The sequence below is a fragment of the Girardinichthys multiradiatus genome, chromosome 14, assembly GCF_021462225.1.
Source record: "Girardinichthys multiradiatus isolate DD_20200921_A chromosome 14, DD_fGirMul_XY1, whole genome shotgun sequence".
NCBI classification, from domain to species: domain Eukaryota; kingdom Metazoa; phylum Chordata; class Actinopteri; order Cyprinodontiformes; family Goodeidae; genus Girardinichthys; species Girardinichthys multiradiatus.
In genome coordinates this window covers 20,652,249-20,765,842 of record NC_061807.1, presented here as the reverse complement: position 1 = coordinate 20,765,842, position 113,594 = coordinate 20,652,249, and the positions used below count along the sequence as shown (strand labels likewise).

The window sequence follows — 113,594 nt, the reverse complement described above, 5'->3', positions numbered from 1 at the left end:
AATGGCAAATAACAAAGGTGACCTCCTGGCAGACAACAGGTTACCAGGAAAATAAAGAGCGTGAGTATCAGTCCAGACCTGAGTTTAATTAAGCCTTTGTCCAAAAGAACCCGAGGCGTGTTACAACTAATGATCTGGTGAAAATGTCTCCAGTGCGAGCACCGATAAAAAGGATTGGATTGACCCAGACACACAAGCATTCCCTTATTGAGGGAAATGTACAACAGGGCTTCATTAATGGCTGCAGCCCCTGACAAACAACTGACTCATACCTCACTGGTGTCTTGCTAATACCAGTTCGGCACCATTTATTTATAGAGTGACGAGAGGGAAAGCACAAATGTGAAAGGTGAGATCTCCTTTATGCAAACCTCTGGTGCTATGCATTAAACCGTTCCCATGCATGCACAGTCACACACTTTCACTCTGTCCTATTGTCACAGTGAAATCTTCAAGATCTGCTTTAGGTTTCAGTTAAACAGACCACTTCCTGCATGACACACAGTCACAGTATCACAGCAGTCTACTGTAGTGGCACAAAAACTAATATAAATGTAGTTTTTGGTCATGTTGTTGCCAGTGTAAGCAAGAGTGAAACTGTAAATGCTGTCCTGAGGGTGGTGCCAGCAGAGAAGATATGGAGGTATTTTCAAATTAGAATCATGTTCATTGAACCTTGAAGACTGACAAAACGGTTTAATGATTTATTTTATTTATTAAGATAGATACATAAATTCACACTATAACGTTTGAAGGTGTCAGTTATACAGACTCATTTTTGTTTGGTCCTTACCAGCCTTCAACAGTGTCAAAGAGCATTATTATTGATTTTACAAAAAAAAAGATAAACACAAACTGTGTGTAAACCTCATAGACCAACTTTTTTCAATGACTAATTCTCATCTTCTCAGACACAAACAAAGTAGAGCATAATGTTTCGCTAACCTATCAAAATCACAAAAATCTGGTGTTTCTGAAGAACAGTTTTCACAGCCTATTACAGACTCCTAATTGCATTTACATCTGAACTTTGATTGCCATTCTAACACATAAATATGCGTTGAACTATACCATTCCTTTGTAGCTCTGACTGTATGTTGATGGTTGAAGTAAAGTTTGTCTTTACTTTAAAAACATACAAACAAAGAACACAACCTGAGCACGTGTGCTGCAGATAGCCTGCTAGCACCAAGATAGCTGAGTTCAACACAAACAAACCAAACTTCATAAAATGAAAAACGTTTAGATCATTTCAATCTAAATCTTTCTATTATTGTTCTGCCCAAAACTCTTAACCTCATGAACTGTGGTGAGGAATGTTGTCCAAGCGACGATGAAGTTTGAAGAAGGTATCCACAGTGAACAATGGTTAGCTACAGCTAACCTCCTTAGCTTTGGGGGTTGAAAGTGCTCTGTGAACAAAGGGTTAGCTTCCCGCTATCCTCCAGCTGTGGATGAAAAATGGCTCGTTGTGTCCGCCAACCACACTGCACGTTAACACGGTGATGGGGTCTCTGCTGTCTTCCTTCCAGACTGGGAGACCGCTCCGCTTGGCTTCATAGAGACTGCTTGTCTGTAGGGAACTTCTCTGGGACAATTTGCTTCTGCAGGCCTCAGAGAAAAAGTAAGCAACTCTTACACCTTAATTTCCCCGTTCATGAATGAAAATACCGGATACACAGACAGTATTTCATTCGTACTTATCTTTGCATATGATCGATGATCATATGACATCCTTGGATCCAGTTGAAGAGTTTATGTCTGTTTGCCATCAGCGCGCTTATCTCCCCTATCTGGTCCCTTTCAAAGGCCGTGTGGAAGAGGGCGGATGTAGCAACAGCTGTGCTTTTATATGGGTGGTGGCGTCACAGGAAGTCCGCAGTTATCCCGTTTCCTGGCTGTGCCGGGTGAAGGTTAATCCACTTTATTTTGAAAGTTCCAGAAAAGTCCGTACTGGAGTTTGATGTTGTATTCATGGCTGTGGGTCCCAACATCCCCCCTTTTAGTTCCGAAGAATGGGATGAAGTCCACAGTCTTTGGGGCTAACAATCAGTCCTCAGCCATGTGAAAAGAGTCACTGGGGTCCTGTAGCAAGGCAGAGTTCAACACTTCATTTTGGTTCAGAGGTTAGTGTTTGGACAGGCGTGAGGCAGGTTAGGGCAGAGACTAACACTAATAAAATGTTTAAAGAAAAAAAAAACACAAAACAAAAATCATGCAATAATTTTCACACCATAATAATACTGCTTTTAAAACCTTAATAATATGTCAAGTTCAAAACCATAAGAAAGAACAAGATTAAAACAGAATATAGGGTGTTGGAAATTATTTACCATCTTCATACCTTGTTAGATAGATTTTACAGGGTTGATTCTGGACTACACGGCTTGCCAGGTCTTTTAGGAACGCCGTTACCTCAGTTATTACACACCTGCAGATCATCTCAAACTCCTCCTCTGTGATGATACCTTTGGAGTGGCTCCACTTTTCACCACTAATCTTACAGTTCGATGTTGCACTGTGAAAAGGTGTTTGACTTTTAACTGGTGGCTTGGGTTTTGGCTGACGCCGGTTCCCACCCCCCTGGTTCTGTTGCATCATTTGGGGACTTACTTTGCGCCTCTTCTTAGGCCTGTTCTCAGTTTGAATGTTTAACACTCTAACTTTGCCTTTTCCTGCTCTGTCTGAACGGACACGTGTTTCCCACACAAGCTGAGCGTATCTACAAGTCTCGTGCATGGAGAGATTCTCCATTATGCAATGCACGCATTCTGCACACTAACGTGGAGGTTGTGAAGAAACAAAGACTTAAAAGTGTGGTCTTCTTCAAGACCTGGAGCATAACATCTCTGAAAATAAGCTGTCTTTAAACGGTGGAAATATTCTCTGGGAGGTTCATCCTGTTTTTGCAAAACTGTCAAAGCATTAATAGTGGCAGCGGCTTCATCTCTGTAAACATAGTACTCTTCTCTAAGAGCCCGGCAGATAGCTGGATAACTGTCACTAATTTCTGGAGGAAGAGTTTTTATGAACACATGAACACTCTTAGTTGTTGTTTTCCAAATAAGCCTCAGCTTCTCACGATCAGAAGGAAAACGCAAGTCAACAAGACAATGTTCAACCTCAAACAGGTAAGCATCAATATTTGATTCCTGGCTACCTGGATCAAAAACTTCTATGTCCTTACCAAGTGATTCAAGCTGTTTGAAACGGACACGATGCTCCCAAGGTGGGCCACGTCCATCTGAGAGGTCATGCTGGTTAGGTTCATGAAATGGTGGAAGAAAACAAGTTTTCTCATGATTTAAATGAGAACTTTCTAATGAATGGACTCCTGCAAGTGGTGGTCGGTCAGGTTGGATTGAGTCACCTGAGAGCCATGTGCGTCTCTCTTGGCCCCTAGGGATCGACACAGAGTCAGAAGGGAGAGGGGTGTCGATCAGGCCAGAAGGGTGCTCCTCCCACCCAATTGGACCACTTGTGCACGCTGAGTCCAGCATTTGGTCATCTTGGTGGTTGTTCACTGCAATGGGATTTGGCAGGACACCACTGGAGACCATCTGACTTCCAACACTTTTGTTAAGGTATGTGGAAGTAAGTTGAACACTTTGACTAAATTTTGGAAGGGAAAACTCTGACCTAGGTGCTGAATGCCTGCTGTCTGAGTCTGCCCCCTGCTGTGGCTGCTGCAGCTGCTGCGAGTGAAAATGCAAATCAGGTACCTGAGAGGTGGGGGTCTGTTCCTGCTTTTGGGATGAAGCTTTCTTGAGCTCATCTGCCTTCAGGTCCACTAACTTTGCTTCAGCTTTCTTGGTCCTTTCTGCTGCTAAATAATATTTACCCAGAAAGGTTTAGTTTTCAATCCAGTAAATAATGTGTCCCTAACATCATTTTACTAAATTTGATAACTAAGTAAACACCATTAAGCACCATTTCTCCAGAAAGATTTCTCCCAGAAAGATTTGGCTCTTTCCAAGAAAATACTGGATACACAGACAGTATTTCTACCTATTTGGGTAGTGGTGTCACAGGAAGTCCGCAGTTATCCCGTTTCCTGGCTGTGCCAGGAGAAGGTTAATCCACTTTATTTTGAAAGTTCCAGAAAAGTCTGTACCGGAGTTTAATGTTGTATCCATGGCTGTGGGTCCCAACACACCCTCTAACAGTTTTTCTTCCTGTGTTGCCCTGTGATGGACTGGCGGACTATCCAGGGTGTACCTCGCCTCTCACCCATGGACTGCTGGAGATAGGCACCAACTTGCCCATGACCCTGTATGGAAGAAGCAGGAATGGAAAATAAATAGACGGAATATTAATACAGAAACGTCAGCCAATTAAAAACAATGTCGATAAACAGTATGACCTTGAGGGCAAATACCAAGCAGCTGCGGAAGAATGCGGAGCAGAGGCTTTATTTCCCAAGGGTCCTCCAGAAAACACAGTTTCACACTTAGGTTGCTCTTAGCCTACTACTGCTGCTCTGCTGAGAGCATATTGACCTACTGTTATGTGTGCGTAGTTCAGCAGCTGTACAGCCTCAGAGTGGAAGATCCTCTAGAGGCTTATCAGTTCTGCAGAGAAACTAATCGGTTGCCCCCTCCCCACCCCGGAAGAACTTCATAGTACCCATTGCATCACAACAGCCCTGACCATTTTTTAAAATTGTACACACATGGGACACACTCTGCTTAACAGTAAAAATTGATTAAAATATATCACTCTGTGCTTAATGAATCTATGTAAAATGTGAGTTTCACAATTTGAACCTAATTATTTCAGTAAATTAGCTTTTCAGCTTTATTCCAAACGTTTGTGTTGCACCTAAACATCCTCACTATGATGATGGAATCCAAGTTGTTATCATAATGTGCTCTCTGTAACACTCTCTGTAATGTACTCTCTTAATATTAGTGTTGTAGTGAGGAATTATTTATGACCAATTACAGTTCCTCCCCTTAGCTCTTACATTTGGCAATTCTGCTAAAGTCTTTCTTGTTTGTTCTTGTGGTAAAGGGAAGGAATGTTTTTCTTTTAAAAATGCCATTCCATGCCCTCCTAAACCGAAGGTTGGGAGGATTGACTAGCTAAGTTTTTGTTGAATGAATTTTGGCTCAGTGTAACTTGTAACTCATCTGGGGCACTACTTGAACCAACTAGTAGACCAGTTATAAGTTATTAGCAAGAGTTATAATTATAAGAGCCATATGACTTTTCTTTTTTGTATCATGTCCTGGCTTGCAGCCTCAGTTCAGAAGAGGGTGTCTGTTTTTTGCAAAAGATACTGTGGCCAGTACTGATTTGTCCTCAGGGTGGTGCTAGAGAGAACAAATAAAAAATCCAAAATGATAAAACTTGTTTCTTGTGTTATTTCTTCTAAATACCATTTTGCTTCACCAGCCGCCTAGTGCTATTGGAAACTCTATCTATCTATCTATCTATCTATCTATCTATCTATCTATCTATCTATCTATCTATCTATCTATCTATCTATCTATCTATCTATCTATCTATCTATCTATTTATCTATCTATCTATCTATCTATCTATCTATCTATCTATCTATCTATCTATCTATCTATCTATCTATCTATCTATCTATCTATCTATCTATCTATCTATCTATCTATCTATCTATCTATCTATCTATCTATCTATCTATCTATCTATCTATCTATCTATCTATCTATCTATCTATCTATCTATCTATCTATCTATCTATCTATCTATCTAACCCTTATTGATTCTCTGTTATTATTATTATTATTATTATTATTATTAATAATAGTGTAATAATATACTATTATAAGTAGCAGGGTCATGCAAAGACCACTACAGCGGCAGGTGCTCAAAGTAAAATAAGGGCACAGATAACCGGATTCTAGGGTGGAATATTAGGAAGAATCTCAGCCAGCTTTTAAAGTTCAATGTACTATGGTGTACTACAAAATCGTAAACATGGAGATATACATTTGAATCAAATCTAGGGAAAACTATAATATAGAACACAACACCATTCGTATCTGTATTCAATATTTTATTAGAGAGCTAGGTCACCAGACATATTTTGTTTTTACACAATTACACAGTTAAAAATATAAACAGGGGCCTTTTGGTGTAAAGTCATACAGGCCCTAATAATAAATAAAGCAACCTGGATGTTCTGTATTTACAGTGAGGGTGAAGATGATCCATTTGGAACAACCCAGCTGCATCAAACTTTAACATGGAACTGCAGACAATAAAACAAAAGAGTTGTTGACACATGTTACCTTAGTGTTACATGTCACCATGAGAAAACATAAAGCCTACTGACACTGCTAACTGACCACCAAACCTTCGGTTAAACCTCTTCTATTTGTGTGTGTTTGTGTTTTTGTGATTACTGATATATATTTTCTTCTTTTAATTTCTTATTTTCGTCTCTTTCTTTTCCTCATTGTTTCGTCCTCCCTGTGTTGACTGTAGCTCAGTGTGTCTTCTTATTTCTGTCTTCATAACAACTCTTAACCTGGTTGCTTGTGAAATTCAACATAAGTGCACAACCATACAGCTATATGTTGACTGCATAAAATCTTAATATTTTAAGTAGTTGAAGGTAACGGGGTGACTGGAGGGCGTTGTCATGTCATCTCTCATACAAATTAACAAATTAAATAGCATTATTAATACGTGTTTTCATTAGGTATCAGATAAGGGCCTGTGGGAATAAATAAATTTAAAAAAATCTTTTGACCAAAAAGGCACTTTTGGGCAAGGAGCAAAAGGCGCAGGTGCTCCAGCCCCCTCCATTACCCCTCTCTGCACGTGCCTGATAAGTAGTAGTAGTGGTAAATGAATCAATTATTTTATAATATATCCTATATATTCTGATTTACTTTAGCTATATACAAAAATTAAAAAAAACAGTGAAGGCAAAAATATCATATGTGCAGTGAAAAATAGGGTTAAATACTTGGTTTAAACACTGAGAGACAGGGCCGAGTGTATCATCGGTAGAAGGTGAGCATTAAGATGTTGGCAGCAGAAGCTTGGAAGATGCCCCCCTCCAGGAAGGTGTCACAGGTAGATAAAAGGTCAGGCCAGTTGTAGCTTTTAGGAAGAGAAAAAACAGACAACATAAAGTTAAAAGCTGAAATAACAGCAAATAATGCAAAATTGGAGAGTAGTATGAGAATGTAGCAGAGAGAGTGAAAGTAGTCTTTATTGATTATTAGGTTTGCAAACCAACTGTTTGCAACCAACTAATGGGTCATTGAAGGAATTTATTTTTCTTCTCCTTCGAGATTAAAGTCAAACGCTTCTTCACAAATGGAATCGAAATAACAAGAATTATCTCTAGAACGCAATACCTGGAGATAACAACACTGCTTGCTTTGTTTGAAGTTTATTGTAGCTTACTAACAGCAGTTAGAATAAAAATAATAAAAAAAGGAAACCTGTGATGAAAGCGAGCATGAGGACAACATTGTCGAGCCGTGCCTCTCCACCAATAGGAAACGTCGGGGGGCGGGTCTTCAGCCGTCAGCACTTTAGAGTGCACACTGCGTTGAGCCAGCCAACTTGGTTCAGAGTAACAGTAAATCAGACAGGGCAGCTCCTAACAGCTCCTCCAGCTCCTGCAGTGAAACTGTAACCCCTGTTGCAAGTATTTTTGGCCGCTCAGAGGAACCCGGGTGAGATCACTGCGGTCTCTTTTCCTCGGACACACTCGAAGAGCAACGCAGGGACCCGTTTTCAGTCTCCTTTCATATATATTTACACATCTCTAATTTCATATCACACTGGAAATGTCCGAAAACAAGCCGAATGATGAGCCCACGTTATCTACGACGGACAGGGTGGTGAAATGTAAGTGGAAATTATGTATTTTCTAACGCGTTACGGTGAAACGGGCTCTCTCTCTCTCTCTCTGTGTGTGTGTGTGTGTGTGTGTGTCTGTGTGTGTGTGGAAGAATTCACGTTTCGTCGCAGCGGCAAAAATGTAGTCGAAAATTGTTCGCTGGCTTATGGAGGAAGAAGGGTGTTAGCCGAGCTGTGACAGCAGCTGTAAACTAGGAAGTGAGGGGAACTTACTGCACGAATCTCACACATACATGTATATCTAGTATAACAAAAGAATCTCTTTAAATGTGTGTTTTTCTGTGAATACACAGCCAGCGCGTTGATAGTTATGATTTGTATGTATATATGGATTTGGCGCATAGTATGCATGCAGGTCAGGCATTGCAATCAGCACCAAATGCGATTTCTACCCCCCTTCATTGTGCATGCACCATCAAACAGAGCTTTATCTCTCCTGTTTTAACAACTGCAACATTTTACTCGATGTATATTTGGTTGTGGGGGTTGCTTTCACTGTTCATGCCACATGGGGTGGCTCTTCCTGCCTCTCTCCGTGTTTACAGGTCTGACATTCCACCTTTGCAGTGTACCATAAGAATGCAATAAAGATAATAATCAGTTCGACCCTACCTACTCAGCCTGCCCAAACTCATTTCAGTGAAAAGCTACAGAGTTTTAACTTTGAGACACAGGATACAAGCGATTTAATCCGTCACTGAATGACTAAAAAGCAAAGTAAGATGATATAATGTGTGTGTGTTTGATCCAGCTCTAGCTACAAATCAATACTCCAGCTTCTGCACTGACTTTACATCACAACAGGCATGTGTAGGGATCACAGTGTACAACAGCACATCAGGGAATTGAGGCAGGGATTTTTATTCGGGCTAAGCTCGTCGATTGAAACAGTTTGATTATCTGTGAAAAGAAATGAGATCAGGGGGAAAATTATTAGCGGTATCGAAGCTTTAGTGGAGTAAGCCAGTGGGTTCTGGCTACGTTTCTGGTGAAAAGTGGATGGGTGTAGTGAGTTTTGAGAGAATCGCAGATTGTCTTGGGTGCTTTTGTTATGAATTTTTTAAGAGATCATACCCCTACAGTCTCCAGCAACTTGAAGGCTAATGAAAAATTTAAATGACAAGGTTCAGCTGTAAAGCGATTAACAATTTCTCTGGGCAACGGGCTGAGATCTGGAGCTACAGTGCTCTGCTAAAGTATTAATACCTCTTAAAAAATGTTTTTAACATTTTGGTGTGATAGCATTGAAACCACATACGTTAATGTCTTTAATTGATTATTAGCATGCATTATTCTAACAGATAGTACTGCATAGTTATGAAGGGGAAAGAAATAGATACGTGAGTGAAACATAGTGGTGGCAGCATCATGCTCTGGAGATACTTTTTTTAGCCGATACAGGAAGAAGGATTACAGTTGATGTGGAAGGTGGATAGAGCTAAATAGCATAGGCCTTAAAGCTGCAGCAGGTAACTTTTGTATAAATGTATTTTATACATATTTGTTAAAACTGTCAGTGTCCTGACAGCAGAATATGAGGAATATAATCTGTGATAACATCAAGCTCCTCTGGCTCCTCCCAGTGGTCCTACTGCCATTTGCAGAAATGCAACGCTCCCGGTCAGAAACAATCAATCAGAGCTGGGAGAAATGTCTTAGCATTGTCAATAACACTGATCTACGCGCTGCTCACCCCCCGCCCAGCGCGTACTGTCGTTCAAGTTAAATATTGCTGTGAGCTGCTGCTGTGCTAATGATTTGAGGATAAGGTTTGTAGTCAAAGTAATAGTAGGTTATAGTCAATGTAAAGCTTATTGTTGATGTTTCGCCCCTACCAATAAATGTGCCATAGCTGTTTATCCTCCGTCAGCGGTGGTCCTGCTTACTAGCCTGCACAGGAGGGAGGGCTGTAGCACAACAGAGAGCAAGGGAAGGGACCTGTAAGGTGTGCTGTTTCAAACTTTCAGGCTGAGTCCCCAGTTTTCTCAGAACTCTCTACTGCAGCTTGTATCAGAAGTCCTGTTTGCAGTTTACCAGAAGCCATACAGTGGCCACAGCAAGTCAGCTGCTCTCCAGCCAATATAACTTTTATAAGGTTTCTCTCACATAAAATCCCAATAAAATACATTTTTATTTCTGGTTGTAATATGACAAAATGCTAAGAAAGTTGCAAGGCACAGCACCACTTTGTTGACTATTAGATTACAATATTGCACATCCCAGTGCTGTGTTTTCCAGCAGCTTCCTGCAATGCTTAGTAAAGGTCCACAATTATCTTAATCAGGTATTGATTAGGCATTAGCTGAAGGTTGTCAAGTGATATGAGATTCCAAATTTAAAAGGCGTCGGCTTGAGCTCGTGGAAGTAAATTAATTCATCGTGTTTCGAGAAGTCCAATGTTTTTGGTAATGCATCAGTGTTGTGACAACATGGGACCCTGGCTGTATACATACAAAGCACCAACATGGCTGCAGGCTATTGGTGTGAGGTAATTTGTTTTCAGCTGCCTGTTTTGCCACACCGCGAGGCGTCGGTCCAACTTATCACGAGCGCGCCACAGCCACCTGTTTTCAGAAGGCATTACCATAATGCTCCTGAAAGCCACTGCTGCAGAGTAATTACTCCGTCCACTTTAATCAGCCTCGGCAGGGCAACTTGAGGGGGGGGGGGGGGGGGGGGGGGGGGGGGGGGTTCTTTATGTTTTTATACTCGAAAGAAATAAAAATATGAGGAAATGTCAGTTCGAAGCATTTCATTTTAATGAACCATGTGTAGAAATCTGGCTCAGTGGTAGACCATTACTGCAGTTTTTAAGGCTTACCTGATTAAGTAGCTGCGGGATGGGGATTATCCATGACCTGGGATAATCCCTATTATTTTCTCAAAAGTTCTGCACATCATCATTGTTAATGTGTTGCTGAAAGTATTAGCTCTAGAGCTATATCTGGCATTGATTGATCAGTTAATCAATGACTAGATGTTTAAAACAACCCGGACTGAATGAAGGGCCTCAGATTTCTGTTAATTCAGAATATGAAACTCTATTTTATAATATCATGCAGTGCTAATCCTGTCAGAGCACAGAGATTTTCTGTAATAGAACAAAGAACATACCAGCCAGATCAGGGGTGAAGCCGTGGAGAAGTTAAAAGGAGGGTGAAGGTATAAAACAATACCCCAAGCTTTGAACATGCTAACTGTGAAACATGGTGGTAGAAGCATCATGATGTCGGGATGGTTTTCTTCAGCAGGTTCAGGGAAGCTGGTTAAAGTTAAGGAAAAAATAGAACAAGCTAAATACAAAATCCTTCCAGTCCTTGAAGAAAACCTGTTGGAGGCAGCAGAAGACCTGATACATGTTGTGAAGGTTCATCTTCCAGCAGAACAACGATGGTTTAGATCAAAGCGTATATATGTGTTAGAATGGCCCAGTCCCAATCCAGATGTAGGACCTTAACATTGATGTTCACAGACTCTCTTCATCCAACTTAGCTATTTTGCAAAGAGGAATGGGCAAGATATTTTTGTTTCTAGATGTGAAAGCTGGAAGAGACATCCTGCAGAAGACTGTAATTGCATCAACAAGTGGTGCTACAAGGCGCTGACTCCAGGGGCTGAATACATATTCAGGCCACATTTCAGATTTTTCCTTGGTAGAAAAATGAAAACCATGTTTAATTTTCCTTCCACCTCAAAATGATGCACTAACTAAATGTTTTTGGTTGTTACGTGTCAACATGTGAAAAAGTCCAGAGGGTATGAATACTTTTGCAACTGACTGCAGTTAGTAATTTGGTCGTCATGACAGCAGCAGCGCTCCGAAGCAGAATATGCATGGTAATGATGTTTTTCCGTCACTGGCCTGAGACGCAGGGCCTCCTGCCTCCCTGGCTGGTGAGACCCAAGTGCACCTCCTGATGAAGCGCCAGGTGCTTTTCTGCGAGTGGGGATGGATAACATCTGACATTTGACTTTTTGAGGAGAGGGCCCCCATGCTCAGACCAGCGTGGGCTGGAGAGGTTGTGTTTGGTGCCCGCGGCGCAGTGCCAGCCGCTGACCCCAGCCGCTGATCCCAGGTAGACTGCCTGACTCATTTATAGAACTGGACTTTAACTAATGCCACATATCATCGGGACCTCTCCTCATGAAAACCTCACCTGCACACCTGCCTCTTGTTTGTATGCCAACAGTAGTATTTTTGGTTCTTATCAGATGTCAACATAGAGGTGTGCAGAAATGAAAGAGTTCCTGTTATGAAGAGTTTTCCTGAAGTTCCTCTAACTCTGAGAAGTATTTCCTCATTACCCTCCACAAACTCTCTGCAGCCAGGTAGCTTAAAAGGATTTCATAACAATTACACGTCTAGTCTTTTGTTTATTTGTAACATTGATTATTGTTAATGAGGAATTTAGATTATGCTAAAAAACTTTCCTAATAAAGGTATGCAAATTAAAATGTTGAATGATCTTTTGGTTTTTAAGGCAACAATTTTTTTTTCTGTACATCCAAATATGATTAGTTGTATTTTTTTCTGTCGGTTTAAAAAACCAGAAGGATTCCCTGTAAACACAGTGCACCACATTTAGACAAAACTTTACATAATGTTGCTGAGTTGTGCAGAGCTAGGTGCTCAGGCAGCAAATTTCTCATAAAAGTAAATTTTATAAATTAGTTTTAACAAATCACTAAAACTAACAAAGAAATCCCAAACAACTTAAGCGATGCACGACAACCACAAGAAGTGTTCTATTCAATTTTAACAACTTCTGGTTAAACAATTTCCAAACCTTTCAAAGCGCTAAATAATGTTCTAGCCACATTACCTGGAGATATTTCATGAATTTTCATGCCAACATGTTTACTTCAAGCTGGTATGAGGGTTTGTTAAGTAAACTGCGTGAGATGTTACAAGAGGGATTGTTAATGTAAGAGTTACCATGAACAACTTTTAATTAATTTGAAAAAGATAGATAACAGATGAACAAAATGTATTACATACATACAGGTCCTTCTCAAAAAATTAGCATATTGTGATAAAGTTCATTATTTTCTATAATGTAATGATGAAAATTTAATATTCATATATTTTAGATTCATTGCCCACTAACTGAAATATTTCAGGTCTTTTATTGTCTTAATACGGATGATTTTGGCATACAGCTCATGAAAACCCTAAATTCCTATCTCACAAAATTAGCATATTTCATCCGACCAATAAAAGAAAAGTGTTTATAATACAAAAAACGTCAACCTTCAAATAATCATGTACAGTTATGCACTCAATACTTGGTCGGGAATCCTTTTGCAGAAATGACTGCTTCAATGCGGCGTGGCATGGAGGCAATCAGCCTGTGGCACTGCTGAGGTCTTATGGAGGCCCAGGATGCTTCGATAGCGGCCTTTAGCTCATCCAGAGTGTTGGGTCTTGAGTCTCTCAACGTTCTCTTCACAATATCCCACAGATTCTCTATGGGGTTCAGGTCAGGAGAGTTGGCAGGCCAATTGAGCACAGTGATACCATGGTCAGTAAACCATTTACCAGTGGTTTTGGCACTGTGAGCAGGTGCCAGGTCGTGCTGAAAAATGAAATCTTCATCTCCATAAAGCTTTTCAGCAGATGGAAGCATGAAGTGCTCCAAAATCTCCTGATAGCTAGCTGCATTGACCCTGCCCTTGATAAAACACAGTGGACCAACACCAGCAGCTGACACGGCACCCCAGACCATCACTGACTGTGGGTACTTGACACTGGACTTCTGGCATTTTGGCATTTCCTTCTCCCCAGTCTTCCTCCAGACTCTGGCACCTTGATTTCCGAATGACATGCAGAATTTGCTTTCATCCGAAAAAAGTACTTTGGACCACTGAGCAACAGTCCAGTGCTGCTTCTCTGTAGCCCAGGTCTGGGGAATGCGGCACCTGTAGCCCATTTCCTGCACACACCTGTGCACGGTGGCTCTGGATGTTTCTACTCCAGACTCAGTCCACTGCTTCTGCAGGTCCCCCAAGGTCTGGAATCGGCCCTTCTCCACAATCTTCCTCAGGGTCCGGTCACCTCTTCTCGTTGTGCAGCGTTTTCTGCCACACTTTTTCCTTCCCACAGACTTCCCACTGAGGTGCCTTGATACAGCACTCTGGGAACAGCCTATTCGTTCAGAAATGTCTTTCTGTGGCTTACCCTCTTGCTTGAGGGTGTCAATAGTGTCCTTCTGGACAGCGGTCAGGTCGGCAGTCTTACCCATGATTGAGGTTTTGAGTGATGAACCAGGCTGGGAGTTTTAAAGGCCTCAGGAATCTTTTGCAGGTGTTTAGAGTTAACTCGTTGATTCAGATGATTAGGTTCATAGCTCGTTTAGAGACCCTTTTAATGATATGCTAATTTTGTGAGATAGGAATTTTGGGTTTTCATGAGCTGTATGCCAAAATCATCCGTATTAAGACAATAAAAGACCTGAAATATTTCAGTTAGTGTGCAATGAATCTAAAATATATGAATGTTAAATTTTCATCATGACATTATGGAAAATAATGAACTTTATCACAATATGCTAATTCTTTGAGAAGGACCTGTACATGTATGAGTCATCCAATCAGATTTGTCTGCAGGTTGAATAATTAAGAGCAAAGCTTATAGGTGTACAATAGATTATTGTAGTTTTAAGCATGACAGTCAGAACATTTGAAATAGTTCTTGGCCTCCATGAGCCCAAATTCAGTGCCTGACTAATTGGTTCTTTCCTCTGGACCAGCTAAAGGTCGGTGCTTAAGCATGGTTAAGCATATGATTTATTGTTATTTATTACATATTATATTTCAGTGGACTAAGATCTGTTTGGTTACTAAGTAGAATCACTTTGCAAATGGCAGATGTTTATTCTTTTTTGCCTATTGCGTGACTGAAGAAGCTGTTGCTCCTCCTGTGTTTTCAAAGGAAGCATATTTAATCGGACACTGATTGGTCACACAATTGATTTGCTTTAACAAAGTAGACGTTTTAATGGCTGGTTGTCAATACCATTCCCAGTCAAGGTTAATTGTTTGCAGGAGGGTAAAAAAACTGCAAGATAAGTGTTATTAATTGTGCTGTCATACTCTGTTATCTAAACTTCTCCAGTTTACATTGCAGCTTTCCTACATGTTGAATTTATGTGGAATAGTCAAGTGAACAATTCTCAGTTTTGGTTTTATTTCTGAAGCTGACAGGTGTTGCTACTGATGATAGCCATCTTACCGGTCTGAATAGCAAAAAAGTACTTGTGAAAGAAGTGAAATAAAACTAGAAATAATATATTTACTACATAACCATGAGCTGAATGGGTGAGTCGTTCTGCTAATATGCTCACATAAGCAATTAGGCCCTGGTTAGCCGAAGTACCTGCTTTAGCTAACCTGCTAAATTACCACGTATTAACAAACAATCGTAATAATAAGCAAATATGCTAACATTATCATGTTAGCACATGTTACATAACTCTGGCTCCTGTTCTAAAGACAGAATATGTAAGAGCATTACCCAAAATACCAACCATTGCTATAGTATGTTAGTTACAAATAGCAAATATTAGCCAATATGCTAAAATTATCATCCTAGCTCGAATTATTTTACATTAGCTGTTATTTAAATTACTATACAACAGCTGTAGCTAAATTACCAACCTTAGCTGACCTGATACATTAGCATGTAAGCATGTTGGCTAACAATAACTAAAATTAACAAATATGCTAACACAAACATGGTAGCTCAGATTAGTTTACACTAGCTGATCTGCTTAAATAAATGTATGTCACATCAATAGCCAAAATGTCAAATTTAGGTAACTTGCTAACATTTGCATGTAAGCATGTTAGCTCATAATAGTAAGCAGGAGCTAATTTGCTAACATCATATATGTTAAACTGTTAACATTAGTACATCAGAATCTATGCCAAATAAACTGTAATTTTATAAAAACGAAATTTAAAAGGCATAAACAAGCTTAAGCAATTAGCCTTCATATAAAATGTTTGGATGATTTAAAATTTTCCCTCATTCACTTTACAGAAATAATTGTAGAAAATACTAGTATAAAAGTTATAAACAGCAGAAGTCGCAAAGGGCAGAAAGTTCTGATATTTGAGTGGTTGAAATAGCAGTAGTAGTTAAAGAACAAAAAACACAAAAGTATTAACAGCGGTAGGATTTCAACGGTATGAATTCTTTGTAGCGTTTAGCACCAGGCCTGCAAGTTTCTGCTTGTTGCACTGCTGTCACTTACTTTCTCCTGTTCTTTATTGCACAGTAGTGCGGGAGTTAAGACCTGAGCTGCTACCTCCGTTATGATGTTCTTCTGAGATAGGGCGCTCTGTGGTATTTTGTTCCCCGGTAAGTGCACCTTTACCACTCATTAGATTAAAGAGGAATTAGACTCTGTTGTGGATTTAGGGCACAGAGAAAGCAGTGGATTTGGACAGATTAAGATCCATATAGGGGGATAAAGGCAGCTCTGCTCTGAGGTTGTTATCTGACTCCATGCATTAGCTTCTGCTTTTGATAATTCATGTGAACAAATAGATGTTGGGTGTTGATGAAAGAAAAGGGTTGGAGTAAAACTGTTTACCTACACTGGTTCTTTTTTAATCAGTGCTAAGTACAATTGGAAGCATTTTCAAGTCTTAAGGATCATATTGTTGATTTACTTATATAGTTACAAGCTGTGGTTTTGTAGCTTATACTATGTGCTGATGGAAACATCTTTTTAATTTTGCTTTGTACTATTGTCTGTTCATTAAAATTCCTTATGAGCACCACATGTAGCTTATTTTCTTTGTTTGCTTTGGACAAAACAGAAAAATTACTCTCGTGATTGCTTGTACCGACAGTGGCCATCTATGACTGTGTAGATCATAGTGCTCTGCTCTCATATTTCATGAAAAGCATCCTGTGTACAAACAAACCCTCAGTATTTCCCAGTTCATGTGGCAGACGGGAGCACACAGTTGGGAACAAAAGCCATTTGGAGCAGACACAGTTGTGTGTCATTAGATAGCTCTTTAGAGTGTGTCACCCAAATTAATCAATATAGTGTCTGCTGCACATTTAGCAGCTTGCAACGAATGGGATAGGAGAGTATGACACCGGGAACTGATTCATTTACTTTTTTTGGCCGGTTTCTGAAGTCCATTTTATGTAAAGCTGTGACCTGCCAAGAGAGATTTTAGCCAATGCTTGGAAAATGTCTTTAAAAAGAAAAATGTAATAATGTAGATGCAGTCATTTCTAGTTTTCTATGATAAGCTTGATTATGAACAAAAGGGCATTCATTCGCATATTACTTGTAGGCTGACATTATTTAACTCCCCACGTTCGTTGGAAACATGCATCTTGCAACACTGTAAGAAGTAAAAGGGACATTCCCCCTTTCTAAATCCCAGAGCTGATTGGGACAGGCCCCTGCACGCTGCTGTGAACCAGGCGCAAACTGAGACACACTTCTGCATCGTGCCAGGCGGGTGTTTGTATTTAAATATGGGCAAAATGAGTAAGGCTGTTTGCGGGCTGCCTATAAATGGTGAATTAGTAGGCTGAGAAAAGCCACTGCACAGGAAAAGATGGCAGTGCATCAGAGTAATGTACAGTATCTGCTGGTAAATGTCTATTGACATGACCTCTGAATATGGATGTGTTGCTGCTCATATGACAATGCAGTTTCGATTTTCCTTTTCAAAATATAACTTGTGAACAGTTGTGAAACCTTCACATGTTTTATGAAGGCCTAACTTTAAAAATGGACAGAAACGGGAGCAAATTATCTTCTAAACGATTTTACTGGAGCAAATCCTGCACATTAACGCCAATAAGGCCTGATTTTCTCATCTCATGCAATGTGGCACACTCGTCACTTACTTTTTTTTCTCTCTTCTGAGCCTGTTTGATAAAGCCAGTCAGTGCCTGTAACAGGATCTTACAAAGAAGTCCCAGTTGTCTTCAGGGCATAGCTTTGCTTTCCACTGTAGGTTTGTTTTGGCGGGACTTTGGCTTTGGCACATCGCTCTGGAGCATGATCAGCCAACATGGCAGCATACAAACAGATATGCAGCCCTCCCCAAAGTTGTTTCTGGCAACAGATGAGCTGTAGTCTTTAAAATCCATTTGGACATCATCCAGGGACAGATCCACGGTGTTTGACTCAGTGAATCATATCGAATGTCTTGTGTAGCGGCTTTCCTGTTGTTTGCTGCAATAACTCTTTACAGCAATGCAAAGTTGAATTGGTTTGCAATTCTGCAAACACTTAGCCTGAGACCGCACTACTATAATGTGCATTCAGTCTACCCTCAGCAATTTGAGCCTCTTAGCGTTTCTTTGCTTCCCTCCCACTCCCTTTTAGCTCATATGTTGTTTTTTAACACATTTCAATTCTAAAGAAAGCCGTATTAAAGCTGTTTTGACCAGCATTGTGTAATCTTTTAATGGTATTTTTTTTATGGTACTGGTCTTTTAGTGGTATTTAAGGAATGGTTTTCCAGGCTTTCTAAAAACACTTTTTTTTTTTCAGTTTTACCTTGGACTTTGGCTGCTCCTTTTCATTCATTTCGTGTTGGTTTATCTCGGCATCTAGATAGAAATGTATGAAGAAATTAATGGCACATTATTGTCTAAACTGCTCTAACAAGCAAAAAAATAAAAATACATAAAGACCTGATGGAGCGGGTCAGAAACAACTTTCCCGAGCTGGGCCTAACTTGGAATAATCTGGTTCATCAGCTGTTTCCTTTCTCAGCCTTCAGATGACTGGCATCTTCCCAGATATGATTTAATATCCCTGATCTCCCCAGATATGAAAGTAATTCTGGAAGTGTAGCTCTCTCTCTTCATTTTCTCCCCACTGCAGATGTCCAGCACAGAAGTTCCTTCTTGTTTTGCTTCCAACCTGCTTTAAAGTACTGATTTTCAAACTTTTAAAATCTGATGTTTGATTACAATGGAAATAGGTATATAAACTTCAATACAACGATTCAGTCAGATTAATTGGGATTCCTTTTATTTAATAGAGCAATTCACAGTTTTTTGATCGCATCTTGAAGTGTTTTTTACATTTATAATTAACCTTGAGGAAAACCGGAGTGCTTTACCACTTCCTGTTGTGTGTTAGATGCTCCTCTTTAGTCACACAGCATTTTAACTCATTGTCCCACTCTGCTGTGAAAGGCAAAAGCTATTCTCAGGCTCCTCGTGGAGCCTTTTTTCACTGCAGATTATATTTATTGCTTAAAATAAACAAGCTTAATTGGAGTAAGTCCTTTCAACAGATGGGTAAATAAGCAGATTATGTGGCATGAGTGTTTATCCCGGTGAGTGAAATTATATTTCTGGTAGAGTTTTCTTTCAGGTGTTGTCAGTAGAGCGGCTAAAATAGCCAGCATGCGGCCGCCAGAGAGAGAAACTTCAACTATACAAATACAGCTGGGGGTAAGCCGAGGTCCCAAGGTTTATTTACACACGTTCACATGTGTTAATTATAGCCCACCTGGCTGAAAATTAACTCCCGTATTGTATTTGGTGGTAAATTTAGTGACTGGTTTTCTTAGTTTACCACCGGAGGGAAAAAGCTATCATTGGGCGGTCTATAATTGACCTGAGAGGATGTTGCTTTGTGAGATTGGAGTTTGTGTGATCAGAACTGACAGTCCTGGATGTTTGCTGTCCACGTGGATGTATTAATGACAATCTATGGCTATATTAGGTCACATTTTTGTGGCTTTGACTAAAATAGAGAGGTGCAAACAGGCGTTAATGTTTGCCTTGCAGCCGATGATGGGACTTCCCTCCCTCCTGTGTGGAGAGGAGAGAGAGTGGGACTCACCCGGAGCACTCCACGGAGGCCGGCCACAGTCAGGGTCATGACTATGGGGTTCTGTGTGCGTGTGTCTGGGGTAGACTTCCATTAAATTTATCCCCTGAGTTTTTCCTGAGAGGATAATTGGGATATTTATATTTAAATTCTGAAAGTAGTCTGCTTTCTGAAATGGTGGCCCCCACAATCGATGAGCCAAGGTTCAGAGTCATCAATCTGAGCCTACAGTGTGTCTCTGTTAGCCAGATCAGAGATGGGTTTGTGTCCTTTGGCTCGGATTGATTCATCGACGTGAAGCCATACATTACAGTGACCAATCGGCTGACCTTTAATGTCACCCCACATCCTGATGGACTGCTAAGAGTACATCCTACTGCAACAATTTGTTGGAAAATGGACCAGGCGGTTAACGCCAGTTGCATCATTGATTACAAACAGAAAGGCCCTCTGCTGATTGTGGTTTACGTGCAGTGCCTTCCAGAAGTATTCAGCCCCCTTAAACTTTTAACACATTTGCAGCAGTACACACTTCAGCATATTTGATGTGATAGTTCTACAATCAGTAGTGCATACATGTAAAGCTGAAGGAAATAATGCATGGTTTTCAACACTTGTTTACAAATGGAGGTATATAACATTTAGTTCAACTAATTGCTACTTTCTTTAGAAGGAAATTTGGATGGGCTAAATACAGGGCGATCTTGGAAGAAAACTTGTTAGATGCCTCAAAGGACTGGAGACTTGGGTGGAGGTTCACTTTCTAGCAGGACAACAACCCTAGAACTACAATTAGATGGTTTAGATCCTGATGTATTCATGTGTTAGACTGGCCCAGTCAAAGCCCAGACCTAAATCCAACTGAGAATCTGTGGTGAGACCTGAAAACTGCTGTTCACAGATGCTCTCTATCCAATCTGTCTGAAGCTGAGTTATTTTACAAAGAAGAATGAGCAAAAACACAGTAACACATTCCAGTGTTACTGTCTGTTACAGGACAAAATGGGAAAATTTGAAAGGTGATAATTTTGGAAGAAATCGTTCATGCATATTCATCTTTAAGTCATTTTTATGTGTTAAGGAAAGTTAGAAGTACCTCTTTCACTAGTTATCCCTCAGCCATTTTCTGCCAGCGTCATGTCACAACAAGTATCCCGCTAGGCTTGAAGTAGGCATGTATTAAACATTATATATAAATATAAGTAAAAAATGGATAGCTGTAGTATTCTTAGTGAGAGAGAGGTTATTTTAAAGGGGAGGTCCTGTCTCAACAGACAGCTGTGTTTCACCTAAAAAGGCCTGGGAAAGCAACTTCAGAGGGTGTTTACAACACTACTACATGCAATCATATTCAATAAATTTGAATATTATTAAAAAGTTCATTTATTTCACTAACTCAATTCACTAAGTAAAACACATTACATAGACTATTTTCAAACAGATTGATGTTTAAAGCTGGTATTTCTGTTAAGATTTCTCGCTTATAGCTAATGAAAACAAGGCATTTAAGATTAGAATATGGCATCAGACCAATAAAAAAACTAATTTACAACTAATCTCTGAAGTCTTTAGCAGTATGTCTCTACCAGCTTTGCCCATCTGGAGACTAAAAAGGTTTGCCCATTCTTCACAAAATATCTAAAACTCGGTCAGCTGGGATGCAGAGCGCCTGGCAATAACTTTTTTTTTATTTTCATGGCTTGCATAAGTATACTCATCTGCATTTATGCCTGGACTTTGACTGAGCCATTCTAACACATAATGTTAACCAGAGGAGTTAAACTCCTGTCCTCGAGGTTTGGTGTCCTGCAACTTTTAGATGTCTCTGGTTATTAGCTTAGGTCATTAGCAGGACTTTGTGGAACTTGACTGCATGCTTAGAAGGTACTTCATTCATTTGTTTGAGATGTATTGGACCAGGGAATCATCTCGTTGCAGGACAGCAGCCCTCAAGAATTGGAGTTTGACATCCCTGATTTAAACCATCCCATTGTAGCTCTGGTAGTATGTTTAGTGTTGTTTTCCTGCTGGAAGGTGAATCTCCGCCCCAGCCTTAAGTCTACTTCATCCGCTAACGTTTTTTTTCCAGTATTGTCCTGTATTTAGCTCCACCCATCTTCTCATCATCTCTGGCCAGCTTCCCGGTCTCTGAGATGAAAAGCTTCCACACAGCAAGATGCTACCACTGCCGTGTTTTAATGTGGGGAAGGTGTGTCCCTGGGTTTTTATTATAATATTTATTCAAAAATGTCCACCATCAAACCCCTGAGAGCATCATAGAAATTGTTTGCATTGGCTTTATTTAAGGGTGTATGAGTGCAGAGAGCTGAATACAATTGCATACCCCACTTTGTAGATATATTTTTGAAAGATGTTTTTCTGAAAACCGTGTATTATTTTCCATTCACTTCACAATTTTGCACTACTTTGTGTTGATCTGCCACATAAAATCCCAATAAAATAAATAAAAATTTATGGTTGTAGCCCTGAAAAAATATTAGAAGGTTCAATGGGTATAAACTCTTTTGCAACACACTAGTTAAATGTATGAAATGAAGAAAAGGTTCACAAACTGCTCCAAGCAGCTTCACTTCCTTTCAGTGCACTTGTAGAGTGCTACAAGCAAAATTTCTGTTAAAAAGAGCACTTATGTATGCCGGGTAAATAGTATCACTGACTGTCTGGAAAAGGCAACAGCTTATGTAGAGACCTGTAACATCTTGTCATGCAAGTTTACTTATTGAGTTAGTACTTTGTCACATAACCCTGCGCTTTTCATGTCCATAAAAGTGAGGAAGGAGACTCTTTTCTTCTTCTAGCGAAAGAGAAATGTGTTTTTACTGATTTTAACCCAAATCAAACAATGCATTTCTACTCCTGACTCTGTCCAGTATATTGCAGGTTTTATAAAGTACATTCACCTCCCTGCTCTATACCTAAATACATGATCTTGTTGGCTGACATGTTCCTGGCAGCCTGATTGTCTTTTTCTTTATCATTCAAACTCGAACTGGTGGTCTGCTTGCAGAGAAAGTGCTCCTCAGTTACTGCAGTTTTTGTTTTTCTCCATCCATGTCAGGCTGTCTGAAGGGTACTTAGGGGAGCAATGTCTTTGACAGGCTCTACCGAGGCTCGACACTTACCTCTGTCAGCCTAAAGTGGAGACATACTGTACCAGACCAGTTTTTTTTTTTTCTCACTGACTCAAAAGTTTTCGGTGCCCGTATTTCAGCTGCTCCTGCTTCTGTCTTTACATATTTTCTAAAACCTTTTTCCTCCCTTTTTGTCTGACCACAGCTGCAGTCCTTCGTCTGTGCCCCTCGGTCTCATTCATTTAGTGTTTCTTTTCTCTCTCCTTTGAGCACTTTCTCGCCTGAGCCATGTTGTAAGACCACATCTCCCTGTATAGAACGTAATCTGAACCCCCTCCTGTCTCTGGAGGAATGTGAAGAACCTTGAGGACGTCCAAATCGAGGTACAAATCAGCTGGTCGGCTCAGCAGATGGCCTAAGTCATTTCAGGCCGGAGCTTTGAGAGCTGTTTGAAGACTAAAATCGGTTCCTTATTTCTGTACCCTGGACCCAGTTCACAGCTATATTTAATCTGAAAAACCCCACGGAAGTCGAGGGAATAGCTGCATTAAACATTTGTTGAGTTTTGTGTGCTTTTTAGCCAGCAGTTGAAAGGGCAGCCTAACAGATGGTGTATGCAGCACAGAGCTGGGCAGTTCTTCAGCACTATATGTCTTTAAAAAGCCTGTTTACATTTGGTAAAAGTAAATATAGTGTGGGTGTTATGAGAGCTAGTTAACTCAAATGCCCAAATGCTTTATATGCAAGTGTGTTTTGTCATTACTAGATGCGAACAGTGCAGTTATTTAGCATATTCGTAGCCGGGTGGCTTCTTTATGCAACACACGCTGTAGGAATGCAGCTAAAGAATTTGGGAATACTGACTAATCGCATCTCTGGTCTCCAAGATTTGCTTGATCAGCCAATGAAGTCCAGTTGAAAAGAGTCGAGATTTCCCTCAGGCAGCCAAGCTGTCAAGTGGACTGAGCTTACTCACTGACCTGTCCTCAACAACGCAAGACCTCTTGCCGTTAAGGGATCAGGGCATGCCCCTTGGCTGCTCAACACACACAGTCAAATGCTTCACAGAGTCTTTTAGGCTGTAGTGCACTCGTATCTGTCGCAATGCCGGCCGTGGAGAAGGCTTTCGAGTGTGATGCCTTAACTGCCTTTAATCTCACGGCTGCTAGTAAAGCCTGGACAGATGGTGACTTCAGCATTATACTCCGCTTGTAAATTTTGAGAGTGCTTTCTCTGCAATATGGAGGTCTGGCTTGCAGCAGAGACTGATGATTTACTTAGCAGTCGCTTCTAGCCCTGAAAGGTTGCATGATAAAGGCTACTTCAGGGGGTTTGTGGGTTGCTCCTGTGGTACTGATCTCATCTGTGAAACGAGGGCAGGGGGGGGGGTGAGATGAGAAATGTGTTTGAGCTTCATGCTGACTCAGAATTCCTTTGGTCTGTTGAGAAGCAATTCCTTTGTTGCCAACCCTTTCTCTTGTGTTGTTTTTGCTTTTCTGTCTTGGCAGCCGGGTACTCCTGCTGGCACGAGAACCAACCACACCCCCGCAGTCATGGCCCAGAAACAGAGCTCTGCTTTAGAGATGGGTGTGGGGAAGGGGAAGAGAGCTCTTTGGGGCCTTGTTGTCCTGGCAAGAGGTGGGAGGAGGCGGCTGACTGCGCCATCCCACTGCCTCGCCACCTGTCCTCTGCAGAGCTACAGTCACTGGGCCAAAGATGCAAACTCTGAGTACTTATTACAGGAGATGCACAGTAAAATCAGCTGATGACTGGAAACGGATGTTTTTCAGCTAGTTCCGTGCCGAGTTACTGGACAGTCAGAAACTAAACAATCTGATCTTTGTGGCCGACAAGTTGTGTAGACGTAGAGCAAGAACCACATTCGGTCCTTATTGCCGCTGTCCGGGCTTTTATTCCTGATTGTGGGACCTTTATTTCAAGTCTTCCCCCACTTCTCTCTTTTCCCATTTTCTGTCTTTTATATTTTGCATAAAGGTCACAGGCGCCTCAAAATCCTATCCAATCTTTTTCTATTCAGTAAAAGCACCATACCTAAGGCCAATTGTGTTTCTCTGCCAACAACACTCTTCTGGGTAGATGTTGTAACTGTGGGAAGAGGACTCTTAAGCTTATTATTTTCAGTATAAGTGAAGCATTTGGAAGCATGGATATGTAAGAAGCTTAATAAAAGAAAACTGCATTTTCTATGACATGCTGAGTTCATTCAGGCTGCTAGAGAGAGCAAGACTCGGCTGATAACAGGAAGCCTGAAGACAGTACAGCAAAGATACTCTGTTTTATCCTTTTGAGTTTTCAATGTCTTTTTGGAAACATCAGAGTTAGGACAAGTGTCTACATTCTCTTGAAGCCTATGGTTTTACTAATGAGATGCTAATCACCAAATTAGCATGCTAAAGGCCGTTCAAAATATCATTGTAATCTTTTTACCTTTGTTTTAAAAGAGTAAGATTGCTTTCTCACTCTGTGACGTTTGGGAAAAAAAAAACCCATTGTTCTCACGTCGTTTTATAATATATCGTCCTTAAAGGGGAATTGTTATCAGAAGGTCAGTACTTTATAAGTAGGGCTGCACGATTGGAAAAGCAGAACTTGCGATATTATTGCCCATAAATGATGATGTCGATTACAGTTACCTCACCTTTCTTTCTTTTTTTATTACCACAATGTCCCACACCACTCTCCCTGAGCGTTTGCATCTTGGTCATTAAGACTCAGATCAGCAATGGGTATAAAGGTCGTTAAACGTTCATACAAGTGGCTAAATATTAAATTTTTGGTATATAAATATGGTTAGAATGCATGGCTCGTAAATGTATTATAGCTTACCATAATTGCCTCTAAGCTCTACTGTGTGACTGTGATATTGCACACTGATAGTGTGCAGCTCTAATTAAAAACACTAGAGATTGAGAACTGGCCACAGCTTTCTAATCTGTGCATTATTCTGTAGAAAACATGCCTTATTTTATTTGCAGCCTCTCACCCGGCCCTGTTCTTTTGTCACTTCATGCAGGAATGCCATTTCATCCATGTGATGTGGCTATTCTTGTACGGTCGGGAGGGTTTGCCCCAGTCCACAGATTGTTGTGATAGTCTGCAGCATTCTGTACATTTTTAAGTGGAGCAGGTAAATCTTCCAAGCCAGGACGAGTCAGTGTGGGTGGGTTGATTAATATAATGTGTGTTATACACAGTTTATACTGTGTTTCATTTGGGTCGACCTCAGGTCCGTTGTGCTCCATTTACCGAGTGCTGGTGCAAATATAGACTGGCCTCAACCCTTCTGTATGTGTCTAGTAATTGCATTCTAGAAATGCCAACATCACGACTGCCAAGTAGCCCTCCTTGGGAGGTGCGATCACGCCTGTTCAGGCATATTATCTCAGAAGCAAGCTGTGAAAGGCTACAGAAAACACTGAAATCACTTGGAGCTTCTGGAACGGGACAGCGTTTTTCTCCTTAGCTATATCCGTATCGTGAAAGGGGATTTCTAATCAGTGCCACTTAGTTCATGACTTATTGTGAACTGTAAACAAAGCAGCCATTTCCACAATGTCGACCTCAGGGTCACAATGTCAAAAATGGTGTACGTTATGATGGATATTATTACAGTGTCTTGCTAGAATTTTCATGCTCCTTGAGCTTCCTAAACTTTTGTCATGTTGAAACCACAAATTTTAATGTATTTTATTGGAATTTTATCTTGTAGAACAACACAGATTTGTTCATAATTAGGAAATCGGAGAAAAGTTATACATTTTTCTCAAATTTTGTTTTATAAACAATAATTACTTGCAGGTACAGCTGCAGATACAGCTGAAATTGTTTTGAGTTATGCCTTTACTGGCTTCGCAAACCTAGAAATTTACATTTTGACAGTTTTTCACAAAATGGTTCAATCTCATCCAGATTGGATGGAGAGCATGTGTGAACATTAGTTTCCATCAGCTGGACTGATGAAAATCAGCTAGAATGATGGAAGCTGAACAAGTACCCCAGTCTCATATCCTTATTAGGTTTTCTTCCAGCATTGCCCTGTATTTAGCTCCATCCCTTTTTCTGTCAACTCCGACAAGATATGTTGTCCGTGATATACCAAAGCATTCCCACAGGATGATGCCGCCCCCACCTTGGCACACACAAAGGCTTTGTTTTTACCGCTCTTCCTTAAAGGGAAGATTTGAGTAGTGCATGATTATCAATGGATTCTCCCACCTGAGCTGTGGATCTCTGCAGCTACTCAGGGTGTGAATATCTTTGCACGACACTGTAAATCTAACTGGGGCTTCACGGTGGTGCAGTTGGTAGCACTGTTGCAGCTAGAGGGTGCTGGGATTGACTCCCAGCCTGGGGTCTTTCTGCATGGAGTTTCCACGTTCTCCCCATGCATGCTTAGATTATCTCCGGGTGCGTCAGTTTCCTCCTACAGACCTGTCCATCCAGGGTGTATCCCACCTCTCGACCTCTGGAGATAGGCACCAGCCCATACGATGGATGGATGTAAATCTAACACGTCATTTTGTTAAACTGATGTAATATTTCCATGTTTTGTCAAAACACCTGGAGCAAATATTTTCTACAAGCTGAATTTTATTTTCATTACTCTCCCCTGAGGCCTACTTGCTGTATGAGATATGAGGTTTTAAATATTTAAAAGAGGGCTGGAAATGCTGCTTCAGTATGACTCCAGATGGTTTTACTACAGCAACCAGCGGGGCAGATGAAAATATATTTTGCTGCAGCTTCAAAAAACAAAACCGGGTGCAAAATCTAATGTTTTTTTTTTTGTGAGCTAACAGCCGACAAACATTTCAAAGCTTTTCTGCAGATGTTCCTGTCAAGCTGCCTGCTTTAATTCTGTTTGGATGCAGAATTATATTTTGACCTGCCTGACATATTATCATTATGGTATTTAGTTTCAAATGCTTTTGAAGTCAGATTTCTGTCTGTCGCTGCAGCCCTTACCCCAGCTGAACTGCACGCTGTAGATCTGTGTCATGTCCAGCCACCTGACTGCATGTCAGCGCACACACACAGAACAAGCCACCAACAAGACGAAGGCTTTGTGCAATAGCTGCTGGTGCTCTTGCAGAGCTCTCCAGGGTTATTGGGGACATATGTTCTCGATAGACTTGTGTCGTCAGTCCTTCCTAACACAAGCACCAGTTGACAGCATGATTGAGAGTGGTTGAAGCCCCATACAAAGGTGGTTCTGTACAGTACAAGGCTGGATTTTGGGCCGTAGTTGAATCCAGACTTGGCCGCCAGCCATTCTTCAGTAGTGTGATCTTTCTGTTTAACCAGCTGGGGAACTACTGGAGTCGTGGCTTTGAAGCTCAGTGTAAATATGGCACATATCAAAGACTGGATGTCAAAGGTCTTACAGTGGGCCAGTTTTTAGGTTTTTGGCACTATTGGCCTTTATTGAATAGTAATTTGACAGGAAAGAGGGTGTAGAAGGAAAACGTCCAGGATTATTCCCCACACACTAATTGTTGCAAATGGCCTAGATTAGGAATTGAACCCAGGACAACCTCTTTCAGGACTATAGTCTCTCCACGTGGTGCCAGCTGAGCCACCCTGCATCCCCTGAATTATTGTTAGATTGTTTACTAAGATTTATGTATATAATTGTATTTAGATAATCTGATGGATTTTGATATGCAGAGCTCCTGCATTTTATTCAGAACCAGTTTGTGGTAATATTTAAAGTTGCACTGATTGCTTTTTTTTAGCCATTTAAAAATTTCAAATCTATGACCAGGAAACTGCTGACTTCACTTAATTGACCGTAAAAAAAATTTAGATTTTTGTTATATCTGGAAAACAGCTGGTGACTGGGATTGGACGGTTTTCAGCCGGAAGCAGCCCGGTGGGTCAGAAACTTAAAAGATCTGATCTACTTCTGATCAATGAACACGCCAGATGTAAGCGCCACCGGGTCATGGTAGTTACACTCGTCAGTGTGAAAGATGCTATTGAGGGAGGGAGACTTAAGTAGAACCTTTTTTGTGAATCAGGTGAAACATAACAGGTGGAAGGTGTGAAAAAGGGAACTGTATTTTCTACTGAGGTATGTCAGTAGTTTGGTCGGGCTGGCACTTATAAACAGAGACCGAGACTTACAGGAGGTAACAGGAAGGCTAAAGGTACTATAGTCATGTTGCTCTGCTTTGTTCTTTTAAACCTGCAACCTCTGTCTGAAAATATTGGCAATCCTAGATTTAAAGTAAGGATTTACAATCGTTAGATAATACACACTGAAACTGATGATTATTGCCATGAATGCTAACAGTGCTAATTGGCTATATACTATGCTAGAGATAGTTTAAATTGTTAACTTCATGTTTATTGTGTCTTTGTTTTGAAACAAAAGAAAACCCTGTTTAACAGCAACTGCTCTGTAAGTGGGGCAGGAGAATTTCTGAGTGCCAGATCTCCCCGACCCAAGCGGGTCATTCCAGTCATTTGCTACACATGTGGTGAACCCCCATATTTATACAGCTTTAGCATGTCATGTTGTGTTTAAAACTATTACAAATAGCTTCTTTTGAAATGAATAGTTTCAGAAAATCTAAATAATTACACTCTTTGTGTTGAAACTGTATCAGACATTTCCTGGCGTTTTTCTTCATGCAACAAACTCATTTGTATAAACTTTGTTTTAGACTTCGTTGCTGTTAGTTAAATGTAACAGCAGTCGACAATACCTAATTGGAGCAATGTAAGAATAGGCATCAACTAGCACTGAGTCCCAGTCTGATACTTTATTAGAATCCCTGCTTATTCCAAACCTACATTACTGTAAAGGGTGAAAAACCCCTAGACTGTAAGGAACGAGCTGAATTTGATCGATTAAATAAACCCTGCACCCAAAAACGTGCAGCATAAACTGCAGCTGAAAAATCACAGACAGTAAACCAACAACAGGGATCGGTAGCCAAGTTTAGTCACAGACTACGAAACCAGTCATTGTAATGCCGTGATTGGGACCCTGACCCGGTGCTTTGGGTCAAATCCGGACATCCCTGCAAAGCATATGACCCTAAGCTTTATTACATTTTTACTCAAGTCAAAACAAAGTGGTTTAAAGAACATAATAATGTGAGTTCAGTTTTGATGTATTTAGCGGACCAGGAAAAATATCTTATTTTTGACGCTGATCACTAATCATAAACAATAAAGAGATAATTGGCTGAATATTATGCATCACTACTGTAAAGTGTTTTTTTCTGTGATTAAATCCTGATGTTTCCGTTTTGTTAACAAAACTTACAGGTTGATGCTAAAAATATCAAAAACAATGGATTGCTGATTACCTCCATCCATCCATTTTCTTTACCCGCTTCTTCCATACTGGGTCGCAGGACCGCTGGTGCCGTTCTCCAGGGGCATACGGGCGAGAGGCAGGGAACACCCTGGACAGGTCGCCAGTCCATCACAGGGCAACACAGGACAGTCAACCATGCACACACCCACTCATACCAGTTTAGAGACCAATTAACCAAACAGTCATGTTTTTGGCATGTGGGAGGAAGCCGGAATACCCGGAGAGAACTCACGCATGCGCGGGGGAACCATGTTGATTACCTATTACTATTATGGTGCTGCTACTCTGTAATTTGTTACCCCGACACTGTTAAGGAACCTCTTCGACGGACCATGTATTGTCACTTGAACTATAAACCACGTATGTTGAATATTTAGACTGTTAATGACTCCATGTATTGACATTTGTTCTTGAGAACTGACAGATTTAATTATGATCTGTCCATATGTAGAGTTGCTATGAATCTACAGCCTTCGATAGTTAGAAGATGCTGTTTAGAGACAACTGCAAAATTTGGGAAGTCCAGTGTTGCAATGCAGTGCATGGAGCAGTTGCAACATAAGTGCAATTATCCTAATGAAGTTGATTTTGTTTTTTAAATCGGCACATTTGTAGGATTCTGGCTCTGGTGTGGCATAAATAATGATCTCAGACAAAAAATTTAAAGAACTGAATCTGTTTAATGTATTAATATTACAAAATAAAAGAAAGCTACAGTTTTTTTTTTGCAGAAGACAGAGAAGACATATTCACTGTAGAAAACTGCATAACTAATACACTTATTTAAAACCTTTTTATATTAGTGAAAGGAAGACAAATATGAGAACTGTGTGGATCTGATCATAATTACCTCAAATGATCACTCTCATACAATGCCGCATATATATGCTGCCAGGTGTCACAGATGCAGTTCTCATCGTTCTTTCCTGTTGTCCACAGACGGCCATGAAACATGATGTTAATGTTAAATGCTGCACTAAAAACCTCTGCCCTTGGATAAGATTACCTAGCAGGTAGTATGAGGACCCTGAAAGACAAATAAAGTAATTAACATTTTGCAGTGACTCTGTTTGCTTTGATTGTTGTTAATGCGATCTTTAAGGCGAGGTATACAACACCGGGGAACACCCAGATAAGCTGCAATGACACTGTGTATACGGCAGGTTACTAACAGCCTGCACACAGCTGAAAACGGAGCTGTAGTACTCCGTCTTCCTGAGCCTTTCAGCCTCGTTTATTGTTCCGTCTCTGCCATGCTCCAAAGCTGATTACAGCGCCTCCTCTAATGAAAGCTAATCCTGTGACACGGCATTGTGTAGGAGGAGGAGGAAAAGGCGAAAGGGGAGGGGTGCAGGATTGAGCAGGGAATATCTTCTTCAAGACCTGTCAGAGCCGCTTTCACAAAATAATGCCAGAGTGGTAACGTCTCCACAGCGGCGGCAATCAACCAGGAGCTTGACGCGAATTTACTTTTATTCCATTTAATGTACCTTCACAAAAATAAGTCTGTTGGCATGCCAGATTTCAGTCACAAGTTATAGCCTATGGCACAGATGCTTACCAAATGCCATTAAACATAGGGGGGGTACATATCAGTCAGGAAGCATACTAAAAGCACCAATGTACTTCAAACATCTAAATAGGACTTGATGTTCCACAAAATCTGCTTTATTTCCTCATGTTTAGATGTGCGTAAAACAGCAAAACAGTTTTAGGAAAGGACATTATGTCGTACCTGCTGACCAAAGCCAGTTGCAATGGCTGTTTGAACTAGTGATGCACCAATCACAAATTTGGATAGTACCGGATTTAGCCAGTACCGATTTTTCTTTAAGTGCTGTAATATAAAAAGATATTGGAACAGTATTCTAAATATGTTTCTTCCGGCCTTCTTGCAATGAGTAGTCCTCTATTAATCATATCCTAGGAGCAGAAGTGACATCAGGCAGCTGCATGAGAGAGAAGTCGCTGTGAAACTGGGCTTAACCATTTCAAAACAATGGCAGTATGACTACGGAGCTGACATTTTAAATCGTCTTGGGCATCCAACGTAAGAGATTAGTGTGGATAGCGGCAATAAAACACCAGTCACTGTGTTCATTCCCTAGAAGAATTAAATCCATACCTTTTAACTCTGTGACATTCAAAAGGCTGCCATCATTTCTGAAACCATCATGTCCCACAACAAACTGAGATAGAAAACTCAAAAGGATTCAACAGAGCAACTCAGCTGTACTTCAGCCTTCCTGGTTTCCACTGAAAGTTTCGCTCTCTCACATTCACTATTGGAAATGCTTGGCTCCACTCGCTTTGCTGTGAAGCCCAGAGGTGCTCCTAGAAGCATGCACAGACCGCACAATAAAAACCAGTGATAAATGTGGAAGTCAGACCAAAGCAACTCATTCTGTGGAAGTTAAAACTGCTTCACTTTTACTTTTTTTGCATCCAGATATTTTTGTTCTACAATGGGTGTGTACACCGAGAAGCTATATTTCTTGCTTATTTTGTTGCATTTAATGAGGTTTTATAACCTAAGTTAATGTGAATAGCCCAGTTGTAGATCTAATGGATACAACTGCCAATATGCATATATACGCATATATTTATTAAAATAGCAAGGCCTTTAAGAATATCTACTCCATCTTTAGTGAATTATTTAGAAAAAAATGGAATCGGGTCAAATTTTGCCGGATGGCCCTTTACCGCCCAATATAAATGCTCTCATTTGGAGCAGAGACGGACGATGTGTAAATTGAGGGTAAGTCAGTGAAATGTGTTGACGGTTTTTGTATGGGTCTTTTAAGACTTGATAGACTCTCCAGCGACATTTGTTTACATGCAGTAATAAACAAGGTTTGTTTTCAGTACTGACTCTCAGTCCCAGATAAATAGACATCCCTTCACCAAAGGTCAAGAGTAAACCATTGTATTCAAGTTTGCCCTCTATGTAACAAAGAATGTTGATTCTATGAAGACTAGTGTGTTGCAGATGACACCATATGTTATCTGTAAGGATAATATGGGTACAGAAACCAATCTAAGCTACATCTTAGTAAAGTACGTTGCATTCTGTAAGCACCATGATCCTCATTTCTTCTGTTTGTATGTATCTTCTGAACAGTTGCTATGGTTTTTACATTGTCATAAAAGCCAATTATAGTCTTTAGTAAAAAATGTCATTGAGGAGATGTTTTTTTCTTAAACCCATATTTTCTTTTTGTGATCTTATTAATAAATGTAATTGTTCTATATTGTTATCTGCAAAAGTCAGATCTCCTCTCATTTTATTTCAACACATGCTCCTGGCACAGCACACACCGGGTCAAACATTTGCCGATTTGGCTTGCTAAACAGTTAGCAAAAAAAAAAACAATAACCAAAAGCTGAGTGGGATGCAAAATTTATGCAAGGATGTTCTATCAGATGGTGCAGCAACAACAGTAATGGCGCTTCTCGTCACCTTTTGGTCTTTGTTTGCTTCGGAGAGAACAGCTGCAGGATAACCAGCAGAAGAGTTAGAGAGCATCAGAAAAAGATTTATTTAACTTAGATTTTTAGGTGTTTAAGACCTTTGAATAAATAGTGACTGTATATTCTCCTCATGGCAACTCATGGTAGTTGGTATCGACTTAATCTGATGGTGGTGTGAGTACTTTTGCGATTTAATGAAACAAATGGGTGGGATAACAATTTATGTTGTAAAACTTTGAATAATTGTTACTTTAGTCGACTAATCTGTCAATATTGTTATGACTAATCACTAAGGCATTAAAATAATTAATCCATATCTGCGTTCTGTGGGAAAATTTCCCCTGATGGCTCCACACAATCATTTTAACTCCCAGTTAATTGAAGAAAAATGACTCTTAATTGTGGATTTTAAAATAACTTTTCCTGTTCTTTAATCAGAACCTTAAATACTTGAACCTGGATTATTTCTGTGACTTGTTGATTGCTTTTATTTTGTTAAAACACAAAAATGGGCATTTAAGTGCTTTATTCGGCATTTGGACCAAAAACACTGACTTGATTAGTTAGTTTTATTATGTTTTCCGAAATTAAATTAAGGTTTTAAGAAATTTCCAACTGTGATTCAGTGAATCAATGTTGATGTTTTTAGGAGTCCTGGTTTATTTATCTATTACACTTTTACCTTCCACTCAACCTTCTATTAACATCCTTAGCAATGACCCTCTGTCTATTGGACAACTGCCGAGTCAGCAGTTGTCTTAATGATTGTGTGGGTCTCAATTTTAAGAAATCAACATTTTAATGTCTGGTTTTATGAAATATTAAAATTTTCGGAGAAAGTGAATTTTGGGTTTTCGTTAGCTGTAAGAGATAATCACCAAAATTAAACAGGATATCGCTCTGTGTGTAGTGAATCTATATTTTAACTTTTAGATTTTGATTTAAATAATTAAAATATAATATTTTTGATGACTTATTCAGATGCACCTGCTTATGATGCAACACAATGTTGGGTCAGAAATGTTTTGTTTAGTCTGAGTCATTTTGATTCTGTTGACTAATAGTGCATCTCACATCCTTTTATCCCATTTCCTGTAAGGGTCAAATTATTAGTCTGCAGGCAAAACCATTATGGAGATTTCTGCAACTACTAACAGCTCAGTCAATGTTCTGCGAGTTACAAAAACCTCAGAGGTTCTTTGCAATCTTGTGCCATCAACTGAAACAGTGTTTACAGCTCTCTGGTAAATGGAGTTCAATATTTGGACGTCACTTACGAAAGTTAAAAACATGATTATGTTCCGCCAGGATGTAATTTGCAGTTAAAGATTTATGCAACTGTACCGCTGTATGAAAATGTGACAGTCAAAAGAACCATAATGCATCGCCCTTCAGTGCTGCCCTCTTTGCTAAGAGAAATGTGATAGCTTTTTCTGTTAATCGTAGCTTTACAGACACAGAAATGACTGCCATCGGAGCATGACCTGTAATTTGCGGTAGACTGTAAGAACTGTAAATATGCAGGGGTATCCCATCACTGGTCTGTGCGTCAGGGAGTGGTGGGGTGTTATATTGGCAGATGGCTCCTCTTTTTTTCACGTGCATCTCGATGCATTTTTTTTAAATCGCTTATCGATCTTTCACTCCTCCTGACTCATGCCCCTCACCTGGACCTGCTACAAATTACTGCAGTCATTTGCCTGCTGTTATTCGGCTCCTCGGGGGCCGCTCATGGAGCTATTGATCTGCAGCGGACACACAAACACACACTCCCAACGGAAACTCACTGCATGGACATCCCTCAGAAAATACCTCACCAACCCCCACCGCAGCCTACTCCGCCGCCTACTCCCTTCCATCCATCCTCACATGCATAAACATTCATCCATTCCTACATTCTCCCACGTCAGCCTCCCACGCTTCAGCCCTAACCCCACTAATTACTCAGAGAGGTAGTCAGAATGCTCTTAGAGCTGCAGTGAGTTTTCATCTTCTGCTTCTGCATTTATTATCTGCATTTGTCTGCTAAAACCTGTTGAGGCAAAACCAGGACTTACTTTTACTTTATCACTCATGCAGCCGTTGATGTTGGTCTTTAAAATGAAGCTCTGGGCCATTTTCTGAGATTACTCTGATGGTCAGGATTGTTGACTTAAGTTATGCTGTTGAGGTATTTAGCACACTGCCTGTCTGTTTCAATAAGGTGCATACCAACATCACTATCGTTGAAAGGAAGCTGTACAAAGACAGATGTTAATGCAGCAAACAGCTGTCAGATGCACCATTACTCTTGTGGGGGTTGTTCCCACCTCATTGTGCCGGTGTATAATTTAGGACCATGTAAGAGGAGGATACGCACAGGTACACGGCTGTTCAGCTTTTCGGCGCTGGATCAAATCCACGCCGAACGCAACGTGCTGGCAGGAACTCATTTTTAAGCCAGTATTTTGATGGATGAAAGATTAAGACTCCACAGCGCAGTTTCCTTGGCAACCCATTGACTCACTTTTATCTCTCCTGTTTGTTGATGTGATTTAAAAGCTTACATCTCTGCAGCAGATGATGGCGGTCAACAGCTTTCAGAGGCACAGAAATGATCCACTGGAGGCATTTGACTAAAGTTGTGGTGATCTAAAAGGATCTAGTTTATTTGTCGAGTGGTTGTATAGAGGTTTCGTGTTTCAGGGTAGCTAAAGGTCAACATGTGTACATGCAAGGATTACAAAATCTGACATAATCAAACACTAAATAAAGATGCGGTCGGGTTTATAAGGCTGAATCAATTCATTGACTCAATTGCAAAATAAAAAAAACCTCAGGACAAAATCTCTGATTTGTTTACTGTCCATTATTTTCTAAAGGAGCAACATGTTTACATTCATGTTATGTTTACATTCATGTTATGTTTGATGGAAAATAACAAGGAGAAGATTGTCGGAAAAAGACCAGAAATATGTAAAGTTTTGAGCTAAATCAAACTAAATAGTTGCATTTAATTAACTTAAGAGTACAACACAAAGTCAATAACTTTAAGCAAACACTTTGCTTTTGCATTTTTAATTGGATCTGCTTCCCATGCAGGCACAGTCCTTCTTTAGAGGCATCCTGAATCATCATTTGCAAACTGCAGTACAGAGTTAGGCAAATGTTGAACAGAGCTGTAGCAATTCATGTAGATGCTCTAAAGGTTTGTTCTTTTTACACTGATTCGCAAAATGCTTTGATTCCCATCCTGCCAATGCTGAAATGTCAAGGTTTAAAAAAAAAACAAAAAAAAAACACGAAATCAGTAGTTGGTCAACTTCGTTTCCAGCACAAAGGAAGCAGAATATCCAAGCTGCGATGGGGCGTTCAACTGGCTTCGGGAGTATTTTAACGGCTATTTATCTCCAGCTTTCTTGGTACTAAATAGAATTAGGGAATGAACGAGGGTTGGATTGACCCGGAACTCGCAAAGTAAACTATTTTGTGCAAACACTGGACTGACGCATTGCTGATAGAAACTGCATTTATTGCAGAAACTGTCGATCTACAATGAGCAGGTAGATTGTCCTGAATAATGATGTACAAATTGGAGTTAGAAAAATGTCTGGTGGCTCTAAATGTTTGTCTTTTCGCACCACTTAACAATATGCTTTGATTTCATTTTTCTAGTTATTGTTAAGAAAATAAGGAATTAGGATTAGGACGACTTCTATGTTTTCAGCATAAAGGACCTAGAACATCTCAGCTTTGATGAGGAGCTCACCTGCCTTCAGACAACAACACAACACAGACAAACAATATGAGATAGTCAGTGCAGTTACAGTCAGGCCAGCCAAATGGAGGAAGATTTGTCTCTCCTTCGATTTAATGTACCCCCCGGGGTCTTCAACAACAGAGGTTTGTCGTTACAAACGTCCTAACATCTTAATTTCAGTCAATAAGCTGTGACATCAAGACCCATCTTTCCTAAACTCTTGGCTACTCTTTAAAATGGGAAAGACAAGACAACAAGCTATTCAGGTTAGGCCGTTGTTGAAGTGATCATTATAAATCGGTGAAATTGCCACAGAAAAATACTAAACACGTTCCTATCTACAGTCCAAGCAAAAGGCAGGATGAGAACCAGAGTTTATAATGGACTCCACACAAAGTGAGGAGGATGAAGTTAATAAACTATCCAAGGCTCACTGTGAGAGAACTGCAGCAAAGATTTACATCCTGGGGGAATAAAGTCTCCATAATTACCATTTATTTTAAGCTTTTTATGTACATCTTTACCAGGGGGGCTGATAATAGTGGAGGGTGCTACTGCAATAACAACTTGCAGACTAAAATGTAAACTTACTCCCTGTTTTTACTGTTTTAATTTAAAGGAGTGAAACATTATGACAATTACACAGTTTTAGCAAGTTAAGGGCATGAGGTGATTTTAAAAAAGCAAAAAGCACAACCAAAACAAAAGATGTATTATTATTTTCTGATGTAGTGATAACGTGTGCAGAAATTATGAACCCTTCTGGGCACTGCATCTCTCTGTACTGAGGGTTTCACTGCTCTGCTCCGAGCCCCTTTTAGATTTTTATATCCTTTCTGTCTCTTGGAAGGTAGATGCTGTTGGCTTTGCTCTCCTTCCTATTTCTCCGTCCATTTCCATAACCACACGAATAAAATCAGCAGACTCTGAGCTTGTGCTGCGCTAAGCGCTTCGTTCTGAGCTGGCCTCTGTCCCGACTAATGCACACTGAAGAAGTTCATGCCAATTTCTACTTGACCTTTTTTTTCTGCCTGTGAGCCTTTTTCTGTGAATCTGTGGTCTGCTCTCGCTGAGCAGATGTGTCCTGGATGCCTTTTAGGTTCATTTAATACACCTTCATGCAGGATTAAATGGGAATTTGGCTCCTTGTGGTAGTTAGTCATGCAAACTTTGTGGCTGCATTAGTTCAATGACCCAGAAATATGCAAAGATATATGCAATGACGTTTTTAGCCTTAAAAAGCAAGATTTTTGTCAAAGTGAAGAATAAATTAGGACAAAAAGTGTATCTAATCTAGAAAGTTTTTTTTTTCTTTTTTAATCAGCCAGGTAAATGCTACTTTTGGAAAATGTCACCTCAGTTCACATTAATGTAGCCCTTAAAGGAGGCCAGAGGTCTGTATGTTTATATTTTAGACCATTGGTTTTAGGTCTGTTTGTTTTTAATGTTTTAGTTAAAAAATATAGAAAGTTTGTGAGATGGCACTCAAAATCTACAAAAAATTAAATTAGCCTCTGACCAACATAAAATTATTGTTAAATAGCTAATATATAATGAAAGTCAGGCTATACACAGTCGTAATTAGCTTTTGTGGTGCTCTGACCTGCTGATATTGGTTTTATTTAAGTTCTCATTAATATAATTTAGAACTCAATATGATTTTTAAGTTTTCTTTGTAATTTTACTTGAAAATTCAGAATGGCAGAATACAAGTCCTTCTCAAAATATTAGCATATTGTGATAAAGTTCATTATTTTCCATAATGTCATGATGAAAATTTAACATTCATATATTTTAGATTCATTGCACACTAACTGAAATATTTCAGGTCTTTTATTGTCTTAATACGGATGATTTTGGCATACAGCTCATGAAAACCCAAAATTCCTATCTCACAAAATTAGCATATCATTAAAAGGGTCTCTAAACGAGCTATGAACCTAATCATCTGAATCAACGAGTTAACTCTAAACACCTGCAAAAGATTCCTGAGGCCTTTAAAACTCCCAGCCTGGTTCATCACTCAAAACCCCAATCATGGGTAAGACTGCCGACCTGACTGCTGTCCAGAAGGCCACTATTGACACCCTCAAGCAAGAGGGTAAGACACAGAAAGACATTTCTGAACGAATAGGCTGTTCCCAGAGTGCTGTATCAAGGCACCTCAGTGGGAAGTCTGTGGGAAGGAAAAAGTGTGGCTGAAAACGCTGCACAACGAGAAGAGGTGACCGGACCCTGAGGAAGATTGTGGAGAAGGGCCGATTCCAGACCTTGGGGGACCTGCGGAAGCAGTGGACTGAGTCTGGAGTAGAAACATCCAGAGCCACCGTGCACAGGCGTGCGCAGGAAATGGGCTACAGGTGCCACATTCCCCAGGTCAAGCCACTTTTGAACCAGAAACAGCGGCAGAAGCGCCTGACCTGGGCTACAGAGAAGCAGCACTGGACTGTTGCTCAGTGGTCCAAAGTACTTTTTTCGGATGAAAGCAAATTCTGCATGTCATTCGGAAATCAAGGTGCCAGAGTCTGGAGGAAGACTGGGGAGAAGGAAATGCCAAAATGCCAGAAGTCCAGTGTCAAGTACCCACAGTCAGTGATGGTCTGGGGTGCCGTGTCAGCTGCTGGTGTTGGTCCACTGTGTTTTATCAAGGGCAGGGTCAATGCAGCTAGCTATCAGGAGATTTTGGAGCACTTCATGCTTCCATCTGCTGAAAAGCTTTATGGAGATGAAGATTTCATTTTTCAGCACGACCTGGCACCTGCTCACAGTGCCAAAACGACGGGTAAATGGTTTACTGACCATGGTATCACTGTGCTCAATTGGCCTGCCAACTCTCCTGACCTGAACCCCATAGAGAATCTGTGGGATATTGTGAAGAGAACGTTGAGAGACTCAAGACCCAATACTCTGGATGAGCTAAAGGCCGCTATCGAAGCATCCTGGGCCTCCATAAGACCTCAGCAGTGCCTCAGGCTGATTGCCTCCATGCCACGCCGCATTGAAGCAGTCATTTCTGCCAAAGGATTCCTGACCAAGTATTGAGTGCATAACTGTACATGATTATTTGAAGGTTGACGTTTTTTGTTTTAAAAACACTTTTCTTTTATTGGTCGGATGAAATATGCTAATTTTGTGAGATAGGAATTTTGGGTTTTCATGAGCTGTATGCCAAAATCATCCGTATTAAGACAATAAAAGACCTGAAATATTTCAGTTAGTGTGCAATGAATCTAAAATATATGAATGTTAAATTTTCATCATGACATTATGGAAAATAATTAACTTTATCACAATATGCTAATATTTTGAGAAGGACCTGTAAATAATCCCTCTGAAAACATCGTCATCCTTCTAGCAATCGATTACCTACTTCCTGTATTTGACTTTACATGTATTTCATGAAATAAATAAGCACCAGGGCTTCGATCATTTTTCTTCTTCATATGTTTGGAAACGGTCACATGAAGAACAATGTGGCAGTTTCATTTTATTTATTTTTTGAGTGTCTGAGTCAAATGAATGAGAGAAAACTTTGCATATATCACTGTGTACTACGAAGATGCAGAGTGCTTAGAAACTTTTTTCTTTTAGAGCTAACTAATATGATATAATTTAAAAACAACACTAACCTTTTAAAGAATGTGCAGAGGGGTTTTAGTGACTTTTACATCCAGCTGTTTTTTTTTAGCTACTATATGTAGAAAAGAGGTATTTGTAGACTCTTCCATTCACTTTTAGTGTGTTTTCTGCTACATCTGAATGCTTGGCTCTAGTTTAATTTATTAAAGCAATATTACTTACTGTACAAACATAAATATACCTTTGAGGTCTCAAAATGACTTTATTACTTACAACTGAAATCTCTAATCAGTTTAAAGGATTAAAACTTACTTTAGACACTGCTCAATATGTGACTTGGAGCTTTTTGTGAGTAATTCATCCCCATGTGTATATAAAGGGTTAAATGGTTCAGGTGCTGCAACTCTTACTCGTCGGGGAATAAAGCCATACGATCTCACTGTTTTGCATAATGCATGACGAGTTAATCAGCTTCCCACCATCAGAATGTTGTAATAAAAAAAATCCAACTTTGCTGCTGCTGCATAAGATTTGAAGTCGTGGTACTTTTTGGGGCACAGCCTGTCCTTTTTTTCCCTGCCGCCCACAGAAGCTAGTGCATTCTGCTAATCCTGTTCTCCTATCCCACTCTAATTCACTGCGGTTATGTAATTTAATTAACAAACTCTGGCTGTCAGTGGAGAGAGCTGCACGCACAGCTCTTGGCGGCCGTTCTCTGTGCATACAGCTAGCGCGCAGGGGGTGGCTCATCACCAAAGGGCGTCTAAATAGAACGAGCATGCAGTTGCTTTTTCATTTTCTGTTGTAGGGTAATCTGATGTTATTATTTGGGGGCGTACTCTGACGTTTTAATATTCCGTGTTGCGGTGATGATCGCAAACCATTGCCTCTGCATGAAACTCGACTCATACTGAGCAACTGGCTTTCATGTCACTTTTTATGTTATTCCTTAAAGAGATCTTCCCTCTGCTGTTGGACCATTTGCTCAGGGTAAACATGCACTGTTTGCTTGTCCATGGAGTTAAATTACCTTTGGTATCCTATACTTTGTATAAAGTGACCTCTGTTTTTCCCCCTAGTCCAGGGGCAATCAACCTGTAAATCTTACAGGGCCTCCATATTGACTCAGAATAAGCTGAGGTCTGAGTTTTTCTTTCATTCTCAAACTTTATTCAGTAAGTATTTTTAAAATATGATGAGCTAACTTTTTTGACGGCTCGTTTAGGTTTGCAGCCCAAATCAAAATGTATTCAGCACAAGTGAAGCAAAAATGACTCCATGAACAGTAAAGGTTGCAGACACCTGCCCTAGTTGTTAGCTCTACCTCTACAGGGGGTTCACACAAGGAGGCTGGGCTGTTCCAATTGTTTTAGTAATAGAGGAATGATGATAATATGGTGAAAATGTCAGTTTAAATGTGTCATTTGCTTTGATTTAGAACAGAAAAGCACAATTCTGCTTCAGCTGGAATTGTAACATTTTAATACAGTTAATAGTAATAATGTTATGTATGACATTTATTTATTGTTTTTTAGGTAGATCTAGGTAGAAATATAGAATTAATACCTTAGATGTTAGATGAAAAGATCTCTAAGGTTGGAGGGGAGTTCCTGCCTCAAGTGGAGGAGTTCAAGTATCTCGGGGTCTTGTTCACGAGTGAGGGAAGAATGGAGCGGGAGATCGACAGATGGATCGGTGCGGCTGCCGCAGTAATGGGGGCACTGTGCTGGTCCGTTGTGGTGAAGATTTACTGGTTGGTCTACGTTTCTACCCTCACCTATGGCCACGAACTTCGGGTCATGACCGAAAGAACGAGATCCCGGATACAAGTGGCTGAAATGAGCTTCCTCCGTAGGGTGGCCGGGCACTCCCTTAGAGATGGGGTGAGGAGCTCGGCCATCTGGGAGGAGCTGGAGGAGGTGTCTGGGGAGAGGGACGTCTGGGTGTCTCTGCTGAGTCTGCTGCCCCCGCGACCCGGTCCCGGATGAAGCTGAAGACGACGAGTATGAGTACCTTAGATGTAGCAATATTTCTCAAGTTTTTGTTGTGCAGAATATTATACTGTTCTGCTCTTTGTGGAGTAACACAGGTACAACGAGCCGGTTAATATGCCAGGCTCTCTGCTCCGGCAGTCAGCCTGTAGGTTGTTGCCTGATGAGCAGCTCTTAGGCCCAGTACATACTCCACAATAACAGATAAATGTGTTCTGTCTCCCGGGGCTGCCAGAACCAAATAACATCATTTGGTTTTTGCAGCTTTACCTTGATATGTATTCTAGGCAGAACTGTTTTCTTGTATGGTGTCCGACAAATACTGTGTCACAGACATAATATTATCTCAGTTAAGGTTGTGTAGTTTCAATTGTCAGGTTAAAATAGTTAATAGCATTGCATTTTAGTAGTGTGTATTGTTTTTATTGTCAATTTTCATAAACATGCATAGTAGTTGTATGCATGTTTATGACAGTATTTTATTGTATGCTGCTGCTTTCCTAAGCTAGATACCTACAATGAACTCCAGTAAGAACCTACTGTTTAGTCTATAAGAGTCAACAACAGCCTGTTGAGGAGGGGGTTCTGTATCAAAGTATGGTATTTTACCAGTACTTCTAGTAACATCAAACTACGGGCCAAAGAGACCTTTTCAAATCCTGGTGTAGGAGAATCACTAGGAATTGAGATTCTGGCTTTGTTCATCCTCAGCTTTCTGTTGGTCATGCTGAGGCTGAGGCTGAGGGGAATGAACGTTTCTGCTTCGTTGGCTGTTGTGGTGGTCGAGGGCTTGACGGTCTGACCTGTGGGAAAGGTCCCGACACGTCACGCAGCATCACAAGTTCCTTTGGGTAACACTGGTTCCGGAAGCAGAGCACATATAAACAGGTTTGTTAGTGTGAGGTCCAAATTTTCCTGTGTTACAATGTAGAGTTGTAGTTTTATGAGTGTGTGCTGCTTTTTCTTCCTCTGTGTGATTTGCATTCATTTCATATGAGTTCTTTGTTTCTGTAAGGCATGATTCAGGTCTAATCTACAACTCTTGTGTCTTTGTTTAAATGGTCTGTGTAAAGTTACGATGAGTTCAAAGTCGTTTTCTTTATCAGCCGTTCCACCTCCGATAATCTCTATGCTCTGTTTCACCTTTAGCTTCAGCTGTTTGTTTCTCTCTGGACATTTTTCTCATAGTGTTTTATTCTTTTTTTCCTCCAAAACACTCACACCTGAAAATAGAAATGCAGCAAAGATCTAACATTTCCTCATCTATGGTAAACTTAACTAAATGCATCATAGCTCTTTTGAAAAAATAGCAGCCAATCATATTAACTGATCTTGCAAACGTGCTGCAAACACGTATTTAACAACAAATTTGATTGGTCTAATAATTATTAGTCAGGCTGGGCTGGAAGCCTTTTTAAATACAATGGAAACAGGCTGAGTGTGGCCAAAAATAAATTTACCTGAGCTTAATCAGAATTAAATGTGAATGTCTGTGTTGTGCTATAGTATAAAAGAGCAAAGGACACAATGTTGCATATGGACGAAGCAACTTTGGGATATTGTCAACACCTTCAAATCCTTAGAGATGCAATATCGATATGCCCCCTGCCCCTAGTTCAAATTTGAGTTAAAAGTGAACGTAGATCCTCGTTCTGATACAGGTGTTTTGTCCCACATACAGATCCGAGTCATTAAAGAACAGGCCCGTTCCCAGTCGCAGTCCGATACCTGTTTAAAATCAATGCGAGCAGTTAAATGGCACACTGCATTACGTCTGTTTTCTACAGTAGTATGGCTGTTTCAACAGCCGTTGACGTTCAAGATGCTCCAGTTCCTTCTGACAGCGCCAGATGTTTTGAGATAACCAGAGTTTGTGCAGGGTGGCTTTAACATGCCGCTCCAACAATCAGTAACTGGGTTAGAAAACCTGCTGTATCTGCTGGCTTTATTGGGAGTGTGGTGTAGAAAAGATGATATGAATTTTACTGTTTTCTTTTATTTCCCAAAGCTTTTCCCTGTAAGTCTTCAAAAGCGGTTGTGTGATGTCTGTTCTTTTTATGTTAGTTACTGGGCGCCCAGCTGTTATGTAGCTGGCGAGCCAGAGAAGGAAGATGATGTGCAGGAACCGCAGACACCTGAACCATCAGCTCAGCCCAGTGTCTCCCAGTTACACTTCATGTTCTTGGTTAAAGCCTGAGAGCTCTGCAACAGTATCTCACTTTCTCCAATTAAACCGATCTGTCCAGCGCCACGTAACGGCCCGCCTCCCGCTGCCTCGTTCCACAGAGAAGGTGTATTCGCTCTGAACTACAACCAATTTCAACATTTCAAGCTGCCCGTTCTCCCCTGCTTCTCTCGACAGTTCCAGCTCTGCGGCTCACCGAGGCGCAGTCGTAAAATAAAAAGAAAAGAAAGTCTGCTCTTTTATATGTTCTCCCACTCGCTGCGTGAACAAAAGGCGGCCGCTGCTGATCTGAGCTTTGACGGGTTCATGACCTCCAACTCATCAAATCATTCAAATTTGCCATCAACCCTGTTAATGCAGCATGGTGCGATGCCATTAAATAAACCATAGAGCTTATTAAGCACACCGGCCAAACATCCAGGGTTTTACTGCTCTTAAACTTAATGGCTGATGGATGGATTTAATTTGGAGCTGGGAAATTACAATGCTAATCTGAGACAAATTACCACTGAAAGTTAAATTAGACTCCAGATTTTTTTGATGTTTTTTGCCATTTCGCTCTCATGTTAAATTTAAGTCTTTGATGCAATTTCCTCATTATGTAACAGAAGGGAACAGGGAAATGGTGAAAATAATGAAGGCGTGAGCCTCAAGGTAATGGAGGCAATTTCTGACTCATTCGAGTCTCAAGCAGATTACAGTAGGTCAGGTTTTGCTCGTTTCCATTTTCCCGCGGGTTTATTATTCTGGACTACATTTGAGCCATGAATAACTTTGGTTTGACAGACCCCAACCTGACAGAGCTGTTGATCTTTTTCCTTTGCTCACACCTTTAATTTTTGTCATGGGAGTTTTCCTCGGCACACAACCTACCATTATAGTTTGCTTTGTAATGCTTTTGGCAGGGCGGGTGTGTTACCCTTGTTAATAAGAGGCCTGTTAAAAATTCCACAGGAGGAAGGTTCACAGTGTCTACATTGTGACCACTGGTCTTCTGAAAGAGGAGGCTGCAGGCCAACAAACAGCATCTCTGCAGGCTTGTTACTGTTATCAAATATTATTATCTCAGAACATGTCATGTAGGGAAGATGTGGATCTTTCCAAGCCTCTAAAAAAGCTGGAATGTGAGTAAAAGCTGCCCAGTTGTTGGAATCAGCAATCATCTCCAATCACCTAAAAGTTTACTTATATTTAGTACGTGTTTTGGGGATATTTCATTTACTTAGAGATAAGAATTTGTTTTTATGAAAATCAAAAGCCCACGGAAAGAGCATGTATCTTCCCCATTAATGTCAATCTCTACATAGTTACCCTGAAGGTAACATAATGCAAAAAACAGCCGCAGTAGAGCAGGATATTATGTTCTGAAGTACTCTCACCAGCCACTTTATTAGGTACACCTTGCTAGTACCGGGTCGGACCCCGTTTTGCCTTCAGAACTGCCTTAATCCTTCGTGGCATAGATTCAACAAGGTACTGGAAACTTTCCTCAGAGAGCTTGGTCCATATTGACATGATAGCATCACACAGATGCTGCAGATTGGTTGGCTGTGCATCCATGATGCGAATCTTCCGTTCCACCACATCCCAAAGGTGCTCTATTAGATTGAGATCTGGTGACTGGAGGCCATTTGAGTCCAGTGAACTCAATGTCATGTTCAAGAAACCAGTCTGAGATGATTCATGCTTTATGACATGGCACGTTATCCTGCTGGATGTAACCATCAAAAGATGGGTACACTGTGGTCATAAAGGGATGGACATGGTCAGCAACAATACTCAGGTAGGCTGTGGCGTTGACACGATGCTCAATTGGTACTAAGGGGCCCAAAGTGTGCCAAGAAAATATCCCCCACACCATTATACCGCCACTACCAGCCTGAACCTTTGATACAAGGCAGGATGGATTCATGCTTTCATGTTGTTGACGCCAAATTCTGACCCTACCATCCGAATGTTGCAGCAGAAATTGAAATTCATCAGACCTGGCAACGTTTTTCCAATCTTCTATTGTCCAATTTTGGTGAGCCTGTGTGAATTGTAGCCTCAGTTTCCTGTTCTTAGCTGACAGGAGTGGCACCCGGTGTGGTCATCTGCTGCTGTAGCCCATCCACTTCAAGGTTCGACGTGTTGTGCGTTCAGAGATGCTCTTCTGCATGCCTTGGTTGAGTGGTTATTTTAATTACTGTTGCCTTTCTATCAGCTCGAAACCAGTCTGGTCATTCTCCTCTGACCTCTGGCATCAACAAGGCATCTGCACCAACAGAACTGCCGCTCACTGGGTATTTTCTGTTTTTCGGACCATTCTCTGTAAACCCTAGAGATGATAGTGCGTGAAAACCCCAGTAGATCAGCAGTTCCGAAATACTCAGACCAGCCCGTCTGGCACCAACAACCATGCCACGTTCAAAGTCATTTAATCACTGTGCAATGTGGTACTGATTAGTGCTAAGAATAATTGTGCTTTTTACATACCATTTTTTTTTTTTTTTTTGCATGTGTACATTTGTCAATTTCAGTTAGTAGTGTTTTTTTTAACAGTTGCAACCTTTTAAAACACAAAATAATACAATAATAAAATGCATCCATGAATAAAATGAGGAATCTACAGTAGATGGTACTTAGTACAAATGATTATTATCAAGAAATATATTTTCTTTGTGGCTGCACAAGGCACAGTTGGTAGCACTGTTGCCTTGCAGCAAGAAGGTCCTCGGTTCAACTCCTGGCAGAAGGTCTTTCTGCATGGAGTTTGCATGTTCTCCCTGTGCATACGATGGTTCTCCCTGGGTACTCCTCCCACAGTCCAAAAACATGACTGTTCATTGGTCTCTCTAAATTACCCTTAGGAGTGAATGGGTGTGAGCATGATTGTGTGTCTCTGTGTTGCCTCGTGATGGACTGGCGACCTGTCCAGGGTGTACCCCGCCTCTCCCCTGTAGACTGCTGGAGATGGGCACCAGCTCCCCCCTTCCTTGTACTGAAGAAGCGGGTATAGAAAATGGATGGATGGATATTTTCTTTGTCATATGAAGCCATCTGGTACACATACATCGATGAAGCTGTGTGCATTAATGATAATGCATTCATCACACTGGGCTGTGCTGGTTGGAACTGCTTCTCTCTAACACATTGTCTCTTGCTGGTCTGCAAATGTTCTTCTGAACAGTCGGACTATAACCCTGCCTCCACCTTTCTTTTTCTCACAGTCGCCGGGATCGACACCTGTCAGTCTAGCTTTTCTTGCGTTTTACCAATTATGTTGTGTTTACTGACCCTAATCGTAGCTTGGAGTAATGAATTACTGTCAGTTTTATCCCAGAAATGCCACAGATTGCCAGGATTGCTTCCTTATGAGGTTGTGATTATTTCATTACATTTCATTTTCACTGTAAATTACTGGTCATTTTTTACCAAACTTCTTAAGGTTTACTCTTTATGACCTCACAAACAAGACATTTCAACATAAGCTTGTTTTATTTCCACTTTATACTATTTTAATGACGGATTATATTAAAATCACCAACTTGCTGCATTCATGGTTCTGGTAAGCATTTAAATAACCATTTAATTCTTATAAATAAGTTATTTAATGTTCAACTATTAGCGTTTTTTCTAAATGCAAAAGATGTTACATAACATGAAATTTAAAATGAAACACAGGTATATAGTGTTGAAATCTCATTGTAAGTTTAAACAATTTATAGGGTGTAGGGTCTGAATGTAAAACCGATGGCCTTATTAACAATATTATTTCAGCTAAGGGTCCTAAAAATAACTACTTAGTCTGATTACGTTCCTTTTTAAGTGGAGTAGTGGACTGTGCCTCCTTTGGCGGTTACTTTAACACTGTGCTTTATCTAAAAGGATCTTTAAGCTACTCAGGTCTCCTTTTTAAAATGGTCATTATTGCATCACTTTGATATTTGAGCCTAAATGTACAAAATAACTCTTGTTTAATTCTCTTTTTTTCTGTTTTCTGTATCTTCTAAGGTACAGCGCCTTAATGCCGACTTTAAAAACCCCAAATTAGTCATACGGACAGTGTTGCTTCTGTTGATTAGCCCATGGGAACTACATATGTGACAGTCTACTTAGAGCTTTGATGTTTAAGGAGAGAATAATTATGCTCATTAGTCTGGCTTTTACACAGACATCACAGTGTGTGCAGAACGTCAGCATGTGCTGCCCCCACCAACCGTGCATCACACGCGACTCGGCTTTAAATCAAACCTTGCTGCAGCTGAACGCCATCCAGGCTCCTCTATGGGTCATAAAACACCAACCTAGGTGAATCTGAAAATATTTACTATAAATCATTCAGAACTTGATTTAAAAAAATACTAACACAAGGATTTTTGGTGTTTTTTTACTTGACTTTTTAGACAAGCCTGGATGCTTGCGGCACCCAGTGGGAAAGAGACTGGAGAGGTCTGCAACAAACTGATCCAGGCTTTGTGTGATTCATGTAATATTTTTCATGTGTTAGTATCAGTGAAGTGCTTCTCAATCCAATGCTGAACACTTGATGTTTACCCTCACATTGCTGTAGGCGCAGAGCTGGTTTTTGAGAACAGTTGAATGCTTTATGGCTCTTCACAAATCATGTAACATAGATTACACAACAGGCTGTTTGGCAAAGTCTCTTAAGGCTTGTCTTCTTTGAAAAACTGGTTGCAGTGGTGCAACAAAAACAACTAGGACAGCAGTGCTCATGCAACGCAAACATCCCCCTACTGGTATAAAGATGACACGATACTGACAGAGACGTACCAGAGGAGGTGTTCAACCTGTTCTTTGTCCTCACAGCACTTTTTTGTTTGGCAGTCCTCAAAAACAGCCTCATCAGCAATAACTAGGATATAACTTAGCAGAATAAAGATTTCACCTCTCCTACATTTTTAGATACAAATTTTAGATTTTTAGTAATACTTTCTCAATCTGAAATTTTTAGAAATACTTTTCTAAAAATAGTTTTAAAATCTGAGATTTAAAAGAAGAGCACTATCCAGATCTAAGAGGTTTGGAAAAACTTTCAGGTGCATCAGTTAAGAGGTGGGTGTTCTGGCAAATCAGAATCAGCTTTATTGCCAAGTTCGTACATACAAACAAGGAATTTGACTCCGGTACACTTTGCTCTTTTGTTCTGTTTTTGCATTACAGAATATACATATTTACAATATACAATATACAGATATACACATATATAATAAAAAGGTGCATTTGCAACATCTGTATGCTGTTGTTTTGTACTCTATTGAATGTTCAACAGAGAAACAGCCTGGGGGAAGAAACTGTCTCTGTGGCTGCTGGTTTTAGTGAACAGTGCTCTGTAGCGACGGCCTGAAGGTAAAACTCTGAACAGTTTAGGTGCAGGGTGTGTGGGGTCTGCAGAGATTTTAGCAGCTCTTTTCCTGACCCTAGACCTGTATAAGTCCTGGATGGAGGGAAGGTCAGCTCTGATTATTCTCTCTGCAGTCCTGATTATTCGTTGCAGTCTGGACCTGTCCTGTTTTGTGGATGAGCCAAACCACACTGAGATGGATGAAGACAGGACAGACTGAATGATGGCAGTGTAGAAGATGACTAGCAGCTCCTGTGGAAGGTTGAACTTCTTGAGTTGCCTCAGGAAGTACAGTCTCTGCTGGGCCTTCTTCCGAACAGTGTCCATGTGTGAAGACCATCTCAGGTCCTCAGAGATGGTGGTTCCTAAGAACCTGAAGTGGTCCACGGCCGATAGTGTTGTTGAGGATGGTGAGTGGGGTGTATGGGGGTGGTGTTCTCCGAACGTCCACCACCATTTCCACAGTCTTGAGTGGGTTGAGTTCAAGGTAGTTCTGACAAAACCAGTGTACCAGCCGATCCACCTGCTGTCTGTATGCAGACTCACCGTCCTGGATCAGTCCAATGACAGTGGTGTCATCTGCAAACTTAAGGAGTTTCACGGACGAGTCCGATGAGGTGCAGTCATTTGTGTACAGGGAGAAGAGGAGTGGGGATAGAACACACCCCTGGGGGGCACCAGTACTTATTGATCTGGATCGGGAGAAGATGCTCCCCAGTCTCACCTGCTGCTGTCGGTCCATCAGGAAGCTGTTGATCCACTGACAGGTGGAGGCTGGGACGTTGAGCTGGGTGAGCTTCTGGTGGAGGATGTCTGGTATGATGGTGTTGAAGGCCGAGCTGAAGTCTACAAACAGGATCCTGGCGTACGTCCCTGGACGGTCAAGGTGTTGCAGGATGTAGTGTAGACCTAAGTTAACAGCATCATCTGCTGACCTGTTTGCTCGGTAAGCAAATTGCAGGGGGTCCAGCAGGGGGCCTGTGATGTCTTTCAGGTGCTTCAACACCAGCCGCTCAAAGGATTTCATGACTACAGATGTCAGGGCTACAGGCCTGTAGTCATTTAATCCTAGGATGATGGGTTTCTTGGGAACCGGGATGATCTACATTATTAATTTTGTTCTTCAAAATCCAAACTGTCACAGTATTCCTAAATAAAAGCAGAGCAGTTTCAGAAAAGCATACAACAGAACATTTAGACTAGAAATTAGCCCGAGATCAGGCGACTGTGGCTCAGTAGGAAGAGTAGTCATCTTGCAATCAGAAGGTTGTGGGTTCGATTCCAGCTTCCTCCTGCCATATGTCGATGTGCCCCTGGGCAAGGCACTTAACCTCAAGTTGCCTACCGATTTGCGTTAGTGAGTGCGATTGGGTGAATGTGGCTCTAGGTTAAAGCGCTTTGAGTGGTCAGCATGACTGGAAAAGCGCTATATAAGTTCAGTCCATTTACCATTTATCAGAATTGGCGAGTTGGGCAATATTTTCTGTGATTGGTTCTGATCGGTGATCGGCAGCTTGAACACTGAAAAATCAGTTTTGTTTTTTTTTCGTTTTCTTTTTTTGTTTTTTTATTTATTTAGTTTTCTTCGTTAAATGCATCAAAACCAAGAACTCCTACCATTTTTGGCCACCCAATTTTATTCTGTGTGCAACTTGGCCAAATTTGTCCAATTACAGTTGCTATTTAGTGAACATAGAGGCCTATTTCAGACCTAAATTACACCCAGTCTTGGACTGTTTTACCTAATTAGAAGATGTATTTAATCTCAGAAGGGAGCCAATAACCCCACACAGGTAAGGTCCACTCCTGACTATCAAAGCTCCCTCATGAAGATAAAGGAAAAGGAGGAAAAGCAAACTAATGGGTCTGCTCTAGTGCATAGAACAGCAGTTGGATAAATGTCTTCTGCTGGTTAGTGGCAACAACAAAAATAAGACGGTGACTCTGTCTGCACTAAGTTTTTACCAAGTGGAAAAGCCAAGAAGACGTCTGGCAATCATCAGCAGCCAGTGTTCTTCCTTTTGAGTTTTAAAATTTTACGTCTTTCTTATTGCCACCTAGTGGCGTTTTTCTTAGAATTTGTAACCAAACGTATGAGATATATTTTAATGGAGATTTAGAGAGCTGGTTGTTTTAGATTCTTTGTTTTTGACTTTTACATCTTTTGTTGCTTCTTTCCCATCTTTTCCATCTGCCACACAGCATTTCATACTGTCCACGTGTGAGTTCCTATCCGTCAGGGCGGCGCCACGAACCTGCTTTCACTCCCAGCAAGTTTTCTATAGTTTATTCATAGCCTGCTGTCAGGAAATCTCCTTATGTGACTCTAATAAATATTATCTTCAGGCAGGCAGATGCTCAGGGTTATTTTGGTTTGATCAGGGGTCATAATCTCTCAGGTTTCATAAGTCAACCGTCCCATATGCTGATCAGATTAACAATTAAGGAAAACAGGATGGAATATAAAATCTTCAGGTAAATTATATTAATATAAATTATATGTGAAACTTTAATATTATTTATTGTCATTATTAAGCTCCTTAAATCATCAAAAATGCATATAACTGCAGTAGTTAAGTGCATGGGCAAAGACTATGTTATGGGTTTAAAATGAAAATATTCAATGCAGTGTGGTTGGAGCCTAAACTAATAAACCCTTTTTTTAAATGATAATCACTCAGAAATTAGTGTTCAGACTGATGTTCAAAAGGTTTTTGAACAGCTGTTATTTTTACTTTGTAGAAAAAAGCCCAATACGTATATTTAAGTGTACATGAGCATTCACACTGCTTCTCATTAGCATCTCAGGGGCCCTAGCTTGTAGAGATTGTCTGCCTCTATGGAGTCTAAAGCCCTAAGGCCCTGGCCCCGAGCTAGAGTTGCACAGCAGGTGCTCACAGGAGGCCAGCTAAGGGCCTTGGGTAATTCTATCTACCATGAGGATGGATCACGGTTTGCCCCAAAAGACTGAGAAAAGTCATTAGTCATGTATTGTTGTAAGAGTTTTTTCCCCCAGGGAACATTCAGCATAATGTGACTTTAAAAGGAAATAAAAATGTTGGTGTGTATCCTCCTCCTTTAAAATGTGGGTCTTTTGTGTGCATTTATGAGCCTGAGGAGAGATTGGGGTGATATCGTTGCTCTCATGCTTAAAATATCCAGGATGCAAGCGTGCAAGTTCATCAAGTCTGGAATTCAGCATGCATCCGTGTGGACGTTTTAATTACTGCAGCTTAGATTGCAACTATTTCCTGTCAGCATGCACACTGTGACGTAGATAAAGTGCTGGTCTGATTACTTCTGATCTTACCTTTGGGAGGGATGGTTAATAACTCCAGCAGACTGTTTGTTACTTTCTTCTTATACATCGTTAGTTTTCAAGCTAGTGTCAGTGGCACAAGGTACAGAGCCTTCACAGCCCTCCAACTTTTTCACATTTGATCATGTTAAAACTAAAAACCCAAACATATTCTATGTGATAGGCCAACACAAGATAGGAAATTAATACAAGCTTTTTAAAAGTGTTTGCCAGTAAAGTAAAATCTGATAAGGATGGCATGCATTTATATTCACCCTATTTAACTCTGATACGCCTTAATAAGATCCAGCTTAATTAAAATGCTTTAAAAATTGTGCACGGAGTAGATATGCAGAAGTGTTCAGTTGTCTCTCAGGGGTTGAATTAAAGTCCTCCCTTCATGCTAGAGTGAGTAGGAGGTTTGCATCGGCCCATTCAAACACAGAAAACACAGCGTATTTAAACGGTTTCCCCCATAAGAACCATGCATGTACACACGTTATTTAGAGTTCGTCCTCATGCAAGCGGCTTTTTAAGTAAAACAACAGATGTCACGGCTCTCTGAGTCACTGTCAGAAGTGCCATCTCATTAGCTGTGAATATTGCAGAGCAAACTAGAAAATCTGCAGCTCTGTTATAAATATTGAAAATGAAATGAGTCACGGATCACAGCGGCAACGTGGTAAATTGTCTCCGAGGGTGGGCTGAAAGCACAGCGGTGAACTCCTGCAGGGAGTTGATCCGCGAGGAAGATAGAGAGTACCTACTAATCAAACGGCTTTAAATGTCGCTCCTCATCGACGTGGGTTTGCCCGCTGATCCCCATCAGTCTTTTGTTCGATGAAATTCATGGCTCTGTTAATATGTAATAAAAACGATATTGTGTGTAATTATTGTTCTTTTTTTTTTGTTTTTGGTGACCCCCCCTTTTTTTTTTTTGCAGCTGTCCCCTTCCCCCCCAGTCACCGGCTGACAGCTAAAGAGGTGTTCGACAGCGATGGGAAGCCCAAAGTGGATGTGCTGAAAGCTCACCTAACTAAGGAGGGCCGTGTGGACGAGACAGTGGCCCTCAGGCTCATAGGGGAGGGCGCTGCAATCCTGCGCTCAGAGAAGAACCTGCTGGACATCGAGGCCCCTGTGACAGGTCAGAACACGCCTGAAATGAGCCCCCAAATACACGGCTGTTGTGGGGTTTTGTCACGATGAAGGCTGAACATCAGTTATGTCATTAATTGTGTAAAAAAATGATTATGGAGGTTCCTCTAGGGATCACAAGGATGCTTCCATACCTTTTATAGGTTATGTTGTGCTGCTGTTTCAGCTGTTACCAGTTCAATGAACAGATTGTGTGTTAGTTAGCAGATGTTCCAGTGAGACACATGTCGCATAACGGCCGGTTAAGGCCGGTAATGGCCTTAACCTCTTTATTGGGATTTTAGGTGATAGACCAGCACAGAGTAGTACATAGTTGTGAAGTGGAAGGAAAATGATTCATGTTTTTTTTTTCCATCAATAAAAATATTAGTATTCATGCCCCCTGGGTCAATATTTTCCAGAACCCCGTTTCCTTGCAGTTATAGGTGCAGGTTGGTACCAGCATTGCACAGACTGAATTGTTTGCCCAATCTTCTTTGGTGAATACCTCAAGCTCACTCTGTGGAGATCAGTTTTTACATCTTAACACTGATTCTCAATTGGATTTAGGTTTGAACTTTGACTAGGCCATTCTAACACATGAAAATGGTTAGATCTACACATTGAATTGTTCATATCAACCTAAAAAGTTGACAGGATCATCTTCTTTGTCATTTTTGCTGGGTCCCCTACATTGCTTGTGGCAAATAGCAACCTTTATCTCCACGTCTTCATCGCTGACCCGTCTGCTGTGTTTCTGGGTCCCCAACAGACCTCTGAGGCCTTCTCAGAACAGCTGGTTCTACACAGGTGGACTTTATGGACTTAATTTACTAATTACGTGGTTTTTGAAGGCAATAGGTTGTGCTAAATTTTATTCATTGGTATCAGAGTAAACAGGATAGCATACATATGCAACACTATGCTTTTTAGTTTATTTGTTAAAAACCATTGATCATTTTCTTCCCACTGTGTCAAATATGACAAAATGTAAATATCTTGTATGTAAGGCATCGTAGATGAGTGTGTTACTCTGTTTTATTCTGTTTTTCAGTTGCTTTTGGATTAGGCTTTTGAAGATAAATAGCCTGAATTTAGTGAAGACCTGCTCTGTGTTCGGCATTTTCATTCACTTTCATTTACTTTCATTTTTTAGCTTTCATCAGAAGATATCTGGACAATGTGCCGAGAATTCGCTTTGAATTCTTTTTTTCCTCGCAGTCTCTGCTTGCAGATGCACTTCGCAGCTGGAGATTTTCCCCATGAGCTGCGTTTTCCCTGAGAAATGCACCAAAGTGACGCTGTTGTAAAGGGCACAATAGGACCACAATGTTGTGTTTACAATCATTTTTTTCTTTTCTTAAGTCTGTTTTGAGGATATCAGACTTGGAATGGAACATACACAGGTTTGGATGCAGTCATTCAAAAATGCTCCACAGGTTTAGATTTGATTAAAGCATGAGTATATTATGAGCTTCTTACCTTGTAGCCGATTTGTTAATCCCTGCAAGGACTCTGCAGGTAACAGTTTTCTCCAATGCTGTCCTACTTTAGCTTGTTTTGCTTGTTTTTTCTTATCCATAACTAGCAATGGATTCCTCTTTGTAGCTTTGTATTGTAATTATAGTAATTATGGCCTTAATTCCAAACATAGGTAATGCAGTTATCTATTGCATTCTTGTATTTTTAGGAATCATAGAAGTTTTCTTCATTGATTATATTGTTAATGAAACATTCTCTTACTTTTTGCTTTAAAACCTTTTTTTTAGTTATGATTTTTATTTGTTCCTATATTCTATAACAAAATCTCATTGAGATTAAAATGTATTTTCAAAGAGAGATCCGGTCATTGATGAGGATGATGACCGAAACATACCAGTAGCGCACTCAATAAAAGAAAAGTTTTGAGATAGATGAGTTCATCAGTATGTTGTTACCCATCCTGTCCATACACAGAACCATCATTTTGTATGCTGAAAACATTACAGTTACATCTTCAGAAATTAAAATATCTTCTACTTCTACAACAGTTTTTCCTTCCACTCAACTTTCCATTAATTGGACTTTTGTAAATGGTAAATGAAGTGAAGTTTTATATAGCGCTTTCCAGTCATACAGACCACTCAAAGCGCTTTACACTAGAGCCACATTCACCCAATCGCACTCACACATTCAAACCAATACGCAAATCGGTAGGCAACTTGAATTTAAGTTCCTTGCCCAGGGGTACATCGACAAATGGCAGGAGGACGCTGGAATCGAACCCACAACCTTCTCATTGCAAGACGACTACTCTTCCTACTGAGCCACAAACTTGTGCCATACTCTCCCTGTCTGCTGGACAAACGGTCAAACATAACACGCTTCTGTGAATTTTTATTTTATTTGTCTCATGTAATATTCTAATCTCCAGATAAACCAAGTTTTTTATTTGCTGTACGCCATAATCATCAAACATACTTGACATACAGGTCCTTCTCAAAATATTAGCATATTGTGATAAAGTTCATTATTTTCCATAATGTAATGATGAAAATTTAACATTCATATATTTTAGATTCATTGCACACTAACTGAAATATTTCAGGTCTTTTATTGTCTTAATACGGATGATTTTGGCATACAGCTCATGAAAACCCAAAATTCCTATCTCACAAAATTAGCATATTTCATCCGACCAATAAAAAAAAAGTGTTTTTAATACAAAAAACGTCAACCTTCAAATAATCATGTACAGTTATGCACTCAATACTTGGTAGGGAATCCTTTGGCAGAAATGACTGCTTCAATGCGGCGTGGCATGGAGGCAATCAGCCTGTGGCACTGCTGAGGTCTTATGGAGGCCCAGGATGCTTCGATAGCGGCCTTTAGCTCATCCAGAGTGTTGGGTCTTGAGTCTCTCAACGTTCTCTTCACAATATCCCACAGATTCTCTATGGGGTTCAGGTCAGGAGAGTTGGCAGGCCAATTGAGCACAGTGATACCATGGTCAGTAAACCATTTACCAGTGGTTTTGGCACTGTGAGCAGGTGCCAGGTCGTGCTGAAAAATGAAATCTTCATCTCCATAAAGCTTTTCAGCAGATGGAAGCATGAACTGCTCCAAAATCTCCTGATAGCTAGCTGCATTGACCCTGCCCTTGATAAAACACAGTGGACCAACACCAGCAGCTGACACGGCACCCCAGACCATCACTGACTGTGGGTACTTGACACTGGACTTCTGGCATTTTGGCATTTCCTTCTCCCCAGTCTTCCTCCAGACTCTGGCACCTTGATTTCCGAATGACATGCAGAATTTGCTTTCATCCGAAAAAAGTACTTTGGACCACTGAGCAACAGTCCAGTGCTGCTTCTCTGTAGCCCAGGTCAGGCGCTTCTGCTGCTGTTTCTGGTTCAAAAGTGGCTTGACCTGGGGAATGCGGCACCTGTAGCCCATTTCCTGCACACGCCTGTGCACGGTGGCTCTGGATGTTGCTACTCCAGACTCAGTCCACTGCTTCCGCAGGTCCCCCAAGGTCTGGAATCGGCCCTTCTCCACAATCTTCCTCAGGGTCCGGTCACCTCTTCTCGTTGTGCAGCGTTTTCAGCCACACTTTTTCCTTCCCACAGACTTCCCACTGAGGTGCCTTGATACAGCACTGTGGGAACAGCCTATTTGTTCAGAAATTTCTTTCTCTGTCTTACCCTCTTGCTTGAGGGTGTCAATAGTGGCCTTCTGGACAGCAGTCAGGTCGGCAGTCTTACCCATGATTGGGGTTTTGAGTGATGAACCAGGCTGGGAGTTTTAAAGGCCCCAGAAATCTTTTGCAGGTGTTTAGAGTTAACTTGTTGATTCAGATGATTAGGTTCATAGCTCGTTTAGAGACCCTTTTAATGATATGCTAATTTTGTGAGATAGGAATTTTGGGTTTTCATGAGCTGTATGCCAAAATCATCCGTATTAAGACAATGAAAGACCTGAAATATTTCAGTTAGTGTGCAATGAATCTAAAATATATGAATGTTAAATTTTCATCATGACATTATGGAAAATAATGAACTTTATCACAATATGCTAATATTTTGAGAAGGACCTGTACATACCTCTATTAATGTGTTTTGCATTTTGAATTGAGGAACTGAAATAAATGAACTTTTCAACAATATTCTGATTTAGTGAGATGCAGCTGTAAGTGCTGCAGTTCTGCATACATGCCGTCTGTGATGATCGTCTGATTCTCCTCCCCCTGCTGTTGTCATTAGGTGACAGATCCATAAAGCACATCCAATCATTGTCTCAGTGATTGACGTCATTCTATCCAATCTGTTTGCACATATACCAAGAGAGCCTTAATGTGCATGCAGTTGTTGAGCAGTAGATGCACTCAGGCCTGCACAAAGCTGACACACTAGAACTGAATCATGTGAAAATGCAATAAATATTCGAAATGCTGCCATTCCTGTATCTTGAATTAAAGTTTTTAAACCATAAATGTGTTAAAGTTATATCAAAAACAAAAGTGGAAATCATTTCTTTAACTTCTGGAAATTATTAGATTTATTGCAACCAGGAGTGATAGTTGAGCTTTCTGGCGCCTGCCTCTGGGTGAACGTTGTAGGGTGGCAGCTGATGCATATTCATGCATCCACTCTGGCTATTGTTGTCTTTCTCCCTGGTCAAGTGTGCTGTTCCTCCATTAGACTTTCTGATGAGGCCTCTTTGATGTTGGTGTAATCAGAGGCAGAGACCTACTCAAGGGATCTATGGCAACCCATCATTTCCTAATACCAGATCATTTCCACAATATAGTCCAGAGAGGCTCCATGTTCACATTTGGCAGGAAATGTACTCACTTAAATTCATGAATGCATGACCCTTGTGTGCCTCCAGTGTTTATTAAGGCCATCATGATACGGGAATATCTTGTCTGGCTGTTTGAGACCGTGACAAACAACAAAAAGATGAAAACACGCTGCACAGGACCTGCATTTTGGTTCTGCTCCTTGTTTGCAGAGGTTGACATGTGGTGAAACAAAGCTAGATGTCTAATTATTCAGCATTTGCCAGCCGAAGCTCAAAGTCTACTAATCCTTCAGTCAACATAGTGAGGAGGGTTCCCATGTTTTTTTTTTTTCTGTCTGCAAAAGCATAAAAAAAATATTTTTTCTTACAAATTTTAGCTTGGGCTACTTCCTGATTAAAAACTAGAGATGCACTGATTGAAATTCTCCACAAATCCAATTTTATTCAATTTTTTCTTTAAAAACTGTTTTGCAAAACTCTCTGGAAATAGTCTGGAAAAGTCTGGAAGTTTGATTTGAAAATGTGTACAAACACCACAAATGGCTTACTAGGTCCTTTGCCATGTCTAGAGGGTGGGTGGATTCTGCTTTAGAGAGAGGGTGAGGAACTGCTTCTCCTTATCAAAAGAGTCAGTTGAAGTGGTTTGAGCATCTGATCAGGATGCCCAATAGGCACCTCCCTTTGGTGGTTTTTGGCCACGTTCAACTGGAAGGAAACCTCGGGGGAAGACCCAGAATTAGCTGGAGGGACTATATTTCCTGTCTGGCCTGGGAATGTTTTGTGGTTCAGCCATAATTGGCTGGAGGATATCACTTGGAAGACGTTGGCCCCCCAACCCGATCTTGATAAGTGTAAGTCGATGGATAAGATGGATCTAGCAATCACTAGTCAAGCTAAAAATTGGCCAATTCCAATGACCTCTGCAGAGCAATCTGTGCATCTCTCCCAACAGCCTGATCCTAAAGGTTTGTTTTGTTTTCGAAACGCACTCTGATGCTGACCTTTTCCTGGCAGTCGCGCTGTCTTTTTAAATTCTGTGAAGCCGAGTTTTGATGCTTTCATCCCTTCAGATTTTTAGATTTCGTGGCAGTTGAAGTGTCGGGTGAACCTGCCTGCTTTGTTGTGTTACATGGAAACAGCGGACAGCTTCTGTTCTCGCCACAATCCTGAGGAGCACCGTGTGTGTGTTTGTGTTCATCCACTTGTGTATGCGAGCACAACGGCGAAGCACTTCTTGCCCTCCCACTCACCAACCTTGTCTCAACCCCTCTCCCACTCACTAGTCTTTTTCAGCGGGGACTTCTCTGCTGCGCGTGCTCGTCTTCCCGCTGTGTTTACCTCTCTTGTCCTCTTCCACGCTTGCTCTTTTTTCTCTTCTGTCTGTCTTGTTTTAACTTTCTCTTTCCGTCAGCTACCCTTGATTCCAGCGTGACACATGGTCAGAAAATTAGTATGTAAATATTTATCGTGGATGCAAAGCACCATGACATGTTGGGTATCTCTCTCTCCCTCTCTCTGCTTTTCACTCTTGCTCAGTCACTTCCTTGTTGGACCAGATGGCAGGTGGGTTCTTTATTTATTTAAAATTTTTTTTTTTTGAGAAGGGAGGAGTGTGACAAACGGTGCTGGCTTAGGATACTGAATACAAGCTGCTCCCGCGGCCTTTGCTCAACTCTTGCCATCAAAGGAGCTCCTATAACCACTTCACCAGGCAACGGCAAGCTTTTACACTCCTCAATAAGTCTCTGCACAGAGCGAGCTCCACCATGAGCGTGCCTCCTGTCATTAAAACACAATAAAACATGCTTTCCCCCAAACCAGCAATACCATTTTTATGAAATCTTGGTGGTATTTCTGCACAATGGACTCTAAAACATCAGATCCACTTTGTCTTAACTGCTCTACAAAATGTGAATTTCTTATGAGCAAATATAGAGACCTTGATTGTGGGACTTCCTGTGTGCATCTTTAAAAAGTTGGGTTATGGTTGAAGCGCTTTGCTCTTGTTAAATGCCTCCGGTAGTTTTTTATGCAACACTTTTAAGTTAAAAATCCAGTTTGGACTTTAGAGCCACAGAAAGTCCAAATGCTCTACATCATTGTAACTTATTGAGAGTTTTGGTCCAACACAAAGTAGAGTATATTTGTACAGTAAAGAAAAAATTGGAGATGTTCCTCTATAAAAGAAAGAAATCTGAAAAGTGTGGCATGCATTTGTGTTCAGCCCCTTTTGCCGCGATACCTCGAAATAAACTTTGAGTGCAACCTAAAGGCTTCAGAAGACATTTTTGGGTCCATCTGTGTGTAAATAAATCTTGGTATAAATATATAGCTGTTCTGTGAAGGCCTCAAACAAACAGCATCATGAAGACCAAGGAAAACAGCAATCAGGTCAGGGAGAAGGTCGTGAAGAAAGCAGGGTTAGGTTATAAAACAATATAGTAATCTTTGAACATCTCACAGTCTAGAAATTAATCCATCCGTCACTGACTCAGATTAACCACCTCACCTTTATAGATATTTACATTTTCTACTTAAAATATTGGTTAGAAAAAGAACTGAAAACTCTTTGTTTCTTTCTGTGGATGAAAAGGGACTTTCACAACATTGTTGTTATTTAAAATTAACTATTCAAAGCCCAAACATAGATCTGACCTTTTAAATTTTAATTTAAGTTCATAAACATTGCAGACAGATAGATGCCCATAACAGACCACGAGTCCATCGCTCCATTGCTTTCACATAATGTCATGCTTTTCAGGATGTGGGCTCTCGGAGAGAGGCATCATAAACCCGGGGTATTGTTATTGCACCCCGTCTCAATCAAAGCACGATCTGGCACGGTCACTCAATGAGCCTGGCCTTTTGGAGTGGCCTGTGTAGGTTCTGAAGCCAGGTTGTGTAATGTCCACCACCCACTCAGTAGCTCCTGCCTGCTGATATGCTGCTACTCAGGGGGAATCACTTTAGCACACAAGCAAGAGATAACCAGAACAAATTGTTTCTCACTCCAGATAATGTACTCCCACCTGCTCTTCTTATGTGGGCTTTGCTTCTCACCTCGTTTTTGTGTGACAAGAGGGAGGGAGGCGAAGCGTGTCTGTAGGTGTACTGGAACAGAGTGATGGGGAGGATTGTGTGTTTACTGTGATGAAGCAGAGCGCCGAGCTGGAGGAGGAAGCTGCTGTTTCTGTTTGACTTACATTGATCAGCGTCCTCCACGCTTCCACAGATGCATTGACTGCAATTCAGAGGGACCATCAAATCGAGTCTTTGGCTAGAAATTGAACTGTCAGCATCTCATTTGCTTTTCTTCTCCGCTCCCTAAAAGGTCAGCTTCATGTGCACATCTCCCCTGCTGTTGAAAAATGAAATAAAAAAATAAATCAAACCTTTCTTCTTTTTTTTTAGATTTTTCTACATCAGTCTGTAAAATTCAGAAGAAATCTTCTTTCACTGTTTTAAGGCAATCACAGCGCTTTACTATCAGTTGCACAGAAGCTTTACAAAAGACATGATTGCATTTTCCATCCTTCTGTGTTGCATTGCATTGTTGCCAATGGTGATGCTCGTAGATATCCTTTATCAGGTCAGTAGCAGCGCAGGTTATTGTTTTATTTTTTATTTTTGGTAGAAGCTGCCGTAATGGTGAGGATCCAAACCTCTGGGATGTCTCCATAGCAATAACCAGCCTTAATGCCACAAAATCCTTGGGATAAACCAAGATAAGGTACAATGCATTTTAGTTAGGCTGTATTCCGTGACAAATGTTGTCAGATTATCCTAAATTACAGTGCTTCTTACAAAATAGATTTCTCTTGCCTCAAAATTAGTGGCTTTTTTTCCTGTTTCTTTTTAAAAAAGACGTTTAAGATCCTTTTTTTAGTTCTTGCTTCCATTAAAACAATTTCCTCCTGAAGCCTAACAATAAATCTAAAATAGGTGAGCAGTGCGTGTGACGTAGACTTAAATGGAGAGGAAATGAAAAGAATGACGATAAATAATAATAAGGTTCCTTTTTTGAAGTCAGTCGCCACTGTGGATTTAAACGGTGGTGCGGTGGGGGTTTAATAAAAGACGATGGGTAAAGCAGAGGTTTTCGATGCAGTCAAGGAGAGAGGATTCTCAGAGCCATCTCAGGAGGCTCATAACTTGGGATAATTGCTCTTGAAAGCTGTCCTCCTGCTTCCACTAATTGGGTATCACAGCGTCAGATTTTCTCTTTTCTTTCCGATTCTCATTGTGTTACTTACTGTGGGATACAGTTCGTAAAGGTTTGAGAAACCCAGGTTCTTTTTCAGATTGATGACCCAATTAATGACCCAGTTTCTCTATTACATGTCAGCTAGACTCAAAACATGGAGATGTGAAGCATCAACTTCTCGTTTGTTGTCGTTGTCACTGTGCAGGTGGTCTGCACTTGCTGATAAAGTTAATGTAAGTTAAATGACCTGCTTCTTCATAAGCAGATTAACCCAGGGTCACGTCCATTATAAGATGTTAACGAAGACCAGATTTATTCTTTTGTTTTAAATTACTGTGATTAGTGACCCCTAACTAATGATTAAGGGTCCAGTTATTCCATTGACTCCATATTAGTTTGTAAAAAAAACAAGGAAACTGCTGCTTTAATTTTAGTGTACACATTTCCTGCATAACTATCTGTGGAGTTCCAATATGAAACGATGCAGGCTGTATAATTTTCTACCTGCAGTAGATATGTTGGATCCACAAAATGAAATGTTCCTCCATTGCCTTTTTTGAGGCCAAGTCTTACTGTATCCTTCTATTTATCACTGATCTAATTCTTCTAAACTTTCTCCAGGCTGGATGGCCTATTTCTCCTCAATCCAAGTCTCTCTTCTTCTGGAGTCTTGCCAAAACATATTATACCTACATTTATTCTCCAGGCTACCAGCGTCTGACTGATCCAGCCTGTTCTTCTATAAATGCATTACTCAAGCTACATATACGTTACATAATAAAGTGTTTACTCCCATGTTACAGTAATATCCTGAGATTGTGAGACTGTTGAACGGGAGATTAGGACTACCCCTGTCAGACCAGCCAAATCTACATATCAGTTTGGTTAATAGGCCGTTATACAGGTCCTTCTCAAAATATTAGCATATTGTGATAAAGTTAATTATCAAAGATTATAATAACCTTTTATCACACGGAAGTGAGTTGGAGACATTTCAAGGTAGCGATATAGCAATACAGTTATTACAACAAAATGAGTTGATAACTAATGTCGAAACTAATACTTAAATCAAGTGTTTTCCAAACAAATGAGCTTGAGCTCCTATTTCTAAAAGATGACAATGAAATTGCTATGACACAAAATCAGGCTTGATGGAATGAGATAATAAAACTGTTATCGCAACAAAAAACATTAGCGTCCTTTTTATCTCGATATGACATAGTAAAACTGTCATCATGATAAAGCAAACTGAGGCTTAAATTATCTCGATATAACACAATAATCAAGTTATCTCACTCAAATCAGTCCAATGTCTCATTACCCTTATACAGGTCCTTCTCAAAATATTAGCATATTGTGATAAAGTTCATTATTTTCTAATTATTTTATTTAATGTCATGATGAAAATTTAACATTCATATATTTTAGATTCGTTGCACACTAACTGAAATATTTCAGGTCTTTTATTGTCTTAATACGGATGATTTTGGCATACAGCTCATGAAAACCCAAAATTCCTATCTCACAAAATTAGCATATCATTAAAAGGGCCTCTAAACGAGCTATGAACCTAATCATCTGAATCAACGAGTTAACTCTAAACACCTGCAAAAGATTCCTGAGGTCTTTAAAACTCCCAGCCTGGTTCATCACTCAAAACCCCAATCATGGGTAAGACTGCCGACCTGACTGCTGTCCAGAAGGCCACTATTGACACCCTCAAGCAAGAGGGTAAGACACAGAAAGACATTTCTGAACAAATAGGCTGTTCCCAGAGTGCTGTATCAAGGCACCTCAGTGGGAAGTCTGTGGGAAGGAAAAAGTGTGGCAGAAAACGCTGCACAACGAGAAGAGGTGACCGGACCCTGAGGAAGATTGTGGAGAAGGGCCGATTCCAGACCTTGGGGGACCTGCGGAAGCAGTGGACTGAGTCTGGAGTAGAAACATCCAGAGCCATCGTGCACAGGCGTGTGCAGGAAATGGGCTACAGGTGCCGCATTCCCCAGGTCAAGCCACTTTTGAACCAGAAACAGCGGCAGAAGCGCCTGACCTGGGCTACAGAGAAGCAGCACTGGACTGTTGCTCAGTGGTCCAAAGTACTTTTTTCGGATGAAAGCAAATTCTGCATGTCATTCGGAAATCAAGGTGCCAGAATCTGGAGGAAGACTGGGGAGAAGGAAATGCCAAAATGCCAGAAGTCCAGTGTCAAGTACCCACAGTCAGTGATGGTCTGGGGTGCCGTGTCAGCTGCTGGTGTTGGTCCACTGTGTTTTATCAAGGGCAGGGTCAATGCAGCTAGCTATCAGGAGATTTTGGAGCACTTCATGCTTCCATCTGCTGAAAAGCTTTATGGAGATGAAGATTTCATTTTTCAGCACGACCTGGCACCTGCTCACAGTGCCAAAACCACTGGTAAATGGTTTACTGACCATGGTATCACTGTGCTCAATTGGCGTGCCAACTCTCCTGACCTGAACCCCATAGAGAATCTGTGGGATATTGTGAAGAGAACGTTGAGAGACTCAAGACCCAACACTCTGGATGAGCTAAAGGCCGCTATCGAAGCATCCTGGGCCTCCATAAGACCTCAGCAGTGCCACAGGCTGATTGCCTCCATGCCACGCCGCATTGAAGCAGTCATTTCTGCAAAAGGATTCCCGACCAAGTATTGAGTGCATAACTGTACATGATTATTTGAAGGTTGACGTTTTTTGTATTAAAAACACTTTTCTTTTATTGGTCGGATGAAATATGCTAATTTTGTGAGATAGAAATTTTGGGTTTTTATAAGCTGTATGCCAAAATCATCCGTATTAAGACAATAAAAGACCTGAAATATTTCCGTTAGTGTGCAATGAATCTAAAATATATGAATGTTAAATTTTCATCATTACATTATGGAAAATAATGAACTTTATCACAATATGCTAATATTTTGAGAAGGACCTGTATATAAGATAATAAAACCTATCTGGGTAAAACAAGGTTGAGGTCCTGGTGACATAACAAAGCTGTTGTCATGAAAAAACAAGCTTGAGTTCTTGCTTTCTTGAAATAACGAGATATTAAAATAATTATTGGGCCAAAACAACCTCAAGGTTTCATCATCTCAATATAACGACATAACAATAATCAAACTGACATCACAACAAAACAAGGTCAACGGTTATCTCGTGAACTGAAATTAGCAAGATAATAAAACTTCTCAATCTCAATAAAATGAGAAACTAAAACTGTTATCTCATTAGAACAAGACATAACACTATAACAATATTATCACAGCAAAACAACCTCGAGGTCCTGTTTTCCGAGTATAATAAAACTGGTATCGCAACAACGCAAGTTTGAGATTTCATTGTCTCAAGATAATAAAATAAACAACTTTTATCTAGAATATGTCATAAAATATCTATGGATGACATTTTGATTCCAAGTTAGTGAGTGAAAACCCACAGATGTTCACGTTTATACTGTGACATTTGTACTTGAAAATCAAATGCCTTATTTTAAAATTTCAGTCTCAAACTTTTCAAATTGAAAATTTGTAAATGGTCGTCTGTTTAGATTTGTATCACAAATAATGTGTACCTTAACCCATGATAAGAAGACAGATTAAATCTAAATGACTGCTTGTCTGTTCAAGTGTTGAAAAATACCTTCTAGTGATGAGGATGCAAAGTTATACATCGTTTCGGTTCATATTGCCACAGCCATAAGTAAATACATCCTTTTTTGAATCAAATGTTTTTATGCATCAATGGGTAACAAAAACTAATCTGGTCTTAGGTTTTTGGGTCAATTCTACTATGAATTCGCTATAAGCAACGACTGCATACTTCCATATTGTTCATTTATTTATTTACTTTTCAAAAACTAAATGCAGCTAAACACAGATGCAGTATTGGAAGTCTTAAGTATTATTATTGAACAATTTGGAAAACCTTTAACTGCGAAAACCTGAGACAACGTTCTTCGGGAGTAGTTTAATTCCAATCAGAGATCAGCTGGTCAGGATTGTGAAGCACAAACATTGCTAATGGTATTACGGCATCTGGTTGTGGAAAAACAAACCAGTTGTTTTATAGAACCAGCTTTATCTGAAAAACGCCAATGGAGGCAGCACGTGTTTAAAATGTCAGTGAACTTTTCTGTTTTAATTCTGCCACAGTAGAAGCTTAGATTACCTGTGCCAAGGTTACCCTATACCATCCAGGGGCATGACATTTGGATATGATGATGATAACGAACCACGCTGTATATATTTCTCTCAGAAATGTAAATGGTGAATGCTAACTTTTTATGTCCCTGCTCCTACACTGTGATGATCTGTTCCAGATGCCTCTGAGCTGATTTTAGTCAGCTCTCAGAAGCTGATGTTTCCTCCAATCCAGCTTCTTTTGGATTTTGTAGAAAAGAATGTGAAAATTCATTTATATTTACAAATGAAGTAAAGTTTATGAGAAAAACCATGACATGATCGGTTCATGCTTTGTGCTATGAAATATAAAACCAACGTGAATGCATCACTGCGTTTACTCAGGCTATTCCAAGAACCTCCCAGGGTTTTTCTGAAAATTTAGGGTGTGCCTCTTCCTTTTCATGCAATCACAGACGAACTCTGTCCTTTAAGTTCATAGGGCCAAACCATCGCTTGAAATACTTTTTATAACTCTGTCGAAGATAGTTTGTTATTGCTACATGTTACGGCAGGAGATAATTAAAGGATCTAGTGATTTTGTGGAATAAGACATGTAAAAACCTTGTAACTTTTTATGATTTTTAACCTTAAGATGGTGCTCAACATTCTTCCCTTTAAGTTTATTGCACTGCAGCTATTATACAGCAGTAGAGGCCGTGTCTGAAAGTAGAAATTGGCTTATTTTTTAATGCACAAACAACAGTATTGGCTTGCCCTTATGATTAAAATTGCTTTTGTATGATTTTCACCACTGCTTAAGGCTAATTGCAGCACAACTTCAACATGAAGGAGTTGATGTTTTGCAGAGGAATTCAGTTAAATATTTTCATATTTCTAAACCGAGGAAATTAAAATCAAAGTTAGTTTGCATGAATAAATCGTCTAAAAGATGACGCAAGCTAAAGAAAACCAAAAGCTCAAATTTATTAGTAAATTTAGAGATACCCCACCCTTGCACTGACCTTTTATTGTATCTATAAAACTGGAGGCTGCATAAAAGGTTTTTTAATCAGATGGTTTCATATGCAGCCTGAGAGTTGGTGCCACTGTAAGCAACAAGTCTGCAATGGCCTTGGCTGCTCCCGTCTCTGCAGGGAGTAATAGAGTATCGGATCTCATGGGGAGATACCAAACCAATCTGGGGTGAATCACTCGTTCTGACACAGATGTTTTCGTCCCCAAAAGCTCCCCTGGTGGTATTTAACAGCTGCCCGCTCTGTTGTTTGTAACTATATGTGTCATGTTGAACAGCCCTGATTGCACTGGGATTCCAGGTAGAAACACATTTTTACTGTTAGCATTTGCTAAATTTTCTGTCAGTAAGTGTTGTGCCAAGCCCAATTTGTATTCAGTCAACATTTATCATTACACTAAAATGAGGTATGCTCACATTCGCTAATATACTAATATTACCAAACAAACTAATAGTACTTCCATGCTAATTGCACTGTATATGGTATCATTAGCTAAAATGCTAACATTAGTTATCTTGCTAATATTGTCATGTTGGATAACGCTTGTATGTTAGCTAACATTAACTAACTGTATCTACTGTGCTAACAAGCCGACATTGTTGTTTGTAGACAAATTTGCATGCTAACATTTACATGTTAGTTAGTTAGTTAGTTAGTTAGTTAACTAACTATATCTGTACTAATAAAAGCTGTTTTGCTGTTAAGAAACAGCGAGACTTTTTTGAAATGCATCTGCAAGCTTTATGTTTAGAGAGCAATTTCTGCGGCTGTATGCCCCTCCCCATCCTGTTGCTAAATGATACAGGTCAGCTGGCTGAAAGAATCCTGTATTTTTCCTGGCTTACTCAAAAACAAGTTAGTCAGTTTGGAAATATTTCTAGACCCAAGAAAAAACAACAGTCATCACCCATCACTCTATAGACATAAGGCTCTATTTGAACAGCTAGTTGAGCTAATATCAGTTGTTAAACTATTGTCAACAACAAAATGGTTTTATGAAGTAGCAGCCATGTATTTTGTATTTCTGGTTAAGGCTGGATCAGAATCAAAAAAGCAATGAATGGTATTGATAAAATTATACCTGTGGTGTTTAATGGTATATTATTTTAGCAGTAGTATAAATAATTCTGGCTTTTCTCCCTAAAATAACGCAGTTATATCCTGTTATATGTTTTTATTTATATTCTTTCTTTAAACGCCACAGTACCATGACACTGTGGTATTTTTTGGTCATAATCTTATACCAACTGCACTGGACATACAGTACTTTGATGTCAAACATCCCAAATTTCTTAAAAAATTTTTTTCCAGTCAGACTCTGATGTAATGTTTTAAAGTTCTGAAGTCTTAATGCAAACAAAATCAAACATTTAAAAACGTTTACAAGGCCCTCATCCCTTTTTAAAAGAAACATCTGTCAGGGGCACTTTAAAATATGACAGGAAAGTCTGCTCCGGTTAATAAAAGTATAGAGGCATTTGGATCGGATTTCAACAGTATTGTATAGGAAAAATAAAATGTTGTAGCCTGTTAGGACTCTGCACTTGGAAGCCATGAATGTGCATCTGCACAAGAAATAAAGTGTACTTCTTTCTTTCGGTTCAATAACCTAAAATGTATGACTTCTTTTTTATTATTCTCGAACATTCAGGGAAAATAAAATACGATATAAAAGTAAACAAAAGTGAAGGAATTGTAACCATTCAACATGTTTAAATAACCAGAAAAAAAGCTCTTACAGAAGTTCAAGAAGACACAGAACAAAGCAAAAGCCTATTTAATTCATACATATCAGTTACTCTACAATATAGACTTTTCTCATTGTCTCACAACAATACATCGGATTGGCAAAATTCAAAGATCATTTAGTTCTATACATGCTGTATCTATTAGTACTGTTTTACATTTAAGTAAGTGACCCCACTTACAGAGATGCTCATGCTTTTTAGAGTAGTTTTAATAAATGATTGTTTCTTTTTAAGTTCCCCTTTGAAAACATAACCCTTGTCTGTTTCTGTAAACATCTTCTGTATGTTATTAGGTATTGTTTACTTTATGTCTTTAAACATCAGTTTAGGTGTTTTAGGTTCCTATTTTAACATTGTTAATTTCTACATGGATTTGTAAAACTAATTTACGATTTCCAAAAAGTATATATTCTGTTTTACTCAAATTGAGTGTTAGTCTATTTCTATCAAAACAGTTTTTTAATAAGTACAGTTCCTTGTTGACCATTTCACACATAAGCATAAGACAATCAATTTACGTTTGTCAGACACTTCAACAGTATTATCAATATAAAGAACAAATAATAGGGGTCCTAAGACTGACCCCTGCGGGACACCACAGGTAATGTTTAAGCATTCTGATCTATAGTGACCCATCTGAACAAACAGTTTTCTGCTGTTAATACAACTTTTCATCCAGTTTAGGGTTAGACCTCTGATCCTGTCCAACCTTTTGAGTAATAAATTATGATCTATAGCACCAAACGCTCTTTTGAGGTCTATAGAAAATTCCAATTGTGTATTCCTTTTTCTCTATTCTTGAGGCGATCTCCTCTACAAGCTCCCTGAGCACCGTAGAAGTAGATCAAATGGGCCGAAAGCCATACTGGCTGTTCATTACTGATTTGTGTTTTTCTGTTAAGTTTTGCAATATATAGTTTTTCTCCAGAGGTTTTTGAGAATTGAGGCAATTGAGATAATTTTCTATAGTTAATAAATTGATGTTTATGTTCACCTTTAAGTAATAGTTATTTTTTCAATTTTCATCTTTTCTGGCAATGTGCCTGTTTTGAATGACAAATTAATAATGTGTTAGTGGCTCCACAATACCCTCTATTATGTTCTTTTATGAGACACGTCTCAAGATGATCCATATCAGAGACAGTTCTACTTTTATTGTTTAGCAATATATAATATTTTCTGTTTTTGTATAATTCCTAAAATTATTTTTATATTTCTCACACTACAGTCGTCCTTCTCGGGTCTTATCTTGGTTTTTTCTAGTTCGTTTACTAATTGAGGACGAACATTATCAAAGACATTATTAAAACCCTTTACCCCCTCACTCACGATGGTAATTTTCCCGTCCTCATCATTGAAATGATCTGGGTAATTTGAACCTCTTATTCCTAATTAAACTATGTAGTGTATTCCATATTCCTTTGGGATCATCTTTATTTTTATCCAATAACTTGGTAAAAATAATCCCTTCTGCCTCATAATACTAATTATTTTTGGATTTCTTATATTTTTGCTCTGCTTCTTTTGTTTTAACCTTTATGAATTGCCTATGAAAGGTATTTGTTTTACATTTTTCCATAGTCCCTACAACATCTACTGCTTATTTGGACATTTATTTGGGCAGTTCTTATCATATAAAGCTTGTGCCTAAGAACATCAAATAAGCTCTATCAATATTAGTTTCTCACATATACTGTTCCATTTGTATTCTAGAAGTTAATCACTTTTTATTTCCCGTCCCTTCTTCCTTTACTTACATTCAGGAACAGCAGAAACTGGCAAATGTTTGCTTATATCATTTAAAGGAATCCACAGTGTATTCCTTTCTATATTATTTGTTAAGATAAGATCAGTCAGGGATGCAGCGTCAGATGTCGTTCTACTTGGTTTTGTAATTGTCAGGAAAAGCCTTATCCTATATAACATTTCAATAAATTCATTGGTTTTTATTGGAGTTTAGCAAATCAGTGTTGAGAGACATAAATAACTTTTTGTTCAGATGAGCTACACAGCCTTTCTAAGATGACTCTGAAAGTATCAATGTTAGAGCTTGGTTTTCTATAAACACAGCTGACATGTTTTCCATCATTTCCACATTTATCTCAGTAGTTTTACATTCCATCACATTGTCAACAGTAATCGTCGTTGACTTTATATAAGTCTTCATCCACAAACAGCGCCACTCCTCCACCTTTCCTGTTCAGTCTACTGATGCAGTGGAAGTGGAAAACTCTGAACCCCTACTTGAATCAATTCATGTCTCTGAAATAGCGAAGCATTTTTTTAAATAGACTTAAATATTATTTTATGCTCTCAGAGAAATTCTAGATATACTATGCTCAAAGTTGAATTATACTCTTAGTTAGTGTAATAATCAAAATCAGTGTTTGATTATTAGTTTCCTTTGTGCAGAATCCTCTGCTTCTAACTACCCGATGAACAGCGCAGGATCAATAAACACTGGCGCCTCAGGGGGGTTTTCTCTCCCCACTCCGCTTCTCCCGCTACACAAATGACTGCATCTCAGCGGACCCGCGTTTGAAACTCCTCAAGTTTGCAGATGACACCACTGTTATTGGACTGATCCAGGACAGTGATGTGTCCCCATACAGACTCGAGGTGGATTGACTGGTACACTGGTGTGGTCAGAACCACCTGGAACTTAACCCACTCAAGACTGTGGAGATGATGGTGGACCTTCGGAGAACACCACCCCCACATACCCTCCTCACCATCCTCAACAACACATAGACAATGTTTGGAAGAAGGCCCAGCAGAGACTGTACTTCCTGAGGCAACTCAAGAAGTTCAACCTTCCACAAGAGCTGCTGGTCATCTTCTATGCTGCCATAATCCAGACTGTCCTGTCTTCATTCATCTGAGTGTGGTTTGGGTAATCGACAAAACAGGACCGGTCCAGACTGCAACGAACAATCAGGTCTGCAGAGAGAATCATCAGGGCTTACCTTCCCTCTATCCAGGACTTATACAGGTCAAGGGTCAGGAAAAGGGTATCTAAAATCTCTACTTACCCCACACATCCTGCACACAAACTGTTTACGTTTTTACCTTCAGGTGGTGCTACAGAGCGCCGTCTGCTAGAACCAGCCGTCACAGAGACAGTTTCTTCCCCCAGGCTGTTTCTCTGATGAACACTTGACAGTCAGAGATCCAGAACAACACCATGCATACTTGGAGTCTCACATTATATTCAATTGTAAAGTCAATTGTGTATATTTGCACATTTAAAGTACAATTTTTTTATTTCCATTTATTCATATTGAAGAAAAAAAACTGAAATAATCTTCAGTGTGAGCAAAGTGTACCAGAGTCAAATTTCTTGTTTGTGTGCACAGACTTGGCAATAAAGCTGATTCTGATTCTGAAAAGCATTTTAATGTCCAAACACTCACAGTCTTACTGGTATTTTCATCTTTCTTCAGCTGTTAAGGAGCCTTTATACTAACGAACTATTGTTTTCTTTCTGACATATTTCCAGTTTGCGGAGACATCCATGGGCAGTTCTTTGACCTAATGAAGCTGTTTGAAGTAGGAGGATCACCAGCATCCACACGCTACCTTTTCCTTGGGGACTACGTAGACAGAGGGTATTTCAGTATTGAAGTGAGTCCATGTGTTTGTTGTTGTTCTTGTGCAGCCCTAATCGAGTGTGATGCTCAGTATGTGCTTGACAGAAGCTTGGTTTATTAATAGCTTTCTCTGAGCATATATATAAAATCAGGCTGCAGATATTGCACTGATAAAACACTTATGATCATTTCATATGTAGCCTGGATTGCATATGTCACAGTGGAGCTGGGGTTATGCGAGGAGATTTTCAATATTCTACGGAAAAAAAAAATATATATATATATATATATACATATATATATATATATATATATATATATATATATATATATATATATATATATATATATGTGTGTGTGTGTATTAAATGAAAGTGATTTATGGCATCTGCTTTTGACTGGTCTGATGTTTCATTTGAACATGGTGTTTCATCTCTCTGTGCCGCTAAATCCACTTCATGAATATTTCAGTATAGGCAGAATTGCTTGTATAGTGCATTTCCATGAAACTGAAGATGTTTGGCATGATAGGTTTTGCTTTTACCATTAGGAAAGATAAAAGCCAATTGTTTTGCTCTTATTTTTGCTCTCTCTTGTTTCAGTGTGTGCTCTACTTGTGGGCCTTAAAGATCCTATATCCCAAAACACTGTTTTTGCTGCGTGGGAATCATGAATGTCGACATTTAACAGAGTATTTCACATTTAAGCAGGAATGTAAGTAATGATTTCTGAAGTTCTTTATTGTTTTTTAGTGCTTCTTTAAGAGGGGTTTTGTGAAGTAGTTATGGACAGTCAATATGTAATCTGACAATAGTGGAATGAGCTCAGTTTGGATCTGGCTGAATCAATAAAGAATTATCTTGGTGTAGTCTGCCTGTAAACAGAGTTAAGCTAACATTTATTCGGAGTTAGCCCCACGGACCAAAACTAGCAATTACCTGGAGCGGGGCTAACACCTCCTCGGAGCGAGTCAACCCACTATCTGGAACTAGGCTAACAGTTACTTAGAGGCAGGCCAGCCTCTTTACCTGAATCAGGCTGAAACAGCTGCCTGGAGTCAGTTTACCGGCTACTCTTAGTCAAGGTAACAGGTACCATGTGTGAGTTAACTGCTACTCTTAGCAAGGCTGTTTATAGCCAAGCTAGCAGCTCTCCAGAACCGGGCAAACAGCTATCCGACATTGAGCTAACGGCTATCAGGAGTTGGGTAAACGGCTACCTGTAGCCACGCTAGCAGCTTGTCTGAGCCAGGCTAGCAGCTAATAGCTCTAGGTAGCTGTTAGCAATTAATCAGGCTTCTGAATGTATTCAATATTCTGTAGATAAGAAAATATATAATTTAGCTGGCTCAGTGAATGCTTGGCTGTGCAAACTTTCCATGTAGAAAATATTAACCATGTAAAAAACTGGCTCATGCAAAAGTCACTTGGTGTAAGAATCACAATCATTTGCCACTGAAAAGGCTTATTTCTGTGTAACTGTTAGCCTCACTTTATCACATTTTACTCCAACTTCTGTCTCCTGCAGGTAAAACACTGGCTACTTATAATCACTCTGCGAAACCCTTTTAAAAACCACCGAAACTATCCCTTTCAAGTCCCTGAACTCTAAATGATCTTAATGGTCTAAATGTTTCCTGCTAAATGTTTGACCCCCAAATGCCAGTCACCAAAGGTGGATTATTATTACCTTTTTGTATTTACCCATGTCAGAGCTGTTTTTATGGGACTTAATCAGTGTGGGAAGGAGGAGGAAAAAGAAAACAATAATCACAGTTACATTATGCTCTTTTTAAAATGTTTTGGCAGTGTTGAAAAACCCCGACCAGGGCACCGCCCCAGTATGTGAGAGCAGGTTTGTTTGACTTGGCTTACTGTTTTCTTGTCCCTGCCCTGTTTTCCTCTCCCACCTCCTTGACAGGTAAAATTAAGTATTCAGAGAGGGTGTACGATGCATGTATGGACGCCTTCGACTGCCTTCCCCTGGCTGCACTTATGAATCAGCAGTTCCTGTGTGTACATGGAGGACTGTCTCCAGAAATCACAAATCTTGACGACATCAGGAAAGTATGTGTCTGATTTGACATAGTTTTACAGTTATTTAATAAATCGGTAATTAATGTTTGGTTTTACATCAGGTGTTTCTTGATTGCTTTACAAGTGCACTGCATTTGTTGAAAATAAGGCTTAGCCACCTTGCTTGTAACTGAAAACATGAAGATCTGTCTGAGGTAAGGCTCCAGACTTAGATACAGAGAATTGTTGTCCTCCCTCTAAATAAAAAATATGTGGAAGAAAAAGTTCCTACTCTCAGACTAATTCAATAAATCCAAATGGATTTTGTGGTTGCAATCAGAGGGCATGCATAATAGAATTTGCTCCAGCAAAGTGTCCATCATGCGACTCGTGCAGTCACGATCAAGCTTTTGTTTAAGAAAGAGCCATCATTTCCTGAAAGCAAAGCCATTTATGCCCGTATAAAAAGATTGGCCGTTTTTTTTTCTGCCTAGCCTGTCCAAAACACATCCATCTCTAAACTGCAAGATTAATTCTTTCTTTGACACATCATCCTCTCTGTATATAGTTTACTATTGATTCAACAGCGATTTAATTATGAGCTAAGCTGCAGTTACCAGCGAAGCTCTTAAAGTGAATCTTTCTCAGGAGCCTCATGTTTTCTTCCACAGCTAGACAGATTCAAAGAGCCCCCAGCATACGGGCCGATGTGCGATCTGCTGTGGTCCGACCCTCTGGAGGACTTTGGGAACGAGAAGAGCCAGGAGCACTTCACACACAACACAGTGAGAGGATGCTCCTATTTCTACAGGTGGGCACTTTGTCTCCCAGGACGTTTATTATTTGTAGCATGGTTGTTCTTTCTCTGCTTCTGAAGGTTGCCTTGAGGATTCTGAGTGACAGCCAGTAAGTTAAGAGTTTAATTATACTGCTGGCATTGAACTGCTTATGCAAGCCAAAGCTATATTTTGCCGTTCAGTGACAAAGTTTAGTTTATATTATTCTAATACCCTTTCACAGTGCGTTGTATCATCCTTTCATTTCAAAGGCGTTGTATGACATTGTGCAATAAGAAAATTATTCTCCCAAATCATTTTTGTACATATGTGACACTGCAGCATACATGGTGGGATCACCAAATAAAACCATGTGTTTGGATAGGTCAGAAAGGTCAGTCACATGATCGCTGCAGCTCTCAACAGATCCTAAACCACCACATTCTGTTTAAAATTTTATGACCAGTATATATATTTTTTTTTTATTACTTGGGGGCACTGATGTAGCATTCAAATTTTGTTTCCAGATAATCAGTTGATCCTATTGAAAACAAAATAATAATATGAAAATTTTGCATCACAGAAAAGTAATGCACCTGGTTATGAATCAGCAGAACACTGTACATTTTACCCTGTAGATCTTCAGTATACACATAATTTCACAACAGACAACTGATTGTCTTAACCAGTCCTTGAATTATATTTAGTGAGGTATTACAAATGAAACTTTGTAATACGACCGACAATAAAGACATGTGAAAAAATAAATCCACTGACAGCCTTCAATTGTTCTGTGGCCTGTAATTCTGGCCACGAAAGGTGGGTGTGACAAAGCCACAAGCTCCATGATTCAGAGACGTAGTTGGCCCTGTTTCCCCAAAAACCTGCAAAAGTAATGTATTAAAATCAAACCATTCTCATGCCAGGTTATTCACTGCTGGTTCGTTCATCATGGGAAAGTTTACAATTGGCTTAAAAACATACTTTTCAGTAGTTTGCTGAAACCCATCATCATTAACGTTTATGAAACTTACTATATACTGTAGGCAATGAAGTTGGATAAGTCTAGATGTAAAAGCACTGTGGTCACATGCCAAGAAAACACCAGTTTAGGTTGATTAATGTATATTTGTCTTGCTTTTGTTATCTGGTAAGAGAAATAAGCCATTAAGTAAGTAATTTATTTTGTTTTTTGTTATATTTGTTTTCCATTTGTGTAAATCTTAAATTTAAATCTTAATCGTCCTAAACATGCCTTAAAGTCTCAAATTTAACATGCACAAATCCTTCTGAATGGATTTATGAACATTTATATTGTTTCAACACAAAAGAAAATGAATAGAAATGTATTAATCCGAATTTTGTGGCTGTTTTCCGATCTAACCTTTGACCTGTCGTTGCCTGATTTTAACAGGTTCTGGTTTCTGTTTTAGGCAAGTTTATGTAGCTCCATTCATACACAAGACCATCCACTTTACCGGCACTTTACCAGAAATTAAATGACTTAATCTTAAACTAATAAAACTAACAAAACCTTTTTTAAATTTTGAAATTCATGGCATAACATTAAACCAAAGGAAAAATGCAGATTTATCCACCAATGTTATGCTTCAGTCACTCATTAGTGATCAAGCAATCAGTTTATCAGTCGGACTCTTATCGAAAGCTTCAGGAAACAATGTTTTCAGTTTAGATTATTAAATAATACAGAAATAAACACAGGCCTGACACTGAAAACGGCTAACTTTAAGTCTTCTTCCCTCAGAAACAACTTCCACACTGAAGAGTGTTGTTGTCAGAGTGGCCTGGTAGCACTCATGTTTGGTGCATTCACTGATCAGGGAAAGGTCACGGTTTTTTGTTTCTAACCAGCCAGCCACTGTTCAAGGCCGATCAAGCTGATATTTGTCCATTTTCAGTCAGCAACTGAATTCTTTATCTCTACAGTTAACTAATAAAAAAACCTCTTGAAGTCAGTTCTTGTTGTTTCTTAAGCACTGCTAGAAGAGAGTAGCCAACAGTGATGTGAGTCATGGTGTGTATTTTTTAGGAATCTCTGAGACCCCTCCTCTGACTGTTGCCAGTATTCCTGCAGGGCCATCGCCATCGGCTGACCTGAGTAACTGAACAGGCAGAGGAAAAGCTGGGAGCAAGCAGCTTGCACTGTCACAAAATGTAATGAAGTGGCACATTACCACAAGGCACAGTCTTTTCTCTAAATGCATTCGCTTCTTCCTCCACTCCAATTATTGCCTGAGCGACTCTTATTTGCCTCAATGTGCCAGGCCAGGAGAAGTAGTGCGAAATGTCTCGAGGCCTTAAATGAGCACAGACTCTTTATATTTATTTGGTGGCAGGTGTTTTACAGCTGCCTCCTTAATTGTGTTTTAATGTACCTGCTCATAAATTGACTCGTTGTTCTCCGGTTGTGGGCACATATTGTCTTTTCCTGCTCTGAATGAGCTGTTACATTTCAGATCCACAAGTGGTTCTGTTTTGCAAGAATGTCCATCACTGATGTTTTGAGCTGAAACCAGAAAGACACACTAAGTACAGTTGTGTTCAAAATGATAACGGTGTGTTTTAAAAAGCGTGAGTAAAGCCCAAAATCCTTACAATACTTTCTATTTTCATGCACTGGAAAATTCAACAATATACTCTGAATCAAACCATGAAGAAGAATGTATCAGTCTTTTAGTGAAATTACAGAAAATGAAGAAAAATGAACTTTATTCAACAAAATAGCAGTATCTGCATTTCTCTTTACAAACTCAAATATTTACTATGGAAACTGAAACATCTTTAGGATTTATCATTCCTGTGAATCACTAATATTTAGTTGTATAACCACTGTTTCTCAGAACTGCTTCACATCTGTGTTGCACGGAGTCAACCAACTTCTGGCACCTATGTACAGGTATTCTAGCCCAGGATGATTGGACACCATTCCACAATTCCTCTGCATGTCTTGGTTTTGCCTCAGAAACTGCATTTTTAAAGTCACCCCACACGTTTTCAATCGGGTTAAAGGATGGGGATTTCGATGGACACTCCAGAACTTTGATTTTTTTGGCCTGGAATCAAGATGCTGTTCGCTTACTGGTGTGTTTGGGATTGTTGTCTAGTTGAAACACCCTTTTCAAGGGCATTTCCTCTTTGGCCTAAGGCAACATGACCTTGTCAAGTATTTTTTATATATTCCAACTGAACCATGATCCACTTTATGCAATAAAAAGGGCCGACACCATAGTAAGAGAAACATCCCCATATAATGATGCTTGAACCACCATGCTTCACTATCTTCAGAGTGTGCTGTGGCTTCATTTCAGTGTTTGGGAGTCATCTGACAAACTGTCTGCGGTCCTTGGACCCAAAAAGAACAATCTTACTTTCCTCAGTCCAAAAAATGTTTCTCAATTTCTCTTCAGGCCTGTTTATGTGATCTTTGGCAAATTGTATACTTTTCAGCACATATTCTTTTTAACAGTGGGGGCTTCTTGCCGATAGATTAGCTTCACACAGGCGTCTACTGATTCAGTTCTCACCATTGACTTCTGTTTCTTCACAAAATGAATTACCTCAGTAACTGAACTCCAAAATGTTGTTATTACACCCCTCAATCAATAAGTTATTCAATTACACAGACACAGAAGTATGCATATAATGAATGTTGGTTTTCTATGACTCTGCTACACCTACTAGTAAATTAGATGCCACGATTGATCTGGTTAATTTACTGCTACTATTTTGGAGAGGTAGCGCCTTTTTACCTCTGACATATTATGTGAATGTCAGAAATCATCCCAGTTAACCCCTCTGACATTTTGGTGGAATTTCCTCCTGAGTTGTGTTTTCATCAGTGTCCGACGCCTCGTCTGCCCAGGGAATGGCCTTGTAACAATAATCTGTTGGAACCTGCTTCTAGCTCTACTTCAATGGCCTAATTGGCTTCACACTGACTTTCTGGATTTAAGAGACAGTTTCAGCTCGACGCCGAAGGAGAGAAACAGAGACATTCCTCGGCGCTCCTCGTCAGAAACCATCAGTCTGTTTAGCTGCTCCTGTTTTGCTGAATTCCCCCCGCCCCAAATGCCACAGTCATGCTCCTAACACTCCTAACGTAACTCAGGCATGAAATTGCACATGCTTCGGAAACGCTTGCCTTTGGTTTTGCCTCCACAAAGCAGGTAGATCGGTCAAGCCAAAGGGATTTTTCCCTTCAGTTGTAGATCTTTTATTAATTCTATTTAATAAAAAATAGGGATGTATATGAGCATTAATCTTCGATATTTTGATGATGATTACAAGAAAGGAAGTGAAATGAAATCTGAAAGCTGAATTATATTCCAACAGGACACCATTTGGCAGGTTTCTTCATCTGCTGCGGGGGTATTAGATAACAAATAACACATTCATTTCTAATAATCTGTTGGAACCTGCTTGTAGCTCTATTTCCAGATGTTTGTTGTCACAACAAAGAATGCAGAACTGCTTTCACAGAGATTGTTGATAAGCCTTATCCTAATTCAATCAGTTTCGATGATTAACTCCTCTATCAAGCGTGAAAACTGGCAAAAACAGCCACTTAAAATATCTTTATTTGCTCTTGTGGGCTCACTTTCTGAAGAAGCTGCCTCTGAATGACTGCATGAAGAGGAGAAAGAAGCCTGCTTTATGAAGCTCTATGTACAGTGCCTTTGCAAAGTCATACATTCCATATTTTGTCTCTGTATTGAGATTTTATGATATACTAAAGAGTTTGCTGTCCACCTAAACTGACAGACCAGGATAGGAGAGCATTAATCAGAGAAGCATCCAATAAGTTTAGGGTAACTCTGGAGGAGCTGCAGAGTTCCAATGTTTTGGTTGGAGAATCTGTTGGCAGGACATTTAGTCATGCACTTCACAAATCTGGCTTTGATGGAAGATTGTCAAGAAGGAACCAATTGTTAACAAGCCCTGTTTCCAGTTTAATTTGTGCCAGAAGGTCAGATGGTCTTTCTTTGCTTTCTAATGGTTTGTTCATATGAGAGCAAAACTGGTATTTTTGACTGGCAGAAAGACGACATGCTGTGTTTGTAACACTGAACCCACCAATCCCATAATGAAACATGGTAGTGGCAACATCATGGTATGGGAATGCTTTTTTGTTTCAACAGGAACAGAGAAGCTGATCAGAGTTGATGGGAAGATGGATGGAGCTAAATACAGGGACATCCTTGAAGGTGGAATGGTTTAAATCAAATATAGTAAAATATGTAAGTGTTAGAATGGCCTATTCAAAGTCCAGACCTAAATTCAATGTGCGACAAGGCTTGAAAGTATATGTAAAGAAGAATAGACAGACATTTCAGTCTCTAGATGTGCAAAGCTGGTAAAGACACACCATAAAAGCACTTGCAGCTGTAGCTGCAGAAAAAGGTGGTTCTCCAAGGTATTGACTCAGGGAGACCGAATCCTGATTCACGGCGCATTTTTCAGATTTTAATTTGTAAAAAAAAAAAACCTAAAACATATATCTAACGATGTATGCCTTCTACTTTACAATTATGCACAAACTTGTGTTGATCTATCAAATAAAGTCCCAATGAAATACACTGAAGTTTGCAGCTCTAACGTGACAAACTGTGGAAAAAGTTCAGTAACTGTGAACAATTTTAAAATGCAATGTATGTCATTACGAAGCCACCGTGTCTTCTTGATTACAGAGTAGAAATACATTTTTAAAAAGCTTCTTTGAAATCAGCAGTTCGCTGCAGAAGAAAATGTGTGGCTCGGTTCTGATTGCAGCGTGTGGGAGGTGAGTTCATCTCTGAGCTCTGATGTTGCAGGGGTGTTGAGCTTAGATTACAGAACTTAGTTTTTTGAGCAAGCGCAGCAAATTACTTGATTGAACCACAAAACGTTTTGGTGTTCAGAGGGTTTGTTTGTGAATTCTTGAAATCTTTCAAGTGACTATATATAAGAAAAATTGCACTAGAGCTGGTGAAATAAGCACATTTTCTCTTTAGACTGACCACTTTTTCCATTTGTGAAAGCATTGAAATAAAATATTTTAGATGTTAAAAGAGGATAAAGAAGGGTAAGCTCATTTCCTATCAACACCAAGCTTTAAACTGAGTAGCTATTATGCTATCAAACCAAAAAAAATCACTTGAAGAGAGTCCGGTTCTTTGAAAGGAAAACTTCTCCCACATTCATGTATTGTAGATGCCAAGCAGAGCTGTCACTCTTTCATGCAAGCTGCCGGCGACTTTATTCATTACAAATCATCCCATGATTCACAGATCCCGACATCCTCTGGTGGTTTAGATCGTTTTTGGGTTAAAGTACTTCTCAGAAATACAATTTTAAAGTCAGATTGAGGCGAAGTCGAGACACACTGTTTGCTGGCGACATTTTTGTTGTGGTGATTTACTGCGAGCATAACAGGTTTCAAGAGGAGATTGTTGCTGCTGTGGGATAAAAGCAACCTCGATGTGCTCCAGTTTGATTGTTGGCAGTGAAGCTTTTGGTTTTACTGCTCTCAGACTAAATGAGCATAAATTGGCTTTTCCTCTTGAAGAAGCCATGTATTATGAATAATGTCCCCCTTTTTAATACAGTTTCATTGAAAAATAAACTTTAAAAGCTTGTTTAAAAGCATCTTATCAGAGAATGAAACGATGGTCTTCTTTAGACTTTAGGCCACACTGTATAGAAGCTCGTAAAGTGAATTAATCGTTCATTGCTACAGCATAGTGTGACACTTTTTTGTCACATGGGAGACCCCATGCAGCAGAACAGTTTTTTTTACACATCACTGCCAGAGTAGCTTATAATTGTGCAGGTTGTTGTATATGCAATATTTTATTTAGAGGAAACTCAAGGCTAAATGTTTGTAGGAGCTGCCGTTGGTGGAATAAATTTAGCCTGAACTCTGTGTTGTTTGTCCAATGTTTCTATGAGCTGAATCAATAATACCTTTGGCCTTATTTAGTTTTTGATATTGATCGTCTTTCTTGGGGCTTTCTGGGACTTTTCTTGACGTTTGAGTGAGCTAAATGTCTCTTTTCTTCAACAGCTACCCTGCAGTCTGTGACTTTCTACAACACAATAACTTATTATCTATCATCCGGGCCCACGAAGCACAGGACGCTGGGTGAGTGTTCTGGCTTTCTTTGTCTTTTCACATCACACTGTCACACAGCTGAGTGGCTCAGGGCAGGGGATGAAATGAAAAGTCTCAGGAGGTTTCTTTAAGCCTGTCTGGGGAGCTGGATGGTGCAGTGTGAACTTTGCGTTAATCCAAGAAATGAAAATGAATCCAGCTTGGGAGAGTGAGCAGGCCACATGTGATGCAACACGGATGAGTCATGCAGACATAGCTGAGCTCTGATTCAAATAGTTAAGGTTGACGAGAACTCACAGTTATAGCTGCTACTCAGTGAAAAGGAGCCACAGCAGGGGGGAAAGTTTACCAGTCGCACAAAGGTAAAAAACAAAGAGAGGCAGGTTATAGGATTTGTGTTTAGATGATTTTCTTTTTTTCCTCTGAGGAAAGTGGGAAGCCTCAACACAAAGTTTTTACCATTGTACTCCCACTGTGTGGTCACATGGGACAACGCCCCACATCTCAGTTGAGACTCCGACCTTGCATCTAATTGCACTACTATGCATCATTTATGTCCAACAACAAATTCACAAGGGACCATTTACCCTCATCTGTAGCATGTTAGAGATTTTAAGCTGCAGGTGGACCCAGACGCTGGGATCTGCTCTCCTGAGGTGGGTACCGAGGTTTCCACAGACATCAGCTTGAGACAAACACAGACCCAAAGTGAAAACAAAAGGGCCATAAAAATGTCACAGCTGATTGCATCACTGTGGCTGGGTTGTTTTAAAATAAACTAAATGCTTCTCTTTTGGACATTTCCCCAGATATCGCATGTACAGAAAGAGTCAGACCACTGGCTTCCCATCCCTTATCACCATCTTCTCAGCTCCAAACTACCTAGATGTCTACAACAACAAAGGTAAGTCTGCAGTGGCTTGTAGCTTGAGTGACACTGTTAGTTTTAATGGGTTTGAAATTTCAGGACGAATAAAAGTTTGGTGGTCTCAGAACATCTTAATAAACTTTTTCCCCATAGCTTTGGAAAGGTTTTGGATAATGGCTGCCCTATTTTGGACCTGGCAGTATCCTAAAATAGAATTGCTTGTTGTTTCATTACTAACTGTAATGTTTAGCTCATATTAAAGCTTCTCATCTTCATTTTTACATTAGCGATAAAACATAAATGAACTAGGTGTTTTGAGGTGCAATCAGAATTATAGGCAGTTTTAGATTTCTTTCATAGGAAGTAATTGTCATTTTTGTTAATTTTAGGTTCCTATAATAACCAGTCAGCTCTGCTTTTGCTCATTTTTCTGTTGTGTGACACATCCACTGCACTAGTTTTTATGGCTAACAAATAACTTTTTTTCAGCCTTTAGTTTTCACATCTTCCTTCCTCTCTTCCACTTCCCTATAATCCCTGTTACCTTATCATGAATGGTTTCTATTTCAATATGTTATTGTTTTGATAAATATCTAATAAATTAAAAATATTCTGCCATGAAATAATGTTTGTAGCCATTTTATCAGGCAGTAAAGTAAACGGGTTACTGCCAGAATATGCCTGCGTTGTATTAGTTGTAGTGTGTCTGCCTAGATTTGTTTTCTTATTACAGACTGATCTTTTTTATTTATTATTACATTATTGATGTGATTTTGTTTTTCACATATTCACTCGATTTGGTTTACTTTCACACTGAACGCAAACTGTGTGAACAACAGTATGCAGTTATAACAGCTGGTCGTTTGTGGCGCTGTCACAAGAAGTTGGCCATTATGAGCAGAAAGCAAGGCACCAAGCTATCCACCATGTTGCTCTGTATGCATGAGTTGAATGCAGCATTTCTGAAAAAGACAACAGAGTGTCAGAGACTATGATGTGCTGTTACACAGACACAGAGCAAAAATCGAAGGTTTCAAATCAGATGTATGTCTGTAAATAATAGGTATAGAAGATGTTACTTCCTGTCTATAGTTCAATTTCTCCAATTGATTGACTGGATAGTCTACTTGAATTCCCACCTTAAGCGAACTGCACCAGGGTTTGCTTGCAAGTGAGCTGAGACCCGTGTTTTAAGGCAGACCAGAGTTGGCTTGTTTTTTTCTGCACCAGAAGGGACGTGCAAACAAAGAGGACTAGCAAACTCTGGTCTGTTTTAAGACAGACTAAATAGCTCTGGTTTGAACATGTCACTAGGTTACCTACAATAACCAGTCAGCTCTGCTTCTGTTTCTTTTTTCACAGTGTGACCTGCAACCTCCACTGCACCTGTTTCTTAATAACTTGATGTCAATTTGTTTTGTACAAATTTTAGCTTTCACTTCTTCCTCCTCCTCCTCTTCAGGCTCCCCTACTGTTACACTGCCATGAAAGGCATGAAAGAAACATGAGGGTTCTCTCTGGGGTTCAAAATGTATTCATCTAATTGTTATCAGTTTCATTTAGCCATGTGCAAACTTGAATAACCACAAACTGAACACAGCATATATGGCTTGGTTTACTCTGCACTCAAATGTAATTTTATAAAAACTTAGACAAATAACTTTAAGGATAAAGTCTGCAGACTAAAACAAGCTATAATGCTGAATGTGTACCACAGTAACTAATTATTTATTGCGTTTATGTGTTTCTCAGTCTGCATTCGGCTGCTGGTGACTCACTTCTGCTTCATAGAAGCCAGTGGTTGACTAGGTTGCAAAACTGCTATATTTATACTTATTTCCAGATGTCCCTTAGCCAGAGATATTTCTCAGTCTTTGCATATTGCTAGTCTATTCTGTGTCAGTCTCACTGGGTATAACAACAACCGCAGATTATCTAATAGATCAGGGGAGAAATTATCTACGATAATTCAAGAAGTTGCAATTACTTGAAATACATCACTGTATTACCAAACCTTTGGGAAGGATGCGGCTTTGGAGCCAAAAACAGGAAATATGCTATTTTGGAATCCCTCTTGCGATGAAATGCCGTAACACTGCAGTGTGGCTGCTGTGAAGACACTACACACAGGGGTTGGGGCTTTTCCTTTGTATTTTTTGCATTTCCCCCGGCCTGTTTGTGTGTATTCAGTCTTTAATGTAAGCCCGTATTACTTACTTTCACTCTATTTTGCCTTTTTATTTATTTTTTTGCCCCACACGTTGCTTGCTTCACCACACCGTAAAGACAGAAATAGTGCGGCTGTCAGGGTCGTTATTTATTCTTAGGGGGCCAACTAATGCTCACAGTCAACACGATACAAACAAACACACTGGTGACAGGCACATATTGGTTGTAGTTTTGGCTACCTATCAAATGGAAAAAATCCTTTGCATCCTTTGAGCACCCTCTGAAAAAGTTTAAATATCTCATTTTGGCTGCCAGTGCTTTTCTGGGCTGAAGTGGTAATCAGACGGAGGACGATTGCTGTTTATGTTTGGTACTCACTTCTTGTAGGCACAAATAGACGTCTTACTTTGGAACAGAAAAGGCAAATGTTTTCTATTTGTCTAATCATTTGATGTCTGTCAAAACTTTCTTTTTGGCTGTCTCATAATGACTAGTTTTTGTCTTCATTTTATTATCAATGTTATTAAGTGTTTTATCCCCACATTCATGACCCAGCTTTGGGAACCACTGATAGACACCAACTGCTGCAATGCTGTGAAGTTGAAGGAAAATAATGTATGTTTTTTTAAATGTTTTTTTGCAAATAAAAACCTGAAAAACATAACATTCATTTGTATCCAACCCCGAGTCAGTCAGATTGGAAAAAGAGCATCTGTACACATCAGTTTTCAAGTTTTACCACATATTCTTAATTTGATTTAAGCCAGAACTTTGACTAGGCCATTACAAAACATGTTTTTGCTTTGATCTAATCCATTGTATTGGAGCTTTGGCCCGTGTCCTGCATGGTTTGCATGCTTCCCTGGTTCAACAGGCCGGAGTAAAATTAACAGCATTAACAGCCTCCTGCAGACCATCACATGCTAAGGAGTTGATTCGGCTATGTGAATCGGCTGTGTTAGAGCAGGGATGCATCTAAAACATGGAAGACACCAACCCTGGAGGAATAGAGTTGGACATCCCTGCTCTGACAGGGTTTCTTCCTGGATTATCCTGTATTTAGCTCCATCCAGCTTCCCATCAGCTATGAACAGCCTCCCTGTCCCAGCATGAACCTGCCAACTTCATGCGGGGTGGTGTGTTCAGGGTGATGTTCAGTATTAGTTTTCCACCAAACGTAGTGTTTTCTGTTCAGGCCAAAACATTCAATTTTGGTCTCATTTGACCAGAGCACCTTCTTCCACATTTGGCATGTCCCCTACACTGATTACAACAAACTGCAGACAGGAATTGGCATCCTTTCTTCCAGTAATGACTTCTGGGTTATTGTTATTCCTTTTTCTGTCTTCATGATGCTTTGCTTACAAATGTTATCAGACAAATCTCACAGAATAGCTGTAAATAAACTGATAAGAAATACTTATTACTTCTGAAGCCAGTTAAGCATCTGTTCTACTTGTACCAACTCAGTTTGACTCGACTCTGTTTGTAGGGTTTTCCATCAGGATTGGCTAGGAGGTTGGCACACTGGTTGAGAGCAACTCCGTTACAAGAATCAAACCCGCCTTTTTTTTAAAAACTCATAACCGCGACTGAGCGTATTCGGAGCCCTAAGGAAAATGGCAATGCTGCAATCCCCACAGTGGTCCAACGATAAGGTGCAGACATTTTTGTGTTTGGTGGCTGATGGGAAAATACAGAAGGAGCTAGACGGTGGTTTGGCGCAAACCAATCACGTGACGCTACTTTTTGGGCTGCCTTGTTATGACAACACCTTCCACATTGAGGTGGTACTCCATTTTAATGGAAAACTATCCAAACTGTGTAAAGCAGAGTTGAGTAGAGCTGAGCAGGGACTAATTGAAAAGAGCCATTAGTTGCATTAGATTTTATTTAGGCATATCAAAATAAAGAAGAGGTCAAATAAATGCACACCACACTTTTCAGGATTAACGTTTAAAAAAAAATTGGAAATCCGATATCCTTTTCTTGCAATTTTGCCCCGCTTTGTGTTGGTCTGTCCCCCAAAATCCCCCAATGGTTTTTTTTTTGACAGATACTCTTTATAGAGGAAATTTCAGTTTAAGAAATTTAATATTTAAGCTTTTAAAGCTTTGCTAACTTTCCACCTTAACTCTCCATCATATATTCCCCCACAGCTAACGAGTCCAGTGTTATCAGTCCTGTTGATGCTCCTCCATTAAGTCAAGATGGTGGGCTTCATCAGTAGAACCTGAGCTGGCGCAATGACTCGCAGCTTCGTCCACAAAGCAACGCCCCTGTGATGGATGGCCAGTCGAGTGGGCACATAAATCTTAAAGGCGAAAGAGGAGGCATCAGCAGCTCCCATCAATCTCGCGGGTGGGGGGGTGGAGGGAAATAATCGTCCAATGAGGCGTCTCCACGTGGGAGGAAAATAATGTTGCGAAAAAAAATCCGCCTCCGCTCAAAGTGGAGGAGGCAGGAGTAAATGGAAGTTGTAGCTGAGGCTGAATAATCAAACGTATGAATGATGAGAAGGATGTGGCTCTCTGAAGAAGCCACCTGTTGCTTCTTCTTCCTTAAATGTGGAGCCTGGTAATGTATCTGTAGAGTGCTCAGGTGTTGACCGGCTGTCTATCTGAACACTGGTCAGTCAGGCAGGCCCTTGTAAGAGGCTGTTAAATTGAAATGCAGCAGCAGGGTTGTGACAGTTTTCCCAATTTGCTCTTTCTCAGTTCGACTCCTGAAGGTACTGCGGTATAGAAGGAGAGAGGTTGACAGCTTGAAGGAAATCAACAATGCCTCTCAGGCTCCTTTCATATTTAGCAAAGAGATAGAAACGGGGATGATGGAGTAGAAATTTACATGAATAAAAGCATGGAGAGGACAGGTATCCGTTTATACTTCCATTTCCTCGCTGCCTGCGGTGAACCAGGACAGGATGATTGGCCTCTGGCTCCTGCCTCTGGAATACAGAGCAGGCCGTAAACTTGAGGCGGCGAGGCTGCAGGAGCTCAACAGCGAATTCATTTTTTTCCTCTCATGTCGTTGTTCCTGGAAGAGAAGAAGAACATCTCCTGCCTACAGATGCTCATCCATCTGTTATTGCTCCGGCCCTTACTGGGCTTCCCTTTTAGTTTGCTGTAAACAAAACTTTTCACGTTGGGTCCAACAAGACAAATGAGCAAAAAGTACTAGATTTCTTTGACAACAACCAGATCTCACACATTAGTACTGCACCAGTATATCACCAGTTAGAGAGGATTATGTATTCATTTAAAATTCTGGTTTCAGTTTCTTATTGCATGCATTAATTAGTGGGAGTAACATTTTGTCACGTTAGGTTACATCTAATGTTACGAGTTGTTTTATATTTTCGCAGTCTTCTGCGTCAACACGTTGTTCATGCAGTGATCCAAGTTTGCAGCTGCAATACTCTGCACTTGGCTTCAGTGTCCTGGTTACTCATTTTAATCCATGCATCCTTTTAGAGGGACTATTGAATTAATGTGACACAGTGGTTTGCAAAAATATTCACATGCTTGGACTTTTTTCAGATTTTGTTGCATCACAGCCACAAACGTAAACTGTGTTTTATTCGGATGGCTTTTATTCACATTATTTAGACAGCAAACAGGGCAAAGAGAGAGAAACGGGGGGCATAAAAGCAAAGGCTTCGGATTGAACACTGGGAGGCTGTGCCGAGGACTTGCATCCTCCATATGTTGGACACTCGCTCCACCGCTATGCTCCCAAACAGAACTTCCTCACCTTCATGCAAAAACCTGGGGCAGAAAATTAACACCGATGTGATGATTTATGAGGCTAAATACAGGGCAATACTGGAAGAAACCCTGTGAGAGGCTGCAAAAGACTTCACACTGGAGCGTATGTTCACCTTCCAGCAGGACAACAACCCTAAACATACAGCCAGAGATTAAATTGAATTTTTTAGATCAAGCATGTTCATGTGTTGGAATGGCCCAGTCAAAGTTCAGACCTAAATGTAGCTGAGAACCTGTTGCAGGACTTGAAAATTATTGCGTTCACAGACACTCTATGTCCAATGTGACTAAGCTTGTACTATTTTATCTCTAGATGTACAAAGCTTGTCGAAACATACCAATTCCCTCCCATCGACGTATTATACCCTTTTTATGAAGCCGCGTTCTGAATGTAAGGGACCCAGAAGGCCTGAACGGCCACCTTTGAATAGTAGCCAAGTGAAACTTTACACTGCATGCAATAGGAGAGGGATATGCAGGCAGCATTTAGCGATGGGGAAAGACATCGGGAATCTCCCCATGGTCCCAAAACAGATTTAACAGTGCTCGTTGCCAGGGAAACCAGCTGGAGGCACTCCCTGTTGAATAATTGATGAGAGGGTGTCGCCTTACAATGTCTCTCCCTTAGCTTGCAGCGGGTTTGAGCCTCGGTCTGAACCAGTCTGCGCTACCAGAGCAGGAGAGACCTCTAGTGGCTGAAATTTAGGGTCGCATGAGGCTGCAGAGATTAACAAAGCTGTGCTAGAATGACAAATAAATTTGTTTTTTAGGATAGGAGATTTCTGATAAAAGAAGCATCTGCACGTAACTGGAAGCACGCCTCCCGGTTCCTTTAAAGGGAATCTGATTTGATGGAGCACCAGCAGGGGAGCTGACCTTCTCCTCTAGTCTTGTTTTCTTCCCTCTTGATTTCTATTCAATCAAGTTGCCTCAACAATGTTTATGCAGCTAGTGATGTTTATGCAATGCTTGCCCACGTGTGCGGCTGCCTTTAAAAGCCCACCGGCGCTCCATCTGAGGGACCCCCGTCCAAGTTACTCAGAGCTCTGTTGGTGTTGGTGACAATACCACATTAATTAAACACGTGTGATCATTTTTCCATTCAGAGAGCTGTAGGTCTCTGCTCCAGGAGATGACAGCAGGAGAAGTCACCGCTTTGATTCCCTGGTTTTGGCACTTCGTGGACCTTAATATTGTGACCCAAATCCCATGGTGGTTTGTTCTGGTTTGAGTAAATAAAGGGTTGTGCAAAAGTTTTGAACCACTTTTGCTTCCAGGGAGTCAGACTTTCTTTCTATCTTTTAAAAATGATCATCCATGTTTCTCCAGGTTTCTGAAGGTCTTTTCTGTCTATTCTGTCCTTACACCCGACCTTGACCACTTATACAAAATTGTTCCCTCTATATTTGGAACCTGGGAACGCCCAACCAATGAGCAGAACTGAAGAAGCCTTTTGGATGAGAGGTGAAAGATCAAGTCCAGTGACCTTCTGTTTAGGCACCAAGGATGGCCAAAATTTGAGAGAAGTAGAGAGTAGGAAAAAGATGGGCTTGTCACTTTGGGTGGGGGTCAGTTCCTGCCTTAAACATAGTTTACATAGCTTGGTGTCTTGTTCATATGTGACTGAAAGATGGAGTAGGAGACAAATAGATTAATTAGGGCCTAGTTTGCATGTATGCAAGTGCTACTCTGATATGTTTTAGTAAATAGCTCAGCCGAACCAGTCTGCCGCTATTCCAACAATCACCTTTCGCTAACAGAACTAGATCCTGGACCATCATTCAGTAGGGGAGGCTCAGAATAAAGTCCCTGCTCTTCTAGATCGGAAGGAGTCAGTTGAGGTGGTTAGGGCACATGATCAAGATGCCACCTGGGTGTCACCCTTTAGAGGTTTTTCTTTCACGTCCCAAAGGGGGGAGACCCCATGCAGACCCAGAACTCTCCAAAGGGACTGTCCATCCTTTCTGGACTGTGAACTCTTTTGGTGTCTCCAGAACAAGCTAGAGAGTTTAGTTGGCCAAAATGATACATTGGTTTTCCTCTTGGACTTGCTGATCACCTACTGTAGGTCAATTACTTGATAGTGCTAAAATAGTATTTCTATCAAACTGTGTTGTCTTTCGTATATATTTAAAAATATTGATTACAAATTTGTTACAAATTGCATCTGTCTAACAACATTTATGAAATATACAATTTCAAATTGGTTCTATGCCAAGTTGTCTATTATGTCAACACAGCACTCTTTTATCCTTGGAGTTTATGAGCCTTTTTATGTCTGTACAACCCAAAGGTCAGAGTTGAGTGGCTTCAACACCAAATATCTATCTGAAACTGATCAGGAACGAAGACTAGACTGAAACCAAGCAGGGCAGAAAGCCAAAAATTCCCAGAAAGAGATCACGGTTAAAAACTGCAATATAATCTACCTGGTTGGAGGTTAAAAGAACAGAGGGTGAATCAGGGGTTTTGCACAGCTTTGTAGCTCCCCGTTTGCCTTGTTGGTTTCCTTCTCAAACAGAGTCTAAAGCAGGAAAGTTCCCCCGTGGTGACCTGGCTGCACGGTGTCAGCTTTCCTCAGACTGGCCTTGTGCATTAGAGAAGCCGACGGCCTCTATATACAGCACAGATATATTTATGCTCTCATGTGAGCCCGTAAACGCTCGCTCTGCACCTTAATCATGGGTTATCCCCCATGCATAGTCATTGTTTCTACATGCAAAGGACACCAAGGTGTTGTCATCAGAAACATGTAAACCACATATCTGCAAATCCAGGCTTGTAAGGGGGAAAAAGCAGGTGGTGTGAAATAGGCTCGATGTTCTGGTGCTTCCCTTTGACACTCCCTCGTTGTGACCTCCAACCTTTACCACACCCACTAGAGTCCATCCTGTTACATGATTAATAGAACATCTTAAATAATTTATAGTCGCTGTCTGGATTCTTTTTAGTCATGTTGACAGGAGTAGCAGTTGTTTCCTGGTGTTATTGTCAGTGTTAAATGTTGATGTAATTGCCTTGTTTTCCTAAAATTCAGACAGAAAATACAGTAATCACAAAGTGAGGATACTCTAACTTGCATGTATGATTTGAACCATTATAAACTTTCCGTGCATTATTTATGGGAAAAATACATTGCCTTGCAAAAAATTCTTACCCCTCTAACCCTTTCATATTTTGTCACATTACAGCCAGAAACAATGCATTTTATTGGGTTTTTTTTTGTGATAGACCAACACAAAACAAAGCATAACCATGGAAGGAAAAGTGTCCATGTATTCAGCCCCCTTCGCTCTAATTCCCTAAAATAAAACTTTCTTCCACACATTTGCTGCACCCCCTGCATGGCTGGTGGCTTGTTATCCTTTTCCAGAATGGCCTTGTCCTAAGCCAGTGGTGCGTAAAGTGCAACCTTTGGAATAATTTTGTATAGCCCCCAACTGCAGTTCAATAATGGTACAAATCTGGTCCTCCAGCAAATGGAGCTGATGCAGGGACACTTATTATGTTTTTTAAGAAGGGATTTTCCTTGACAAATTTATATCTTGTCAAAAGGAAAATGTTAGCTGCAACTGAAAGTATTTTTCTTTTCTTTTTTATTTTTTTTTTGACTTTATGCTTAATTTGTTTCATTTTAATATAATAGGTTTTTAGGGCCACAAACGACTTGTTACTGAAAAACAGACTTGGGCAAACCCATTCATTAACCTTGGCTAAATACAGCAAGGATGTTCCTTGAAAGTTATTTTTTTTTGAAGCTGCGAATTGACTAAAAACATTTTCTGAACTAACAAAGTGGAAAACACTTGTACGTTTTGCACCGCGAAATGTTTTGAAATGTTCTAGCCACTTCTACATAAAGGCCAGACTGCACAACTAGTATTAATCCTGTCAACAGATGGTCTCAGCTGAGCTCTGAATTTCTGCAGCTCCTCCAAAGTTACCATGGGTATCTTGCCTGGTTCTCTGATTAATGCTCTCCTTGCACAGCCTGTCAGTTTAGGTCAGGGGTCTGCGGCCTGTGGCTCTTTGGGCTATTCACATGGGCTCCTAGCAAGTTTAACCAATGTAGACATTTTATATAGAAATATAATGAGATTCATCTATTTTAGTTTTTCTGTTTTCCACAAAAAACTTCCACAAATTTGTTGTAGAATTTGTTGCAGTTACAGCTGCAAATTAGGGGTGAAGTAGTACATGTGTTGATACTGAAAATATCTGGCACGGTCTTTTTAAACATTTCTAAATACTAACATTGGTTTTCTAGTGGTTATATTGTATAATTAATCTATCCTGACATTGGCTATGCCTGCTTATACTACATTATTCATTGCAAAAATCCAGCCAAATGTCCTGTCAGTTGTATACTTTCCACTTTTTTTAAGTTTTAGGACATTATGAAATCAAAATAATCTCAGAAATTGAAAAAGATTATTTGTTTACTGCTGAATGGAGTACAAAATGTAATCACCGTTTCATTTTTCTTGATCAAAACGTCCTAAAATATATATCAAAGCCTGATTTTTGTGTACTGTTTACACCCCTACTGCAAATGATGTGCATTATTATTTCTTCATGTTTCAATAATCAATAAGCAGCGGACACATTTAATTGCTGTAATTCTGACACTTTTACAGTCTTCTAACCTCAGTTTTCACACTCCAGAGTGTGATTTCTTCACCTAATTTATTTCTGCTGTCAAAGTGAAAGATTGACAAAGATGGTGTGAAAAGACTGGCATTTTTAATTATTTATTTATTTATGCATATTTTTGTGCAGTGGTTTATTATGAAACCCTAATATTATTATTAGAGGTTGACTGACAAAAAATCCTGAGCTGTACCCAGATTCGCCTTGAATGATGGATTTTGACGCTTTATAGTTGGATAGTTTGTCTGCCAAATAAAACTCAGTGGTACTCTGAGTGTTTTCTAAGTAAACCTAAAGACTTGGAACTACTGAATAATTTTTACAACTTGGATTTGGGAAAATCTCTTAAATATCTGCCACTGGTTTAAGCCTTTCGGGAAATATTTAAAGAAGCTAATAAATATGTTGTTTGTATGTGAAGATCATTTTTTTCTGCTCTTTTATTGCAGATTTAATTCCACCTAACCATTGTTTTGTTTTTACATCCTCTCTTCATATTTGCAGCGAAAACATGATGATTTACCCGCGTTTCTGTCCCACAGCGGCTGTGCTGAAGTACGAGAACAACGTGATGAACATCCGACAGTTCAACTGCTCACCTCATCCTTACTGGCTGCCCAACTTCATGGACGTGTTCACCTGGTCTCTGCCGTTTGTCGGTGAGAAAGGTGAGTGAGCTGTTGTCACATATTGACAGGGGAGTAGTGTAGGTTGATGTCTGGCCTGTTTTAGGTCATGTTACAGCAGATATTAGATATAAGTCTACACTCCTTCAGGATCTTCTGTGACAGAGAAACATTCATGGATCCATCAGTTGTCCAGGCCTGAAGCAGCAAAGCACCTCGTCTAAATTAACTGCGACAGTCCTGGCAGTTTTTCTACGCTGTGTTCAACACCTTTGTTCTCCTTCTCTTCAGTGACTGAGATGCTTGTGAACGTGTTGAGCATTTGTTCCAACGATGAGCTGACGACTGACGAGGAGCTAGACGGTGAGTAGGTTCTGCTGCAGCTCCACTAGAGGGAGACGTTCTTCTGCTTATCTGTTATCTCAAACGATGCAGTTCCCTCACATATAAGGTTTAGCTCCACAGAGCTGAACTTTTATTGTGTTTGACTTTAAAGTTGAAAGTATTTATCTGTATGAAAACTGAAAGCTTTAATGTTGTTGGTGTCCTGCAGTATTTATTGGCTGTTGTAGGATTTTATGCTTTTTCTCATCATGTTAGAGTAGCCGGTTTAATGACCGTAGGTTTGAGTTTATCTCCAGTCACATTTTTCCCAGTTTTCCACTGCCTGCTTCGACTCTTATTGGCAAACAGGAAATGAACTCACCACTCCTTCCTCCTCCTCTTCCTCCTCACACAGTTCGACTCTCAAACTCAAACGGGTGTGGCGTTCAGATGTTGCCACATCAGCGTTGCATTTCTAAAATTTCTGGGATTGGGAATCACATTCTTGAACTTTTCCACCTTTTGTTTTGTTAAAACGGAACATTTTAAATGTATATTTTTGAGATTTTATGTGCTAGATTATTGTAAAGCAGTGCATTGTTGTGAAGTTGAAGGAAGATGATGCTTAATGGGTGGTGTGCAGTTGAACTGTGCTCTCTTTACTCTGACACCCCTAAATAAAATCTAGTTCAACCAGTTGCCTTCAGAAGTCACCTAATTAGCAAAGAGTCCACCTGGGAGTCCGCCGACCCTAAACCTCCCGCATTAGCTACAGTAAAATGGTTTAGATGAAAACAGGTTCATGTGTCAGAATGGTCCAGTCAAAGGCCAGACCTTAATCCGATTGAGAATCTGTGGCAAAACATGAAAATCCCTGTTCACAGATGCTCTCTAGATGCTCTAAACATGGCAGAGACGTACCACAAAAGATGTACTCCACACGTTTCAGTTATTTAACTGTAAAAAATCTTGAGAGGCATGTATCTTTTTCCGTCCACTCCAGAATTATGTGCTACTTTGTGTTGGGTTTATAAAACTTAAAATCGCAGTAAATACACTTAGTTTGAGGTTGTGACAGAATGTGAAAAACGGCGTATGAAAACTTTAGCAAGGCTTTGTTAATCGGCCCTAGAGCGCAGGTGCATCAGTAAGAGGAAATCTCCGGGTTTGTTTAATGTCAGTATATTCTAGTGGGTTTAATTACTTTAGATCCACATCCCAGATTTCATTTAATCAACCAGACCAGGTCCTAATTAATCAGAGGTTTTTAGCCGTGCTCTAACATCTGTTTCATCAACTCATCCCCTCACTCAGTTAAAACCTGGCTTCTTATTTGTTTCCATTGCATTTTTCTTCAACTTTAAAGCCATTTAAACTCTTTTTCTTTATCAGTTTTCAATGTTGCCCTTTGAAATGTTTAATTATTTCCCTTCACCAGCGCGTTTCCAGTACACTCATATCTTCTGATAACCTTTTATCTGCCATTGTTTCCATGATTTCCAGTTGCATTAATCTTCATCCCCCCTCTCTTTTCTGCCTCTCCCATGCTGGAATATTATCACTACTTTGGTTTACTCATCTAATTTGTTTGTTTCCTTTCATGTTTTGCAGAGTTTTGTGCTCAAGGCATCACTTTTCCTTTTCATTTGTTGTGCTTTTTCTCATCTCCTCCTACGCCCTCTGCTCACCTTTCATTGTGCGGCCAACCACTGAACTCTCTGTCCTCTCTCTTTGTCTTCTCTTCTGGGGGTTGTTTGATGAGAAGGACAGCTAAAATATCCCCCCAAAAAAGGTACAAAGCGCTAGTCGAGCTGGTGTGTGAATGCAGCAACAGCTAAGACTCCTGGCTTTGCCGTTTGTAAACTAATATCACTCCTAAAAGTCCGCTCTAACATTTGTCCTGAATCTCTGTGGTGAACCTAATTAAAGTAGAAGACGTGTAACGGTTAGATGAACCAGGTTTTAGCTAGATGATCCCTACACCAAATGCTGAAGGTGAAAATGAAACATCTACAGGAAAAGGTTTAAAAGGACATCTAATGATCACTTCTAGCTTTTATTCAACTCGTTCTTTCTTTAAAATGTTTCCAAACTGATTCTCTGGAGGATTTAAACTGTTATTTGTAGGGGTCAAACAAATAAAGTAAAGGTTTTGTTTTCCACAAGTAAAACACTGCACAGGAAAGTCCACAGAGCATGGGGTCGTGTAAACACGCTGAACAGACACGTTTGGACGCAACCCAGGCTGTTTTTACAGAGGATGCACACTAACACGTGTCTGGGGAATACGTAAGAGTAGAAGAGACATAAAAAAGGCGGCTGGCATGGTTGCACCCAGTGCTGAGAAATGCTCAGGTGCTGTGATGTGGAGTTGTTTTTCTTTGGGAAGGGGGGGTAAAAGGTTAAAGTTTGGTTGAATCTGATCTGATGTTGGGACTTTAAATAACAGCATCTTGGTTTTTATGTGTTGTTAAAACTAATAGTCAAACAAAACATCCTCTAGCTCTCCACTACAAGCACATCCCCGCGTATATTGCAAAAAAGTGCAACATCTTTTGCCAGTCATCTCACAAAGTAGAACTCGTATATTATATAGAATCATTACACATAGAGTGAAAACTCTAAGCCTTTGTTTCTTGCATTTGTGATGATTGTGGCTTACAAGTAAAAAACCCCATTATTCAGTTGCTCAGAAAATTAGAATACTGCGAAAAGGTTCATTACTGGACACTCATAGTGTCGTACCCTAATCAGCTAATTAATTCAAAACACCTGCAAAGGTTTCCTGAGCATTTAAACAGCCTCTCACTCTGGGTCATAGGTTACACAATCATGGGGAAGACTGCTGACTGGACAGATGTCCAGAAGACAGTCATTGACACCCTTCACAAGGAGGGTAAGCCACAAAAGGTCATTGCGGAAGAAGCTGGTTGTTCACGGAGTTCTGTATCCAAGCATATTAACAGAAAATTGAGTGGAAGGTTGAAGTGTGGTAGGAAAAGGTGCAACAGGGAGAACCGCAGATTTCAGAGGATTGACGAGCGAAATCAACTCAAGAATCTGGGGTAACTTTATAAGGTGTGGACTGAGGCTGGAGTCGGAGCATCAAGAGCCACCAAACACAGAGGAATACTAGACATGGGCAACAAATGTTGCATTCCTTGTGTTAAGCCACTCCTGAACCAGAGACAACATCAGAAGCATCTTACCTGGGCTCAGGAGAAAAGGAACTGGACTGTTGCTCAATGGTCTAAAGTCCTGTTTTCAGATGTAAATTCTGCAGAACCATGGGCTGATCTCCTCCGAGTCACGGCGCATCGATGCAATAATTCATGTAAGAGGAGGCCCAACCAAGTATTGGGTGCATAGAAATGGGCATACTTTTCAGAAACCTGACATTTGTGCTTAAAACAACCTTTTTTGATTAGTCTAATGTGATATTCTAATTTTTTGAGACACAAAATTTTGGGTTTTCTTTTCCTGTAAACCATAATCATCAAAATTACAAGGAACAACAGCTTGAAATATTCCACTCTTTGTGGAATGAATCTCTATAAATGATCATTTTACTTTTGAAATGACTGGCAAAAATGTTGCACTTTTATGCAATATTTTAATTTTTGGGATGTACCTGTACTTGATGGTTCTGGCCTAGTTATGCCAGTTATTTACAGGCCTAGTAAGATGTTTGCTGGTATTAGCTCCATATTAGTTTTAGGTTGTTTAGTCATGTCTTTAATTACTTCTGCAATTTTCTTCCATTTTTATCCTTGTGTGATTTAAATTTACAGGTTCAAATATATACATACCCCCTCACTAACCTTTGGTTGAATGTTCCTTAACAAGCTGTGCCTCAACCACAAACACCAACAACTTGCTTCTGGCTGACTCCTTTGTGTCAGAAGTGGTAGAATCCATTTAAAACGGTTCATTTCCTGGCAAAGTTCTGGCTTTTAAGCATAGTCCACACATTTTAACGGGCTTGAGGTCGGAGTTCAAGGTTTCAGGTTCGGAGCAGGGTCTTTAAACAGTGAGCCGGGTGTTCGCATGTCTCCCAGTTCTTCACAGACTTGAGCTTTGGTGGTTCTTCCTGAACATCCTGACCAAGTTTCTTTCACCTGACTCTGACAGTTTGGGTCAGATGGTTAAAACATGGACACATTTGGGCATCCCATCAGAAAAATGATACCAAACACACATCTGAACTGGTTTTGGAACAGATAAAGAAGACCAACATTAAGCTTCTGGAGCAGCTCAGTCCTCAGAACTGTTGAAGATGTTTGGACTATGTTTAAAAGCTGCATCCATGTCAGGAAAGCAATCATCTAACTAAGAACTTCACCAATTCTGGTGAGCAGGGTGGTCAAACATGCAGTCAGAATTGTGCCAGAAGCTTGTTGGTGTCTACAAAAGCATGTGGATGAGGTGCAACTCACAAGGTGGCATTAGACAAAATATTTATGAGGGGTTTATTTATATATTTAAACCTCTTAGTATAACGTTGACTGTGTGGTTTGGATAAAATCCACCAAAACATTTACCTTGTTGTACAGTCATTCCTTCCTGATACGAAAAATGTTTGAAATTCGCCTAAAATATTTATACAAGTTTTCTTTGGCCCTTTGCTTCTTTTTTCAGTCAGTTTCAGTCCCTTCGATAACACAGCTAGACAGAAAACAAATAGCATCTTCAGCACACACTGCTGGACAGGAAGTTAGTATAAAGGAAAGCTTTGAAAAACTGCTGATCATAAACACTTTAGACCATTTCAAGTCTGACAGCTGGGTGGGGGGGTGGTATATAAAAATAGATTTGGTCTCAAGCTTGTTTGCTCTGGGTTTAGTTATCTACATAAAAATTGTTGCTTTTGAAACGTTTTTGTGACCTTTGACTGTTTTTGTTTAGGTGCCACAGCTTCTGCCCGAAAGGAGGTCATCCGCAACAAGATCCGTGCCATCGGGAAGATGGCCCGGGTATTCTCTGTGCTCAGGTATGCAAACATAGAGGGACATTTCTCTGAAATGTATTCATCCAAAGTGTTGATTCTTTTCTGTTTTTGCTCCTTCGAGTGCCCCCGTGGTTTTCTCCTGCTTTTTGTGATTTAAAACCTCAATAAATGCTCCAGAAACTAAGCCTTTAACTAAGAAATGCGACTGAATTTTGTTTATTCTCTTCCTGCCAACATCAATTAGAGAGAGGAAGGAAAATAAATGAAGGCACAGTTTTCCTGATGTAAATCTGTTGCTGATCTCTGTTTACACTAATGTTTGAACCTCAAGGCCACTGACAATGCTCTGACAGTTTTAGCTGCATCTACAGCTAATCTGGAAGAAAAGAAAGGGCCCCAAGTTTTATCTGTTTTGTAATATATGCTTTTAGTTTTTAAAGTTGTTGCAGTGTAGGAGGCAGCTCTTTTTTTAATGTGCTATAGAAATAAAGTTTGACTTGACTTCATTCTGTTGCTGGTCTTACACCTTTACACCCCTGTTAAAATTCCAGGTTTTTGTGTTGTAAATAAAAAATTGAGGCAATGATAAATAAATTTGAAGGTGTTTTTCCACCTTTAATTCAACATATATCCTGTACTAGAAAAAACAAGGGGTAAATAATGTGCAATAACCTGGTTAAACAAGTGTCCTCCTATACACGTCCTTTGTTGATTGAGTTTCAGCATCCACTCTTCTTGAGTTCACACTTGCCATCAAGAAGAGTGAATATGAAATGAAAGTTGAACTGTCCTAGTGCGGTTTTTCCAACATTTACTGATTTTCATCCAGCAGTTAAAGCCATAGTTTGCAGTGAGGTTGCTAAGAATTAAACTGATCATACAAAAGTATCAGTCAGGAGAAGGATGCAAAAATAATCCACATCACCTCTGAAAAGAGGAGAATGAAAGTGGTCAGCGAGGCTGTGAAGCTGAAAGCAACTCTCAGTGATTGTTGCTGCTCCTTTTTGCAGAACAGCAATGATGTTTTTTTATGGATGTCACAACAATCGTCTGCATTCTCTGTGTCCTGATTTAGGTGGGCAGTTGCATAACAGAAATGTTTTCTTCCAAAGAAAGCATCCAGGCCTCACCAAAAGGTCCCAAAAGCCTGTGGAAGAAGGTGTGATGGTCTGATCAGGGCTCCTGCACACTCTGGAAAAGTGTGGAATATGATTTCTGTTAATTCCTGGTTTGGATAAGGATGAAAAGGGAATTAAGAGTATGGGGAAAAATATTTGTATTTCCAGATTTTATCCCGCCCAATGTGTAAATGTTGTGATGGCCTAACTATCTTCACATCTTGATTTCTTTTCCTCCTTGTGTCATTCCTTCCTACCCTGTGTCCTTCCTTTTTTCCCTCCTTGTATCTTTCCTTCTGTCCTTTCCTTCATCCATCCTGACTCCCTTCTTTCTGTCCTATCCTACCTTGAGAGTTTTCTTGGATCTGTTTTTCTTACCACGTTGTGTCCTTCCTTTTTTTCCTCCACGTGTCCTTCCTTCCTTCAGTTCGTCCATTCTTTTGTCCTACCTCCCTTCTTTCTGTCCTTTCTTTTCTCCCTGCGTCTTTCCTTTCTTTCCTTTCTTTTGTTTCCTTACTTCTTCACCTCATCGTATCCTCAGTTCCTTTCTACTGTTCTTCCATTCTTTTGTCCTATCTCCCTTCTTTGTCCTTCTTGTCCTCATACCTTATTCCCTCCCTGTGTCCTTCTATCCATCCATCCATCCATCCATCTTTTATAAATTCTTGGTGTAATTTTAAAGTTATATTTTGTTAAATGCATACATAGGACTGAAAACTTAGGAAATAATGTGGAAAAATTGGATATTTTACATAAAACCAGACTTGAATCTTTTGGGCCATTCCTGCAGTAGAGCATGGTGGTGGCAGCATTATGCTCTTGATTTTCTTTCTACAGATGGAACAGGGTATTTTTGTATTACCATAACCTTCTGGTGTCTGCTAAACAGCTGAAGATGAAGAGGGCTTGAAGTTATTGAATGGATAAGCCAGAGTCCAGAACTAGACCAGACAGAAAATCCCTGGGGTCACCCGAGGAGACCTGTAGATAACAGATGTTCTCACAATGTGAAGGGCTTGGAAAATTTCTGCAAGGTGGAGCGCTTAAATATTACCACATGAAGACATGGGATGCTGACAGATTCCTACCAAAGATGACTGAATGATTCATTTTGTTGTTTTTCTGTTGAATTGTACAGGATATGTCACATTCAAGGTGGAAAAAGATTTGAAGTTATTTATTTGTGGTTAGATTTTTCTTACCATCCATTCCTTTTTATCCTCGAGTATTTCTTGACGAAGAAAGCAGCTTGAACAAATTGCTGCCTTTATTGCGGCGGTTTTGCTGTGTTTCAGAGAGGAGAGTGAGAGCGTGCTCACGCTGAAAGGACTGACCCCAACAGGCATGCTGCCGAGCGGAGTGCTGTCCGGTGGCAAAGAGAAGCTGCAGAATGGTAAGACTATTACTGAGAAACCTCGTCTTTGTTGCCCCGGCATGACTTTCAGTACGTGCATCAACGTCCTTTACACAGATCGACAGCTGTTAGCTCAGTTTTTGAAGTGTAATTCATGAACAACCCCTGGAATATTTTGTGTTAAAAGTTTAATTTTAGCTTCTGTGTTAGTTAAATAGCTCTCCCACAGCTACATTCGGCATATTTTCTTTGGTTTCATTGCTCTCTTAAATGTGTCTTCTCTTACAGTCTTGCGTTTATTCCTTCTGTTTTCCAGTCCCCGTTTTCTCTCTTCCACTGGTTTTACTCAAATATTGCCCATGTGTTTTCTTTCTCCTTTTCTCTCTGGAAACTGCAGGTACATTCGGTTGTTGTGCAAGTATTTTGTTGTGTCATGTCTTCATCAGTATTTTTTTGTGAGATGCGTTTAGGTTTCTGTTCACTCTCTCTGTTTCACTCACCTTCTTAGCGGCTTTTTGATGAAGCTGCTGATAAAAATCACACCTGGTTCGACAGACCAGGAGAGGCGGAGGTGGGACCCAGCAGTCGAGTCTAGTTATGAACTTCGTTCAGGAGATAGTTGTTAATGTTGTTCTTCCTTAATTTAAATTTAAAAAAAACTCTTTCCTCACTTTTAAAAACAGATTTTGGTAGGTTTACAGTCACCTTCATGTCCATTGACCCTTTAAAAAAGATGTGTGAAAACCCATAAAACACATTCATATTATATTTGCAGTAGCTTAATCTTTCTATTAAAATAATAAAATGTTTTTCATTTGCTTTTTCTGAGGAAACAAGTAGTTATTTAGATAGTTTTCTATGTATTACACTATACCTAAAACATTTAGCTATTTACGAGCCTTTAGAAGAGAGTACAGGCCCACAGCATCACAGATCCCCCACTGTACATAACTATGCACATGAGGTGCTTGTCCACACATTCATCCTTTGTTACATGCCATCCCCACCTGGAGTACTTGTTGCCAAAGGCTCATCTGAACAAACCATAAATTTCCAGTTAAAATCCACTCCACAGTTTATGTTTGTGATGGTAGGACATAATTAGGTGTTTTTTATTTGCTGCATTGATTCCTGTGGTTGTTTGGAGACTTTACGTCTTGTGAATGGTATGTGATCTTTTCTTTCCCATTTTGAAGAGTGGGTAAAATAAATGGGCCGCTCAGGATTACTTATTAAACGTTCCTGAACTCTGTGATCCATATAAAGCAAACTAAAGTATAAATTAAAACATGCTTCAGGTATGGGGGTTTTTATAGGAAGGTGGCATCTGTAATTTCATTCAAAAATATAAAAATATATTCCTTCTTTTTATTTTTTTCTGTAGGTAAATGTACTCACACTAAAGGTAGGGGTTTTCTACAAATTTCAGGGTGAGATTATGTCACTCCAATAAACCTTGGTTTTATTTTAGGGCTTATTTACCAGGGTTGCTAATAACTATTTTAAATCCTCATGGTAATATCTGTAGACAGGCTTTTCCTGATGCATAAAGATGCATTTAGCGACTTCACGGGACTCTCATTGCTCACGTCATTTAGCTGATTTTCTACCGTGATTTTGAACCACTTTTTATTTGTGTGTTGTTGGTTTAGTTAGACCTCATCCTCTCTGTGTTGTAGCCTCATGTTGTAGTGTGTAAGCCTCAGCCTTCCTCCAGTGCCAGCGTGAAGCTGACTTCATGCAGCTTTGTTGTATCTTATATAAATGTGTTGCTCCCAGGATGACGGTTAGGAATTGGTAAGTGGCTGAAATGTTTTCTTTTTTATCCCTTCAGACTCAGCCTAAGTAAGCCGGTGCTTTTGATATTTTGCAGCAAAAGATGCTGAGCCTTTGCTTTCGGATGAACACAGTGTGACCATAAAACTCATTGTGTCCATGTGCTCTTTTTATTCATTCTCTACTTTATAGATTAATGTTTTTAACAGAAACAAATGGTTTTCCAGCATTTCTGTCATTATTTCTCTAAATGTTGATTCCTGCAGGATTATTTTATGTTGTCACTACATTCACTCTTGTTTTAACACATTTTCTTGAAGAACTTTAACCCTTTCTCCATGATTATTGCTGTCACTGTTCTTCCTCCTCCATCCCCTCCTTTTTCCTAACATCCTCGTATTCTTTTGTCATGAAATGTGGAGATGCTGTTAACCTTTTGTTGTCGTTATTGGCTGTCTTTGCTGCTCATTGACTTGTTCCTGGGACAAAATGACCTCCTCCTGCTCACCTCTCTCGTTCATTTTGCAACCCCCCTCTTCTTCTCTTCAGCTACTATTGAAGCTATTGAGGCTGATGAAGGTAAATGGGTCTGGCCGCCCTCTTCTGTTGCTTTTTCATGGCAATAGACAGGTGGGGGTGGGGGGTCGGGTTTTGGTGGGTTTTTTTCCATTCATCTCGCTGGTGCTTGAGTACAGTGTGTTTTGGGGGCTAACAAACTGTGGCGTAGTTTCAACGTAGAACAAGAAGTAAGTACGTTTAGATCATGTGGTAGATCACGTTTTAAAGGGGGACCAGCTTTTCATAGCAGAGATCTCATGATCACAGACTGTTACTGTGATTTTCTTTCTTTGTTTATTTTATTGGGTGAGCGCAAAGCAAAAAGACAGACATCTCTGCAGAGTTTGTGACTGAAAATGTTTGCTTTACGTTTGAGAAGAGCTGCCAGCTGAATTTTATTTAAGATACACTGATTTCTATGAGAAAGTGTGAGGACATAGTTGCACTTGAAGAAACTCGTTTTCTCGCTCACGAAATGTGGCAGGTGTAAATACGTGGGTATTATCAGGTCCTCTGGAAGCTACCTGGAAAACACAATGGATTCTTAAAACCTGATTTTCTGCTTTAATTCCTGCTTCCTGTGATTAAACACAACAAAAGAAGTGTTAGACTTTTCAGAAATGACCTTTATTCCTGCTCCAAAGAGGGCCTTGGGTCAGAAAGATTGCAATAAACACAAATCCCTGCAGAAGTTTTGATTCACAACCAGTGTCTATATTTTCTTTTCATGCAGCCAGACATTCTTGTGATCTTTCAAAGTGGGCTTGATCAATATTTCCTCTGAGTTTCTCTTTTTACTTTAGCCGCTTTTTTTCTAATTTTCTTTTTATCACACTATGCAAGTAGTGTTACAGGCACTATGCCCCATTTTACTCAGTTCTTGTATCTGATCAGGACAGCATATCATGCAGTGTCAACCCGAATAATCAACAGAGACGGACATCCACCAAAAACGGAGACAGTGTGTTTGTGGTTCCTTTTCCTGCTTAAATGATCTCTGGGAAAGTAAGAGTGCTGACTCCACCCTTTTCACCCTTTTACACATCCTTTTGAAAAATATTCCTATCAGAAAGAAAGTTAGTTTTCTGTTTAAAAAGTGCACTTTAAAGTTACTTATCTGCTTTGAACAACACTGGAAAAGCTAAAAAGGAATTGGTTTGCTTAATACTTTCAAGGATGTTTGGTTTTCTGGTTCTATAATATGATGAAATTTGCTCTTTGAAAAAATCGAACAAAATGAGTGGTGCAAACACAAGAAAAAAAAAAAAACGTTTAAAAAGGAACAATTTTGATTGTTGTGGACAGGACCAGAAACAAAAGGAATAAAAAACCAACAGAGACCTGACACAAGACCTGAGACAAAAGCAGCCAAAGTCCAAAGAACAACTTCAAAAGAAAGTGCTTCATAGAGCCTAAAGAAATTATGGTGAACAGCATTTCTGAAGCTTACAAGAAAGTCTGGCATGTTGGAAGAAAAACACAATAGAATTGGGGCTGACATTTTGCTAAGTCACATTTCCTCTAATGATGAATCTGTTTCACAGACGACCTCTTGCGCCACCCTCACACATTTTCTCATGAAATCTTGCTATGAAAGCCTTTCATGTTTTATCCCCTTTGAAACGGCTGAAGCAGTTGTGCATTGTTGTTGCTGTTGTATTCATCTTCTAATTGTTTTAGAGCTAAAATCCAAAGCTCCTGGGGAGAAATCTACAGAAGATTCTCCCTTTAAAAAAAAAAAAAAAAAAGAAAGTTAATTACTTCGCTTTTTCTTTGTTTGCGCAAGAACAACCTCAACTGCGAGCTAAATAGTAGTGCGCCAGCTGCTATTTACGTTAAACCTGTCCGGTACTTCCTCTTGAACCCCACAGAGGACAGTCCATTGTAGTGTCGAGACTCTTCTTTGCTTCTCTCTCTCCATGTCGGTCTCCTGTGGCCCTGCTGTGTCGTGTTTCCTTCCTGTGATCCTGTGAGCTGCTAATAACCTGTGTCTGACCTGTGCTATGCAGCAACACAACTACGCTACCCATCATGCCCTTCTTTAAAATATGACGCCCCTGCTTTCTCGTCTTGATAAAGGATCATCTTTTTGTTTTTACATCATTAAAGAGCCCTTATGAGAGGTGGAAGTGACAAAATGTGAATGTTTTTTTCCATTTAGATCATGTGGTAACTTCCATCCCTCATAGCTCCGGGTAAATCCTAATTGCTGCATGCTCCAATCAGATTCAACAAGTCGTTAGCACCCCAAGTGTCTGTAGTGTTTCTGTCCGTGGACTCAATCTCTACGTGGTTTCTATTCTGTGGTAGTGAGCGTCTCAGTGGACTATACTCTTTCTTTCTTTCTTTCTCTCTTTGTTTTGTTTTTTGTATGTTTCTGATCATTCTCTTCTTCCCCTTTTGGTTGTTATAAACTATGATGTGATGATAGGACAATCTGGATGTTTGGGGTCCTTCTGCAGCAGGCCGTGTTTTCTATTTTTTCGCTGACTACAAACACAAGACTTTAAAAAGAAAAACAGCTGTGCATCGTGTTTTATAGATTTCAGTTTTTATTTGCACAGATGCTCATCAAAGCATGGATTGGTGGTAAAGTGAAAACCTGTTAACCTGATACAAGCAGCCCCCTGCTACAGATTTAGAAGGATCATTTGGTCCTTTTCCCTGTTAGTCTCTTTTAATTATGTTAAAATGATGTTCTGTTAGAAAGAGGAGGATATAAGGTTTTAAATCCTGTGTTTTTACAACACAGTAGCTTTGTCATTGGCTCCACCTTTAAAACAAACATGGCTAAACACTAAATCATTAAGCTCATGGTACTTTCTACGGAAAAGTAAAACAAGGGTACACCAAGATAACAACAGTACTATCTCAGTCAGTGGCTGTGTCCGACAAAAGGAGCACAGCTAAACACAGATTCACAGAACCTAGAGTACTTTTTATATAAAAGGAGAATACGAATGGCATACATAGTTGATGCCTGCAATACGTCCCTTAATGGCTTTACCCAAGAGACAAAAACACAGAAGCACTGAGCAAGGTGTACCTTTTATGGTAAAGAACAGAAAGTACACATAGGGAATGGCAAGAATAGGTCTATCACTGCCTTGATCTACTAAAGAGACACGGCTAAATGCATACGATGAGTTAGGGGTACTTTCTATGCAATGAGAAACAAAGAAAGTACACAAAGACAAAAGCAGGGTCAGGTCCATCAGTGGCTCTGAAACAGACACCGAGAAACAGAATCCCTCAACCAGAGGTACTTTCTATGAAATGAGATACAATGAGATGACATAATTTTAACTGCAGTAGTATTTGCAAATAGTGCATCAATTAAGAGTAAGAAGAAACAGAAAGTGTTCCAGCAGCCTAGGCATATAGCATCGTAAACACAGAGATCAGGTCAGAAAAAGGAAAGTAATGTATTTTTATGTCTCATTAAACTCTACCCAAGAATGTGAATATGAATATTTTTCCAAGCAGTTAAAGGTGTCTTTAGGGATCATCATAGTTTATTTTCACAATTCCACAAACCAAGAGCAAACCAAGCTACATTTAGTTATTTTTGAGTGAACAAGTGATTCTCATTGTTTTATTCATAATAATACTCCCTTTTTAAAGCCACCTCTAATTCCTGTATTTTTTCTTCTTTTTCAATTTTTGTTCACGTCTCAACAGCCATCAAAGGCTTCTCCCCTCAGCACAAAATCACCAGCTTCGAGGAGGCCAAGGGCCTGGACCGCATCAACGAGAGGATGCCACCGCGGCGGGACGCCATGCCTTCGGATGCCAGCCTCAACTCGCTAAACAGGGCCCTGTCCTCGGAGACCAATGGCACAGATGCCAAGGGGAGCACCAGCGCCGGCAGTGGAGGCAGCATCCAGTGAAGGCCAGCAGCAGCAGGCGCCGCCTCGGTCCGCGGGGCTGCCTGGCCTCCAGCGTCATCATGGCCTACCACTGCAGAAAAGGTGCAGAGGGTGAAGGAAAGGAGGAGGAACGTTGGGTGACTGGAGTGTGGATGGGGGAGGCAGCTATGGCTGAACCTTGGGGGGTCATCTCACTTGCTATAGTCTTTTAAAATGCCTTCATTATATTAGTTCTTAGTCAAATCTGCTAAGTTATTTGCCGGGTCACATTTCTGAGGTCAGGCCTTAAACGCACCTGACTGCACTTCACATCACGTCCGTTAGAGAGGAACAGGGAAGAGAGAGACCTTAGAGTTGTGTGGTTTGTTTTATTTTTTTTTCTTAAACGACCCTATTTCTCATTTACACCGAAACTGAAAGTCGTGTAACTTCTTACTAACTATTGTACGTTTACAAGAACACAGCACTAAAAAAAAACAAGGACAGAACATGAGAAAGGTGATGTTTTTAAAGATATAAGGGTGTACAAACTAAATAAGGACTATTTATTGATGACTTTTGTTTTTGCTACTCTTATGAAATAGCTCTGAAATTAATTAGGCAGTCTTAAAAATAAAAAAAGAATGTTGCAATGTTGTCAAAATGCCAAATAATGGAAAGTTTTATGGTTTTTGTACATATTCTGCTTACCTCAGGTTCTTTTGGTGTGTGCTTCAACCTGATTTTTCTGTATAATGGTTAAATAACTCGGTAATGAACCCCTATTTTCTTGAGTTTCATAACTGGAATTTACACTTACCTATCTATCATCTGCAAATATGTTTATTTTTTGTCTTTATCTGAATAGGGAACTTGGGGGGGAGGGCAGGGTAGATTTTATTTGTTATTTTTCGTGGCTTGCTGGAATTGAGTGTTAATTTTCTCTCTTTTTAAGTATTGCGAACAAAGTAAAAATAGAGAAACCTATATTGTGTAAGAAAAAAACAAAAAAAAACAGAGTATGATAATAAAGTGACTGCCTATGCATGTTTTATAAAAATCAAAGGAATTAGAAAATCTGAATACCTTGGCTGTGGAGGCCTGTTTTGAGATATATTGCGCTTTAGTGAACATATACTGGAAACGTATACTTGCATACTTTGAATTAACACCGACATGCTCTATGCCTTTGACTCTCCTTCTGTTTTGTAATTGAAGCATTTAATGATCGAAGATGGAGGAGAAATCCTATTTCTAACCTGCGCTTGTGAGTGCACACAGTCCAGTTAAGCATGTTTGACAATTCTCGTGAGGTGTGTGGTTACATGTGGATCTCCCAAAAAAATGCATGATTAGCTGTTTGTGTCCTATAAAAGGTGAAAATCAGTTTTGTTGAGGTTTGCTTTTGTTTTGTTTTTACATTTTCTTTTTTGTAAATGTGCCACAGAAAGTGTAATTTGATTCCTCTTATAATCTTGTTTGGAACTCTGCTTTGTATATCAGTTACAGGTTTGATACTGCTCAATACTTTAAGACGAAACAACAACAAAAAAATATATATAAAATAAATATATATATATATATATATATACTTAGATCTTTTTTAAAGAACTGCTTTAAGTGCCCAAGTAATTCACTACATGACATGAAGCCTTGCTTTTTGTAATTTAACTCCGAAAACTGTTGGCAGATGATGATGATGATGAGGCATGCACTTGCAACTATGAGAAGTATTTTATATGACTGTTCAATAAAAATGTGCATGAATTTCAACATGAAATGAAACCCGTGTGTTGTGTATGTGAACCACCGGCTCCTAAGCTAAGCTTTAAAGGTAGAGTGTTTTGGTGCTTTACTTATTTTCCAGGTTTGAATAAATTTGTGTAACAGTGTATGAAAGAACATTTGGGTTCTCAGACTCCTTTTATAAAAATGAGCATCAACACCTACGGGTGCAACTCAGTAAGTCAGAGTATTATTGGAAATGTATTTATTTCATTATTTAACAAATGGAAACCCTCAGAAAGTTGCAGTTTTACATAATACCAATAAAAAAAGGGACTTTTATTGCAGAGATTTCAGTTTGATGAGACAGATGCCTGTACTCAACATTAAATGCATGTCTTGGGGGGGGGGGCTCCTTTACCTGAATTGCTGCTACAGTGCAGCGTGGCATGGAGCTAATCAGCCTGTAGCTCTCCACTGGCTTTAAGGAAGCCCAGGTTGATGACGACCTTCAGCTCGTCTGCGTTGTTAGCTCTGATGTCTCATATTTTATAATTTATCTGTAAACATCTGGGCTTTCATTGAACTAGATAAAACACATTGGGCCAACACAGACCCGGCTGCAGAGGAATTTAGCTAGGAGGGGGCAGTTATTTAATATATATACATATGTGTGTAAATGAACATTCATGTAGCCTTTCTAATGAAATAACCATGTTTATCAGTCACTAGAAAATACTAATTATACTCAGGTTTGCATAAACATTAACTCATTTGCTGCAGAAATGTTAGAAACTAATCAGCACTGCATTATATTATAATCATTGTGTTTAAAACACATTAACTCCAGAAACCTGAAGGCAACTGTACATGAAATTCTCCTGAAGACACGTGGGAATATTTTTGAAAGAATACTGAGCATTTTAAACATTTCTACTCTAATTAGTTGGGGTTTTTTTGCACAAACTTTAATGCTATTTATTGAAGTGTCTGAGTGCTATGTCCAAATTCAGGAGATGCATCCTTTGAAGGATTGGTCAACGTAGTCGGGGGCCAGAAATGATTGGCTTTGAATTTCAACGGTCTAGCCTTCACCAGCTTTTCCCGCCCTTACTTGAGCGTAACCTCTGTCGCCTAGCAACCGGGACAGCGTGACGCACAGAGCCGTAAAAATGGAGTCCGAAGGTTAACCCCGCTGTCTACACTGTATATAACTGCAAATGGTTTTTATTTACCTCTTTATATATATATTCCTGATGGCGTATAAGCTTGTTTTCTTCAAAATATTCTTATTTTATTATCTTTTAATTTCATTCTCGCTCAATAATCGGCCATTTAAAATGTTTAAAATAACTTATGTTCATAGACATGAAAAACAATGCTAAATAAGGTATACTGATGACAAATCCCACTTAATTTATTGGTAAAACTTTTACCAACTTACCAACATTTATATAATAACTTTCTGAACCAAGTTTAAATTAATTTATTTGTAGAGCATAATAACAAATAAACCAAACATTAAAGTGCCTGCGACATCGAGTTTTTATGATAAATCCAGTTACATTTATAGAAAGGAAACATTGA

General features: G+C 39.9%; 1 protein-coding gene across 6 annotated transcripts; it reads left to right on the top strand.

Annotated features, from left to right (window-relative positions):
- Positions 1-7,581: 7,581 nt before the first annotated feature.
- LOC124880271 (serine/threonine-protein phosphatase 2B catalytic subunit alpha isoform) lies at positions 7,582-112,062 on the top strand. 6 transcript variants are annotated; one of them, XM_047385299.1, is made up of 15 exons: positions 7,585-7,848; positions 54,685-54,885; positions 74,284-74,408; positions 74,977-75,088; positions 76,295-76,440; positions 77,061-77,200; positions 84,229-84,306; positions 85,086-85,180; positions 96,273-96,398; positions 96,648-96,719; positions 98,446-98,472; positions 101,586-101,670; positions 104,042-104,139; positions 106,426-106,455; positions 110,116-112,062. In XM_047385299.1, exons 1-15 carry the CDS (start codon positions 7,788-7,790, stop codon positions 110,322-110,324), a joined length of 1,605 nt encoding a protein of 534 aa, XP_047241255.1. In that variant the 5' UTR covers positions 7,585-7,787; the 3' UTR covers positions 110,325-112,062. The 6 variants fall into 6 exon arrangements, with proteins under 6 accessions (XP_047241259.1, XP_047241255.1, XP_047241257.1 ...); XM_047385304.1 differs by lacking the exon at positions 7,585-7,848 and adding an exon at positions 43,669-43,802; XM_047385303.1 differs by lacking the exons at positions 106,426-106,455; positions 110,116-112,062 and adding an exon at positions 104,498-106,354 and having other exon boundaries at positions 7,582-7,848.
- Positions 112,063-113,594: the final 1,532 nt, after the last annotated feature.

What these genes read in the sequence shown, in the direction of transcription:
- LOC124880271 (XM_047385299.1), top strand. Translation starts at nt 7,788, where the DNA reads ATGTCCGAAAACAAGCCGAATGATGAGCCCACGTTATCTACGACGGAC. An exon ending in ATCTTGACGACATCAGGAAA is followed by an intron (nt 76,441 to 77,060) that starts GTATGTGTCTGA and finishes TTTCTTCCACAG; the next exon opens with CTAGACAGATTCAAAGAGCC. An exon ending in AAAATATCCCCCCAAAAAAG is followed by an intron (nt 98,473 to 101,585) that starts GTACAAAGCGCT and finishes GTTTTTGTTTAG; the next exon opens with GTGCCACAGCTTCTGCCCGA.